Source organism: Cygnus atratus, chromosome 4 (genome assembly GCF_013377495.2).
Source record: "Cygnus atratus isolate AKBS03 ecotype Queensland, Australia chromosome 4, CAtr_DNAZoo_HiC_assembly, whole genome shotgun sequence".
Taxonomy (NCBI): domain Eukaryota; kingdom Metazoa; phylum Chordata; class Aves; order Anseriformes; family Anatidae; genus Cygnus; species Cygnus atratus.
In genome coordinates, this window is record NC_066365.1 from 54,295,239 (window position 1) to 54,439,417 (window position 144,179).

At 39.1% G+C, this 144,179-nt stretch overlaps 1 protein-coding gene across 1 annotated transcript; it reads right to left on the reverse strand.

Moving 5' to 3' along the window:
• Nucleotides 1–2,179: 2,179 nt before the first annotated feature.
• NWD2 (NACHT and WD repeat domain containing 2) lies at nucleotides 2,180–60,341 on the reverse strand. The gene is made up of 7 exons (XM_035553434.2): nucleotides 60,155–60,341; nucleotides 39,189–39,277; nucleotides 34,121–34,237; nucleotides 10,249–10,452; nucleotides 8,821–8,965; nucleotides 7,953–8,542; nucleotides 2,180–6,315 (listed from the first exon to the last, which is right to left on the reverse strand). The coding sequence occupies exons 1-7, from the start codon at nucleotides 60,303–60,305 to the stop codon at nucleotides 2,380–2,382; spliced, it is 5,232 nt and encodes a 1,743-aa protein (XP_035409327.1). The 5' UTR covers nucleotides 60,306–60,341; the 3' UTR covers nucleotides 2,180–2,379.
• Nucleotides 60,342–144,179: the final 83,838 nt, after the last annotated feature.

Genomic DNA, 144,179 nt, shown 5'->3' on the forward strand with positions numbered 1-144,179 from the left:
CCCAGTGTTCGCCACGCTCCTGGCAGGTAGGAGACCACGTATTTTAACTCTTTCAAGATTGACATGAGTGCGTTATACCTGGTTTTCAAAAGAAGTTGGAAGTTGCTTACCTTCAGAACAGGATCCTGGGAGGAGTGGATCCCTGAGCCACTTCTTTCCACCTCCGTGGCTCTGCAGGGGAATGGGATTTCAGGTGTCCCCCTCTCTTCTGTGCTTTCTAACAGATAGGTTACACAAGTTTTGTCTGTTGACTTGCACACTGGCAGTGTGCAATCTAGTCATAAGCAGCATTTTTTTTTTGGTGAATTTCAGTGGCTTTTGAATGTTTGATTTAGTTAACTGTAGGGTGAAAAATATTGGAATTTTCCTTACAAACATAGCCCTTAAAAACATTTAAATACAGGCTAATGGGAGCTGCAAATGTGTGCAGCTGTGTCTCTCTGACAGCATGAAATTTGCTGTTGTGGAGATAGCCAATATATATTTTACACATCATTCATTTAAAGTCTCAAGAAGAGCTGAGAATGCCACACTAAAAATGCAGTCTCCTACTGGGCTGTCCCTAAAATTAAAACTCTGCAAACATGCACAGGGGTCTGTTTCCTTAGTTTATTAGTACAAACAATGCATACACAAGACTGTATATTGTTTGAAGACTGCAATAGATTTCTAATTTAACAACTCTGTAACAAAATTTAACTAAATTTGACATTTATGAAAATATAAATCTCTGATTGGGTAGGTTTTCCCAACATTACAAAGTTTACATAAAAACATTCAGTATGATCTATTAGTTGCAAACAAGTTAGGAAAAATCATTCAAGTCACTTAATATACTATATTGGCTTGTACATAGAACACTCACACACTACATTAAGTTCTAGCTTAGCATTCATTTCTTGGAAATTTGTGGCATGGAGTTCTCATTTTAAAAACAAAATTGGTTTGTTTACATCATTTGAAAAATTTTCCACAGATACGCCATCTTTAAGGTACGTAAGGAGAAAAAAAAAATTATCCTTTCAGATGTTGTCCAGTATTTCTTTTACTTGGGCAAAATGGAGTTTTTTTTAAGCATTTGTCATTATTTCATGTGATTATTTCACAATTTCTGCCTTCAAACTGATAAAACTGTACAAAAGGCTCAGAACAGTTCTAAAGCAGAAAGTGAAGGTAGTAAGTAAGAAAAACCCATTACAAATTGGAACAATAAAGAACCTTTGGACAGCCTTTGCATTTAGTGGAGAATTTTAGCACATATACAAGCAGTCCCAGAGTGTTTGGTCATCTGATCTGCATTTATCATGGGAAAGAACAGAATTGATAGTAAGGCAAATGTTATCAAGAATAAAACATGGCATGTCTAAAAGCTTTCTATTAAGATTACTTTGGGGACATAGGAGATATTTTAGATTTTCTTACAAGAAAACGGATAGCCACCTTTTAACATAAAGAAATTCATACGTTTAACTGTTTATCTGCAATGCCCTTTCTCTTTGAAAAAGTTTTCTTTACGACCTGTACTAATAAACACTGCGAAGACAAAAAAAAATCCCCAAACCAAAAAACAAAAACCCAAACCATATACTCCTTTTATGACCTAGTTATTTTTTTTAATCATTTTTATCACAATACAGAAACCTGAAATCCCTGCATGCAATTAAAAAAAATAATCTTTCAGTCCTTTCACTGAGGTGAAGTATTTATCACCTCACATGTTGACATGTTTGCAGCTGACTGATGCCTACTCCTTTCAACCCAATGATTAATCCCAATTAAAAAAAAAAAAAAAAGGTAGGTATATTTTAAATGATGATGGAATGTATCAAGTGTTCCAGGTTGGCAGGTGACATCTTGTCATTGCACCATCAAGCAAGAAAAACGCATTTTTGCAAGTGGGTATAAAGTTGGCTGTTAGCTATACACCCAGCCCTGACCACCTCTAGGCGGCTTGGTTTATAAAACAGTGGTCTGCCTTTCTCACTGGTCAGGTAGAGCTTTAGCTCTAGTTGCAACAGTTTGTCAATTCCACGTAAGATCACCTAACTTCTGTAACAGCATAACAATTTTGATAGTATTGCTAGAAATTTTTGATCAAGGCCCTGGTGGAAGGACTGAACCTTGTATTCCGAAATTTAAAAAAAACCCTGCAGCCGATTGCTGATATATTTGCTTCACATTTGCTTTTTTTTTTTTTTTTTTTTTTTGTGTGTGTGTGTGTATACGTAAATCTAAGAATATTTGTCAAGGAAAAAACAGCTGGTCTGCCCTCTGCTGTTTCTGTCTGTCTTCCAAGAAATGCACTGATTTTTACTTGAATTCAGAAGACAAATCTATGCATGTATACTATTACTCAGGTAAACTAGTCCAGACGGATACTCAGTTGTCAGCAGCAAAACTGTGTCCTCTGCAGTCTATGGCTGAGCACACTTTTTCGTAGCAATAGTTGTGTTTTTTGGTTGGTGTTGCTTCACTCACCTCCGGCTCTGTAACTGTAATGGGGCTATCCCTTGCAAATACTTCAGTTGATTCCCTCCAAATGCAGTCTGCAGTCACTTTGAAGCTATAATTGTGACATTTTGGCCTAATCACTTGTGTCGTGTTGTTGAAAATCTGACGGCTGTTTGAAGTAGCAATTTTAATTTTCAGTGCAGCGTCGACTCGATCCACTACCGTGTAAGTGCCTATACTTCCGTCATCAAATCCAATAATAATATTTAAATGTCTCTGTGAGAGTGCAAGGAAAGTGGGAGTTTTATAAAGAGAGCAGGCACCGATGTTTTTGCCATCCGCTAGCCTCATTACAATTAAACTGGAGATCGCACCGTTGTCATCATCTTCCTCACCGCGAAAACAGATATACACGAGATAGCGGCCATCACGAGACAGCCTTTGCCTCCAGATGATACCGGGAGCATGAACCACACGAAGTTTTCCGCTGTGTAGATCAAGCACATTGATGTTCTCATCACCACGGGTTATAATTCCTAGCTTGCCGTTTGGGGACATTTCAAAGTCTTCCAAATTTTTTAAGAAATTGTTAGGCAGTTGTACACGCCTGCAGATGACTTCCTCTGTTAGGCTCCAGATGTTCACTGTTTCAGTAGATGTTATAAATACTATAATATCTGGGCAATCCGGTATCAGTTTGATGTCCACAATGCTTGCACCATCATCGCAGCAAAACTTCTTGGTTATACTGCCTGTCCAGAGGCTCACTGCCAACACTTTATTCTTCGCCATTCCGACTACAAAAGTATTTGCAGTTGTTATAAATGCGTTCTGTAAGGCAACTAAAATATTGCAAACCCGATGTCCTGTGGCCAGTCGCCAAACTCTGGATGCATTTTGCTCACAGAGGGAGACTACAAATTGGTCATTATGAGTGATCATTAGCTCTGAGATTTTTTGCCCATTGATGCGAAAGATGTTTTCGCCGCTAACAGTGTGCCATACATACTGGCTGCATTTATCATCCGATGTAACCATTATCTCTCCAGAAGAGGTCAGCACACAGTTTTGAACAATTCCTTCGTGCTTGAACACAGCTTCAATAAATCCAGTGCTGAAGTTCCACTTGTGGACAGAATCTGATCCGTCCAATGTGTATATTAATTCCCCTCTGGCCGGCAGCACCAGTCTTTGGATAGGTTTGCCGGATTTGTCAATGTTGGACATAGCAGTTATGATGTCTATATCCCAGATAGAAAGGACACCACTGGTGGATAAGGATAGCAGCATGTTATGATGATTTGATTTAATTAGCCTGACTATAGTTCCTGAGATTTCCTGTAAGCTTGCCATGCACTGTCCTGTATCTCTTCTCCAAACAAAAATGGCTGAGGTATTTTCCATTGAAGCAATTATACAGTTGCCATTTTTGGACAACACGGCAGATATAAAGCGCTCATTGTGTTTAGCTCTAAACTTTTCGGCCACCTTCCACACACGAGTATCAAGAAGCTCAATGCTGAGAGCCTTACAAATTAAAATTGCACTTTGGTCTTCAGAAAGCTCTATGCTGACAACCTCGCTGTCTTCTCTCCTGCAGTCAAAGTCATCCGTAAGCTGGGGATTCGTGATCTCCTCTGTATTCCAAACAGAGAGGCTACCCTCGTTGTCCACCATTACCATTTCTTGGGCTGTGTCCAGAATGAGAAGGAATTTCACAAATCCACCAGAAAATTCGGAGGTCACGGTGGCCAGCTTCTCTCCGCTGCCTAAGTGAAAAATGGTTGTGGTGTTCAAATACTGCCCGCAGAAAGCATAAACTCCGTCCGGAGAGCACTGCACGCAGGTCACTTCGTACCAGCAGTGGAAGTGATAGAGAGGCCAGCCGTAAAGCAGGTCTATGACGGTGACATCTTTGCTGGCCTCCAGCCACGCGAGTGCATGGTTGACTGATAACGTAAATCCATTTATAAAACTGGAGCCCCCCCCTATTCCACAATGTTTTGACCCCTTAATTTCCATTTCAGACAAAAGACAGGAATTTATGTTATCGTATATCAAAAGGGTGTTTTTTGTTGTAGCCACTACAAGATACTTTTCATCACTAGTAAGTTTCATCCCTAAGATAACAGATGGAGTGGTTGTAATCTGCCTCAGGAGCTGGCGGGTCTCTACGTCCCAGGTGCTGATGGAGCCGTTTTCCAAAGCAGCGATGATTGTGCTGGGATTAAAAGTGGGCAGGATTTCCGTGACGTGCATGCAGCTGGATGACAGCGGCAGGCGCTCGGGGCTGTAAGTCACGTCCATGGATGAATGCAAAGGGACGATAGAGCAGTACTTGGGCCCGTCCTTGTCGCATTCTAAGAGGAGGTGTCTGAGTTTAGGCAATGAGCTTACTACTGGCAGAAGCCTCTGCTGCAACTCAGCGGAGAGTGACCCTGGGTATTTTACTACTTTGAACTTTATACTGCGGAGGGTACTGGCCAGAAACTTCAGCTCCTTTTCTTGCGAGCAGGTGTAAGCCAGTTCTATGTCGGAAAGCGCTTTATCAAACTGCCCTATCCTAATCATGGTGTACAGCCAGCTGAAGTTCATAATGACTCCATACAGAAGATCATCTGTTCTTCCACATCTCGTCAAGTGATGAATAAGCTCCGTCATTTTTCTGTGATTGATAAAAAAGATATCGGGCTCTAAGGGATTACACTGAAAAACCCACGGCTGATCAGGTGCCTGCCTGTCAAAAGCAATCTGATCCATGCAGTGCTTTTCGTCTTCATTCAGGCCTCTGCTGTCATGGTCGGGACAGCCATTCAGATACTGGTCATTGCTGTAAAAAGGTTTTCTTCGCCCACCTGACCAAACACCAAGGAAATACTCTGCCATGACTGTGTGCATTTCCTGCAAATCTTCTTCATTGTTCAGGTACAGTTTCTGGGCAATTAGTTGCAGGTGCCTATTTGCCCAAAGCAGCAGTGTTACATTTTTCACTTGTCGCTCTATTAAGTATCCCTGTAAACCCTCCTTAAGCCTTGCAATGTATATGTAGGGAATTCTCAATGGGTTACTTTCTCGGACACTCTCACTGAGTTCATACATAACGCTGTTGTCAAGGGCTAAAATATCTTCCAGTTCCATTTCACTCAGGCCAGATTTGGACATAGTGATGTAGCCAAGTGCTCTTGACAGTAGTCGTGATCCACATTTGTTTTCCAGCGACCAAAACAACTGTTCTATGCTTTCATGTACAGTGACACAGAGGGAGGACTCGTCCACATCTTTGTGAGATCTCCAGTTCCTGACCTCCCTGAAGGTTAAGTTCACAAACATAGGCAGTGTGCACTTGGAGAATGCTTCATTGACGTAGATCTGTTGCCCTGACGTTACTTTTCGTTTAACTCGCAGCAGCTGATGTTTCAGCACTTGGCTACACATCTTTCTGTCCCTTGCAGTCAGTTCAATGTAGTTGTCTTCTTCATGAATAAGGCACCTCAGTTTTTGCAGGATCCCATGCTTGTTTGGCAGTGTTGACAAAATTATCCGTACTGAGCGGGGGAGGTGAATGGGAAGCCACCAAAGCTTCCTAGCATCATCGCTATCCGTTAGCTGTTCTAGGGCATCGAAAATTATCACCAGTGGCCTGTGGAATGAAGACTCATTCAAAAGATTTATGAACAAGTCCCGCAGGTCGTGAATCTTTTTTGGGTAACTTTGTACGAGGCAACGGTAGTTGACTGCTAATTGCTCACAAACGCTTTGAAGTATGTTCTTCAGATCGGTACTTGTTTCGGTGGATCCCAAAAATCTTATAACTACCACAGGGTCAGAATCAGGTCCCATCTCTTCCTGCAGCCAGGAATAGGCCTAGAATGTAGAGCACGATTTAGTTAGTATCTAAATGAAGCACAGTAACAGAGTTTATAAATAGTAACTGCCTATATATATATATATAAATTTTTTTTTAAATGTTACTGGTTGAGTGGAAGTGCTCTCACTAGCAGTTTGAGGTTGCTTTGATTTATGTGCACTGGGTGAAATTTATATCATATGTCACCTTTGTTTAGCCCAGGTTGTATCCCAAAACACTACGACAGAGATCCACAAAGAGGATCTTACATCTATGGGGACCTGAGTAGAATTTAGTCTGTAAATCCCAGGGTACTCTTTGCAAAATCTGTGTCTCGCTTCTGAAAGTCAGTAGGCAGATGCTCTTATTAACAACCTTCCTTAGACGCTGAGCGATCATCCTTGGCCAGGCAGACCTGCTTGGCACCGAAGCTTGCTTAATATTCATTCGCAACAGAGTTATAAATACATGCCCTGATGATTTTGGTGGACAGGGATGGGAATACAGGATTGCCCATTCCTAGCTGGTTATGTTAATTCCTGGACCACTGAAGTATGCTTTCTCTTGGTGCGCTTGTGGCTCTAACACTGCCATAATGGGTAAAATGTATTTCTTGCTGTGTTTTTTTTTTTTTTTTTTTTTTTTTTTGTTAGCATACTCTAAGCAAGTGAGGAATGTGGCTCTAAATCCTCTCAGTCCGTGCAGGCTAACTCACTCAGTTCTCTCACATGCTAAGTCTTTTCCCCTCACTTAAAATATTACAGAATATTTTAAAAGAAAAACATAACCAGAGCCTCAAGGTTAACTTATGTACTGGGATCTGAAATGAGATTTTAAACTGTAAATCCCAATTTCATGTAGGCAACTGATGTGAATCTAGGAAGTCACATTTGGGAAAGAGATAGGATTTTAAACATTATTGTTCCTTTCTGTATTTGCTTCTGGCTGATATGGCTGTTTCCCAGCCTACTGTGCCAAATTCTCTAAGCACACTGCAGGGAACTCGAAGTTGTGACTTCTAGCTAGAGAATTAGGCTTAGAGATGCCAGCCTGTTTTTTTTTTCTTTTTTCCCTGCATCTGGTCCTGCGTTGCAGTGTTTCCCTCATGTCCCTGTAGTACTCAGCTCAGTGGCTGAAGCAGCATATGTCAGCTAAACACAGGTATTTTTGCTGGTTATTGCAGATAGATTTCTGGCAAGTGTATTTGTAGCAAGCGTATCAGTCTAATTCTGGAGTAATTTCTGATGAGAACATAAAACAAGATAGCATGACTTGGAAAGACATGCTGTATTTGTGAATAAGACTAAAAACAGCATATGATGTTTAGATGGTTCCAGATTTATAGGACCTCTGTGGAACAAAAGGGAAAAAGATCACTCTGAAATACAGGTTGATAACTCAAAAATATGTTGATCCCTACTAGTTTTTTGAAAGCTCTATAAGCTTTTGTTTCAGTTGGGCATTATGTATACATGTTGCTAGTCAAAGGAAAAGTCTTTTTCTCAACATGTATACAACAATAAGCAGTATGTCAGTTTTATAATCTTTATTTTATGTATTAAAGACTGATATATTGTCAAGAGGAAGAATGAAAATCTAGCCTTCATGCACAAATGCTCTTGGCATCACCAAACTATGTAAGGTATTTATTTACCTTCTTTGCCACTTCGGCTAATAGAAGAGTTTTCCCTGTGCATGGTCCTCCGTATATGATAAGAGGGTTAATGTGTCCTATTTTGCTAGGTAGAACGTATTTGTGAACTATATGCAATGCCTCACATCTGTATTCATAAAAAGTGGAATATGTTTTACATAGTGATGAATGCTGAAGAACTTCATCATACAACAAGTCTGTCTCTGTGTCAAAATTCTGCTGCACTGTTGCCTGGATAATATCGATCATGTCTTCATAGAATTGTTTACCGAGTCCTTCAATGTAATGATTCTCCACTTCTTGGGAGTAGCCCAGTTTCATGTCACAGTGAGTGACGGACGTGTACACTCTCAGATTGGAGGATGCGACAATGGTGGGAATGAATTCATCCCTGAGCTTGATCAGCTTCTCATGGGCTTCAGGATCTCGTAGAAACTTCCCAGCTGTATGTACCACATCCATGTATTTTCCCATCTCTGGAATTTTAACAAAACGCTCGATGTTGGCAATTTTCCGAATGTAGCAAACACACTTCTTTAGGAAGGCTGGTGTTTGTTTACCCAAGGCAAAATCAAGTTCATCTTCAATAGCTGAGGATGAAAAGAGAACGCAGAGTCTCTGTTACCTTTTCTTTATAAACAGTTCAAGACCCCACCCCCCAACATGCAGACTCTTAAATGATTGCATCTGTTTTCTGTGAAAAGAAGAAAAAGCACAGAAAAGTTGCTTGTCTCAAGCAAGAGCAAGAAGCATGTTTTCCTCTTCGGTTAGGTGAGAAATGCCAACGGAAATATATTTTCATGTTTGTGGAAAGGTTGATAGAAAAGATAATAAATGAACACACAGAAATAGTAAGTCTTAACTTTACCAGAGGAAAGATATCTCTTTGCTTGGCTGTGTTTCATTTTTCCTTTCTCATACAGCAATTTCACAGCAGTCTTAAAAATCTTCTTAATCTCTTCTGATATATCTTGCCATTTGTTCTCATTCATAGAGTTTGAAGAAGATTCCATCTTTTAAAAATATCCATAGTTAAACAGTAGCTGTAATACATCTACAACTTCAAAAAGTAAAGGCCTAATATTTAAGGTCATAAATAACACAGTTAACAGAGAAACACATACACTAAAAATAAATAAGTTCAACTTTTTTATACTGCAGATAATCATAATATATTCTTTTATAGAATTATAAAGACTATCTACTTTGAATATTTTCTCAATTCCTCCTGTAGGCAGCTGATGCAATATTCCTCATGAGTGAGACTGAGAAAACCTTAATAGAAGAAGGGTTTTGAGAACCGGAGAACCAAGCCTGAAATAATGATAATAAAGAAGCGGTCTTATTTTTCCTATTAAAGAGAAGTAATAATGATTAAAACTTGGATTTCAAAACTGAAAATGATGTTCCTGGTAGTGGTAAATAAACACCTTATATTTGAAAAATATAGGTTTTCCTTAAAGCAACTGGTAGTCACTGCTGCATGACCTACAGCAAGTGACGTGTTTAAGGGGTCTCCAGTTTTCCTGGCGGTGGGAGGGTGAAATAAGAAAAAGGGTGGCCTTGAGGGTTACGTTCCTTAGCAACTCTTTCTTGACATGTTCAGAGCGGTATGTCTTTTATTATTTCCAGTGAGTTTATAGGATGTAACTGTGTTAGCTTTAAGTTATGAATATCCCTTTGACTACTCCTGTTGTGTCAGTAGCTTGAGGAAAGGTACAAAGTTTTAACAACAAAAAAAGCCAAGCTTTATTCAAAGGACATTGTGGGCATTAGCAAAACAACACATGAAGTTACAAAACTTGCTTCCTCCCTTGCAGTAAATAAGTCAGAATTAGCCACATTATACTGCATTCAGCTCATTAAACACTTCTGTGTCAATGTTTTTCATGTTTTCAATGTTTTTTCATGCAACAAATACTACATTCTGCTACATGATGGGTGAATGCAGTATAACAGTTTAATTTCATTCTCTTCTACGCTGCAGTACGTGCTCAAAACGAATGTTTGCTCTGTTACGGACCTCTCTTCTCTACGCTGAAATCTGTCCTTGGATATGTAGGATGTGTAGGAAGGCAGAACTGAGCCCTGGGTGATACAGTCTTTATTGTCACCAGTTAACGACAAATGCATGTTTTAAAAATGATAATTAATAGTGTTCAAAAATCTTCTGTTGGAATATGGTTAGGAAGTTAATAGTATGCGATCTGCCTAGGGACAGCATTAGGCACTTCAGGACTCTTGAAAGGCTGTTTTTCAACTGATAGGAATTTTTTAGGAGGTAAATGTGACTTACCGTATTCTGGTAGCTCTTCAGCATTTCAGATTTTGGCCTGAGGTAATATGCTGGTGGCACTGCGTTCTCATCCCTGCAGTACCACTCCTCTAAAATCCTTGTCTCTAGCTTAGCCTCTACGGCAGCGTCCAGGATCATTTCAAATTCGGCTGACTCAACTTCCCCTGGTATTCGGATGTTGCCATACTTCTCTCCCAGTAAGCCCTGTGTATTTGCAGGAAAGTAGGGATTACATTTTTCTTTTTAGTGATGCCAAGACCCTCCTCAGGATCTGAATTTCTTAAAAACCAATGTGGTAACTAGTTTCACGACTTTGAAATTACTAGAAAGGCAAACAGATATAGTGTAAGATGAATTACTGTTGAGCTACATCCTACTACTATGACTTGGTAGAATTTCAAGTAGGTGCATTAGCTTTCTTAACAGTAACCGGTAATAAAAATACAAAGGCATTCAAAAGATGTAATTAAAAACACCCAACATTTTCTTATCACAGTATCGACTTGTGTATTATTGATTCCCATTAGTTGGCATTAATCACACATGTAAAAGTGAATGTAGGAATCCTGTTCTGTGGACTACAGGTTAAGGATGCACTTCTGAATTCTTTACCTCTTGGTTTTATTCTTGGTTTCCACTGTAACGGAACATAAGATTTTATGTTCTGTTTGGTGAAAATTCACATGAATTTGTGTACAATTCCCATTAGTATTATTAAAAATGTGGCTTCTACCAGAAATACCAAGATCAATGTTGTAGAACCACAAGCTGCTTTGCTGCCTCATATTCCCTTACTGCAAACAATGTTCAATGTCTTTGCCCCAGTAGCTGTCCAGGGAATGAACAGTGAGGCAAGGGAAAAGAGTTTTGACCAAATACCAAATAGAAATGGATCAAAGCTCATTTTAGTACTTAAGTGCATATATTTGGTATAAACGTAAAGGTCTGTGGATGTTAGACCACTTGTTTTTCTTAAACTGTGGCACATAAGATTTGTTACCTAAGTAACTGAAGTTTAAAATATTGGTTATGATGCTATGAGTACATTTTTTATAACTTAGTTATGTAGTTTGCTGCCTATAAATATTAAATAAAAAAGGGTTGGGAAAAACTTTCTGGAAGATAGAGCTGTAAGACACTTCTGCATTCTTTCTACAAACTTTTTCACGTTTGTGACTATCTGATTAATTCTGCATTCAAATCTTGGTCCACAGAAGTAAGTGAGAATTCTCACTTCATTTAAAATAGAATTCCATTTTTTCTTTCCACATTTAAATGTATTCAGTAAAGATTCTGAGTTAATGAGAAGGAGTACTTAATGTGGAGAGGAACCAACGGTATCAGCATCATGATTTGAATTGGAAAGATCTCTTAGCAAAGTAATGCTAATGCAAATACAGGAGTACCCTAAAAATGTAAATGACCTTGTTTGTAAATAATAAAAATCTAAATATTCATTTTTAAACCACTCATCATAATGAGAAGCTGTTTTAAACTTTTTCAACTGTAACTAAACCCTGAAAATCAATAACTGATGGTGATGAAGCTTGCTGCACAGATTATAAAAGCGTGATGCTGCAGATACCCTTCTCTGAAGCCAGTTGTGTTGGCAGAAGGTACTCATGCAGCTCATCCTGCTAGATGCTGCAGCCTCAGAGCACAGACATCCGTGCAGTTTACATAAATACTTCCTAACCTCTTTCAGGCAAAAGCACCTGGGCTAGCTTAGACCACAGCTCTCATTGTAACCTGGCTGTTTTTTGCCTGGAGCTGACTGGGGAGAGCTCACATAAACTACAGTGCTGGCTCTGATGGCGAGTGGTTGGCCTGAGAGCCCAATAATTTTGGAATTCTGGAGCTGCAGAGGTTAAACAAAATATAATATTATTTTCCTTCTTTTTTTTTTCAAGTGAGGTTAATAACTCTATCATGCTGAACTGCAAGCCCTAGCACATTCAGAGTGATATAGAAATCTCCTAAATTTCTCTCAGTGGAGCTTTGCTATGGAAATTTTGCCATTACCTTGTGTAGTTAATTGTTACTTAAAATTCATTAGGCTACACTTTTTCTGAATTTAAGTCCAATGGATTCATTGTTGCCTGAGCAAAGATCAATAGCTGGGCCTTTCACTAACAATATTAAAATGTCAACATTAAAATGTCTTGTTTTAATGTACTGCATTTAATCAACTAAATTTGTTTTGGAATTATTCTGTGTACTTTTTGGCTTCTCTGGTACAGTTCATGCTGTTCTCTCTCCATTGAATAAGAGGTAAGTAAAGAAAAGCATTACTTTAAAATTGAAAGACAGGGTTTTTTTTTGCTCTATTTTATCTGTCATTGCAACAGACGTTATGTAAATAATCTTGCACTAGGGAACATCTTCCTGACCAGTTGAGCAAAACACATTAAAAGGTTTTTTTAATACAAGCAGAATACTAGAATCACGGTGGATGGTTTTATCATGAGCTTTTAAATAAAACTGAGGCCTACACAAAAATATTATTTGAAAGCCTTTACATTTTTTAATCAAGTGGTCTTCCATAACTGTGCCCACTACATGCCAGAAAACCATTGTGGGGATTTTGGTAGAAGTGCTTCATGAGCGGCATGAGTTAGCCATGCTCAGAGCACACCTCTGAAACTTGGCTTTCTTTAATGCAGGAATACTGCTTCGTATGGCTGGTCTGAGCAAGGAAGGACTCAATTTTTTAACCAAAACACAGGCATTTCTGTAATTAAAACAAAGTTAAGGAGCAGCAGAACAGAGATTTTGAGGACTCTTGGGGCACCTACTTGGTGAATGTGTGCATTTAGAAAGGCAAGTAAATGCATTAATAACTTGGAGGTTCTTATACTGTAAGATTAACAAGTAAATAACGAGGAACAGAAATAGGAACATGATAGGAACAAAATAAAAGAAAAAAGAAAAGAAAAGAAAAGAAAAGAAAAGAAAAGAAAAGAAAAGAAAAGAAAAGAAAAGAAAAAAGAAAAGAAAAGAAAAAAGAAAAGAAAAGAAAAGAAAAGAAAAGAAAAGAAAAGAAAAGAAAAGAAAAGAGAGAAAAAGAAAAAGAAAAAGAAAGAAAAAGAAAAAGAAAAAGAAAAAGAAAAAGAAAAAAGAACTGGAATGAAAGGAATTGATTATGCAGGCAGAAACAGCAAATCATGAGTAGGTCTACCATTTAGAGCAGGGCAATCCAAGGCACTTCACTGCGTTGTGTTCCTCTTGGAAGCTAAGGTTCTGGCATTAGTATCCGATTCTGTGTAATCATTCAGAAATATTCTTGGTAAAAAAACTTCTTTGGTAGAAAACTCTTCATGGAGTCATTCCTTTGCTGCTTGATAACTCCAGTCTAGCCTAAATTTACGGCCCAGTTTCATTGGCCATCAAATTGAGGTACTGAAACACAACTTCTTTTCATTTTTTTGGAGAGGACAAAAGTAACTCACACTTTCTCTGAAGGACTCTGGTATCACATCCCATGGCTGCAGTAACAAACTCCCAGCCAACCCCAAACTTGTGTGGGATTTCCTGCTCCAGCTGGATGCATTTAAGCATATGGGACCCCATGGGTTTCATCCCAGGGTACTCAGAGAGCTGGCTGATATCATTGTGAGACTTCTCTTAATTGTTTTTCAATGGTCTTTGGGATCTGGAGAGGTCCCAGTTGCCTGGAAGCTGGCAAACATTGTGCCAATTTTCAGGAAAGGCAAGAAAGAAGACCCTGGTAATTACAGGCCTGTCAGTCTCATTTCAGTGCCTGGTAAAATTATGGGAAAAATTATTCTGGGAGTTACTGAAAAACACCTGAAGGACAATGCAGTCATTGGTCACAACCAACATAGGTTCATGAGGGGAAAGTCTTGTTTAATGAACTTAATTTCCTTTTATGACAAGGTTACACACCTGGTTGATCATGGGAAGCCAGAAAATGCAAAATTTTTAGATTTCAGCAAAGCTTTTGATACTGTTTCTCACAGTATCCTTCTGGACAAAATGTCTAGCATACAGATAGACAAAAACATAATGCAGTGGATGAACAATTGGCTGATGGGTTAGGCTCAAATGGTTATAGTATATGGGATGCATCAGGCTGTTGATCAGTCACTAGTGGGGCTCCATTTTAGGGCCCATTTTAGGAGCCATTTTTAGCTCCATTTCAGGGCTCCATTTTAGGGTCTGTTCTCTTTAATGTTTTCATAAATGACTTGGATGGAGGACTTGAAGGTATACTAAATAAGTTTGCAGATTAACACTAAATTGGGAGGAGCTGTTGACTCCCTTGAGGGTAGACAGGCCTTGCAGAGAGATTTTGACAAACTAAAGGGCTGGGCAATTACCAACAGTATGAAGCTGAAAAGCAAGGCTGAACACCTGGGATGGGGCACCCCTGGCTCTATCTACAGACTGGGGGATAGGAGGCTGGACAGCAGCCCCATAGAAAGTGATCTTGGAGTTCTGGTTGACATCAAATTGAATGCGAGTCAACAGCGCGCCCTGGCAGCCACGAGGGTCAGCTGTGTCCTGGGGTGCATCAGGCATGGCATTGCTAGCTGGTCAACTGAAGGGATTGTCCTGCTCTGCTCTGTGCTGGTCCGGCTTCATCTCAAGTACTGCACAACATAAGAAAGGCATAAAACTATTAGAGAGCATCCAAAGGAGGCCAGCAAAGATGGTGAAGGGTCAAGAGGGCAAGACATACGAGGAGCAGCTGAGGTCCCTTGGTTTGTTCAGCCCAGAGCAGAGCAGGCTGAGGGGAGGCCTCATGGCGGCCTGCAGCTCCCTCACAAGGGGAGCGGAGGGGCAGGCACTGAGCTCTGCTCTCTGGGGACAGCGACAGGACCCGAGGGAACGCCATGGAGCTGGGACAGGGGAGGGTCAGGCTGGGGGTTAGGGAAAGGTTCTGCACCCAGAGGGTGGTCAGGCACTGGGACAGGCTCCCCAGGGCAGTGGTCACAGCACCGAGCCTGCCAGAGTTCAAGCAGCGTTTGGACAATGCTCTTAGACACATGGTCTGATTTTTGGGTGGTCATGTGTGGAGCCAGGAGGTGGACTCAATGGTCCTTCTGTGTCTCTTCCAACTCCAGATATTCTATGATTTTGTGATACTATGATTTGCATGCACAGGCCATGAAAACTCTATCTTCCTGTGCTTGGACATGGTGATGAGGCATGGACGTATCTCCTTCTAGCTGGTACCAGGGACTTGCCACCTCCCCTCTACTCCTTTTGATTTATATCTGTCTCTAAGTGTATCCTATCAGGATACCATAAAACCACCCAAAACTTCAGATGCCTAAATGAGAAGCTCAGAATCACACATCTTTCTCCAGGGGCTTCTGTGTCCGAGCTGCACCTACACAGGAGGCTTGCAGCAGCCCCTGGAGATGTTTGCCCCTCTCTCTGTATTCCCTATACATTCAAGTAGGAAAAATAGAACAAACAAGTTTGAAGAAAATATAGTTTCTCACAATCTTCATGTTGCTTCATGCTAAATGCAAATAAGAATATTGTCATTTACACCCTTTATGAAAAATACCACAGTACTGTACAGTAATAAACTAGAACTTCAATTTGTGGTAACAACATTGGAACATTTTGATGATTATTATAGGAAATTATTTTTAAAGGGAACAGTAATGTTTACACCACATTCAGTATCAAGAGACAGTTTTATATGCAGACTTATGAATCCAATGTCCCACCTGATGAGTCAGTTTCCTTTAATAGTAAAACAACAAATTAAAGATTCATTAGATTGCAGGTGATTGAGCTGTTTAAAGCGATCAGGCTGGCAAACATGTATAAAACCCTCAGCAATGAATTGTGTCTGACAAAACTTTATAGAATTAACACAGAGCAACCTCAGCAATAGTCTTGTTAGCTTTGTTGCGCCTGAGGCTGATGTTAAAGGAAGATTATTAAAGGCAGATTAAAAAATCACAGGCATAGTCACAATAATGACCAAAAGGAGGAAACTAATGAGGTTTGGATTTGATCCTGAGATACGATGGATTCATAGTGCATGCCACGTTTTAAGTTCAGACATCATTACTGAAACATTCATGAACCCTAATACCATACCTTATATCAATAAAGAACAAGTTGAAATTTTAGATATATTTAATTTCAACTAAGATATTTAATTTCTCTAGTATATTTAGTGGTAGATAAAAACAAGCCATCAAATTATCACAGATTCATAGAATCGTAAAGGTTGGAAAAGACCTCCAAGATCATCTGGTCCAACCATCACCCTACTCCCAATGTCACCCACTAAATCATGTACCTAAGCACCAGATCAAGTTATTATAGCAAGCTGGACTCATTACTGATTGGTTTCATCTTTTTTTTTTTTATTTTAAGGAAATTATACATTAACATCTGAAAATGTCACTTTAAAAGTCAGATCTGTAATGTTTTGTGATTTCAGATACTTTCCACCTTAAGAGCAGCATTTTTTTGCCTCTTTGCCAACAGAGAAAGCTACGGATTCATTGAAAACAGTTTTGTTGCTGATGAATTATCTGATCCAACGATCTTTTGCTGGGCTTCATGGGATCAGTCCTACCACTTTTACTGCTTGTCTCTGTAAAGTTGCACTTGTAACACTGAAACATATCAAAGTCCTCTCTGCCTCATCTCAGACAAGTCCTTGATTGCCAACTTTTTGAAGAATAAATATTCAAGAAATCGCCTTTGAAGGAATTAAACTAAACCATAATTAATTTTTTAACCTAAGATACCTCTTTTTGTCCAGATCTAAGCACTTAAGCAATTTGTTTCGGCAACAGCCAAGAGAGATTCAGAAGTATATCGTCCCCATTTCACCTAGCAATTAGGTGCAGGGAATTAAGTCTGGGCAGGGATTCAGACCTGTGACAGGTCTGCAGTGTTTAGTTGTAATGGGATAGCAGAAGCTATTGTTCCTAATTGTCAGCCCTATCATCTTCGCAGGAACTGCTCACTGCTGAAGTAGGAAAGCCTTGCCCACTTGTGAGTTAGATCCTGAGTGACTCATATTTCAGCCTGCTAAATTCATGTAAACTTAAACTGAGATCAACTAATCAAAGTGGAGCAGCTCCATTAGGAGAAAGTGGTGAGGATGCAGTGAATACTTCATACTCTGGGCTGGAAATTGCCTGCAGGCACCCAACATCAGCATTCAGGTGTCACTGAGACGCACTAAGTGGTTCCTCAGGCAGATGCCAGACTTGTAGGGATTTAAGTGCTGTTAAAGTGCCTTAGGGCATTACATTGTTCATCTGTTGCTAGGGGTTTGGCTGCTCCCACTGATGTCCCAGAGGTGTCCTTCCACTCATCCCTAAGGGAACTGTGGCCGTCAGGCTGATAGAAACTCACACCATGCCTCACCTCATGCATGACTGACAGTAAGGCCGGTAATGAGGCAGCTCACTGTGGACAGACAGGTTTGTTTCAAAATCTCTCCTGAACTGAAAGAAGGGCAAGTTTGTGGTCAGCAGGTACGTACCCAAGTCATCAGCCTTCTTGGAAGCTCGCGAGCTGCCTGAGTCTGCTCTTCTAGGTTTCCTTCCATGGTGGATACATCCTTCTATGAAATAAAGCCTTTTTTCCCCTTTAAAGCCATACATTTCAGTCAAATAGCCATTTTGCTCAGTGAGTGAAATGTCCTTATTGCACTAATGCTTGCTGTGATGTTATTCTATCTATTAGCTGATAAAAAGTATGTTACTGCTATAGATAGAAAAGAAATAATAAAAATATAAGTAGAAGATCAACATTTCTATTTAACTTCAATTTTAAAAGACCTTAGACATTCTAAATGTTCTGTCTAAAAAGCCTACTTTTATAATCAAATGCTAATACCCAACAATTTCTTTCAATTGGTATGTACACAGATATGTATATGTATGTGCAAACTGAAGACAAAATCACCAGCACAACAACAGGAAATGCTCTCTTGTTTTCAAACCTTACTTTTCATATTTATACTGGCTACATTCTACGTCCCATCTTTCATCCTGAATTTCCATGAGATAACACAGCGCATTCCCATGTCCATCCTGCCTAGAAGGCTGGTTCCAAGTCAGGAAAGGACCTCAGAATTTGTAACATACAGCCTTATTTACCCTCCTGGTCTGCAGAAATGTGGGCTTAACTGATATAAGCAAATAGACAGGTAAATAATGACTTGAAAATCTGGAACAAAACGGTCAGGATATCAGTTTTAATGGGGCTTTTATTTAACATCCCATTGAAAGAAATTTAGTACAACTAGAGGTCTTTTTGGTTTGTTGCCAGTGTATTGTAACCCTATTGTAGCAGTACCCTATAGAAATTACAGATGCAATATAAGGTGATTAAGATAACTCAGGCACAGCCAGAGATATTTTGGGCACAAAGATAAAATAAAATCAAAAAGCACAAATATAAAAGGCTTAGATGGACCTTGTTTATGAGAAATAAATATTATTTGAATTGATACTACTTGCTACAAACAAACAGAAATGCCCTTTATTTGTTCTTTTATTCCTTGAGGGAACAATAGCCAATTCCTCTCAAACTCAAAGCAAAAAAATGCTAATGGCTAAACAACAGTGAATCATCTGAACTGAAACAAGAAAAGTATATTTGCTTAAATTTATTTTCACTGCACTAATGATTTCAACAATAAGAAAAATAAATATATGAATCCATTGAAAATCTCAACAGAGTATACATGTTAACTGCTTGTTAGGCTAAACTGCAAGGAATTAAATTAAACTGATCTGAATCAAAGTGAACAACTGAAAGCAAGATGGAGAAGGCTGTAATAAGGCACTTATTACAAACCAAGCTTTAGGAAGCTGGAATTCCAGGGTAGCTGGGGGCTAAAAGATGTCCTGAAAATAGTTGCCTCTACTTCTGTGTTTGCTACCTTTATTGCGGTGCAGTGTCAGTGCCTTCTGATGCTCTCACACGGATATGCACTGACAGAATATTCTTCAAAATCAAAAATATGAAGGGAAAAACAAAAAGCCAAAAAAGTTGTAACCTGTCGTTTCCAAGATGTAACTGCATTCAGAACAACTCTTTTTGTTGTTAAGTAGAATAGTTAGTTGGAAGGGGCCTTCTAGTCCAACTGCCTTACTGCCTGCAGTTGTAAGGCCATGCAACTTAGGAGACAGAACATCAGAGTTAGTGCAGACCTTTTAAATTTCAGTCCTTCATTCCTATTTTGCTTCATTTCAGTGTAGACGCTGGTAAATTCCTAAGGCTTTTGCCACTAACTCGGACTGCCTATCTATAAAATGAGGATAATGACAGCTTGCAAAAAAAAGCCACAAAATCCACAAACAAACAAAAAACATTTTCTGTTTTGACTCCTAATAGCAAAGGATGTTGTATATTTATGTATCAGCTGGGATGGGACTGTCAGTTTACGTTTGTCTTGTTTGTTTTTAAGAGAAAAATGATACATTCAGAACAGTAGCAAACATTTTAATTTGGTTTTTCCCTGTACCTGGTGATAATAATAGTGTCCATACTCCGATCCTTTGGTTGAAGCTTGCAAGTAAATATATTTATTTTTAGAACTTCACCTGACTGCACAAAACATAAAAGAAGAAATTTATTTTTTTCTTACTGAAATTATTAAAGTGAATGGAAAACTGAAAGTATAGCAAAGATATTTCTGCACTGAGAAACAGATTTTTTTTCTGCCCTGCCTAGATATGCACTTACACTCCCTGGCTTGAGAAATATTGCTGTGTGCTGGGTCGCAGAGGTATGCCTTAATTTCTCTCTTTTTTTTCCCTGGAGGCACTGCAGAAGTACATGGAGGTGGTGGTAGTGGTGGCACAGCTATAGGTATTTCAGGAAATTCATAAGGATACTGCTTTTAGCTCCACGAAAAACAAAAAGGGGTTGTTGAACTGCCTTGTAAGAAAACTGACTGTAATTGCGGCTGGAAGTATGCGGTGCAAGTGCTTAAGTCTTTTGCTGTGAGAAATGTACCTGGCATGAGGTGTGAGAATGATGGTGGAGTTACTTGATCCTTAGCCTGTCTTTCAGGAAATTAAAGAGAACAGCTGAAGCTGAGTAAACCAATTCCCTCAGCTCTGAACTTCACCCACAGTGCAATATTTTTAAATCTCAAAGCTTCTGCCTAGTGGTAGGGAGTTATAAAATAATGGTGAAAGACTTCTCAGGATGTGGTGGGTAGGAGCTAGCAGTCCATCATGCAGGGAGATGTGCTTCTTCAGAAGAAATTCATTACCTACTTCCCTGACACACTTTGCTTCATCAGAACTCTCCTTTCTTCTGGATGTGAAAAGATCAATGGCGCCCTTCCTCCACACTCTTCTGTCTCCTGTGTGGTCACACAACACCAGTTTAGTTCATTTTGTAGCCGCTTCTTTCACTGCCACTGCTGGGTCTTCAAGCTCCCTGAGCGTGGGTACAGGTGAGAAAATCAGTCAAAAAGCATAAAATAAGATAAGGTCTGTGAATAAAGATAGGGGAAAGGACTGAAGAAGATTTTGCCTACCTCTGGCTGTACACTTGAGCTCTCACTCACTCTGATTTGCCTTCAGACAAATGAATCATTTTTGCTTTGCTCTTTTTTTGAAAATGGGTGGGAATCTTCTTAATGGGCATGCACATTTTTCCTCTCACATAAAGCGTGGGATCTGGCAGGTGACTTCTACTGCAAGCCCACATTCCTGTAAATTCTCTGACGGGTCCCACAGCAGTTTGTAACAGTGGAGCTGGACAGAAAAACAAACTACAAGTGCGAGATCTAATAGAAGATTTCAGCAACCAGCCCCGGACTGGAGTCAATAACCTTGCCTGTGGAATCCCTGTCCTTCCTGCAGAGGGTAGGAAAAGTACCCTTCCTGGAAGATCAACCCTGTCTTCTAGATGACAGCATGGCTGTGTAACTCCACTTTGTAAAATAATCACAACACTCACCCAAGCAGGGAGGAATCAAGAAAGGGTCTGAAATCCTGTCCTGCATCTCTTAGGTGAAGACTGGGTAATGGAGAAATGATTCTTCTGCCACCGCTGCCTGATGTGCCTCACTGAGCAGCCAGGGATACAGGCATCATGGAGCCGGAGAGGAAGAAGATACCCTGAGCCTAGGGCTGGGAGGACAGGACATCGGCTTCTGGACACCAGCCCCAGGGAATTAAAATCTAGGACTCCTACTGCCCTCTTTGGTATGCTTCATATGAAAGAAAGGATGCTGCCTCCTGCTGTACCCATGTACCTTCTGAAAGGAAGGGGCCACATTTTTATACTCTGGGAAATACGATGTCTATAATGTCTATAGGAAGGGTTGCTTATTTTCTAAATTTCCATTCTGAGATGATATTTAAGATAAGTGATGAGCCAAAGAGCTTAGACTGAGGTAATTTTGCGCATGGCAAGACGAGATGAATTAGGTACCTATGGGATAACACACAGGCCTCTAGTCTGTAGTCACCTCCAAAGCTGCAGCAGCTGAGGAGGAGTTTTTAGGACTGCAAAATCTATCCATGTTGGGCACATGCACTCTACTGGAAGTGGACCTGTATCTTTCTGTTCAGTAACATAATTAAGCTGTGTTTTTCAATAACATATATAGCCACTATAAAGGTATTAGAAAGTGTTAATCAATGAGCATCATCAGAGGCAGAGATCACTGATGGGATAACATTTTTAATAACACCCCCCCAACTTTAGGAAACCTATAACTAATTTTAATATGATGTGACATTTCACTGCAGATTTCTTTTTGCTGTTTTTTTTTTCCCCTTTCTTATTAGAACTAAACAGATTGGTATTCATTGAGAGTGCAAATGAAAACCTAATTTTGTAATTAAATGTCAAGAAAATGTTTTCACAAGTTGCACAGAATAATACAGTCCTCATGAGCCTGATACGACCCATGACTGTGTAGTGTGTTGTAAAGCAGCTAAACACCATTAATAAACATGTTTTGCAGGGATATAAAACAAATGAAGGCCCAAAGGCAAGCTTTTAGTGTAGGGGACATTAGTTCTAGCAGACAATAATGCTACCTCTCCACAGCGCCCAGAATTCAGTGTTTATCACTGTATGCAAAACAACGTAATATAGTTAAATGACCTCTCTGATAACTTGAGACGTGATTTTTTTTTTTAATGCACAATTTCCTTCTTTTTTTTCAGAGAAGAAAGCTGAAGTTAAAATTAGTATTTTTCAGCTTTCTTGTCAGAGGCAAGGAGTGTATTGTGCCCTATGATCTAAGTCAGCCAAGGACTTCTAGTAAGTGGTACTTGTAGTGTTTACTGCGTGCATGTTTTGACAGGTAACTTCAAACATCCAAGTAACACGCTGTTGTAAAACTTCTCAACACTGTGAATAGTGACTCAGTAAGGAGCTTTAATAAAAATCTGTTTCTATTTTATGTCTGATGTCTCTTACGTGAGAGACTCTTAACTCTATCTCAGCGTCTCTATCTCCCTCCCAGCCAAAATCAGGACACCCATAAAGGCAAAAGCCATGACAAGGAGTGAGACTGTTTCCAGATAGGACTGTAGGAGGGCAGGAAAGGAAATCTCTTCCTTCTCAAGGGAAACAGAAAACTGGTAAAAATCTAGATGTTCTTTCATGGAGGAATGGGATCACAAAGAGAAATGTCAGCTCTTTTGGGACTTGAGAAGACCAAACCAAAGTTTACACAAGAAATCACATGGATTTGACAGAAGAAGCTAAAATTAAAGCTACAAGGGGTAAATGATTATTTTGATGTACTCCATCCTATGCACTGCATCTTTTACGTGACTTGGCAGACACAGGAAATCGTCCTCTAATTTGAATTTAGAATAGACTAAAGCAAAAAAAAGAATAATGCTCTTGTCATTTAATATATTTTTAAGAGGGAGATGATGTAACTTTAGAGAATGGATTTAATGCAGAAGAACACTCGGGAAGACACAGAGCCTGAAACCATTTTTTTTCAAAGGAATATAATCTCAGGACATTATTCCCTGCCTCCAATAAGACCAACTGGAAATCTTATCCCTGATGTTTTGGGAATGTAAGAGGTTGGAGAAGAACAACTGTCAGCCTCTCTTCACTGCAGATGCTACTCATGACATGGTGGTACTTTGTTGTTCACACAAAAAGTGATTCTACCTCTACGTTAAAAAGGAAAAAAAGAGGAGTTAATAGAATTGTGATGCACTTTTATCTTTTCTGAAATTGATATATTACAGGTGAATTTACCCCCCCCCACCCTAATGTAATGTTTCACAGCTGTAGCGTCAGTTAGGTACGATCCCAGTAGATCCTTTTAGCAACAGAAAAACACTCTAAATGTCTTTAGAAAGTCACTGACTTTATAATGTCAAACTTCCTAAGATTTTGCTATGAAAAATTATGACTGATTACAGAGTAAGATTTTTTTGTTATTGATTACATTATTGATATTTGAAGTAAGAATGGCATGATGTTAACAACCTTGCTTAGAACTTATCTGGCCTAAATGATTTTTTCAGATGGTTTTGCTGATCTTACAGCAAGCTGTATTCAATAATGGTTTGGGGTTATGATTCCTCCTGTTATGTAGTGTCAGCAGAAGAGAAACGGGGGTTCAAAGGGATAGTCTTCTATCCCTTCAGCAAAAGGGAAACAGGACTTCTTTGGGAAGACTGAAGACGAGTCCGTGCAGAGAAACAGACTGGCTATCTCCTATTACAACTGATAGCAGGGATCCAACAACAGCCAAAGCTGGGCAAACCAGGAACTCTAATATGGGCAAGCCTTAGCCAAGCCTCTCTAGTTATTGAGGATGGTACAGTATAATCGCTATTTGATTAGTCTTTCTGAGCATGAGCCTTGCTATATATACCAGGCCTAAGACACATCCTGGGTAGGGGGCCACTCTTATTTCTGTGAATTTTTATGAACTGATGTAACACCAAATCTGCTTTGCAAGTACATGTGGAATGGCCTGGATTATTAATTTTGACTAGTTTCTGGATTTTTATGACTTTTATTTATGATTTTTTGTATCCTTATTTGCCATTTGTAATGAAACATTCTCTTTTCCAAGCCAGCTGGCAGTGGTTTCAGGCCTTGTTTGGACAGTTGGTGGCTGGTACGCTCTGAACAGATACTTCATCAATCGTCTTCAAAGATGAAAAGAAATGATTAGATAATTCCTTGCACAAGAAGAGATATAGAAAGACTATAATTTTCCTTCCACAACAATGTTAGCAGTATGGTGGCCCAGTAAACACAAGACTGATACAGAAGTATCAGTCAATTCTGCATGGTCTTACATGACTTGCATCTGTGTTCCCTACCTCTCACACGCCTGGAGGGGAAGAACTGTTTTTCTGGTTTATTAAACTGCAATAAATTTGAAGGAGGCTACACAGGACATTAGTATAGCTGCAGGCTCTATGGAAGGAGCTAATAATTTAAACTGCAGTAACAGTTAAGGAGAAAAAGTAAAAATATGGAAGGGATCTCCAAAGAAACTGACCTGAAGCAAAAAGAGGAGAAAAGGCTCTGTCATTTCATGGCTGGAGGAACAAACTGACTGGACATTGACAGCAACTGTGATGATGAGTGGGAAATTGCTGGAGAACTATAGGAGCTGGCATTTCAAGTAAGCGTATTGGCTCAAGTTCTGACGCCCAAAGTCCTCTACCATTCTCTGTGCAAGCTAATGAAGAGCACTCAAGTCTAGTTTTAGTGCACCAGTCAGGGACCAATAAAAATAAAAGTGTGATACTCTTTGCAAACGCTTGCCCACGTACATGTGCCTCATCTGTGTCTGGACAGAGCTAGCATGTTTCCTCTGGCATGGTATGGTCTTCAGATATTCCTCCTCTGTTCATGCTCACTAATCATGTTTAGATTGGACCCTGAACAACCCACTGAAAGTGACTGGAAGGCTGGATTTCCAGTCACCTGGGTATTCGGCATCACTGGCCATCTGACAACATTTTTTGTTGTTGTTCTGAAGATTTATTTATTTTTTTAATTGGAAGGACAACAAATCTTTTCTCAATAATGTAAAATCACCAATGGTCACAGACTAACCACGTAAACTGTTAGTTACTTGGAATGTTACTTATTGCATGAAAACGTGGTTGCTTTAAGTTGAAGTGTCTTACAACTTCTGTTGTGACTGCTATCACGATTTGGAAAAATCATGGATCAATGATGTAATTAGGGATTTTGGATGATAGAACAATTTCATCCCATTTGAACAATCTAAAACAGCATCTAAGGAAAATAGAAATACACACATCTTATTTTGTAGCTTAAAAAAAGCCACATCAAATGGACAAGTATCTTAAAATATTCACTCTACTGTTTCCACTCTTATTCTTTATTTAATGATGTCTATCAAAAGGAGACAGACTAAAGAAAGCACTGTGAGAACAGAAATTAAAACTTTCCTTGCCTTCGTAAACCACATCCTTTAGACACCTGACACAGGTTGTGACTTATGAAAACAATATTATTTGAAGTATTAAGAGTGCCAGCAATCTTTAGTCAATTCACATTACCAAATATTAAGAGAATGCTAGCCCTAATAATTTAGTTTATACGAAATATAAACCCATTCTTTCATAAAGTCATCTTTACAACTGCTACATTTCAAAATCTGCTGTTCTTCAATACTACCCAATATTAGTTTTCCATTTACAACATAGTTTAAAAAAATCACCTTTACAAATCCTCTTGGCTTGCACTTGCTATACTTCAAGAGTGAAATAGGTCAAAATAAAACTTCAGCTGTAGTAGCTTTCTAGTGGGTTATCTTTATGCCTTTTCTAACACTAATTTTAAACTAAAATACATGTTGTACAAGCACTAAATGCTAATACTGACTGCAAGTAACAGGTCAACTCATTAGCCAAATGTTTAAAAGTTCTGTAGCATGGAAATGAATAAAAAATAGCAAAGGACTTTAGGTCATGACACTTCTCTCAGTAAAAATACTATTTTGCCCATGCCATGAAATAGCATGACAGAGAGACAGAGTACATGCTCTGCTAAACGATGTGACCAGGTGATGTGCTGTTGTTCCAGCCATGAGTAGCACAAGTACTCTGTAGTCTTTTTAAAAAAAAATAAGTATTAAAATAGTTTCTATACTTTGAGAAATAGTTGAGTTTGAGAAATATGTAGTTTACTCATAATAATTGTGGTCTCTGTAGCATTCTAAGCAAGTGTTCTCTGCTTTATTTTTTCCAGGCTGAACAGAGTAAAAAACTAGTATGAAGTTTTCCAGCTATGAAAGAAAGAAGTATATAATATTTAGCTGCTACATGGCATACTAACAGAAGTATGCCATGTCATACTTCTGGCATGTCATGCCAACTTCAAAATAAGCACCTTGCACTGAAAGCAAGTATTTTAAGAGAAAAGAAGAAACAGTGTATGGATGCATGTCGGCATCACCATGATGATCACTGAAACTTTCTCTTATTTTTTCTTTTGTAAATTATTATCTTTCCTTGAAGGAAAAAGTACCCTTGAAGAAAATAATATGCACTCTGATTATCTTAAAAAAAAAAAACGTGCTGCTGATACCAGCATTTTAGAATATTCAGACTGGAAAGTGAACTTGTTACCTGCTGGGTAGGTCTTTGTGGGTATGTTATTGCAGAATCAAAGAATTCCTGAATCTCTGGATTTTAGAAAATGGAAGGTGCTAGGTGCTAGGTACAAGCAAGAGTAATAAGAGTTCTCTTTGAACTTATCAACTACAAAGTTGACAGTAGTATACCTGCTACATACTGTAAAGTACACTGTTTCTTTACATAGAGGCGAGATTGAAAAGTTTAGGATTTTTTTTCCCCTCTCACTCATGCAGAATAGCTCATGTTGGCTTTCTGATATACTGTTTCATTTACAGAGTAGAACATTACATCTAGTTGATTAGAATACTACCTCAGAAGATGGTTTGGTACAGCTCTTGAGGCTCCAGAGAAAAATAGATCTCATAAATCTCAGGCAGCCTATTTCTTCCTCTGCACATTATGAACAGAATGAAGCAAATTTGAGTTTACGCAAATCTCATTCTCACTAATATGGTCATTCATATTAAATATCATACTTAACCTTTCTGGAAGGCAGCACCAAAAATTCCAATTATGTCCCAAAAAAGAAACACAGTGACTTAGCACAAATCATGTACAATCTTCTGCAGGCTTAAAATGTGAGCTATTTAAAGACTACATCAAGAAACAAATGAAAAACATGCAGTTTTGATGTTGCATGCAAAAACTGCCTGATGAATCTTGTAGCTATTTTCAACGGATTATGGTTGAAAAATGGATAACAATTTTTAGGCCCTAAATTTTAGATTTAGAGAATCAGAGATGATTCACAGGAAAATACATTCACAGACCTAAAGAAGATCAAGGAACTCACTTACAATAGCTTAATCATATAGTATTATCCTGCCCTCAATTCCACTTTGTGTGTATATGTGTTGTTCAGAGACAAACACCAGGGGAAGGGTTATCCACCGTTGGCCTGTTAGTCTGAATGAAGACCAAGGCTTGCTGAGGGGACAGTCACATACTCTGCCTTTAAAATGTAGTTACTGGTTCCATTTTGAAGGGTTTTAAAAAATAGACAGAGCTCTCCTTTGACGTTCACGAAAAAGTCTTTCCTGTCAGTTATCCCAAAACAGGATTAGTGTCTCAGACCTCTACTTAATGCCAACATTAATGCCAGCAAGTCATATGGAGCCGTTCCTGATACGATGTATGACTCCAAACCCACTTATATTAGTGGGAATTCTTATTTGGATGGCTTTCAAATCAGATGCTGAATGAGAAGAAAATTCATGGTTTGATATTTCTTCCTTTGAGTATACGTTACTGGGAGAAGTGGGCTGTTGTGCTTACATCTGGTTTCAGCCATTTCTCCTCATTCATTTGAAAACTATAATCTAGATCTGCTTCCTTGAGGAAAATTAAATTCTGAAACGCACTAAGCTTTTCTAACTTCTGCTGAATTCCTTGGTGCTTAGCATTCCCCCTGACCTGACTGTTTTAATATAGACACGTTTTCCTGACTTCAGTCTTCCTAACTTTAAATATGAGGATGTTTTCCCCAGAGAGCAAAAGCAAAATGTAAATCAGGTGTTTCAGAGCCTGTATGTATTAAGTTTTCGCATCAGGAATAAATCCTAAGGTAATACCAGAACTGACTTGGAAGTGGAATATTTAAGAATTGGGAGTAAAACAATTTGGATTTTTCTCTGAGCTGGAATGCGCTTAGAATTAATTATCAAGCTTAGCACCAAGCAAAGAAAACCATATAGCAGTGTGCTTCATAGAATGATTCAAGCATGTATTATACTGCAGGAACAAAAAGATCTGGAAATGTAAAAACTATTTTGTTCTTGACTTTACCATATTTCATCTTCAATTTCACTTCAGGGTGATTTAAGGACATGCCAAATATTGTAATTTGCTAATATTCATTTAAAATCCTAGTGGAAGCCCAATTTTATAATGTTAGGACTTTCTTAACAGCTCATTAATGCTGAAATTAACAACGAGCTGTCAATAATTTCAGAGGGATAATGTAAATTACAATCTCTGTTTGTACAGAGCAGGTAGAAAATTAAAAAGTAGAAGAAGGTCTGGTCTTCTTTGGACCAGATGATCTGAATGATGGCTGGGGAGAATCTCTTAGATTTGTACCTGTCTAAGCTGAAAGTTGTCTGGATTCATTTAAGTATTTATTTGCTTCATTTCTAGACAGTTGCCAAATCTACTCAGTGTTTTCTGTTATTTGATTTAGTTATTGTGCTTAAGCAATAGCAGTCATACATCTGCTTCATAAATCTGCCCCTCATCCTTACTGCTGCTCAACTTCAAATTGCATTGAAGTTGTGATTTTGTTTTTCCGGTATAAATGTGTCCAAATGAAACACATTGTAATGAGAACCTGTCCAGAACCTACTTTATACAAACAACTTATTATATATCTAAGTTGCATCCCTCCTTATATTATTATAAGTATGCTGACCTTAAGGGACAGCAAGTAAAGTTGAACATGTATCATTAGTATGTGATAAAAAAAAATAAAATCTCAGGAGTAAATAAAATATTGTTTTTTATTAATTTGGGATCTTGTTTTACCTATATGATTTTGCTAAATAGTAACTGGCCTTTTATCTGACCATAAAAATGAACTGAATTTCTAAGCAAATTAGTCAATGACCAAGAGGTCTGATGATATTCATATGACACCAAAATCCTGGACACTTCATTTGACTAAATATTTAACTGAAGAAAAAAAACAAACACAGAAAAAGCATCAGAAAACTGGGGGCCAGGCCAGAACCAAGATAGTATGGTCTGTATTTTTAAGAGAAGTCACACAGAAGGATAAATCATAATTGATGAGGATCCCACAACGACACAATACATGTTTGCAGAAATTTGCTTCCAGTTATGCTGGTCCTATTTTTTTTTTCCCAGAGAACTAGTACTTTTTGGAAAAAATACCTGCAAAAGCTCATCCTCTCGTAATTACACATTCAAAATGTACTTGAGAAACTTCAAAGTGCATGCTTAGACTCACTAAAATTTGGTATTGGTCTTTGTACTGCGTTGACTACAATTCTACTAAGACAGAGTCCAAAGGACAAAGAGTCCTTTGCTGTATATCCTGTTATGAATAAGGAAGTACCTCTGAGTTTTTGCCTTGTCTTGGGAGACTATCATTAGTAATGCAAAACACAAATCATAAGCAAAGATTATCAAAAGCTCATTAAGTATTCCCTTTAGACAATGAATGGGAACACCTGCTGAACCTTCTAATCTGGCTTCTCTTTTTAACAAGCAGATTACAACCTACCCTATAACCAAAAAGCCTGTACTTTGGACTAGGACTTCAGTGAATGCATCAGGTGAAGAGGAATAAGAGGTTAAGTGATCTCCCTTTCTACAATGTGCTCAGGTTTTAAAGACAGAATAAGCGCCTTTATTAATACTGTATCAGTAGTATTCTTTCAGTGCAATGATTCGGTGCTGCATTTTCCAATGACTTTTGAAATGCAAGGTTTTTGTGTCCGATATGCTACAATTCAATTTGAAAGTGCTGGTGTAACCAGCATTTATGCACAAATTTGAACGTGTTGAACTGAGCAAACTGTTGCAGGCGACAAACTCACACTTCACTGCTATTTCTCCCTTTCATTTTACAACTGCTCAGGATGTGCTCATGCAAGAAGAGGAGCTCAGGCAGAGACTGCATGGTGCTGCACAGCTGGACAAGAGCACCCGCATGTTACAGCTTGCAGGGTACATTCGAAGAGGAGGGCAGAGGAGCATGCCAGTTCTTTCATCTGTACCGAGGCCAAACAACAGCAGGTTAGTACCGCCTACTAGTTAGGGAACCCCAGGAAAAGGGCAGTAAACTCTTTCTGCAAATATTCACTATAGTTTGACAACACTCTAAATATCAAGCACTGCACAGCCTTAATATCAAACACCGCACTTCTGTTCCTCAATTAGCAACTAATTACCTTCTCATGTCTCTTTGCTGCCAATGGAGAAATAGGTGCACCTCAAGAAGATGACTCAGATATTACTAGCGGTAACTACACCTTTCTACTGGTTGTTAAAGGTGTATAGTCTAGATTGAGAATAGACACAAAATGGATGAATCCTGTTCATGATCATTACTAGCAATGGGATGATAACATAACAGTCATTGTCACTCTAATGCCTTGACTGTATTGCCATCTCTTATCAAGTTACTGGGAAACATGACCTAACAAAATGTAAAGGTCCCAGTGATGCACTGGAGACATATTTATTTGATCTTGGTTATCATTATGTACTGCAGAGTTTAGTAGTTCACAATGTAAAAAATATACCGCATTTCAAACCCCCTATCTAAAGTACAGAGACAACCAGCATGATTTCTGTACAAAACCTGTATGGAAAATATTTTTCCTACAGAAATAGTACTTTTTTCCCTCATAAATCTTGATAACTTTGTAGTTCAAAAATACCACAGTATGTATGTACACCTACAGTAAAGGCTATGAGTTTCTAAAAGATCATGTATTATAGGTACTGCTTTTACATAGAAAAAACAAACAAACCAACAAACAAGAACCCAAATGAAAGCCCCAACAATTCCCCTCTCCCTTAACTGGATCTAGTGTTGATAGAGCTTGGGTACCAGGTAAGTTGGGGACTATACGTTCCCAAAGAAAACGCCACAGGAAATGAATTACCCACTTTTTTTCAGAGCTGCTTCCTCCTTTTCGTTTATGAATACATTTTCTTTTTTTTTTTTTGTTGTTGTTTTTGTTTTCTATCTGAAGGAAAGCTTAAGACTTCTAACTTCCACACTTTATTTTCATTTTCTCTTCATCTGATATCACAATACAGGCACACTTACTATAATCATTTCATATCTGTTAGTTAATTCTGAACGCTGAGATTTAATCCCAGATCTGAGTTTGAATTAAGGAAGCAGCAACTGAAAAGTAAGAAAATACCCAGCTGAATGGAAATGGCAAGCTTTTCAGAACTTTCTCAAGAAATGGGAAGTTGCCCAAAGTCTGCATTGCCAAAGTCAGTTTTTAATTATGTCACCATAAATTAGAACTAATTATGCTTTCTGGAATGGAATCATCTTCAATTTGTGTTGTAAATGAAATAAAACCCATCCCACAAAGGTATAGCAGAGGAAAAAACAAATGTGCATAAAGAGATTTCTGTAATTTTGCCAGTCTAGACATTGGGAGAGCTATTACGCCTGTCCATAGCTGGAAAAATTGGACTTAATATTGAGGTCTTTGGCTCATTGCAACCTCTTTGCTGACTGTTTTATTCTGTTTAAAATTTCTGGTTTGGCTTGATTTCTCTTCTTTCTTTAGAAACAACGTCATGCAGGCAGTTCTTAATAGTTTCAGAATTCTGAGCTGCTAAATTATTCAGCAATGGTGTATTCAGACATTTCTTTCACTGAGAATTCAGAACATGCATGTTTAAGAGCCTACATGGGTAATTGCAGGTGTTGCTGAAAGAAAAATGCCATGCCTTTCTGCTCGAAGTCAGTAGTACGCTAAACTGAAGCAACATTGTTTTTTACTTTTAGACCAATCCTTGAAAGTTGGTACAAAGGTCTGTAATAACAAAATGCTTGTATTTTAGTAAAACTTATGCTAATGATCAGTATAATAACTGACAAAATCAGTTGAGCAGGATTACACATGCTTACTTGAAAACATATGGTCTGATTACAATAGTTAAAATAATGTTGGTTGTCTTCTTAAATGCAAATGAAGAGTTTTGATAGAGGGCAATTTAACTGGAAACTTACCCTAATGTCTCCACAGTCCTATAACTATACACAGAAAAAAATGTCATAACTCCCCCATGTATTTCTCTCAAAGATGGAGACTCAAGGCAGCTGATAAAGAATTAAATAAGTTTGGGAATAATAGAAATATTTATCTTTTATAGAAGTATCCCTGACCATAGCAAATCCTATTCATTGTAGTAATTTTTGTACATTCTCTGAAGTCTCCCTTTCACATAGTACCTCTCATATAAAAAATAAGCCAACATTCTTCCTAAGTCATCTTGTCTTTTGCTTTGATACTTTAACAGATGCTGTTAAGTGTACAGTTCATACCACTGAACTGCCAAAGTCATTAGAGACTCCCTCTCTAGAACCACCCAGAAAGTTCAAGAAAAACATCCTTACTCTTTGCAGATAATGAGGATATGCAGCTCTCCAAACAGCTGGCAAAATGCATTTATCAAAAGCCAGTATACTTTTTGTCTATGCATTGAAAATTAATACAGTCAGCATACCATGCACTAAACTGCTCTTAAAATATTTTTCAAGTGGCCTATGTTCATCTTAAAACATGGCACAAATCTTTCTAAGCACAGCAGAGATAACAATTCACACTATTCTGAATTGTATAGTTAATACAAAATCAGTGACAGCAAAATCTATTGTATATGATTCACTGGGAGGGAGAAAAGCATACCTACCAGGATTATATACAGTCTACTGTCAATGCCTTTCAGTTGTTCAGCCCTATGTGGTGTTTGGCATGACTTCATAAATTCAAATTGCTCCAGCTGAAGAAGCTGCGAGGAATAGCTGAAAACTGTCTGTTGAGCTTGATATAAAACAACAGGTTCATCTACTGAAAGATACCTCTGACATTAGAAAAGATAGGTAAAGCTTTATAATGGCTTCTATAATGTTTTGGTCTCTCCTTTATGCCTAATAAAAACAGCCACTGAAAATATATCCTTTTTGTCAGTTTTACTGACTCTTTTAAGAATCCTAAAAGCAGTAGTCTGGTGAAGAGAAGGCAGCAAACAGGAAAAATCAAAGAATCACATTCTCCTCAGGTTGTCTCTGACCTCCAGTCTTTTCAGACACTAATAAATGGCATCCTAACTTGTCCTGGGCTTACCACACAAAACAGCAAAACCCAGATGACAGCAGATAGCTCCTGCCTGCTGCTGCGCTTCTACAACTAAGTCCTTCTACGCCAGCCAATAATTCATGTCTGAGAAGTGCCAAGAATTAATTAGCGGTGGCCTCCTTACACAAGCAGTCCGTCTTCTTCTGCTGTGGTGGTAGTAAAATCACATCTTGTGGTTTTTAAACACAACTTGCTATAGGGACTGTTCATGAAAGATCCTTCCCTCCTCTCCACTCATGGGGAATGATCACAGTTACTGTACAGTGCGGTGTAGGGAAACTTGGTTGCAGTACAGGAAATGTACAGTGAGGAATATCAAATATTCAGAAAGAAGAAAAGAATACATTTGTTACTGAAATGCACATGTTAGGATAGCTAATAATCTACTATTGTTGTAAAGGAGAACATTATTTTTATACCCACAACAAAACATGGACCTGCAGAACTTTTCAGGCAATCTTCTAACAGCTTCATGCGAGTCTTCTGCAGCTCGGGACTGTCCCATTCATCTGCTTCAACTCCCCAGTATAAGTCTATGACCTGGAAAATAATAATTTGTAACATTGTTAATGTATCATATGCTCTTTCTACTTATCAGATTAAAAATTAACTTTGACAGCATGTTGTGTACAGCTAGGCATTGTTCTGCAGGGCTGTGAAAGGCAATGAGATCTATATCCAGTCCTCATGTAGGCTGGCAGGGTTTCCTTAAGTAGTAACAATTTGAGCCTCTATTTTCCCTCCCAGATTTTTTTTCTGTTTAGATTGTACGTACACTCTAGGACTGGGACAGGCTCTCATTTCACATTCATATTTTTGTGAAGAGATTAGCATGACAAGATCTTGATTTGATGTAGTCTCTATTTGCTACTAGATTGCATATAATGGATAGGTAAGAATAATGACAAAAGCATTGATAAAATCCTGGCTTCACGGAAATGAATGGGAGTTTTGCTGTAGATCACATTCAAGACTACGACTTGACACCCCATGTCACTTGTAGCCACAGGATATAAAACCATCCTGTGCGCATGGCTCAGAAGAAAGAATATGTGCAGTTCTGTAATATCATGCTTCCTTTATTGGCTGGTCTTTGTCACTTTGGAAGCAAAGATTGTACAGATATGCAACGGCAGACAGCTTGCTGTTCAGCCTTTCATTTATCGCCGCAGACTCAGCTTTGTGATGGTAATGGGATGCAAACAAACTCCTGACAGAAACTGGAATAGCGATGTTAAACTTCTTTGAAGAAATTAAGCGATGAAGTGTGATTTCACTACACATTTTAACTAAGAGGCTGAATTCTTATTGTGGATAACTGAAATTAAAAGAATAGGGATCATATATATGCGTTTATAAATTTTGGAATAAAACTTATGGTACATGCTACTACGCCCTAGTTTAAGCTGCTGTTGAAGTTTACATTACGTATATACCTTGAACAAAGAAGTCCAAACTGCCAGTTTTAAAAAATAAAATCAAAATTGTATTGAGACAGGAATACATCACAATATTGCTTATTATAATATTATTTGTACTGTGGGAGCACCCTGGTCTTGCTGTGAGAAACACAAACACAAAACTGATTGTTGTCTAAACAGATCAAAAAATCGGCCTGAAGATCTAATATAAGAGCTAACAGTGGGTTGATGTAAAATTCACTGGTGTGTAGCTGGTTAATCTCCTTGGAAAATTTCTCATAACAATAAATGACAAGGTTTAAGACCTAATCCTAGAAGTATTTATGCCCATGTTTAATTTTACTACCAACAGCCTTGTTGGTTATTTCAGGCAGAAAAGTTTGGGACCTGTGTCAGCATTTGCTGGAGTAGGAGCTCTGTTGCCAAACATACTAGGTGATATACTGATCATGAGTGAAACAGCCCTAAGTATAAATGCATTGTAGCTTACACTGCCAAGAAAATACACTTAGCATCTTTATTTTTTACAGACACTCTGTTCCAAAATTTTGTTGGAACAGAGTCTTCTGCTTTATAAAATCACATCTCAAACAGCCTTCCTATCTCCCTCATTTTCACTGATTTCTTCTCTGCCCTTTGTCTTTTAATCTGATTAGGAAAAAGAAGTGTTCTCTGCTTTCTCTCTCCTGTCTGTTATTTATCTACATGACTTCATTCCTGAACTTCATATTGTATTCAGCTGTCTGATTACTTGAATGATGTATGATAGAGCTTAAGTATTCTAGTCATAAAATTAGAGCATCTTAGCATACAGTCAAAAACATTTGAATTAGTGGTTGAAGAAATTTATTGTGCTGCTCAAGTTCATCTGAAACATAGAGGCAATTTCTATTTTAATTAACTGTTCAGAAATCTGATAACACTGTAAATGTGAAGAGGAAATTCTCTGGGATATTGTATATTGTAGGGGCTCGGCACCTGCCTTCCAAGTGTTATAAGGTTATAGATTATTTTTATTGGGTAACATAATTTTGGTGCATAATATCTTAATGTCTTATAATTTGTCCTGCAAAAAGAAAAGTTTTAGCCATCAAACCTCTGAAGGCACCACCAATTTCAAATGGAGGAGCTTATCAGTTATTCTTTGTGCCAACTAAAATAAATAGGATATACTAAATTAAAGAAATGAAACAGGAAGACAGCTGTGTCTGCTGTTGAAGTATATTTTTACTTACACTTGGAAGAACGGCTTGACCCCACTCCTACATTCAGTAAGGCTGTCACAGTGAGATGACAACGAGTGCTCTGTGCAAAAGCCAGTGCAACAAGATGGGCTGACACTGCTCGAGGTTAGTTCCACACGAGTCACCTAATGGAGACTTCTCATTCACGATTCAGTGCTTCCCCTTGTTTCTTTTAGCTTTTGTCCTACCAATCTGATAGTTTCATAGATTTTTCTAATTAAATGGAATAATTTTCTCTATCACATCTGACTGCTTACAGACACTAAAAGTTTTCATTCATGCAGAGACTCTACTTTCCTCACGCATGCATCACACAGTGAAAATGATTTGAAACAGTCCCATTGTTCCCAAGAACAAAAGAATATGCTGTTAGTTAACTACTGCTAGTTATCCTCCAAAATTTTTCTATTACAACTACTTTAACTACTCTGTATTCCCCCACACCCCCAAAATCCTATATTCCAGGTATAAAATACCATGCATTCTGGAAGCACGTTTCTCTGCTAACTTTATTTCTGTCTTAACTGATACCTGCTTTTCAGCAATATTTGCTGATTCAAAAGAAAAGGAAGTGCATTGAACAATAAAATCCACAGAGCGATTTAACACATTCTGTTCTGCTTCTACGCACAGGTGGCTATCTTCCCTAACAGCTCCCACCAACTTTAGGATGCCTGACAGATCTCATGCCTTGCAACACCTGCAGCGCTTATCAGTGGAGCCAGATGACTCAGTGGTAGGTGGAGCAATGAATGTCTTGGAACGCATTTCACTTAGGTCATGATTTATCATGCAGAGCGTGTTTTCAGAGCAGCCTATATAGTAATGCCTTTGTGGTAGACCTTTGAGGTCGCTCACGTTTGTTCAGTACAGGATCATGTAACAGGATGCAAAGTTATGTGTTCTGGTCTGCAGAGGGAAATATAAATCTATCTCTGTAACTGAAAAGTATGTGATACTTTCTGGACACCACTGCATTAAAATCAGCAGTGTTGATTTTGCATGCTAACACAAGAAACATCACAATAAACAACACAAGCCATCAGTAGTAGGAAAGGCAGAAAAAGTCTATCTCAGGGCCTCCCCCAGAATACCTTACTATTTTCCCGTGGTAATTTTGGGTGCAAGTTTTTCTACTTTGCTTCCTCAGTAATGTGATAACTTTCTAGTTGTTTCCAGAAATGTGTCAGTGGAGCTGTCTCTCAGACCTCATATCACATATGGACTCTCCTGGTGTTGAAACTATAAGATAAAATAATTTGCTTCCATGAATATCAACTAGAGTAAACTTAATTATTCCTCCCCTAGAGACTACATTACAATTCAGCTGAAGACAGACATGCTTTCTCCCACTAAGAATTCAGTGGATTATGATCTGTTTGGAGGAGACATTTCCCTCCTCTCCCTGACATGTCTCCTTAAAGATGACTGAGAAGTTAAGATGCTGAGAGAGTTTATATTGGCATTTTCCATGAATATCACGTGGTAGTAACAGGAGAGAAATGTTTTATTATTTCAGTATCTTTTGATATTCCTTGCATGTACCACTGCACCTGGGGCTCCCCAATCAGCTGATGAGCTAGGACCTTCAGAGGAAGTTCTTATATAGCCATAATCAGAAATCACTCTGGAATTTACCACCATGCAGACTCAGCAACTCCATTGTGACTCAGGGAATTAAGACCAAATATCCTAATTCAAGAACTTGTTATTTTGATTAAAAGCCAGCTGCACGTACATCAGGAATAACACACTGTGAGGAACAGGATGCTATCTAAAAGGCAATAGTTGTTGTCAAGGAAGCTATACTCAGGAGAGATGAGTTTCTGGGGTCAGTGAGATGGGATGCTAACATTAATATGTGAAGAAGGCTTGAAGATTTACAACCAGATTTTTTGAAAAACCAAACATTTTTACAACATTGCATGCTGCATTTGTTTCTCTTAACAGAGAGCTAGTTCAAGGCACACTGACATAAATGGGTCTGATTGACCTTACTGGACTGTGAATGAGGATATACCTGACTTAAAACCATCAGTAATGTAACTGCAATGCCAAACTCGTGCATTTTAAATCAAATGTAACTGTACTTTTTTACTAATTGGCTCTTACCAAATTTGTGTATGTGTCTTCCACAGTACAAAGGAAAATTTGAATTGAATGAAGCAATGGGAATGTTATGACTGACATTAAAGGAAGCAAATCCCATAGTATAGGAACTATAGGTGCTATACTATAGGCACAATAGGAATTTTGTTGAAATATTCCACATTCAATTCATTTTTTAAAATCAGATTTTCAATATTCACCTGGTTAAATCATTTTCCACATTAGAGTAGAAGACAAACCGGTAAGTAGCTAAAACAATTAGGGGACTATGCAGACGATGAAATATAATGCTGATGACATGAAATTAAAAATATATCGCAGGGATGACATTAACTTTCGTATGGTTTCTAGAATCAGAGCACAGTATTTCAGCTCTGATATTATTTATCCTTAAATAGTTAAAATACAGATGGTTTGATTAAGTTTCTAATGTGAAAGTTGTCACTTGGTTGCTGTATTGCTTGTACCAACAGTGAGATATCGTGCTGTAAAACTGTTCAGTTTTTTCATCTGTTCTGGATTTACCTCAAATCTGCCTGTAAGATAGTTTAAGTACATCGATGCAGTACGATTCATATATATGAAATATAGTTTTTGTAATTTTCTATTTTACCAGTGATAAGACAACAATTACAATATTCAGAAACATTATACATTCTGAACAGAGTTAATTGCAAGAAATAATATTTATCAAATGCAAGATTCAATGAAACCTACCTGAAATTCCAGGCCATAGTTTTCCCTGCAGAATTCTCTCAGCTTAGGATACACATGCTCTCTTAGCGCATTCCTTTCTGCTATTGTATCTGTGTTGGGAAAAAAGATGTTATTTATATGAACTCTCTGCTTTCAGTCAGAGATACTGATTTATCCACATAAAAAGAGCCCTTAAAATTCACAAACACAAGCCTGATGAAAATGTAGTGTTGGGATTTGATCTCCAAACTGTATGTTGTACTTTGTTCTGTTTCACATAAATGCGTTTATGTGTGCAACACCAGGTTTAATACCTATCTTCATATGCAGTGTATATTTCAGTAAAGTGCAGCTGAATTCATCTTGCCATTCAGCAATAAAAATTTCTTTATCAGTTTGACTTCAATGTAATTTTTAGGAAGTTGGATTTTACTAATTAGAAACATAAAACAAAGAGATACACCAAAGATGAAACAGACTATTGCACTTAGAAATAAACTAATAACATTAGTTAATGACATAATATCAAATGCTATCACTTTCCTCAACAACTTCAACCTGATAGTACCTTAAAAGGCAGAAAGAAATAATAGCATCTTACTTATGGTATTTTTTGGTCCAGGTGATTCCCAATAGCATACTAAATGTGCAGTTCTGACATCATGTTATTCTCACCATGCAAAATGACATATTTTGATAATAAAGTACAATATCGTAATAGCATGCCAAAAATATTACTACATTCTGTCTGTCCAAGTTAGTCTGAACACATTCATATAAAACATATCACTCAAGAAACAGCCAGTTGGATTTGAAGTAGATTTGTTTTGTAATTAGACCTTGTATAGATAATATATCTTATTATTCCTCCAAATAAGATTAAGTTATGTGATGGATTTTACTAGGCCTAGATTGTGGCCAGTGTTGCCTGCGTTAAGACACAGAGGGCTGACACCGTTGCTAAGTTATTTTCACAAATAAAACACAACTGTCGTAAACCACTAGTTCCAAGTGCTGCGTGATACTAAAAAAAAAAAAAAAAGGCTAACTTATAGGTGATGGAGAACACCTACTGCAGTTAAAGCGATGTTTGTATAACTACACTGAAACAAACTAATAGGTTAAAACTGATTTAACAAGTCCCATATTGTTGTAAACCAAAGACTTGTGTTCAAGTCTAATAATATTTTATTTATCACAGCCACAGTCGATACATTTAAAGTCACAGGTCTGTTCACAGAACCAAGGCCACAGATTTATACTCTTTTTCTATTTTAACAGTTCTAGGAGATTGTGTAATATTTCAGAGGTATACTAAAATACCAAGGAGGAGATTAAGAATTTAGCGTACTGAATTAAATTATGGATTTCACAAATGTGTGGTAAAAATACCATTGTTCTTTTATAAACAGAAAATAATCCAGAACGCCTCCAGAGAAATTATTTCTTGTGAAATCTGCATTCATGTAAAAAGGCTATACCACGAAGGCTCAAAAGTTCAACCGCGAGCTTAATCCACTCAATCTGATTTACCACAACCCTTCCTCCACAAGCCGTTGATGTGGAAGAAAGTCAGAGGTGTGGCAGTTTTCATACAACACCCTAAGTACAACAATGTTATGTATTTATGATTTCTAGCTTTAAAATCCACTGAACATGCTAAGGTTTTCTGAAGACAAAGAATGGTCCAGAAGCATAAGTCATGTTGCTCCACTGTAAAATCTCTATTTGACTGTGGGCACACCGTGCAAGGGAAGATCCTAAATCTGCAGTGCAGTTTCTGTACGTCTGAAGTGAACACTGGAAATGGGGCAGACGCTGTTCTGGGCTACACTGAGAAGCTTAGTCTCACTCTCTCGTTTCCCTTTCGGGAAGTTATTACCCTCTCCTTGGCACTGGAGAGGCCACATCAGCAGTGCTGCACCCAATTCTGGACACCCCAAACCAGGAGGATGTGGAGGAAACTGGAGAGGCTGCTGAGGTGGTCGGGGCCAAACGCACAGCCCACAAGGGTAGACTGAGGGATCCGGCCTTGTTCAGGCAAAGGAGGAATCAGCCCCAGCCTACGACTGCTTCTAGGGCAGTTAAAAAGATGTAGAGCCAAGCTTTTTTTTGCAATGTCAGCACAACAAAGGCAACAATGACGTGCTACAGCTTGGGATGTTCAAGTGGACATTAGGAGAAGCTGCAGCTGGCTGTCCAGGGGCTGTGACTCTCTGTCCTTGGAGCTTTTGAAAACTCAACTGGACACAAAAAGCCCACGGCTGACCGAGTTGATGCTGGCAGCACTCTTCAAGAGGGAAGTTAGCCCCGATGACCTCCTGAGCTCCTCTTGCAATCAGCAATCCAGTCTCTCAGAAAAACCCATAGGTTTGGCTTAATAATCTGGACTCCCTGTTTCGGGGGATTTCAACCCCATTTGGGCTCAACCCCCACAAGTATTTGGAGTACATCAGACCCGCACATCTTTTTCATCCAAAAGAAACTCAGTTCATGCATACCAAGACTGCTCTGTGAGTCGAAGTGTATTAGATGGTGATGATCTCAGAAATGTGCTCCAGATCTGGACGAACACGGATGCATCCTGCAAATGTTTAGGAAGGGAGTGCAAAAACCAACGCTTACAGCCCAGAGCTGCATAAATGAGCACGAAGGATGGATGAGTTGCTCCCTCCTTGGGATCCACAGTCATTAATTCTCTCTCATACCCTAGTGCCTAAGTCAACCTTTTCTTACAGGATGTAGTACACAGCTAACAAGGCTAATTAGCCTGAGGGTTGCAGTGTGCCGACGCAGCAGTGCTATTTCTGCTCCAAAGCAACTTCTCTCAGTACTTGGCTGGAGTCATTGTACTGCACAGTGTTGCTTGTAACTTACCATAAAAGCTACCCGTGTATTTCGCTTCATTTCATATACTTCACATTTTTTTCTTCTTCCCCTCACAGCTACTGAGGCCCTTAGATCAACCATTGACACAAGACGATATATTCTATGTTCTTTGCCTTAACACAGGCACGTTTTGTCATGCAAGTCTACCAAAACACAGAGCGTTGCATCTTCACAAATGAGGAGAATAAACTTTGTTGAAAACTGGCTTACTACTCAGTTACTGAGCTAAACCAAAAATGATTCTTGTCCCTTTGTAAACTGAAATTAATCACAACCATAGCTTTAACTGAATTTAATCACAACCATGCTGTTAAGGAAGCAGCAATTCACTATTACTATACGCACTTAAATGATCAGCATGACAGAAGACAGTGTTAATAGGGAACTAAAATCAGCTAAGCTGCAGGAACAAAAAAAAAAGTTACTGAGAAAAGGCAGAAATTAAGAGGAAATGTGACTGAATGATAGATGGGAAATACACTGTTATAGGTATACAACAGATAAGCCCGCATTCTGCTGCTTTCCACTTACATCCCCAGGACCCACCCTGCAGAACCCCACCGGCTCTAGTCTCAGACGTGGTACTGCTCCCCGCAGCATCACTTGTAGAGGCTTGCTCAGAAAACGAAACAGCATGCTGCAAGAGCAGTGCTACATTTCTAAGATCCTAAAAATCACACGAAAAGAGATAAAACATTCCTTCAACTAGAAATGTGTTCTGGATAAGACACTCAGCATACCTATCCTGTATTCTAATCCTTACCTCCAACTCTAACGGAATGTGCTTATTTAATTGGAGTCTTGAGTCTGGTGACTACATTAATGAAACTGAAGAACTGCTGTATTCATAATAGCTTGTGAAACTTTAAGGAAACAGAATTGCATCTAGTTAAGAGGAGCTACAATAATTAGTATGGATGGCAGATAAGCCAGTTTAATTAAATAAAATCTAACCTGATTTACAGTGACAGCAAATCTGTGAAGCTGGCAGTTCTGAACAACAAGAATGTCACGCAGGCAAATTCCAGCTTCCAGGCTGCTGCTACAGATGAATGGATTAGCTGAATGACATTCTTCTAGCAGACAACGTGAGACAGGAGCTGCGAGACGAGCTTTATGCACCTTCTAATGGTAATTCAGATGCTCTGAAATCCAAATGATAGCCCACAACAAACTGTGGTTATGAAACTGTATCTGCAAAAACGTAAGCCAAGACATAAAAATAATAACCCTAAGCTCATCTCCAGTGTTCAATCAACCACAAAAGTGGCATTGTCTCAAGTTAGACAGTGTCTTGGTGAACCCACACCTTTCCTACAGGTGCTAGCTCTTGCTGACCGCTGCCTCATAAGCCAGTCCACCGCCACGCTCTCCTTCCTACTCGTCCTGCACTTTGCCTCAGCTGCAGAGTTAACCTTTTGTCAGTGCTCGTGATTAGAAAGCTGATCTGAAATCCGTTTTATTTTTTTCTTAACTACTTTTAGGTAGAAGACAGGCTCTTTCTGACGTGCTGTATAGGCAATGAAAAACGACAGCTGGCTCCAGTGGGTTTAGACCTGCTGGAGACCCTTAGAAACCAGATGCTTTGACGAGGCTGAACGCTGAGCTGAGACCACCGTCAGGGCCCTCCAGCTCTCTGTGCATCCCCAGTACAGTTCTGAGGACAGCACCGAATTAGCCACGTACACATTTACAGCCTTTCTGCCAAATAATAGGCAATCACTGTTTAAGCAGGACTGTTTGTGTGAGGTGTGATTCCTGAAGGCTTGCAGCTCAGTCAAATCACTGCCAATTTTCATTACAGTACTCCAGGGTGCTGCTTCTCAGTGTGAACTATTTCCATGCTGAAGTCTGACCTTCAAACACAAGCTGTTTTCCTATTAAAGTCATTTTTATTTTTAATAGGGAAAGTACATATTACATTCTCATGTTAGTAAACAGATGATGTGTATGTACAAACAGTTGCCGAACATTAATCTCTGGGATAAAATATGTCATGGAAAATCGCCCAGCTGAAGATAATTCCAAAACATAGGTGGAAGCGAACAGGAGTTAACACTGAAGCCCTGTGAAAGGGCCTGTTTGAAAGCACCAGATATTCTGCCCTCAGAATGCAGGCTGCCCAGCCTCTCTTCTCGCTGATGGTTGTACTGGTCAGAGTCGAGCCACAGCGATGAAAAGGCTGCTTCATGTGCATGGGCTGCAGTCCCACCACGACTTCCATCCAACCAAGGCTTGACACAGCTCCGTAAGGACGTTGCTCACCATCCTGTTACCATGTGTTTGCACGGTATCGTTACACCTCTGGTCACCCAGGGAAGAGCTGCTTGCTCCTTGTATACACCAAAGAAACAATTCCCGTGTCATTTCTCTGTGCTCGGTGTCCCAACGCTTTGCAGTGCATCGGTACAGAAGCTTGAGTGGAGATCCTGACCTCACTTCTTTCACAGCCTACTTCTTCGCTAGCTTAGTTGCTGGTGTAAATGCACACAAATAGGTTTATTTTAACACAATGCTGGGATCTGTTGTGCATCCACAGAGGTCTGAAACCCTGGAGGAGCAGAGGACATCTTGTAAGCAGTCCTGAATGCATATCCACTAAGAAACCTATCTATCCTCTTCCTTGAAGTATTCTAAATGCTTAGATTTGCTGGGTGGGTAGGATGGATTCTTGCCTTGGGATTTTTTAAATGCATTACGTTATTAAAAATGTGCGTTTTATAACCTTTGTCTACTAACTGCAGTGAGAATTTCTGTACAAGAATTATCTAAGGATATGATGCAAATAAGGTTAAAAATTACTTAGCAGCAATACCAAGCAAGGAAGTGGCTGCCAAACCTCTTAATGCTAGTATGCTCTTGTCACATACAACTATTCAACTGAATTATTCCTTTTAAACTGCCTTTTTTTTTTTTTACTAATACTGCACAATAGCATTGTGTATTACCCCTGTAACTAAAAGCTTTGAATACCAATAGGTAACAAATGTCCCTAAATATTATGGAAACCTTGTATCTGAAAATAATACCATAATAATAAGTCATTTGCATTTCTATAGTGCCTTTCATCTGAGAATCTCAGAGCACTTTGCAAACAATGAGTTTGAATCATGTAGCTGCTAAGAGAGGGAAAAATGACTTGAGTTTCCCAGCACCCTGACTTCCTAGAAAATTAACTCTAAACACTGTTGACATTTGGTTCCTTTGGGATTTCTGTGTCTAGAGAACATTACAATAGGCATCTAAAGCTCCTCAAGACTCTGTTTAGGTAGACTGGGAAGGGAACAGATTGGTCTAGGTTATTTCTTCCAGCGTCCCCTTCCCAAACACCACCACCAAGCTTCAGGTCTCTACCTTCAGGTCTCCAAAAAGGGAAATGAGAAACTGGACAGACTGAAGGCCATCCATTAACCAAACTAAAAACCACAACGGATTGCAACTCTCCAAATTCTGACTAGCAAAACAGTGCAACACTACTGCAGTGTTGCACACCGCTGCTTGTCCTAACATGGCCTGATGGTGGGTGCAGAATGGGTTAGCGCTCTAGCCACCTGGCTATTGTATAATAACATTGGTGGCATCTCCCTTTCCTCAACCTTCACAGTTCTTAAAAAATAAATAGAAATACAACAGTAGGCTGAGCATTCGAGCCCAAAGGAATGGCTACTTGGCTTCAAGTCAGTAGAAGTAATGGAAAACAACATTAAACTAGCAAGTAATACTGAAATGTGTCTCTCAGTTAAGAAATGACAAGGTTGAGCCTACAAATTTGTGATCAACATCAGAATGTATTAGCTCTTCTTTTTTAGCCCCACATCAAACAATGGCCCTTTTTACTGAGATGCAGTTTTTAAACATATTTGTTTGAAATTTTCCCTTCTATCAGTTCTGTGACATGACAAATTTAAAACATATATAGAACATTTATTTATTAATTTTTAAAATATACACTTTAATAGTTGGCTACACTTCACAGTGACTTCTTATAGAATACCCTGCATCTTGACTGTTAATGTGATTAACCAGTGCCACCTATTGGCTTAGCAATTACACCCAGCTGTCAATATATATATATTAAAAAAGGAGGCAATTAGTAAAATAAAAGAGGTCACGACCCATGTTAAAATACAGAATTTAGGGGAAATATCAGTATGGAATTCACATGACAGAAGGGAAAAGTTGTTCCTACATCCAAATACCAGTAGTCTTTCAACACAAATATACATATTATTCACCAAGATAATTTTCCAATGTAAAACAAATGTTATTTTCTGAGAGTTCTAAGTTTTGTTATGGGTGTAATATGCTTACACGCAACAAATTTGGAGCCTGATCCAAAGGTCAGTGAAGTTAATGGAAAGATCTGTTAGTCTCAGTGAATCCTAAATGAGGTTCTATACTTGTGGCACGAATTGGAATGCAGCACCTTTTGATGTCTTACTGGCTCCCGTAGAGTTTGGATTAAACCCTTTGATTCATAAAAAAAAAAAAGTAAATAAACATGAAATCTAGTGGGTATGGTATTGGTGAGGACTCTGAAGCTGAATTTTATCCTTACAACCACCCTCACATTAACCCTGGGGGACAGAGCTGCCCTTCCATGTTCTTAAAGTAAAGAGAAAAAAAAAAGAGCCTGCCCAGCAATCCTTTCCAGACTGTGCAAACAGTTCCTGGATTGTAGCTTGGGTGCCTAAGCATCCTTACATCCCTCAGAAATGACGTGTAGCAAACCGTGCAAATGCAAATATTTGCATGCAGATGCCAAAGCACAGTGGGAGCTTGAGCAGCACCATGGGCTGAAGGCAGAATCTCTCCAGGAGGGAGAATGCTGCATTCTGCAAACTGCGCAAGTGGAAGAATTCAACAAAATCTAATTCTTTCATTTAATAATGCAAACTAGGAAAGGCTCTTGAAAACATGACAATTTACAAGCAATTATTGTCATACAATTAAATGATGTGACAGGAGAAACTGAAGACACAGCACATTTAGAGACACCAAAATTAAGTCTGAAAATTACCTCTGCAGAACACCAAAGCTTATTACAACTAAGCAGTGGAAAACAGCAAAGCCTGCAAGGACTTTTTTTTTTTTTTTTGCAGCTATAATCAAAATTAATGTCAAAGAAAAACTTCTGAAATCTAAAAGAGGATCTCTGAATGAGCTGCGCAAAGCTGCATAGCAGAACATATACAAAGGACCAGTGCAGTAACAAAGATATATGCAAAAATCCTACTCATTCATCATAACAAAAAAAGTTATGGAATTACCTATAAAACAGGAAAAAAATGCTGCACAATACTAGAAAATGTTTTAAACAATTAAGTTGTGTGTGCAGTGGTAGCTGTACCGTTTCTTTCTGCCATCACTAGACCCAAGAGAAACCGATCAGGGTATGTTACCGAAGCGCTTGAGGGAAGGATGCGGTGGCGATCGATATGACCCCAGGATCTCACAGACATTTAGTCTCCTCACCACCCTGCAGATTCAAGTGTTGGAGGCAAACAAAATACTATGTTGCAGGGTTTGGGAAGGCATGAAACAGGAGAGCCATAAAAACAACAAAACCAAAACCAAGTGAAAGCAAGGCCCACACATACATTTCAAGGTACAGACCAGTACAGGCCCATTAAGCACATCTCATTTTGAAGAAATTCCAATAAATGCTCCTGCGTGGCTTTACACCTGGCACCATGAAGCTACGGACGAGCCCTGTGAAGCCGTTGGTAAAGCTGCGCCCCTCTTCTCTGAACTTGTTCCTCAGGTTGGAGAAAATGGCCGTGCCCTGGGTCACTACAACATGGCTGCAGTCTGGTGGGCCAGCTGGGAAAGCCTGGTGGACAAATGTAGCCAACTGTGGGGCTTCGAGAGTGATGGGCGCTGAGATACCCACAGAAGTGATACTCACTACTGGGGAGCTAGGCCTACATCAATAAAGCCGGAGTTTTCTCTCTGCAGCAGTTCTTTTCTTAATACTACGCAGAGAGGACTATCAAGTAACATCACAGCACATTAAGAGCAGCACGTGGCTGCGGCAGAAGCAGTTACTGAAGAAGAAGAAACTACCCGACGCTGCTGGCAAGGGAGAGCATCTGCAAGAGAACAGGCCTGGGTGAGGGGGGGGGTGCCAAAATTCAACCACGCCTTGTCTAGAGGAGAGCATCTCCATGGATTTGTCCCGCCCTTGCACACAGACAGGTTCTGCCGTGCCACAGCCACCCCAGTGGCAGTGCTGTATGACAGCGCCCAGCTTTGAGGCCGAGGAGAGAACTCCAGGCAGGGCCTGCAGCAGAGGCCACCAAGACCCAGGACCCCGCACAGCTGCCTCCCTCCGACACGGGGTGCAAGCCCCCAAAGGCACCCAGCGACTGACAGACACAGCAGGGTGGACTGACTTCTTCTGCCCCTGTTCCCCCTTCCCGATTCTCATGATTCATCTAAGCATGATCTTTTGCGAAGGTTATGTAATCCAACCGGAAGGGCTGTTTTTAATAATTTTTCTCATGCATCTGTTTTTATGATTCCACTATCTTTGTGACTTGATTTTGTTTCCTCCCTGATTTTATTAATTTTTCTTGCTACCCACAGTTAGTTGATGACTTATTAAGATAACAGCAAATTTGTACGTTAATAATCTTGAGTTAGCAATTGAAAAAGAGCAACACACGTACCAATCACTTGCTCCTTTTGAGAAGATGTAATCAAAACAACTAAGTTCAACTTCTCGCAAACACCTCCCAAAGGTTTTTACCTTTCACAAGTGCGATATAGAATATAACAATTGAAGAGCATCCAGAGGTGGCATACCAAGTTAATTACTTGGTGACCAAACTCCAGGCTGCCTTCCAAACTAGTGCTTTGGAATGACTTTAGCTGTCTTTCCCAGCTTTTTGCTTTTATTTTGAAAATAATGATATGAATATTAACTATTATTCTTATAGAGGGGAACTTGAAAGTACTCAGAGTGTATTTTTCACAATGGTTTGTTTGCAGGAAGTCAAGGGGACGTAAAGAAGGCACACGGATGGTTATGCCTCAGAGCACACAGGTTGGTGCGTTCAGTCCCTCTGCTGCTACAGGGATTTTGTGCCCCCCCCCCCCGACATCGTAACTGCGCTGCAGCAGGAATGTCATGCAGCACGTTCAATGCACCATGTAACGCAAATTCAAGTTTTCTACTAAGCCCCTTTGTGTCAAAATGATGTGAGCGTAAATGTTATGTTTCCCATACAGAAAACAATCCCATTAACTAACAATCTGTGCAGAAGTATAAGAAAGACAAGTGAAGGCATTGTAATCCAAAAGTCCTTTGAGACAGGAAAACCATTACAAACAGAAGGAGTTCTGAAAGAAACGCAGCAGTTAGCGCTGAGATGCACGCCGACCTATTCACACGGAATATTCTGACCGGGGAATTTTGATGGATGCTACCCCATGAGCCACGATGACCTTTAAAGGAGGATAAAGATCTTTTATGATGCTATACTCTCAATAGCAGTGTGGAAGATGGTTGAAAGGATGGACTCGACTTCATTTCCATTTCTAGCACTGCCAGACACTAATGGTCTTCAACACAACCTATGAAGGTGTTTGTACCTTGGCCACAGAATAGATAAAAAGACAATGTGCAAGTCATACTTTCCTTCTGCATCCACATATGGTTAACCACAATCTAGCCCACAACTTGGGATCTCATATCTTTTATTTGAAATGATTCTGAATTTGCATAATGACTATGAGGAACCGACTGTGGTATTAATGCTAGAATAATACACCGGCGGTGAAAGTGCTCAATGGAATTACATAGTATTATGCACAGTTGATTATAGAAGGCATAAAACAGAAAATCCATAATTAAAACAGGTGGTGTCTAAGGAGATCATTTTTACCTCTTTTCTAAAGGAAGGAAGAATACATGATGATCTCTCTTATACACCCATCTTCCACTGTCTTTTGAAAAAATGTTTTTAACTCATTGACTGACATTAAACAGGCCTGACAAAATGATATGAATCCCAAATATTATGAGGATTCTAGATAAGAACAGATAATCAGCTAAATATGAGAAATCCTGTAAATGAGTCTCCTACTCCCATTCGTAAATGAACCCATCAAAGGAAAAGCAGTAACAGGAGCTATTATTCAAAAATGCCTCAATTGAGGGAAAGCTTCACCTGAAACATGCACTCCACTGCAGGACATACATCTGTGGTAAAATAACCTTTATGGCAGATTATTGCTTTATATTATTATCTATATTTTGCTCGGAAGCATAGACCAGCTTCCTGACATGGCAAAATAATGAACAGGCAGGAACTGGATTTGAAAAATTTATGAATAATGACATTCACTAGTGAAAGCTAATGAAATTCATTGCAGGCAAGGAAATTTTCAGGGAATTTTTTATCTTTGGTAGTTTTTATTGACTAATGAGCTTATTTTCTGCCTGTATATGTCACTATAAGCACTACCAGTAGTGCTATGGAAGAAACAGTGCAGCTGTACACTGCATAGTCCATTTTCCCGTGTGTTTCCTTAACTGGTACGGAGACGGTGGAGCTGTCGTGAAAAGTTAGACCATCTTCTGTGAGGAATGGCACAGGTATATTTGAACCTGCCGCAGGCTGGAGGAGAAATCCAAAGGCCACAAGAGGTCCCTTCCAGCCTCCTCTTCCAGGATTTGCAAAACAATAAATAGCTGCATAACAAAAGAACTGCCTGGGGTCCTCTGTCCTCTGCCTGGGGTCCTCCTTCCTCATACAGAGGTCCTTTGACCCCTGATACGGTGCTGTAGTCGTATTTCTGGTTAAAATGGCATGTCATTTAACTCAACTGCATTCATTTTGCTCAGCAAAGAATGCTTAATTCTTTATAATCCTATGTTGTAAATAACTTGTATTTCAAAGTAAATCGTCATACAGACTTTGCTACTGCCTTGATATGCCAAATACAGGATTACATAAATAGAAATGCTTCAACAACATCGCATAAATCTTCATCACTTTTAAATGTAATCCAATGAATATATAAGTAAATCAAGACCATTACCAAACAATAATGGGATTTCATCATTCTCCTAACGTTTACCAGTAACTAAAAAGGAATCTGAGAACCAAAAAGAAAGCCACTGCTTACTGTTCACTGGTCTCAGTGTCTGAGCTATTGCAAATATGATGGGGTGGAAAATGAAGAAGAAAAACAGCTGTTTTCTTCAGAAAAAATAACTTAGTCTTGCCAGAACAATATAGACTATTCTCTATGATGCTAGCCACCAGGATTATTTATCAAGGAAGAAAATATTTTCCCTCTAATTTCTAGAATTCACACGGCCTTTATTAAACCACAGCAGGTATGAAAAAATAAAAAGACGCATCCTTCATTTTAAGGAAAGCATTTATAAAGCAGTCACACATGATTTATGTTATGTTTGACGATCACGGTAAGGCAAGATCCTCCAGATGTCACCTGCTGGCACAGGAAGGTGAGGAAAACTGTTAGTAACAAAATAACCCCTAGATTTGATTCTTAGGACACACAGGACTCCTTTAGATTAGACTCTGTACCTTAGACTCCTGACATTATTGAACACTGTCATTTCCTTATTTATTTCTTAGTATGGCTCCATTTTCATATATGGAAATAAGAACATTCAGATAACGAGGTCTTCACAATTAACCTCGCTCCCCGTGTAAAGATAGACAAAAATGGATCATTTACAATGATGCTTGTGGAAAGAATTACTCTCTTAGGGAGATTTGTTTTTAGGTACGCCTACTCCACAGATATTTCCACTTCTGTATTTTGAGATCTCTTCTTTGGCTGAATATGCACTGCCATGCTCGTACAAAATTCACACTGAAGTGAGTAGGGTAAGGCATTTCAGTGAGCAACAGACTGTTTCAAAACTTCCAACATTTCAAAGGTTGTTGCTAACACCAAGACTATTGACTAATTAGTGAAGCAATTAGACAAACTCATGGAAGCAAAGGATCTCACGGATTATTAAACACAAAGATCTTTGTCATTTTGTCCCTGTGATCTCATTTTCTTCTGTTGTGCATCTGAAACCGTCAGGAAGAATAGCAGGCTCCATTGGGCTCGCTGTGTCTGACCTTACTGCATTTGCTTCTTGTTTATCTTAGAATAGCTGATGTGCATAACTACAAACATGGATAAATTCTCTCATCGATGAGTATTAAAGCCACGCGGTTATTTGATGGCTCTCCATCTTAAAAGAAATCTCAGTCTAATAAAATCCAGTCAGTGAGATCACTTGTGAATACATGTGCAAACTGAGGCAGTGTCAGGGCTTCTGTTACATTCACCCTAAAGTGCCTATGTTGCACGGTCAGGCATCAGGCTTGTAGAACACAAATAAACAATACTAACTAGCAGATAATATATATTGGGACCACTATCCTAAAGAAGGGGTTTAGAGGGTTTGCACAAAACATTGAGTTTGCCATTGATTTTTAAATTTGTGCTTCTTTATGCTTCCGAATGCCTATTTGGTACTTTTATAAAGTGCGTGCTGTGGCTTCTAAGAAATGCAACTGCTCTGTAATAAATAACATGAACACATTGAAGGGTCTAGGCATCAGCACTGCCTGGCCCAGAGGCAACGCTACAGCTGGGGAGTTGCTTGAAATGAAGGCTGTCCAGACAGGGCTCTCAGTCATTAATTCTCATTTCATCTTAATGTTCTGTAAAAATGTTACTCATTATAGACTCTAAATATTCATCTAATAAATAACGTTGCTACGCATCATACATGCACTGCACTGAGGATGTGTCTCAATACCTGCTTCAGGAAGAGTAACAGAGGGCTGGCGGACGAAGCTGGAAGTTTACAATGCAGAGATGAGCCTTGTTTGATGAACCTAATTGCTATTAAGAGTGAGATGGACTCTATTAATAAACATTTTTGACTATTTAACCATACTACAGGTGTGTGTTACTATACTGAAGACTGCAGCTATGCCACCCAAGCAAGCAAACACTATGAGCAGGTTGTACAATCCCACTTTCCAGTCTTCGACAATTTGAAATCTCATCTCTTCAGCTATGTGATCAGTCCCAATGGCTGATATGCAACAGCATGGCTCTGGATTAAGTCCTGTGTGAAGTCCTACCATTTCCTAGTCTTTCCTCCTTGATAAATCTAGTCTGTAAAAAACTTTCTTCTTGAGATCTGGATTCTGCACAGGAATGACTGCAGCTGACCAGTAACAACGTCTGTGCAGTGCAGCATCTCGTCTCTAAGAACGGGTCTCAGGGGGTGCTCACAGAGGTAGTTTAAGAGCAGGTGGATGAGGGACAGGTGATCGTGGTGGTGTCGGGGTGTTACAAGAGGGGTGTGCAGCACATCTCATTGCCTGATGCAGTGGCACGCACACCGCAGCCTGCAAGGACTCGGGGCTCCCTCCATAGTACCCTGCTGCACTCCCCACTTTCCGCTGCCACTGATTTAGCCCTACTCCTCTTTTGGCTAAAGATTTTGGAAGTAAGAGCCTCTCTCTGATACAAGACCTAAATTAATAAGATTAGCATCAGGCCAGTGGAGTTATTTTAGAGTTGCACTGGTACAACCATGATTAAATTGGGTTTTCTAATTCCATCTGTTATTATCCTTCTTTAATTAAAATTCCAGTAAGGGGATAAAGCAGCTGTCTTGAACCCCACTGCCTGCATTAAAAACTGCCAGAATTTTCTGTATTCCTTACATATGACTGTCTACAACTACATTATATCTACCACATTCAGTATATAAAAACCTTAAATTATTGGTGGCTAAATATTGGCAGTGTATTATGACAGCAGCCTGAAAGGATATCCTATCACAAAACACCCAGATGAAAAATTCAAAGAAATTTCCATTGTTTCACATGAAGAAACCTACTGTCATAGCTTGAGTTAGAAGCTCAGTAACTTCTTGATCCGAAGTTTTCCTTCTGTAATAAGTATTTTAAAGGCTAATGTAGGATTTTGTCTTGTGTGTTCACACTTTGTGAACATGCGTTTGCCCACACAGACATATATGTAGGTTTACTAACCGGAGTTATTTCAGTGCATAGCTTCAGAGAGAGGACACCAAATGCCGCACCTGTTGCAATACGCTGTTCTTGTCTTGGTGGGACATGAATCCCACCACAGAAGACATGTGGTCTCCTTAAAAGCAAGCCGTAGAAATCCTAGCTGGCCTGCTGCACAGCAGGCTGCTGCTCAGCTGAAGGCCACCGCGCTGCCCCTGGCCGGGCAGCAGAGGAGCTGCTTGGTGCGGACCAGGAAAGGCAACGTGATGCTGCCTGCGCATCGCTGCCTCTTGTCTCCTGCCAGGTCTTGCACCTCACTGGGGGAGAGGCTCACAGCAACAGCTCCACTCTGTACTGCTGTTGTCCATCACCTAACGTAGTGTTTGCGGTATTAGTATCACGTGGAAATTGCACCTGCGTTTCATATTCCCTCGCTCTACTTACATACTACGTGAAGAATACAGGGGCCTCAAGCTCCTCGTCACCTGTCATGGCAAGGGTGACCGTTCTGCTCAAGAGCAGGGCAGGCTCCTACACACGTCTTGACTGCGCTGTATTCTTGTTTAATAAAAGGATGCAGGCATACAATACATAGAACTAATCATGCAAAGATATCTGAAGAAATAAAATAGTATTAGTAAAGTTACAAAGTAAGAAAAGAAATGGTAGGTTCTGCTCTGTTTTAATATGATTTTTTCAATGGCACAAAAAATGGTTATAGAACCTAAGTTGTAAATGCATACAAACCTGAAGGTTTACAAGTGTACTTCTGGATAAAATCTAAACTCCTCTGTAAGGCTCTTACTGCTACAATAGCATTTAACACAACCCAGTCTGTTCTTCAGTATTGCTAGTACTACAACGGTGAGTGTTGCCTTTTGAACATAAATACCCAGTTCTCATGTGCTAGCAGCAAGTTTGAAAACTGCCCACAGCACTGAGGTTTGTGTTTTTGTACATACATTCATACGATTTTATACACTTTATATGATTCCATAGAAAAAGAAATGCTAAGTGTTTTTTAATGTATTTAAATAACTGTCATGCAGTTAAAAATGTTACATCCTGTTTATTTTTGTTTTGTTTGTTTTTTACCTAGGTGGGGTAAATACCTAATGTAAACTTTTGGAGCTCACAATATCAGATGCTGCTTAGCAGGAAAATGACTGGTTTTCTGGTAGTTTTGCTCAGCAAAAGATTGCCTCGTACTGAGTCTGGTTCAGATGTACCTGCCCTGCCTTGCAAAAGGAGTTACAGCCAATGTGAGACTTGGTCCTACAACCAAAAGGAAAGTCAGACCTTGCTTTCTGCTCAACTATGCTGACAACAAAGGTGGTTCTGTGGCATAAGAGGAAAGAGAGAAAAGTTCGCATAGAAGTAGAAATACTGAAAATGGCCAGCTTTTTTCCAAGCTTACTGAACTGTAGGTGTCTGACCACTGGGTCTCCTTAAGTAAGGCATACTTCAATCAGGGCTTGTACCAAAACCAGATACTTGAATCATGTTGCTCTCCTGAACACTGAGATATCTACCCAAGTTTGCCTTTAAAAGTGTTGATTTTTTTTTTTCCAAGTGTAGCTGGGTTTGTAGCTCTCAAACACTACAGTGATGTGTGTCACGTAAAACCATAAATAGGTACAAAGTTAGGTAACCAGAACTAACACTTAGCGTAAAAAAAGTCCTGGAGTTATTTGTCTCCACATCTCCGCAACACCTCCCTTGCAATTTCATACCCTTGAACATCTGTGTTTTAATTTAGCTAAGGAATAAATTCCACCCAGATTATATAAAATTGTCTTTATAAAAAGATCTTCATGCAACATATCCAAGCAGGGACACCATATGGGATTTTGGGGCTGGACAAAATGGACCATCATTAATGGTATTATTCTGGTTTTGGAGTATTAACATTACCATTGCCTTAATTATATTTTTCTTAAGAGAAGCACAAGATTTCAGGTAAAAATGTCATAATGTGGCTGGAATATGCTAAGAATCAAAAGTTATACCTTTCTCTTATCACATATGGCAATTACATAGCAACTAAAGCAATCACAATTCTTCATCTGTTATGAGTTATCCACCCTTATGTTCATTAACAGTGAACCACAAATGCACACAACATTTTAGTTTTCCTTTCCTGTTTACATCAACGTGTAAAAATACATGTAATTCCTGCAAAGCAGCCTGTAACAATAGGTCCAAACAAAAACATTACTAAGACTCATTTCTGCAGTCATCAGTTATAGGAATGATCCTTGTCTAGTCAACAAAACTAACTGCAGGTGAGAATTTTGCCTTATGTATCACGAGAAAATACACAAATTGGGCACCGAACATTTGTGCTTTATTCCAACTAAGTGTTTTTCATATTAATACAATGTCCAGGATTAAGCATGTCACTGGAAAATAAGCCAAGTTGGACAACTTGTAATAACTCAAGAAACTCAAACTCATTCAATAGTGTAACACAAGGAAATCTCAGTCTAAGGGAAAACTGGTGAAGTTCAAAATGTACACGTTAGTTTTATACTGTTTGTACAATGGAGCCATTAAAAAACGATCGCAATCTATTATTACCCCTCCAACGTTATAAATAGTTTTAATATTTGAAACTTTAAATGGCCATGGGAGGAACAGAACCCATGAGCATAGCCTTTCTGTATTAGAAGGGCTTTTAAAACAAAGTTTGTTCACGATCTCAACACAATTGCTTCTGTTGCTACAGGCGAAATGTTTTGAAAAAGCAGCCTTGTCAAGACCCAGACGTTAATTGTCAAGACGCAGAAAAAAAGAAATTCTGTGCTGGAACTTATGAAGTATTCAGAGGCACTGCACGGAGAAGAGCGCTGTAATCAGCTGGAAGAATGGATGGAAAAGTCAGCATCCTTCCCACGTGAAGTGCTAGGTGCAAGTTAAGCCCTACCTACCCTTTCAGGTAAAGGTGGCTGACACCACCTATGTCAGGACATATTCAGATGCTTCGTGAAGGCATTATCAATCTGTCTTCCATGAAACCACCTGTGTGTAGGATTTGGTTTTACACACACCCCTCTTTAACGCATTCATTTCTCTCTGCTATATTTGTGTCTTCCCAGACATGAAAGGCTCCTTCCCAACTAAAACATAAAGAGCTTGAAGTAAAAAATGACTGATGTCTTAACTAATTGAAGCAATAACTAGACCCTAACTAGAATTAGCAAAGGGCTAACTTCCCTGCTGCCAGAAGAGCCACGAGGAGTTAAAATGATCTGAATTTGACTGTATGTCCCAATTCACAGGACTTCATTTCCAAAAGGGAAATCCCTAACTCTGCTGAAGGCATCAGTTTCAACCAGGATTTGCATTACCTTCTACCCTCACATAATTTCTCAAAACAGCAAACTTTGTAACTTGATTTTCTGCTTCAAGCAGTGACAAGAGTCACCGGGATGGTCCAAATCCATATAGCACTGCTGTCACCGCTCAGCATAAGGGGGGGTTGTCTGGAAGTTTGCAGATTAAACATGAGCTGTACATCAGTGGAAGGCATCGCATAGGCACTACTGAGCAGTAAATAAACTGACATTAACTGATTGCCGTGACAGTCCACAGATTCCGACAGGAAACAGCAAAAGCACTTATTACAATCAGACGAATGTAACTTCCCCTCTCAGCTTGAAGCAACCAAAATATCTTACGACAAGTGATAGATATTTAAAGCAAAATCTTCAATGTCTCTTAGTCCAAAGATGTATTTAAAATATGCCTGATTGCTTATATCTACTGAAACAAGAAAACAAACCTATTTATATTCAAATAATAAAGGAGCCTTAATGTTTCTAAGGATCCAATCATCTTCAGTGATATGGAGAATGATTAATTAACGCCAACAATTTGAGCAAGAAAATATTGCTAATTGCTAGAGAAAAACACAGTTTGACTTATCTACAAAATTTGGTCTAGAAGACAAGAGGCTGTAAAATGAAGTAATTCTGTTCCTGTTAGTCATGCTCACTGTTGCTTTTTGTTTTTAAGGATTTCTGATCTATTTTTTAGGGATTTCTGTTCTATTTTACAAATAACCACTTTCCTAGTTGCATTATAAAAATATATTTAAGTCATACTAAGGTATGACCTTAAAGAACGGACCAAGCCCTGATTCATCACAGTTCTCCAATATCCACTTATTAAACGGATGCAATTCAAGAGAAGTGTTATTTTAAGTCTGTGCAAAGTTGGAAGTCTTCCTGCGAGCGGCAGCAGTGTTAGTCCCGGAGCTCCTCCGGCACCACTGCGCACAGCTGCCGATGGAGGTGGGGGGCTGGCAGCCCCCTCCTTCTGTCCTGCCACCCTCAGCGCCACGAGGAAGGGGCACCAAGGCACTGATGGGCTGAAAATTAACAAGGAAGGCTTCGGAGGCGTTTGCTGTAGCTCGAGCATGCTAGATGGTTTACTGAGTAGGAAGCATTTAACCTTTTTATTTCCCCCAACACTCTTGCATTTTGAACTCTTCACGGTTTTTTGCAAAGAGCACTTCTGCTTCCAAGTAGTTTACTAGATGGTATCTAATTCCCACCATAGACGACTTTTGCTTGTTTATCAATACAGTCTTTTCATAAGGTCACATGCAGTTAGTAATACTTCTGCGTCAGTGCTATCATTGATAATAAATAGTCATGGCTGCTCCTCATGCCTTGCAGCCCCTAATTCCTCACCCATGTGTCTCACTTTGGTAATTAAAATCCGTACCCACTCTGGAATTTCTATCCCACACTATCATTTCTAAAAGCAGGAGGAATGCTGCAGATAAAATTTTGGAAATGAGGGGTGTTGATCGCTGTGACCATGCGAGCCTACAAAGAAGCCAGTGCAAATAATTCTCAGGCGACTGAGTTATTTCCTACCTCTTAGGGTTTTTTCAGGTTAAAATTTGGAAATAACACCACCAGGGTAAAATCCTGCAAACGGATATAGATGGCTTCAAAACTCCACTTTCAGAACGAGTTTAGTGGTTTTTTAGCTTAGCAAGTATGCAGCCAACATACCAAGCTAACCTGACGATAAATGCCATTCATGTCAAATACGGAGGCATCGGCACCGTGGAGGGAATGCTGGCAGTAATCCCATCTCCAATGAGTAATATCCCTTCTAAAAATTCACACCAGTTTTCTTTCAGAGCCAACTAAACATTTTTTTCCCTGATTATCACCAGTTATATCTTTGCTTAGCTTGCAACAATGAGCTGCAAGCATTTTAATGCCCTCCTTAAAGGAAGGGCTCTTAAAGCACGCAGGGATCTCGGATACAAGAGCCGAGAGCAACTCGGGAGAGCTGGAGGTGTGGGATTAACTCAAGCCAGTGCGATGCCCACTTTTTTTGCTCATTTAAGTATTTGTGCCAAGGCAATTTTCACTTCAGAAATCAAACGTTTTTGTCATTGCAGGCATGATTTTCAGATCTGCGGTGTTTGCACAAAGGGTGACAGTGCTGTTGAATTAGAAGCGCTGGGGGGGACGGTGGTAGGTGGTGGTGTGAGAGAGAATTGTGAATACAGCCGGCTTATCTTTAGAGGCAAGAAATGTCAGAGGTGCCAACACCTGATTTATGGTTTCCTCGCGCCGGGTGGCAATACGCTCCGGCAACTTCATCCTTACGAGTGGGACAACACCTCCGGGCCGCATGCAAACAGCCGGTACCACGGGCTAACCTTAAAAAGGGCTTTCAGCAGCAGGAGGGCTAATCAGTTGTAATACGTGACCCTGAATTTATGGCATTAGAACTGATCTGTCCAAAAGAGCCTCCCCACCACCACCATCACCACAACCAGTAGCACCACCACAACCAGTAACATGACCATCACCACCACCACCACAACCACTACCAGTACCACCACTACCACCACCACCACCACCCCTGCGGGCCCAGGCCGGGAGCCTTGATCCTCCCGACTGCTGTGGGGACGGGATGTGAGGAACCCCCCGGGGCCGGGGCACGGGGACCGAGGGGCCTGCAGGCGGCAGGGGGAGCTGCGGCGGGGCCGAGCCGAGCCGTGCCGGGCCGGGCCGAGCCGGGTGGCCGGGTTACCTTCGGGGTTGGCGCTGATGAAGACGCGGACGCTCCTGCCGCTCGGCACCAGGTGGGCCGGCAGCGCCGCCAGGTTGCCGGCGAAGGCCGCCCGCCGCAGCGCGGCGTCCCGCGGGCAAGGCAGCCTGCCGCCCGCCCCGGCCGCCCACATGGCGCCGCGCCGCAGGGCTCACGGCAGTCCCCGGCCCGCGCTGCTGCTGCTGCTGCTGCTGCTGCTGCTGCTGCTGGCGGGTGCCGGCGGCCGGGCGGCGGCGGCCATGCGGCCCCTGCGCTGCTTCCTCGGCGGCGGGGAGAAAGTTTGGCGGCCGAGCCCCGCGGCGGCGTGTCTGGTCCCGGCGGGGTGGGCTGCGGGCAGCCCCGCGGCGCCCGCCCTCCTCCGAGCGCTTCAGGGCCCCCGGGCCGGATTTTTATAGGAAAAGTGCCGGCGGCGCATCCTCCGGGCTCGCAAGAGTTCAGCGCCCTCCTTGCGTCTTCTGGAGCCGCCCGCGCAGGAGTCCCAGCTGCGGAGGTACAACGGCAGGATGCTCGTGCTGCTTCCCCCTTCCTTTTGTTCTTTTCCTTTTTAATCAGTTATTTATCGGCACGAATGCTCTGAAGAACGAAAGGGGCCGGTCGCAGCGAGCGGCGCCGGGCGGCCCCCGTGCAGCAGCAGCGGGCGGCGGGGCGTCCCGTCGGGCGGCGCCCAGGGGCGGGCGGCGGGGGGGCGGCGGGCCCGGGCCGGGCTGCACAGCTCAGGGACCGCCCGGGGGGGGGGACGGGTTGGGGTCGGGGTTGGGTTTGGGTTGGGTTGGGCTCGGGGGGATGCGGGGGGTCCCGGTCCCGGCGGTGCCGCCTTGGCAGGCGGGTGTGGAAGCGCCTGAGCGCGCTGGAAGGGCTGGAGGGAGAAGTGTGTGAGGCGGGCGGTGCTGCCTATATAGCCCATCGCACGTGGGCAGCGCCGCACGGGGCTCGTGCGCGGCAGCCACGCGTGGCGCAGAGCGGGCACGGTGCGTGTCGTGGTACGGACCGAGCGTGGTGGGCGCCCGGCTGAGCTCTGCTTCAGGGCACGGCTCCTGCCCCAACCCGGCCCTGCCCTGCTGGGACCCCCTGGGCAACCCTCAGCCACCCCGGGACTGGGGGAGCAGAGTGCTCGGCTCCCCTTGGGGAACGGAGTTGGGGGCCAGGGGGTGCCCGGGGCGCTGAGCACAACTCTCTTGCACCCTGGTTTCTGCAGGGCGTGCAAAGTTGCACACCATGCGTGTTTGCATGGGCGTGCAAGGGAGTAATTTTGCTGCCGTTCGCTCGCTGTTGCTTTTATCAGTTCCACACCCCGTAAATTTGGGGCCGATTTCAACCGAGAGGCAAATTTTAAGATATTAACTCTTAGGTAGCGTTCCTGTGAGCTTGGCTGGGCAGGGGAGAGTGCATTTATGTGCAAAGAGTAAAAGTATACAGCGTACATCTCAGCCATTAGTATTGCAGTGTCACCGGACAGAAAGCTTGTGGTGGTGTCGTGGAACAATTTCAGAGTGCCTAGGAATTGGAAAATCCCCCTTTCAATCAAAAAGTCTATTCCTGTAGGATTCTGGGGTGTCCAATAAGGATCAAATCTCACTTGAAGCCTTTCGTGGTAGGCGTGCGTATTTCCCTCCTCTGTGGGTTGCCTGATGCTCCATATAAGACAAGCCTGAAGCTTTGGTATAATTCAGTTAAAAAATCTGACAGTCATGAGATGCAATTCCCTAGGAAATGAGGCTTCATATGTGTCACTGCTTACACAACTATCGGGCTTATCTGCGCTTCGCTTACCCTTTGTGTAGCCACTGTGCTTAGATGTGCCCTTTTCTGGCTTGTGTCACTAACAGGTAATTTCTTTAATACAGAGCTGAAAAGCAGCTCCTTGAGGCTGCAGACAGTTAATGAATGCACGAATTAAATGATTTATAGCGTAGGCTGAATCACGTCTTACGTACTTTGCTGGGACTGACTGTTGGCTGGGCTATCTGCTTTGCTTCTCTGACACAATGTACCAGGTGGTCCCTAAATACGAATTTGCTGGGGGAAGCAGCCCCCAGTAAGGACGCAGACTCTCACTTCATATTGCTGCTGCCTTAGAGCTATCACCAACAAATTTCTCAGGCAGTTTCTTTGGAAGATTAAGCTCCTTGGGCTGCCCCTTTACCATGCCAGCCATAACAGTGGTTTTTTGAGACTTTTGGGCAGTCATTTTTACTAAGTTGAAAACTTGAGCTTGCATCATTTGAATTCCTTTGGAATTTTGTCTTTGACATCACTGACAGTAGCATTGGCTCTTAACTGAGTGCATCGTCCCGCAAGTCCAGGTTGGATGAAGAGGGACCAGGCTCATCATTTCCAACCAGTTGCCAGCTCCCGTGGCAGGGACAGCCGCACTGCACATGAAGCAACCAGTCCTCGCAGCTTGCAGGCTCCTGCCGTGCGGCTCCGAACCTGTGCTAATCCCAAAATTGCCATTTTGAGCTGTAAACTGTAAACTGGGTTGCCTTTATGCATGACTCAGCTTCCTGCTGTGGTAGCTGCGAAGGCTGAAGTGATCAGGTGCCTCAGGGTGGTCATCTCCTCAGCTGCCCAGCCTCAGCCTGCCTGCCATCGGGGCTCTGCATCCTGCGATTCGGCCCCTTGGAGTATATATAATGCTGGGAAGGAAGCACTGTGAGGCTGAAATGGAGAGGGCAAAGAAATGAGTACAGAGAAACTAATTTACTGCTTCACCTGAGACTTTGTCAGTATGTAGGCACTCCAGGCTAACTCAGTTTGGAGATTAGTTGGTAGCTTCTCTTAAAAAATAAAAACTTTTTTTTTAATTCAACAAAAAGAATATCAAGGAATGTCATTCACATTAAAATACAGATCATAAAGAGGATACTGCTGTGTTTGCCATAAAAGCATACATCAAAAATATCTTATTAAATTTCATATTGAATAACAGATTTTCTAAATTTCATAGTTCAGCAAAATATGCTACTTTGTGTCTGAGTCCCAAAGTAGTTAAGAGGAAGCTGCCCGAGCACAGATTTGCATCCTTTAGGAACATTGACTGGAGGCTTGGTCCCCAGACTTCCCCACTGACCTTATTGGCATGGAACAGGTCTTTAGAGTCTGACATTAAGGTTGATGGCTCACCATTGTGCCCAACAGGAATAAAACCAGACCTGTGATTCTCCAAGAGCCTGTGTATAAACACCCATGACTACTGGCTTGATCCTGAAAAAACAGATTAGCCAAGTGGCAGAGGATCTCTACTGGTGTGCATTCAGAACGCATCTTCACCTTTCACCTGAATGTTTCACGGTGATCATTCTGTCCTTATTTCCTCCAAGTTCGGGTTTATCTGAATAAAGCTACAGAAAGCCTCCCTTGGTAAAACACATGAGAACAATCGGGTTATTTTGTTTCCTGATGGCTAGATCCTGCATTAATTCACACTGAGCAGCGCTTTACCTCTTGAGAAGTCCCACAGGCGAGTGTAGCTCAGTAGTACTGATCCACAGAGATCAATACAAAATGCACCGAGTTGTTTGGCTTAAACCCAGCATGAATAAGGGTTCACAGCTTACAGACAGCTGTCTGAGGTAGCATGGCATTCTGAGTTCAGTTTTGTGTAAAACTGAGTGCTATAGGGTCAGCTCTCGTAGTCTGAAGAGCTTGGGCAGTAACCTGGGCAATACGCTATGGGCAGGGTTGCAATAGGTGTGAGAAACCAATTTATTCTGCCTGCAAGCTAAATTTACGTTCTTGTGCATATGTACTTCAGTGCATGTTGTGGGGTGTTGAAAAGTGCTCAGCAATGGTCTGGTTTCACTCTCACAGGAGTCAGCGGAGACACGCTCAGCAGTTCTGCTGAGGTGAAGGCAGACCTACAGTCACCACTTTTGTATGTAACGGGATCATAATATCCGAGTTTTTTATGGTATCTTTCAAGTGGAGCGCTTTGCCCTGCACTAAAATACAACCGCTGAGCTAAGACCTAGGTACTTAAAATACCCCCTCAGGTGTTTAGAGCCTGGATCTGCCAGGGGCAGCATGTTCAGCCTTCCTATTGCCTTCTTTCCCAAACTCTAGTTATTTGCAGTGCTTGGCAGGGCAAAGTTTGAGGTCAGGTCAAAGATCCAAGTGTAGGAGTCAGCAAATTGACCACTTTCACGCAGAAGCTGAGGGACTCCTGTGCAGAATTGCATCCTCTTAGTGAATACTAACTTAAAGCCGGGCGGTTTTTGCAGCTCCCTAGCAAGCTGGCCCAGTTTTAGGAGCAGGCAGTTGCCTAGAGCGACAGACGAAAGGAGGCAATAAAATCACATTTTAAGCAAGAAAGAGACCCTGTGACTCTGCGCCTGTTCCTGCCTGTTTAATGAGGGCTCGGTGCATCCCCCAGGCGTCATTCTCCCCAAGCTGCTGAGGTGCCAAGGCCGAGCAAGCTCCTCACCACAGGAACCGTGGCCACGGTCGTGTTGTTTGAACATCCCAGCTATTTGTTCTCGTCTTTGCTTTAGCTTGCTGCTGCTGAAACTGAGGGGAGAAACTTTCTGTGTTCCTTCTCTGTGCTTTCTTCTTGACAGGGCTGTGTTGCTTTTGCAAGGGTGGTTGGATTGGCAGGAGAGCAGGGGCAGATGTGCTGAGACGAGAGCTCATAGAATTCATGCTTCACTAAAAAAAACCCCTGTTATTATTATCCTTGCAAATTAGGAATGACAGGCTGCCTAAGCTTACTGGGTTTATATTTATGTCAAGAAGCTGATTGCAAGAAATAAGATATGTCCTAGCAGATCTTACATGGTACCGGGTTTCTGTAAGGACCTTTTATAGCCATTTCGGGGCTCAGTTAACTCTACTTGATTTATACTTCCCGTTTCTACGTAGTTCTGAGTGCTGAAAATATGTGTGTGTTCAATTTTGTTAGATTTTGCAACTTTAGTCAGTCGCTGCGTCACATCATGAGGAGAGCTGTGAGAGGCAAATTGGCCCACATCGGCCCACTGCGATGTTCTTCAGCTTCCTTTGAAACAGCTGGTTGACAACATCCAAAAGAAGATGCTAAACTACATAGGCTTTGGTCTCATAAAATGAGAACGAGTTTGAGTTTGTGTGTTTTTAGCTCACAAATACATTTTTCCTCTAAGTGAGTCTGTAATGAAATCCTGGTAACTTCTCCAGGTTCTCTGCACAGTTTAGTAATAAAAAAAGGTTTTTTCTTCCATTTTGCTCTTTTGTATTTTGAATATACAATACAGAATATGTGTCATAAAATAATTTCTGCTCAAAAGAAAATGGATTTTACAAGTGACGTAGCTCCAATGTTGGTTCCTCAGGGTCTATTTTCCTGCCAATAAATTTGGATTTTGGAAGTAGGTGCATAAGGTTTCACCTGCTTGAAGTTTTAAGGATACAAAACTTCATGATGGCAGTGACTACTCAAATAAGGATATGGAACATGTAATACAAGGATGTAGCATCCGGCATTTGCTTTCTTCTAGAAAGTCTGCATACACGCACGTATCTAGGTACAAAAGTAGCTACCCTGAACTTAAGTAGAAACTGGGCACGAGCTCCTGATTTTGTTGAAGGCAGTGGGAGTTTTGCCACTGACTCAACTGAATGGTTATACAATCTGAAAACCTACAGGATTCAGGGTGAACATTTTCTTCCAATCTTAAAAGCTGGAGTAGAAGGAGCCATTTTTGGAAGTATTGTAATAGATGGTGGATTTAAGTTTCCTGCATGATAGTAAGCATTAAAAGGAATTAAGAGGAGGTCAGAGACTGGCAGCTCTCAGAGTAGGAAGGGCATGGAGTGTGGAGAATCAGATACAGGCTTTTTGATCAAAGTGCAAAATACTCTACTGGCCTCAGCTGAGACTGCATTTCCAGTTGCAGGGAGGAGCTTGGATGTCCCACAATTAAGAGACAAATATCCTTCTTTAATTTTTCCACAGCAGAGTTTCCGTTATATTTCCTTGTATGCCATTGTTATACCATTGGTGCATCTGCCTATGTTCTTACCAGTATGATATTTAAGCCTTCAAACCGCATCATTTCCATAAGTGCTGAGGAGGGAACTCTAACCTGGAGTAAGAATTTCCAAACAGAGAGGCGTAAGAACAGTCCTGGTTTTCAGGAGCTGCCATGTGGTGTAATTATACACTTGTACAGTATACAGAGTAATTTATATTTCAAGGAAAAGGGGAAGATAATACCTCCGAGCTGGTTAGTTTTGTGTCTTTGTAAGCACAGGAGTACTTCATTCTCACCTCCCAAGTCCCAGTCTGACTGGCCAGCTGGCATCGGCAAAAGGACTTCTACTTTATCCTAAAAACAGTGCACCACCAGGAGCCTGGCTTAAAACCTGTAACGACAATGGTCTGGGTATGAGAGGTTTGCTTTTCTTTCATTTTCTTCTTTTTGAGGTTCTGTAGAAACTGTCTTTGCAACCTAGCAAAGCAAACATAGCCTTTTCTATTAAAACGTTGCAAGTGGCTGCACCACACCACATCTTTATTTTTATCTCTTATGTCACACTTGATTGAAGGGTTCTTCGCAGCTAAAATAACATGATGAAGGCATGGAAATTATTTTTGTCTTACTTTCTCCTGGAAGCTTAAAAGAAACCCATTTTCTCACACACAATTCTCATACATAGATGTACACTCCCCAGGGGTACATACCTGCACACATGCCCACACACACTCGAAAGACACAAAAGGAGGTATGTATTGCTAAATTCACACAGGGAATATGCAGTGTTAAGATTGCAAAGTTAGTCATTCAACTTTGTTCATATAACTAAATTTTACCTTGTTGCACATACACGTTATAGCAGTCCTTAATTAGCTGACCCGGTACTCTGTTTTACCACCCTTTGATATAACTGAGTGCAAAAGAGGGGTTCCTCACTGAATAATGTTAAGCTCTCGGTCAGTGGCATACTTGTCAGTGACATATGTGCTCAGTGGCACACTTGCTGCTCACTGTTCAGACCCCGTCTGCAGATAGATACAGCCTTTTTCTCCTCAGCTCTTCCGTGTCTTTTCCCAAGTTCGTAAAGATACTAAGTACATAAGCCCTTCCAAAACCTGAATTCATTTTCATAACACCCAATGCAGAGAAAGTTTCATTACTGTAACATACTCATTAATACCAAAAGTATCTGTTAATTTTGGATGCCCTTTCTGAGATACCAAGGACTGCTTGTTTTTTCAAAGTAACTGGTATTAGATACCAAGTGCAAGTAGCAATTTTTATCCCCATCAGCTGTAGCTGAGAGTGTTCAGGTTATTTGTGTTCTAAGCTTCAGACTTTCAAGTCAGGTGCTCAGAAAAGGAAGAGCCTACAATTAGTGATCACCCATGAAAAATTTAAAAGATGTAATTAGCATCCTGGGAAATCCGTGGTGGAGGCCAGGATGGAAGGTAATTCCCTCCTCTCTCTGGAGCAACATTCGCTTTCTTAGCCATGAAATAATTTTTTCCTTTCCTGTAATTCCTTGCCTCATTGCTGCACCTTCTAACCTCAGCTAAAAATAAATCATGGTCCTTTGACAGCAATCTGCTTAGTTTTACAGTCCTGCCTCATCCTTAAAGGTTATCCATAGTTACAACAGAACAGGCAAAATATCCTCCCATGCATTTTTAACTTCTTACTCAATAAACTATAATTTCCCTCCTCAGCCCACCATCACAGATCTTCCCACATTTCCCCCAGAAGGAGGGAACCTTCTGTGTTCCAGTTTGTGTCCACTGCCTCTTGCCCCGCCTCTTGTCCTCATCTTTTTTGGCCAGCCACTCACTCTTGGCTTTTTTGTCCCTGTGCTTTCTACTGGTCACCACTTTGCTCGGCGTTTTTGAGCTCCCCTTCTCACCAGGTCCCCATCACCCTTCCCCTTCCCCTCTGCCTGCTCTGCTCCCTGGCAGGGGGTGGTGGAATGGCCCCTACCCATGCTGCTCCCTGGTAGATGCTTCTAGCATCTAAAAGATGAGCTTTAGTCTTCCAAAAATATGTACTGGTGGTGGTGACAGGCATGCTAAAGTTCCACATGGTGAGAACTTTCGAGATATACCTAATGGCTTCTAGGTCTAGAAAATGCTTATGGCAGAAAAGAACATGCACATTACACTCCCTCTGAGGAAATGAAATCCAAAGAAAAGCCAGAACGTAAAGGAGGAGGAGGGACAGAAGGCTGGGATGTTTCTCTGAGAGTCGGTCCAAGTTTCTGTGCCACTGCTTTGCAGAGATTGTTGTGGCAAGTAATGTTGGACTCGTGTTCAAAGCAGCAATTAGGGGGAGGCTGAATCGAGTGAGCATGTACATGTCTGCAGCAGAGTTAAGAGAGGGCCATCTGCTGTGCAGCGTTTTGTGAGTGTTTTCTAAGTGAACTACACCTGCTGAACATGTGGTAATTAAATTTGAAATAGAAGAGTCAAAATATTCCTGCTGCAAGGTTGTTGGTGAATAAGGCTTACCAATCTGATTATAGACATTCATATATTTATTTGTGCACATTACATGACAAATAAAATCACCACTCTGATTTGTTTGTGCTAATAGAAAATAGACCCATTTACACTCCATTGTTAATGTGATTTTATGGGATTTATTGACATGGCAAGTTTATCTTAGACGTATGAAGACATATGAAGACCTGGGAGAGTGGGATTGCAGTAGTAATGTTAATTTGTCATCTCAGTGCTAAGAAGGAAGGGAAAAAAAAAAAAAAGCAAAAGCTTGCAGAGCTTTATTTTACCTGCAGGGGTTCTGAAGGAGCAGCTGTCACTTTTTTTAGTCTTATTTAATATATGCCATCATTTTTCATCGTGCTCCCGAATTGATACTGCAGCTATGCTGGGGGAAAAGGGAGCTCTCCACCTGCTCCAAGTCCAGAACAAAGTGCTTAATCTTGGAGACAAGCACTGAGAGCAAAAGGGAGTTTCTCTGTATGAATCTAGTTGGTCTGCCGCAGAAATAATGGCAGTGGATTTCTGTCTCTAGTCTACTGTAGCTAATACTGATTTCTGTAAGCTGATGGAGCGTGCAGTACCCTATTACCAAATGCCATCACAGATATGTTTTGCAACCACTGCCATGCCACAGTTGCACAGTGCTGTGCTCTGAAGTGTTATGAAGGCCCTCGGGCAGCCTGAATGTAAAAACATTTGGTGAAGAATTGTGAAGACAACTATCATCATCTGGGGGGGGTGGTTAATTTGAGATAGGCTTTATCCCCAAATAAAACCTGTCATTTGGGTCACTGCTGCCATAGAACAGTTATTTTTTTTCCTACAGAAACAGGAATAGTTGAGACTTATTGTTAGCACTTAATCATTTTTGGTAAACCATTTAAATAACTCAGTAAGCCTGTTTCTTGAGTTCTGTATGCCTCGTTACAAGGAATGGCTCCAGAATCTGTGCTTTCACCAGCATGCAAAACTGCACATCCAAAAAGGCTTCAGAGCTCTCAGCTGCATGCTCCCGGTTGTATCAAAGGTTGCTGTCAGTGTGGGGTCTCCTCTTGTGCTTTTCTCATGAAGAAAATCTTCGTGTTTGGGGCTAGATGGGAGCAGCAGCGGGCACTAGATGGGGACAAGTGCTCCGACACTCACCGCCTGCTTCCTCCAGGCACAATCATCCAGATCCTGCTTTGTTAAGTGTCTTCCGAGCAGGTAAGTGTGCTGAGCGTGCGATTTGATAGTATCTTATTCTCTTGGCTGAGCTGCCTGGTGGGTGCAGTCACTCCTTTCTGAGGTTTCCTGCATGAGACGGTTGGCAGCTGGTTTTCCAGGAGGCGCTGCTTTCTTCTGTTTATCTGGGTGCCAGCTTAAACCGTTTGGACAGCTTTAAATCTTTCATTAAGTGCTTCAAGTAAAAGCTTTGTTTCAAGGTGTCCGACTACCCACAAAAAAACTAAAAATAATACATTCTGTCCTGTGCCTGCGCAACAACTTGCTTTACTGACTTTTCTGTGGCCCTTTTCTGTTGGCAGGAGCAGGGCCTGGGGATGCTGAGTGATCATTCGGGGATGTTTGGGGCACATCTGGGAAGCTGAGCCCCACATTCATGAATCTTAATGGAAGTGAATGAAACTCAAGTTCAGTTCTTACCCCTTTTCTGTTCAAAAAAAAAAAAAAAGAAAATGAAAGGAGCTCACAGCCTTTTATCACACCGCCTAAATTCCTTTATTCGTGAAAGCACATAAAAATCATGCAGGCTTAGGAAAAGTGCCTTCCTCAGAGGCCATGAGCAGCCCCGTTGATTTCTTTAGGAGACAGAGCACAGCTAGAGCTGGGATGAAGCCCTCAGCCTCCTGCTAGGTTGTATCTTGCTTGTGCACATTCAGTTAAACAAATTGCTAAATCTGAGTCAGTTTTTATGGCTTTGTAGTTTTGTACAAAGTATTCAGGTTGCAGATTGTTACTGGAGTTGAAAAAAATATGTTATTGTGTGTAATAATAAAGAAGACAGTAAAATGGATTTCCTTTTAGGTTTTCTTTGCTCCAAATATGTACTATGTGTTTTCTTCAGCTCACTGAGAGAATAGTCTACTGAATGAGGCATGGTCAGGGTGTCAGGAGCCTTGGATTTAATTTCCAGGCCTGTCAAAGTTTTCCTGTGCAATGACTAAGCAAGTCCATTAGGACTAGATCTGCAGAGAAATTTAAGGCTATAACTCCAGGTGACCATGATCCTTTTTCAGCTGCTGCTTAATCCTTTATTCCATAATTGCTAATTTAGGTCACTCAGCTGTATGATTTCTGAGAGTAAAATTCCTAAGAAAATAATTCTTCCCATGAGTTTTCAGGAGCCAGGGAGTCAAAGGTGGGACTGAGGACTGAGTAGCTTTAGAAGTAAGCTTATATACATAGTTTCCTTATTCATGAGCTGTGAGGGTACTAACATACAAGCTGTAGTACCTCCTCACCCCACAGGGGTGCTGGAAGCATTAGAGATCAGGAGTCCCTTTCTGGGCAGAAATGTGTTACCTCTGGGTACTTCTGTATGTCCTTACAGAGTTCAATGACTGTGATCTATAAAAAAGAAGAATTTAACTAAAATTGAAATAATCCAAGTCATCAAGCCAGAGTTTAGCCAAGACAGTGGATTAAATCTACTACTTTCAAGATGATTGCTTTTGATGCTCTTATAATACAAGTGCATAAGATGTTATTTAGGTTTTCACCTGGTAAACAGCATTTCAATCCATACACTGTGCTAAATTCATCCTGTGGTATTGAATCAGTGAGAGCAGATAGGCACTACAAGTTACCATGGCACCTCCTGGGCGATTTACCTCATGGTTCCCTTGAGGAGTGGTGTCTCTCATGTGAGTGCACACACCGCTTCCTAGGACAGCGTGTTTGTATTAATGGTGTTCCTTTTTTGTTTGTTTGTGTTGTTTTCAGATATAACACCAAAACCGAGCTTTTCAGATCAGCCCTTTTTCTCTGAAGACACAAGCTTCATGTGTGAAACATGTGGGCCTGACCCAGGTGCTGAGGCTATCGGCATTGCTGCTTCTGTCAGCCTCCATGGAGCTGCTTGGCAAGTAACGTGAGCACAGTCTGATGATATTTCGGGAAGCCAGTAGCTCCCCAGAGGGCTTTCCTGTATTTAGGAATGAGTTAAGTTTCACTCTTCATATTAAGGATATCACAGAGGTCACTTGCTGATCTCCAGAGGAGACGGGCAGTTGAACTGTGCAGGAGATAAAAGCGCACTGCCAGATAATCCATTGAGCAAATAATTGGCTGTGCCTTCAGACTGCCGTGATACCATGACTGTTAGGAGAAAACATCACTGGAAACGTCTGAGAGTGGTAAAATCTCACAAAATTAAATCTCACAAGTTACAGACTCAGGTATGACAGTCAAATGCATGAAGCTGCTTGATTCTGTACTCTTTACTTGAGAGCTTTTGTAGCATTTTGCACCAATACAGAAATAGGTGGCACCTCAGAGCTACTACATTTCAGAGTCTTGCTGAGCGTTTCCAGGAAGCACTCAAATGATCAATGGAGACATTTTTTTCTCTTAGTCATAGACATTTAATTTTATGTGTATTCCATATAAACAGGATTAGGTTTAATCAACTGTAGTTTTCTTAAGTGTGAGTTATTTTGCTGTCATACCTGCGCTATAATTTAATTAATGTCTCAATGGATACTTAAATCAATATCTCTTGGTCCCACCTGCCCTGCTTTCTCTTGCAAATAAACAGCCATGCTACAGTTAACAAATCAATGGATGTTTAGGAACAGAGATGCCTTTTCTTCCGTGGTGTGGATTAACCTTGCAACCTGGAAATGGCAGCAGCAGAAGTGTAGGCACCCCTGTGTTATGGTGGGCTCACACATGTTCTTGCTTCAGTCTGAACTCAACTGCAGTTTCGAGATATCTCTCCCAGTTGTCCCCGTTTCCTGGGTTTGGGCTGGCATCGTCAGTAGTCGCGGGGTGCAGGAACTGGAATCACCTTTCAGGTGATACTAAACTGAACAGCAATTGTGACATTCAGCCCATGGGGCCAGACTGGAGATAGTTTGAAGTAAAGTACCAAAATCTAAAATGTGTGTGCTGTTGGTATCAAATCCTCTGCATCAATAGTTTTACTCTACAGACCTACTGCTTTTGGTCCACACTAGTTGCTAATGTAGCAAAAAGTACAGGCTTTTTTTATTGATGATTTCCAGATAGCAGGGAACAGAAAGTATCCCTCATCTATAGAGTGACACAGAGACTTCAAGATTCATATTTTTTCAGTAGTCAGAACAGAAATAGCATTCTTATGCATTATTGCTGATTTATTTAAGTTGCACTATTTGAATTATTGTGCAATTGAAAGATCAGAAATAAGAATGCCAGGAAATAGTTTAATCTGCTGATCCAGTTTCTCTCTACTGCTAGATAATCAGTTTTTGATTGAAAATGTGACAATTGTGTTGTCAGCGCCTTTGACTTGTTTAATTTTAGTTTCCTCTGTTTCACTGTTCATGACAAATGAAATCACCTGTAATGAAACTTATGTAACAGTGCTTCTGTGCAGCCCAGCTATGTGCATTGTCTGCTTACAGCTGTGATAAACATAGGTGATAAACTAGGTGATGAGGACTACATAATACACAACCGCATGCACACACTTGTATATACATATTTATGATATACACATAGGGCTAATCCACACTGATTGATGACATCAATCCAATATATTGCAGAGAATAAAGTCAATGTTAGGCCTTATAAATAGAATTTTTTTCATGAAACTTTCACCTCTTACACCCTGTAACAGGGTGTCCATAGAATAAAATGCAGAGAAAGTGTAGTCTGTATGCTTAATTCCTCATGAGGCAAGAGAAATCATGTTCCCTAGGTCCAAATCAACCACTGTTGCATTGACTTCAAACCATTTTGGCCCTATAGGATCAGCTCCTTTGAGTCCTAGCATCTGCCTTGCTGGGACTGGCTTCTGTGTCTGGCAGGATGTATTGCATCTCAAGGAGTATTTTCATTATGATTACTCAAAAGGCCATTTCTTTATAGGACATGTTATTTTCTCTGAAACCCTCTTTTCTTGGACCCCACAGGAAAGCATGAGAGTGAGATATATCATAAATTATTTTTTGGAGTGACTGGGTCAGGCATATGGCAATAGTTTATTCTAAGTGCAAAACGGTGTGCAATGAATAGAAGCAGTTTGATATGATTTTCTGCTTGTAGTGGCTTTTCAGTCTCTAAAAAGCAAAACTGAGAGTATATATTGAAGTAGAAGCTCAAGTGTTTTCCTATTTTCTGAGTTGATATGAGCTTTATGTGTCTTTAAAGCACAAGGCTTAGGAAATACTCTTGTTATGAGGTGTCTGTCTCAGTACAGCCAGGCATTCAGCTGTGCCTGCAGTTTTCAGAAGATAAGCGCATGACTGAGGAAGACCTGTCAGGAAAACAAGCTGGGGGAAATCCAAGTTTTCAGGAAAAGAGACTCTGGACCTCGGACCTCCTTATGTACTCCTCAGAGAGAAGGCCACCTGGGAGGACTTGCAGAGGAAGATCCGGACTGTGGTCTAAAAGAGGTCTGTTTTGGCAAGGACAAGAGAGACGGCTTAAGAATACATACAGCTGGAAGGGTTCCTGGGAAACAGTAAAGCAGGTCAGATTTACTGCTGGTAGAAGTAACTTCCTATTGATTTAGGAGGCTAAGTCTCCAGTACTACATTGTGAATATAGTCCTCATCCCCTGATACTCATATGGCGGTGGTGGCAGAGAAGGACTCCAAAGCTCTAACAGAGGCTACCAAACCTAGATATAACAGGAGGAAGGCCGCCCTGAAATTTGGGCTTACTGGGAACAGCCAGTTTGCTCTGTGTGTCTAGAATGCTAATTTTTCCTTGGAAAACAGGAAAGCATATTTGAAGACACTGTAAAGTCAGGTAGCATATAGCTGTCATTTATTTGTCAGGGAAAAAAAAAGGAAAAATCTATTTTTGTTCTTGAGCAATCTTTTCACTTTCCTTCTTTTAAAACACAATGACAGTTAATGATTAATAGACACAGTCCACAGTGCTGCCAGCAGGAAGCCAGCCTGAGTGTGGGGGAAGTCTAAATAATTGAAGGGAAAATGTGACAGAGGCAGCCATTAGTTCTTCTGGATAAGAAAGGCTTCATTGCCTGGCTATTTGCCCAAATAAAAGGGAAAATTTACCATTTGAGTAGTGTGATCTGTAGATTTCATGATGGACTTTTCTTGGGGGCAAAGAAAACGACAGGGCTCAATGTTTCTAAATCTGTAGAAATTCATGCAAAACCTCCTCATTTTTAGTTGCATTACAGCACTTACAACATAACCAGCTTGTCAGAAATAACTGGGCAGGATTCCAGAAACAAAACTGAGCACCCTATAGCAGCATAGTGAACGCCCTATAGCAGCATGAATCATGTAGCACTGGCTAGCTGCCTTCACAGAGTGACTGTTCTCCATGGGCATCCTGGTGGTTGTGGGAGACCCTGCATACTTGCAAAATCAGGTCTGTAATTTTAAAGGGCTGAGCAAATCGGAGTGGCAAATGTCAAGCAGAAAACTAACTCCAGTCTTCTCAAGCTGGGCAATGAAAAACAGGTACTCAAAATAAATAAGCACTTTTCAAAGAGTAGGTTTTAGTTTGTTTGCCGAACTGCATATTCTGCAGCTCTGTGTCATGGAGGTAAGTGGAGGGAGGATATTGTTTCAGATTCTCTTCAGGAGAGTACGAGAGGAACCTTTCCTTCAGTTTTGTGGACTACTGTCTCATCTGGCACTTTGCATAATGTAGTATCCTTTCATTTCTAGGCAGAACTTGCGAAGTGCCAGGAAACAAGCTGTCCTGTCTTCTACAGGAAAAGTTTCCTAGAGCCTAATTAGTCTTTCTGCACAGGCAATAACAATAAGGCAATTGTTAAATGATGGCATTTAACTGGTGATGTAAAATGAGATGGTGGTGAAATGAGAAGCCATCTGTTGGCTCCATGTGGTTGTTAGAACTTACAGCAGTGACCATGAAAGGATGCAGGGGCCGTGCACTGGAGCACATGAACTGCATGAACCATTTCTGGGACATTTAGACATCGAGCTCAGTCTCTCCTAACTTCAGGGCTCTCCACATGGCCCATGACTGTACTAGATACCGTTCAGCTGTGCAAGGCCAGAAGAGCATCATACTGGAATATAAAATTCTTAGTTGGAGCATGACAGGAATTTCTGCTGAGTTGATCATGAAGAAAGAAGAACACAGCTTAGATTTCTTGAAGAATTTGTGTCTGCTAATATCCCTCCTGATAAGGTCCTGTAGCTGTATCTTGTTGCTCCTTACACTAACTGATTGGCTCTCTTCTGTGTAACTTTTATGAGAAGGGGCAGATGTTGCCCAGAGTCTTGTTTTGGCTTACGTTTGAAGGAATGTGTGGAATCTGTTTAATGAGACCCCGTTGTGCTAGGCAGTTAGGTGACTGCCTAACACCCTGGTCACGGAGGTGACTGTGAAATGCTGGAAAGATTTCAGAACAAGTTTTTTGTGCACGTATACTTTACCATAACTCAAAGGAGCTTCCTAAAAAAATAATTTTCCTCTAACATTTTTCATTGTGTCTGTCACTTGCAGGTGGCAATGAGCTAGCACCTTTTCATGTTGAGATTCTCACTCTTGAGCCATTTAATTAGGACAGTGATGTGTGGAGAATAAGAATTGGAATTAATTTTTATGACTTTCGCATCCAGTAACTCCTGAATGTTTTGGAAAGAAAAATCTATAAAAATGCAAGGAGGTCTGCCAAATGACAGCTTGTACTTAATATCCTGCTGAAGAGGATATTGTTATTGCAACACTTATTTCTACACCAGCATTCAACTATTTACAGACATTCACTATTCTTTCATCAACCTGTAACATTAAGTGGCTCTCCATAGACAATGTCAGGTGTGTGCTGAAGTGTTCCCGAAAGGTACTGAAACACTATAAAGGAGTGTAATAGAGGCTAATGACCTTTTCAAGTTTTGTTTTGTTTTGTTTTTTAACATGAAGGGGAATCACAAATGTATTTTGGATTTGTTTCCTAAAGGCGTCACACTCAGTCCAAGTGATGAGAATAGTAGGAACGAAGGCTGAAGAGAGAAATTGGAGTTAAGGGGCTTCGTGTGAGAGCAGAAAATACTAATGATTCCTTGGATGTCAATGAGAAGGAAAGATGTCAAAAGAGAGAAAAAGAATTAATTTAACAAGCAAAGTCAAGCAAGAGAAGGTCATGGAGAAGAGAAGAGGCCGTGGCTGTGGCAGGACAAAGATAGCTGAAGGCACAGGAATATGAGGAGCTTCATGATTGAGACTCAGAAGCATTTAGCTAAGTTACAAACAACAGCTATGTATGAATGGAAGTCAAGGATGTATTCTGTCTACTATATCCATAATAGTATTGCCTTGAGGCATTCTGCTTGCAGAGACTCAGGAGGTAGCAGCTACCTTCCCACAGTGTAAAAACTGCAGGGAGGTTGTGTCCTGATTCCACAACTACTTCCCATCTGGTAACGCTGAGATGATTTTCCCTTCCCTGCTTAACAACCTTGCATTGAAAGGTGGCTGCTGTCAGATACCAGAGCTGTGCCTAAAGGAAGGCTCCCAGGGGACATTACAAGGTGATGCGAGGGAGGAGCAGGACTCCTGCCAAAAAGCAGCTTGAGGATGAAGGAGGCACCAGAGACAAAGGCTCAATCTGAGGCCATCCGGGTATTAAAGAGGGAGGGGGCACACCTAGCCCTAATGGAGGGTGAGCTGGAGACTGGTTGCTTTTGGTTGTCTGAAGCAAAACTCACGTATCTACTGAGATTTTTTAGAGGAAGAGGTATAGAATTATTTCGTTTGAGCAACAGTTTTTATTCAGAGATTTTGTATATTTAAGCTCTTGACAGCAGTTCTCATGTTCTTGCTAATAGAGTTAAATTACAGAATAGAGGCTTCGTTTTTATTATACAACATATTGTAAGTCTGCAGTGGTTCTGAGTGAGACTGGGGGAAAAAAATGTTTTGTTAAGTGTGTGACCTGTTTTGATTGCTACATCTGTCACGTTTCTCTTCCAATCCTGATTTTTCTTTCCACTATTTTAATATCTTTGAGTTTGATAGATTATTTCTAAACACAGGAATGATGAAAACTTCAAGAATTCTCCCTAAGACTGCTTAGTTACTGTACTGTGTGAGGATAGTTTTCATTAATACACCACCTATTTACAAAATACTCAGAAGCTGATTTATTACATCTCATAAGCACTCTGCATTTCTCCATGGATATTTTCCTTAGCTCCTGTGACTTCTGGAAGTCTGCTGTCATTTTGGACTGTGAGAAACTGATGTACCAACCAGCTTGCTTCAGCTGCTGAAAAAGTCTGTGTTAGAGGTAGGTACTACCAGATCTCCAGTCCCAGATTAATCTTTTAGATCTACATTAAGAACTGGACTGGAGCCATTATGGTTTTTGAAATTTTCCATGGAATTTCTTAAAAACATTAATATATTTTCAGATTTAAATATGCTTGTTATATACTTTGGAGATATTATGTGAAACCAAAACTCTTGCCAAATTTGTGGTGGCCAATAAAAAGAATGCTGAATTCAATGAGCTGCTGTCTAAAATCCCAGGGTTTGTGTTTTTGGCTAGAGGTAGGGATTTGAGATTCCAGAGCTAGAGTCCTGGGTTTATTCATCCAAAGATCCACCCTGAAGGTGTGGACTTTTAAAAAAAAAAGCTCCTGACTTTGGGGAGGTCCCAGTGATGGCACATCTGGGCCATCGAGGACTCTTCGTTGCACTGAGTTTCATGCCTTAGAACACTTGTTCAGCGTTTGGCAAAAGCTCATCAATCCATAGGTATTTTTGCTAAAACAATTTGTGTTCCACATTTTCTGACAAGCATTCATCCGAATGTATCTAGCGAGTTTAATTGCTGAGTAACAGGAGCCATAATATTTCACCAAGCATTCCTACAACAATAGGATATATTTGGGTCAAACTACAGCATGCATCTTCAGTGCTAAATTAATATCCTCTCTGCTATTGTTAGTTCAGGCAGCTTATAGCTAGCTGAAGTACAAGAGAAGCTAATATTAAAAATTACTGAGCAGTGGCTAAAATGGCCAGTGAATTGGTAATGTCATGTAATTATCCTGAATATTTGTGGAGGCACTTTTACTATTTATTCAAGTTACATATTTTACATATATATAGAAAACCACTGCACTATGACTTTGGACTGATTTACGTGGCTTTGTCTTGTTGGAAATGAATGCAAGTTTTATGAGAAAAGTGACCTTGAAATGTCCAACAAAAATTATTCAGAATGTTCCAGTATTCAGAACACAGCTTATGAACAAGGATAATTCTTTGTTGAATTAATTATAAATGATGTAGACAGTAATTCAAACATGTATTTCCTTGAGGCACCTAAAATCAGATTTTTTAATACTTTTACAGTAGATAGCTGTAGGTTTTCTAGGGAATTAAGCTTAAGTTCCATATTGTGTTATCACTGCCGTATGGATTATCTTTGCCTCACCCACCTAGACACCACAAATTGTAGGTGACAACATCCCTAGCTCCCGCTCTGATTCCGTGCTAGATTATTTTAAAATAGAGATAGCGATGTTTCAGAATTGCCTCTTGTAGATGTGATTCTGCTGTGGGAGCACAGCCTGACATAATAGCATAGCTACTTTACTATATTGCTTGGAGGATAAGATTTTAAACACCTGTTCAGATATGAATGATACATTTACTTCTTGTATCTCTACACTGAAAACTCATTTTGCTGTGAAGATAGAAGTAGTTCCTCCTGCCAAATCCCTGAACACCCTCATTTCCATCCAGGAACCTGTTGACCTCTCAGAAGCAATCTGTTCCTCCCAAACTCAAATCAGCTGGTTCCAGATGGAATGGGTCCATGCGTTGGAGCAAGTTTTTGAAGACGGTGATTGAACTAAAACTACATGCATGCCCTGGTTGTTACTCTTTAAAATTGCCCCTAATATATCAATCTGTTTAGAACAGACACCTACTGAGTAGTTAGAGCCTGCCTATGTGGTAAAAAATTATTTAGGCCTTTAACGGGAAGTATGTTAGCCTTGTCAAGAAGTTATGAAACAGGATGGAAAAGATTTATTATGTACCTGGAGGGCAAGTCACAAATATGCTGGAGGCCAAATGCTGGATGAAGAACAAGCTGCTTTGATCTCAACAAAGTTTTCATACTGCATCATATTTTTAACTGTGTGCTCAGATGACCCCAAGTCCAGTGTGGACCCCAAGTCCAGTACCATAAACTCTGGTAAGTACATATGATTTCAGAGTTGTGATATAATTAATGGTGAGAAGCTAACTGTGAGGAAGAGCATACAATACAAGTGAAAGTGTGTTTTTGAACTTGCATTGGGTTAAGCTCTGCATGTACTAGGCCAGACCTATATATATAGGTATAAATCTATAAATAATACGAAAATGACATCTAAGGGGTATACTCTATATAGTCTATGTTTGTGGAAGTAATTCACACTCTGTAGTACAGAAAACAGAATTTAAGAAGCTACAAGAATGTTTCATTCTCCTAGGAATATCATTGCTGTTATGAAACCAAAGTCTCCATGTTGACACTCAAGTTTCTTTTCTGTACACTAAATGTAATTTAGAGTGCAAACTTTCTTTAGAAGTCAGAAAGCTTTTCAGAAGAAAAAAAATGTTGGCGAGTTGGATATTGTTAAGCTAAATCATACTGTGCAGACCTTCTGTGAAAAATTAGCTCCAGAACTTAGCGTACTGCTTAAATGAGGCCTGTAGTTAAAAGCAAAAATATTTGCACTATGAGCAGATTAATTCTATTCTGCAGGACATGCCTATAGTGGGAATAATTCTTCAATGTCAGTTTAGCAACAATTTTTTTGTATCTGTACACCTCTTCTGAGATAGAGCTGGTAATCCATCCCATTAAAGACTTAAATACTTCTTTTATACTAAAACGTTTTTCTTTATTCCATAAATATCGTGGTGGTGCTTATTCTGAACTGAAGTGGGATATACTGCTTCATGTGACATCGTCAGCTCTGAACTCGGAGCCGATGAGTGATGTCAAAGTGTGCCTTTTTCAAAGCCATTATTTTGATAAAATTTTCTTTAATACATTGTGTAGGCCTATTAAAAGACCTGTCAACACTGCAGAGGCCCAGCATAAATTTTTCATTTCCACAGATGGATTTATCAGAGATAATGGATAATTTTAAAAATTTTGTTTCAGAGACTTCTAGCGGAGCTAATCCCAGCAGAACAGTGAACATAGTGCTGTGTGGTTCTAGCACTTACCTGAGCATTTAGCCACCATTTCTGTCTCGACCCAAATCCCCAACTGCACTGACCTCAGCAAGGGCTGGGCCTTTAGGACTACCTGAAAGGGCATTAAAGATAAAGCAGGAACTGAGTTTCCACTTTAGCCAACATGTAAGACTCAGCTGACCTTCTTTTGAGAGATTCTCATTAATTTCAGTGGATGTTGAAGTACAGCATTTCTTTCTCCTCCCCAAACTAGACTAAACCTTCTTCCTCACCCCTGTTCCAATATCCCAAAATCAGGGGAAGAAGTGCAGATGGGGAAACTGTCCTCTTTCAGATTTCTTGGAATGGGATTTGTCCAGTCACCAGGTGGAACTTATGTCTCCGGCTTCTTAAGATAAAATACAGTGTCAGCAGAAGCAGTATCATTGTGGTAATTGTATTTATATGCTAATAAATGCATAGTGCTCTTGTTTTACAGTAAAATAGAAGCTGCATTTTAATTTGATCTTAGTATTGGTCAGATGAATAAATGTATCATGTCTTCATCAAGCAGAAATATTACAGAAATTAAGTTAAATGGCATTTGGATGCAGTGACTTTGTATTTATGTGATTTTACCTGAAGAAAAAGTACATGGATTATGTTGCTGTCGGATTGCTGTCCATGGTAAGGTGTGAAGACAAACTGGATTAAGGTAATGTAAGTAAAATACAAGACAAATGTTATTTCAAATACATGCTGATATTTACTGAGATGTTGCAGAGTCATCATTAGATTTAATTCAATATAAAGGACATTATAGAAACAGCAGCAGCAACTCTTGCAGTGCTGCTGTTGCTGACTTGGGGATTTTATGAACGTTACAGAACTTTTAGGAAAGCTCCAGAACTTTTGCCAAGGAAAATAAAAGGCTGGAGCAGTCAACTCAGGGTGTTGAAATAGAGGAAAATAAACCAAAATAACCAGGAATTGTCAACTTTTTACAAATCAATCTTATACTTCAATTAGGGAAAGAAAAAAATGCTAACATGCTTGACTATGTGCTAAGCATGCTATATAAAGTCATTTATTGTCACCTATTAAAGGTTATTTTTACAGAGAGAAATTGAAGGGGAGTTTACCAATGACTTCATGTTAGATATTAGGTCAGATAAAGGGAGTATTTCAGACTTACGCATTTGATATGCTATGTATACAAGTTTACGTGGACTGTTTTAATGATGTTCACTGTGTATCATCTGTTTAGAACACAAGACATCACCACAACAAGTACTACCATTTGACAGTTCTAGCTATGCTTCAGGATGGAAATTCATGAAGCTCACATCTTTTGGAAATTCTGTAATCTTGGCTTTCATTGAAGTTTCTAGATAATTTTAGATAATTTTTAATGACAATAAAACCTACAGTGGTATGACATAAAGAATCTGTTACTGATTGCATACTTTCAGATGAACAAGTGTCAATTCAATACATACAGTGTGTCATTTTCCAGCAGATAAACCAATTTTTGTGCTATTTAATTCACCAAGAGGTGGCAGCCTTCACTTGATTCCCTCAACACTTGTCCTCTGATTCAGGTTGACCAGATGTGTGTCATTTATACGCATTGAGGCATTGATATGCTTGTACAATGGTTGGTGGATGTCTAGGGATGTATTTTCAGGCTGTGCCAATACCGTTGGTATTCTGTATTATTGATTTGATAATAAAATAGCTGGAAGAAGACAAAATGCGTAAGAAATTCAGTTGTGACCTTTGTTATGAATTGAAAGAATTGCCCAAAGGAGGCCTTGTTTTGAAGATCGAGCCCTACTTCACTTCGAGTCCCTTTGCTGCCAATCTCAGTCCCTGCTGAAATCAGGATCAGAAGATTTGTTCTGTTCTCCCTAAGGAGAATAGGAATGTTCCTCTGCCTCTGGCTGGAAGTTCTGGACAATGGTAGGTACTGGATGCATTCATAACAACACACATACAAAACATTAAAAACTGATTTACTTGTTCTATTGTTAAATATTCATTATTTTTAAGTGCAATTAAAGCTATCAAAAAACACATCATGCAATGATTTCCTATCAGATTTTTTTTTTTTTCTGGAGGAATGGTGGTCGCTCTGTGCAGTTGTAATGGATGTGTCAGCATGGTGTCTGAATGCCAGCCAGCTAACAAAACTGTCCAAATACGTACCTCTATGATGACACACTGACAAAGTATTGGTGATAACGTTTATTTACTAATTATTTCTTCCCTCTGGGAAGTTTTATGGAAAATCTAAGATGAAGAGTTTAGGTAGTTTTTTTGTAGGCTTAGTTTTCTCAGAGTGAGGTATCTAACTTCAATGGATTATTTGGGCTCTTGTTTATGAAGAAAGAAAATATCTCCACAGACTGTATGTCCCAACCTGAGAGAGTTTAGGGTAGGTGAACTGAATAGCTGGTTTAACATACCCATGTCTCCCCACAGACTATCAGAGGAAAATTAGATCAGAATTTGAAGAATTAAAGTGAGACGACATGAATCTTTGTCTTTAAAATCTAATTGAAGGAAGGCATTAGTCTTCACAATTCTTCTAAGATCTTATGGGAAATGTGTGTGAACGAAGTACACAGAAACAAAGTATTCTTGCTGATCTTTGTTGCCTCTTTGTTGCCTCTTCCATCAGGAAGAGGTGGTAGAAAAAAGACACATCTGATTTTTGGGGGGTGTTTTGAACCTCTGAGATGACAATGTTTAGTTATTTCATGAAGAGTCTTTAAACTTTATAGCTAACAGATGTTTCTAAAACATGATTAAGGCCAAAGAGATCTGAGGCAGAACTATATCTTGTGAGATTTTGATTCCTTATCTTTTGCCTTCACATTTGTGAAGAATGTCACAATTTGATTTTAAATTTCCCAGCCTATGAGGAGGAATACTGATAGGAACCAGAGTGAGATAACGGTGCTGTGTTTGTGTTTTAATCTCCCATATGCCTTTTGAAGTCAGATCAGTAATTTTCACGATCATTTGCATTAGCAGAAATCTGGAAAAACACGTTAATAATGATTTCTTTGTTGGTAATAACAGTCCTCGACATCTGAAGAATTCCTTTGGTAACTGAAGGAAAAAATCACGAAGGAAACAATAGAAGGACAGAGAAGTTGGCACTGATAGACAAGATGCAGTGACTGCAGGAATAATGCAGCTGTATGTGTGTGCTGCAAGTGTCTCGTTTGATCACAACACTCATCCACTCTTCCTGTGACTGCCAGTGGCACTGCTTACAGCACATTACTAGTTTTTATGTTATCGCGGTGACATGGAGGTTCTTAGAAAGGTGATTTAAAACACAGCATGTGTTTTTTAGTTTTTAAAATATTTAATCATTCCTTGGTTTGAACAGTTGCAGTGTTAAGGAAAGAAGATGTATTTTATTTGTGATGGGGATGTTTTATTTCTAAGATGTATGTAGTATCTGCAGTATGCATTTGTACTAAGATACTCTGAAGTATGCGCACAATGTTCTTGGTCTTATTTGTGTATTTAGAGGCTTCCTGTTCTGACTGGAGCCAACATACACGTCTTATGCTATTCAAATAAATGAATGTCTGGGCTGCAATAATCTGCACATGGATGAAAAAGAGAAGAAGGTTAAAAGCTAAATGAGACTGTTTGGAAGATTTACAATCAGCTGTGAAAGATGTTTCCCTGCACTAAAGCTAATCAAGACAATGAATTTTCATGTTTGTCTTGTACTACCGAGGAAATTGAATCAGACGTCTCTGGGGGATTCCTTTATTATTTGGTATTTGCACACTGGCACCCACACTTTTTTAGCTTCTGGCAATAAGATAACGTCAATGCACATATGGTAACTAGGCTTCTCGCAAGGAAGTGAAGAAGCAACATTTCCCAACAACCCCAAACGTATGTTATCTAACGGAAAGAGATCCGGCACTTCCACATTGAATGTGTTCTTTTCCTATCTGTAGGGTGGTCCAATTTTGTCAGCTGCGAGGGACAGATTGGGTTTTAGGATGCCTTGTGGGCTGTGTTTGGTTCTCACTGCTGGGAGTGGGAGAACTAAAGCAAGGAGCTGGTTTGCCTTGCCGGCTTGTAGAGGGAGCTGGACTGGTGCCTAGGGGCACAAGGCGAGGGTTTACTGCCCACAGCAGCTGCCTCTCTGCTCCCCAGGGCCAACTGTGGCTGGTGGAGAACCAGGAGGAGGCACAGCTCAGGCTGAGTTCACTGGACAAGATGCTTTCCTTCTCCCTGGGGAGGAGGAAGCAAGCTGGGGGTGCCAGTTGGACCATGGTGTATAAAAATTGTGCATTTTTAAGTAAAGGAGAACTAAAACACATTCACAACTACAAAATGCTTTTTTTTTTTTTTAATAATTTTGAGAGGTACACAAAATGAAATGACCCTTGTAAGTGCCTTGCTTTGGCTGAAAGAGACCGCAAAGCCATAGTTCAGCTGAAAGTACAACACAGAGGTTCAATTACAGTAAGAACTGGCACAGACCATCTGTTTAGGTTAGTCTTGTTTTCGATTAACTTGCTCTGGTGCTAGCACATCATGTTTTCATAGCTAAGTCTTACTTCTTCAATTCCTTTCTAGTATCTCAAGCTTCATGAGCTGTATACAAATCTATATACAAATCTTCAAATTTTTGGGATCTACAAAAGGTTTAAATCAGTAAAAGACTATTCAGCCCTTCCTGGCATATGGAAACACCACAGATTGACTCTTTGGTCCAGAATAGATAATTAGGGCTTTTTTTTTTTTTTTTCTGCAAAAGGAACAATATACTATCTTACTAAACAAAAATTGCTCCAGTTTACACGGAACCACAGTTTTCATAGATCATTTAAAAATAATAATAATAAAAAGGGAAATAAATTGAAAAAGAGAAAGAAAAAAACCCAAGCTGTAACTTCATCACAGATAGCTATTCAATACAAGCGCTTTTTAAAAAAAGAATGCTATTAGCTTCCTCCATTGTAAGTGAAATACCTATGGAAACTGGGCAGGATTTTATTAAAATGATATTACTGACATTCCAGGTCTTCCTAAGACACACACACACACACAGAAATGAAACTGCTGTGAACTTATTTCCTGAATAGAAAAATATAGGCAGCCCTCCCAGGTGTTCCCCGTCTGGCCCTGACAAGGTGGGTGGGTGAGGTGGCACCTGAACCTAGAAAGGAGAAGAAAGGCCTGGTGCTGGTTCTATGGCTTCCTAAGGCTTACCACGTGCTTTTTGGCTCTCCTGCAGTTACAAAGGTAAGTTTTGCTGGCTTTGTTTTTTTGATAGGGCAGAAATTTCTGTCTGCTTGTTGTATGTCCCTTGAAGAAGAAAAGGATGAGTAGGAGCTCACTTACTGATCTCTCTAGCACGTGAGCAAGGTAAAGAAGCAGACAGGAGTTGCTAGGTAGGGGCTGTGGCTTTCTTACTGAGAAAAGCTCTAGGAGAGAGGCTTAGAAAAACAATTAAAATGATAGGGGATCCTGAAGGTATAGGCATGTTTATGTTGCTGTTGTATGTTATTGGAGTGTTCCAATATATGCTTCTGAAGGAGGGAGAGGTACCTCATGGATGTCCATGCTGCTTTAGAGGCTTAGAGGAATGTGGGGAATGAGCCGGCAGTATGCCTATGGTAAAATAATGTGTGACTCTCATCTTCAGGTAAATTAAGAGGTAGTACCTGATTCCATTAAGAGAAGTCAGGGAGCTATGTAATTAAGTATGCAGCTATATGAGAAAAGAAGCTGTAGCTCGTTTGTGATAAAGTAGGTGTCAGCTACTGGTCTCTAACGAGGGGCTTTCTGTGGAAGTAGAGGAAGTAGGCCAGAGTGAAGGCCTATAAAGGTGTTCCTGGACAAAGTTTTCGTTATTTCCAGTTTGAGGTAAGATCACTTGATAATAATGGCCTTTTATAGGAATAAATTACAAGTCTGTTCTAAAAATGGATTATCTGGTTTGTGGGCTTTGTAAAATAGTTACTCTTTATTCAAAAGGGTTATACAACTGTATCTGACATCTTTAAGTGGCACTGCTAGAAGTATTGTCCGGATTTAGACAGATGAGTCTATGCAAGTAGGCAATTCAGTCCAAAAAATCTGCTTTTTATTTAAACAACAACTAGAGGTATAATACCTTAATTGTATGTGAGCAGCCTCTGGTGGTGGTGTTTTTTGCTAGTATGCCTACTATTGTCCCTTAATGACTGGGAATCTCAGTAAACTGTGGGGTGTTGAACAACATCTTCATCTTGTGCCTGTGCTCTGGTTTGTTGGAAACATGGTGAGATGACCTTGGAATTCCCTAATCCTGCCAGCAAGAATAGTTTAAGTGAATTTGGCTCTGTGGTATGCTCGCAGATTCTCTGTGTGCTGTAGGAGAGAAAACTCCTCCTCCAGCAGGAGGAGACAGTGAGGGAGAGGGGAGAGGAGACTTGCTTGGTTTTAAACCAGTGTTTAATGTATACTGAGTTGTGCTGACTAGCCAGTTATTCTCACATGACTTTGAAATGAAATCTTTGTGTACTTTTCTCTGGTAGCTGTCTTAATTCAGCATGTTTTACTTCATATTGAAGTCCAGATTTCCTCTGTCCAGGGCTACTAAGATGGTGAAGGGCCTAGAGGGGAAGACATGCGAGGGGTGACTGAGGTCACTTGGCCTGTTCAGCCTGGAAAAGAGGAGGCTGAGGGGAGACCTCATCGCAGTCTACAACTTTGTCACAAGGGGGGAGTGGAGGGGCAGGTGCCGATCTATTTTTCTCTAGTCACCAGTGATTGATAGGACCTGAGGGAATGGAGTCAAGCTGTGACAGGGGAGGTTCAGGCTGGATATCAGGAAGAGGCTCTTCACTGAGAAGGGAGGTCATGCGCTGGAACAGGCTCTCCAGGGAAATAATCATGGCACCAAACCTGTTGGAGTTTAAGAAGCATTTGGACTGTGCTCTTAGGCATATGGTCTGAGTTTTTGGGTAGACCTGTATGGAGTCAGGAGTTGGACTCTATGATTCTTACGGGTCCCTTCCAGCTCAGGATATTTTGATTCCTAAGCAGACATGGTAAGCCCTCCTCTAGTGTTAGTGCTTTGCTTGTCCTGTTTGCTCTGCGTGCCTGCCATATGCCTGACTTACTGAATCTAGAGGTTGGATTGTGGAAGAAAGAATAGAGATAATGTTTCAAGTTATATAGAATGAAGTTGCATCAACTTGCTGAGGACTGCCCCATTTTTGTAGAAGGTACTTTGTAAGGTTGCAAGCAGAACTTCCAGCTCCAGCAAACAAACCCTTGGTTGTGTATGTTGTCTATGAATGTCCATCCTTTTTCCACATCTCTTCTATATCTGCAAAATAGCTTTGTGTGGTCCACAGGTGTCTGAACTGAGGAATAATTATTTTCTTGTTGTAATATCTTTCCTGTGTCTACCATGTGTTGCTGATGTAACAGGATGGTGTGGGGACCTGTTTTGCAACAAGTGTGTTAAAATTAGTCAGGTAGTAATGCAAAGAGGTGCTGTCCCCAAATGAACTGAAGGTACTTGATTGGAAGACAGAAAAAACAATTGCCCAGTGAGAGGTGAAGACATGTTACTGTTTAGATGTATAGTCTAACTCTTACAGACAGAGTGATTAAAGCTGTCTTGTATTAAATTGTACTCTGCAATTCTACCAATAATGCAAATATTTATCTCAACCTTTGTGCAGCTTTTTCTATGAAGTTGCAAAGCATTCAAATGCCACTTTTGGAAGCTTGTTATGGTATAAATAGTATGAATATTCCTTTTAGGATAGGGGGTGAACTGTATTCAATACATCAGGGAGTACAGTGAGTACTTTAGTGTCTTACTATCTAGATGAAATGTGTATTAGTGCTAAAGAACTTCATCCCTTAATTTTCAGAGGAGCTGTATACTTTTTGAAGGTAATTAATACAATAAAAAGGTAGTATATCATAGTCTTTTTCTTTTTTTCAATAAAAATCTTATTTGTATGATTTTTAAACCTTAGAACAAAGCACAGAATGTTAGGCCTATGTGGAGACACCTGCCATAAACTTTTATTTTTGTCAGGGTGAACAAATGCATTACTGATATTTATTTATTAAGGTAGGTGAAGTGGAAGCTCTCTAACTTGTATCACTCTGCAGCTATTCCAGTAGCTTTATCACACTTACAGGATGCTGAACTGGGTAGGAATGCGAACTGTTTGAGATCTCTTCCTAAATAGGTTTATAGAAGGGGGAAAATTGTTAGACTCAATTTGTTTAATTGGTTTCTAGGGAAGGGCTTAGTCCTTTCATGCATGCCTGCTGTATCTTTCTACCCCTTTCTGTTATTTCAAGGCAATCAATGGTTTTAGAGTGCTTTTAATGCAATATGGAATAATTGAAATAAAAGTAGTTTGAAGACTTCAACTTTAATGAGAGGCTTCTGAGATCTAAAATGAACTCTGCAGTTACTTACAACATGAAAGAGAAATTAGCTTCATACTGAAACAGATTTTTCATAACTTCCTCATAAATATTTGATGTACTTGTTCCATGCTTCAGTGGAGGAAACAGACTTTGAGCTGGACCTGTCTGGAGAAGTGGCTGTTCTGCTGCATCCACTATGTGAGCTGTCGATAATCAAGGTCTTCACACAGGTTATTGTCTTCAGACAAACAGGCTTAGTAAGCTCAAAAGTTCAGACAGGCTTTCCCTTTTCATTTCTTCCTCCCCTCCAGTGGGCTCATTGACTGTTAACTTGTGATCTAAGTGTGCTTCTTCCCTCCACAACGTAAAGTGTGACTACTCAAGGTAGTCAGGCTGAAGAAACAGGTTCTTCTGATGTGTTTCCAGCTAGACTTGACTGAATCAGGTAGGGCTGTAAAATTTGAGACCACCTGTTTGAAAGCATGAATGTTATTTTTCTTACTAAAACAATAAAATAGTTTAAATAAAAAGTGAAAAGTCTAATTAAAAATTTAAAAAGAGCTCTTCAGACTCTGACATACTATATCTATGTATCTTGCCCTGAATGTCTGTATGTAAAGGATGCTGGACTTTTAAACCTGAAATGTATCTTCCACTAATTTCCAAGGCAAAGGTACAGACATGTCATCTAAGCAGGCACCATCAGGCTAAGGACAGTGTAGATAGTTAATGAACTATGTAGGATTTGTGTTTTAGCCCACTCAGTATTTCCTTCTGACTTTCCTTTCATGTCACTTAAGTGACTGCCATACTTGTACCTTTCCTGACCTCCTGCAGAATCCTTATGGGGTGCTATCAACTTTGTCAGTAGAACTTGCTAAGTCCTGGGGGTGGGGGATACATATATTGACCATAGTGTAGCTACTGGTGTTACTGTTGAAAGGTGACATTTGCAAAGGACTGGTCCTAGCCATACTTCCTAATTCCTGAAAGATTGGACTGCTTGTGGTAATGTGGGTATGTTGCTGCGTTTTCTCCCCTGCACTTGTGAGATACCTACAAACTTAATTTGTCAAAAGTAGCATTGCAATTTTACTACCACCTGAGATTCAAATGGTATTGCCCAGACCTGTGCGATGTAAGAACATTTCAGGAAAACCTGCTTTATTATGAAATTGTATTGCAATTTCTGGTATGATTCAGCTTATGAAATCCAATCATATGGTCTTGGATGTTGACTTTGACAGAAAAATCTTTTCCTGGTGGCTGGCTGAAATGGACACCTGTGAAGTCTTCATGCTGGCCACACTTTGGTGTCAGTGTATTTGAAGTAGGCATCTAAGAGCAAAGAAATGAATGATCAGTAAGTACTATCTTGTCAAGCTGTTGTTATAAGCTACCAGTTAACTTCAGTTCTTTTTCTATTATCCAGACTTCTGACTAATCTGATGTTGAATCAGTGTAGTTCTTCCTAAGCTGACATATCAGTATTGAAGGCTTTTTTTTACTTGAGTTTGTATCTTGTTCTTTGGAAATGACTCATTGCTACCTTTAGTTGATAGCTATAGATCTCACCTGTGATGCCAGTTGTTGTACTAGACTTGAACAGGCAGGGTGCCATCTTAGCAGGATGTTTGAAGAAGCCTCTTAGGAAAAGAGAAAAGCAGTCAAAAATAGAAGTAGCATCTTGATTTCTCTTGTGAGTGCTGTAATGACCATTGATTGGTGTATTCTGGTAGTATAAGAATCATTGGCTTATTTCATAACTAAAAAAAATAACAGAGTATTTGGAATGCTGATTGTAAAAGTCTTGCATCATACTTGGAGTGTTCATTAAACTGAGCATATTTATAGGGTGTTTTTTGGAACATTGAGACATTTTCTAAGTTTTCACACGAAGATGTATGATATAGAAAAGACTCTCTGATCTCAGGAGCTGACATGCTATGGAGGCTGTGTTGTGTTGGTGACGCAATGATAATTTCTCTTCTAAGGATTTCCTCAAATGCTTAGAGCAATAATATTTCGAAGTGTTCCTGAGGCCTGTTAATGAAGAAAATTGAAATAGTTCACAGTGACCTTTGTAGAAAACTCAAACCTGATTTGAAGAGGAGCCTTAAGGCTTTTTCTAGCCTGTCAAGCTTGACCTTTTCATCATAGTCTGTCTTGTTTTGAGCACAGCTTTTTCACATATCTACATATTCATGTAAAATGCTCCCAATGTCAGTTACCAAGTCAGGTATTCAGAATGGAGTAACAACCATTCTCTGGTAGCTGGAGAATGTTTTTTTCACAAGATGCCATCACCTAACAGAGTAAAATCTCATTTTAGCGTAATGCCTGTTGGGTATCGTATAGATGATGAGTAATGTGCATGTTGGGATAAGTAGTTTTAAAAATAGCTTGAAGAGTAGAATAAGCAGTTTTAACTTTAATTCTTGCTATGGGCCTAAGCCATGAAATGTAGCTTTACTTCCGTATCTTTGTATTTCTGTGAGGCTGCTTTAACAGGGCCAGATGGGTAGCCTATGAAATACAGTATGGCTATGAAGAAAATAAGCTCTCATCACAAGCAGCTAGTCATAAAAAAAAAAAAATGAAGGGCCACATTAGTCTTCATATAAATGTGTACATAAATTTAGAGTAACCAGCCACAGTGCTGATAGGTGCGTGCTTGGCTAGCTCCAAAATATTAACTTTTACTCTACAGTGAATTAGCTAGGGGTGAAGCTAGTTCTTGTGTTTAAAAATGCTTTTTTTTTTGCTAGCCGGAGTAATAAAGCAGGTGTGCTTGCTTTCTAGCAACTAAAGTCATGACTTTGTGCAGCTGGTGTTGTGGCAAGATCAGTGGAGGAAATTCACTGACTTTTGAATACTCTTGCACCTGAAGAACTCTAGCTGGTAAGACAGCACTCCTGGGTGGATAAAAGGATGCTTACTGCATATGTAAGCACTTGGAGGCTATAAATCAAAAATGAAGTTAACGTACTACGGTTGGGTCATACAACAATAATCTGTTGTTTATATTCATGTTATACCTAGATTTTCTTATGCTAAACTGTTCAGAGTTTTGCAAGAAGACAGCATGTGTTTCAGCTGGTCGTCGATGTTCTTTTGTTTCCATGCAAGGTCTGTGCTCTCCTGATTTCACTAATTCAAGCACTGTTGCCCTTGCAGTGGCTTACTGTGCAGTCTTGTGCTATAAATCTGATGTTTGTATTGAGATTTTTTTTCTTCAGTGGTGAGGCAAAAATGGAATTGTGGATTCTTTATACATGTTTATAGGGATATGCTCTTTCCTGATGTTTCTTGCTGAATTACTTTCTGACGTAAGTAAAGATTCCTTCTATGTTCTTGTAAAGGGTCTATGAAAGTCCTGTGAGAAATGCAACTACCAAAAACTAACCTCAAGTTCTCTGCTGCCCTTCTCTATGGTGGATGAAGAGACCCTCACTGAGGTTTCCCAAGTGCTCTGCACTTTGTTCTTGCATCCAGTTCCTTCTGCTGCAACTAAAAGATCCTTTAACCCTACAGTGCAATCTGCAATCCCATGAAGACTATGCTTTCCATGTTCTTGTTTTTGTGTGTTTCTAGTAGTCCCCATAACTTCTGTGTTCACCCCAACAATGTCTTCTGCATCCCATTTGGTCTGCCTTCTACCCAAAGGGTAACATGCCCAACAACCGTTTTAAGTCTAGGGCTTGGTGATTCTGTCAGAAGCCCTAAAAAAGGACTTTTCTGGGGGCAGAAGGCTCAGCAGAGAATTAGACTAACCTATCTGACTTTCCTGAAACCTGAAGGGACTTAAGGTTGCTGAGACAGCTCTCCTTTGCCAACTGAAATTGGTTAGGGCTCTAAAGTTTACTTTTTTTCCTTTTAGGCACTAGCAACAGATGCTGAGAGTAACGTTTTCTTAAGCACTCTGTTTAATTTTTCTATCTCTTGGAAGAAGTGCTGATTTTAGTCAAGGATGCATTATGAATGAAATAGCCAGCTTTGTGCTGTGTGATAGTCCCTTAACTCTAGGGGAGCAGATCCTGAATTTTAAAGCCATACACTGAAAGCTGCTTGTATCTGCCAGGGAATCAGGCTGCTGCGTGAGAGGTACACAAGCAGGTTATTTTCTTTAATGTCCTGAAGCCACCAGAAGATTAATAGAGGATATTCCTGTCTGTAGGGAAACCTATGAGCTTGTATGATGGATGCTTTTGAACTGAAGGATTGCTGCATTTGATTCACTTTTAGGATTAGGTCTGAAGACAGGCAAGTACCAAAGCATGTATGGTTTGTCAGTTGCAAACACTTCTGTGAGAGAAACTGTAGACAAGAACAGATTTGAGACAACAGGTCTAACACGCGCAGTACTACCAGCCCTCGAAATAAATCAAGGGAGATCTCTGTAGGTAGAACTTTATATGACTCTAAGACCTCTGAAAGCTTTTTTTATGTTAATCTAAACTGGAGCTGAAGTAGAGTTTCAGAGTCCTCTCGTATGTTGCATGGATTAATTTGTAAGTCCCTGAACTCATGGTGCTGGCTAGCTGGAACAGCTAAAGTTAATAACTAAATTTGCAATATTATGCTTATGACCAGATGAAGAATCAGTTGGTGGAGTAGTCCTTGTTAATAAGTGTCCAAACCTACAGTAAAGCTTCCATATAATCTTCCATTTTGCAGTAAAAAAATAACCTTGTAGGCATTAAACAGGATGTGTGGGGAAAAATGCAAGATTTCTTCCACTGGTGCTTTTTTATTAGAGTAGCATTTGAATAATAAGCAAATTTAATCTTCAGGTTGGATGAGGCAGCACTTGAATTCTGTATTTAAAATGGCTTTCAGCTGACTTAATTTTCAGACGTAATCTGCAGTTGTGGAAAGGATATAGGGAAAAACCTGAAGTAGTGATGCCATTTTTCTAGGGAATTAAGCTGTTTCAGGACAAACTCCACTGTCTACTGAATCCTTTCCCAGGAAGGGCGTTTGCAGAGCATGGGGGATTTTTTTTACCTTCTCTGTATAATAAATTCTCACATTGAAATCTAAGTGTGGAAGATTTATGCAGCCTACTGAAAAGTATGCAGGGGATGACAGTTTATATTCCTTCACTGCAGCAATGTACCTCCTTCCCATATTTCCAAAAGTACAGTTTTGTTAAAATGCATGGTCTTTTCTGACTAAATAACTAATGTTTACTTCAGATTCTACTCATACATCATATATGCTCAAAGCACTGGGAAATATCTGCTCTGAAGTGTTTCTGATAAAACTATAGAAATTTTTCCTAGGACTGCAGAATGATATCCATGCTGTGTGCATATTCATGCTAATGTTATCTGCTAAGGAGTTAATTTCTCACAGGAGCTGCTGACAACTCTCACTTAAGAGGCTATTTTTCACAGATCGTATTATCTGCTGAAGTGACCGTCTTCACCAACTGAATGGTGAAGAGAGCTGGCTTGAAGATGTCTCCCTACTTCTTTTTATCATGCAGAAAAAAGGAAGGATTACAGTTCCGTAGTACTACTGAGTAAAGAAGGTACTACTGGAGATGATGAGCCTGGTTCTTCATCTGATGGCACCTGACTCATCTAAGTAGAAGTTACAGTTGGCATTTGCCCCTATTGCTCTGATAAGTGTACAGCACAGTCCATCTGCACAGGTAGAAGTGGTTCATGAGTTCATGTAAAGTGACTTGAACTTCACATGAGTAAATCTAATTGCGCAGAGCAAAACCGAGCGGCAGCTTGCTGCCGCAATTACTACCAAATTCTTCTTAATAGTTAAAGTTTTCCTTCATTGTGGGTTTCATGTGGTGAACTTAATTCTGTTTAAGTGCCTAACAGATGTGTCCTGAACCATGTCTAGGACTAAAAATTAAATGGCAATGACTAGCTACTTTAGGGAGGCATTAGTTGTCTTTGATCATACTTGTACCCATGGCATTATGCAATACTTTTCTAAGAACTTATGAACTTGTCACAGCTGAGTCAGAAATTACCTGATGCTAGATATGGCTAGCTCCTGTTACTTGCTATCATTAGTATAACTCCAGCTGCTATTGTTGTTTGAATAAATGGCTAGTTTTTGAAGAAGCCTCTTAGCCTGGGAGGTCAGGGCTTTCACAAAAACTAGAAAACCACACAAGTATGTATAAGGAAAAACAACAAAAATACTCATAGATATTTCAAGATGGTCTGTTGTTGCTGTGAATAAATTAAGTAGCAAAAAATCCAGTTAATTCAATGACAGTGGACTTGGAGGTGTTTTTAATTAAAAAAAAGTTTATTCAGTAGGTCAGTGGGACTGTGCTGCAAAAGCCCTAGAGCAAATAACAGCAGAAGGATCAATAGTACAAAGTATAGTCGGGGAATGATCAAATGTTTGTCCTTGGTACCACCTTTTTGTTGTATTCCTTAGGTCTCAAGATTATTATTATTTCATCTATGTAGTTGGTGCCTACAACTAAGTTGAGTTTGTAGAGAATTTGAAGAGCAAAATTCCCACTTCAAGAAAAGCAAAATCCTCACTTCAGCGAAGGCTTTCATGTATCTGTGTTTAACAAAAATGTGATGGAAACTCTCCATTGGTATCAGGACAAAAATCAGAAATATGTGAACAAAATCCAAGCATCAAGGTTTTTAAACATAATGATATCATGGCTGGGTTATCCCAGAAGTAGTTGTAAATGCTGCTTGATGTGGAGGAGGAAGAAGGTAGAAACCTTAGCTGTGTGAAAGTCAAGTCAGAGGCAAATGGACAAGCAAACTTTTAGAGGCAATTAAAATTCAATTACCCAGAAGGCGTAGGGTTGCCAGTTCGTATTAGTTTTTAACTGTAGGAAATGAAGCACTGCTGTGCTTGAGTCAGGAGTATGAACTGCTTATAGGATTCACTTCTAGTCTAGTGAAGGGGTATTATTGTAGGATCCAGTCCAAGCAGGAGGAGCTGTGCCTGTTTTCAGTCATCTCTCAGATATACTGCAGTAAAGTCTTGCTCATAAATGCCTGTATAAAGAAGGGGTGTGAGGCAATCCACTCTTTTGCCTGAATTGTTGACTCCTGTATCTGCCTAAATTTTAGGGTTGGGCACTTTTCTAATATTTGTTTACATAACAAAAAAGCAACCAAACAAAACCTGAAAGAACATGTGTAAAAAAAAAAAAATCAAAAACCACAGAAGCTTTTCTATCCAAAATGTTCTTACCTTCTGCTGTGGGTGATTTCCACCCTGGAGTGGAACTGTGGATGGAAGTGGAAGGGGTATGCCATGGCAAAGAAGTTGGGGGGGGATGCAGGGGGAATGTGGGACACAAACATTAAGTCTCCAGAATTGCCTTTTTTTAATGGTGTAAATATCCCTGAAATTTTCTGAAAATTAGCCCTGCATGCTAACAGAAAAGCAGGATAGGTGCCAGAGGTCAGGGATGTGATGCAGCAGCTACAGGTCAGCTGTATCTCCTCATTGGTGTGCAGGTGCTCAGCAGTGTGCATGCAGGATTCAGTAAGTGTAGTCCCTGCTGCCTTTTTTGTCTGTGAATTTCTTAAGCTATGAGGAAACCTACAATAAAGGGTAGAGGTATATTTCAGCTGAATACTAGATTAGCCAAGCTTCCATTTGTTTCAACACTGTATTAAGGAGGAGTTAGGCATGAAAATAGATCAGCTATATAGATATAATCTAGCTCAAGTAGCCCAGCAGAACTTTATTTATAGGAGCATATTTACATATTAAATCGAACTATTTTATCTGTAATCAAAACTTATTTGCAGCCACATCAGTTGTCCATTTTTATTCCCATGTTGTTAGCAATACTGTGTCCAGAACACACCAAGTAATTTTGATATCTCGAAGCTACTAAGCTCGCTCACAATTTGATATGGATTTTTTTGATTGAAAAATATTTTAAATGCACATACAACATCTAGGGGCAGGGAAGAGGTGACCTTAGTAAATCTCATGGAACTGATCCATTTAGTGCAAGTAGAAACAAGGGTTTATAATTGTCTCATGTCAGGTATGAATGGAAAAATTTATCACTGATGTAAAACATAACCAGAAGTGAGGGTTTGCTCATCAACAGAAAACACATCCCTGGCACTCGCACTGCCTTTCTCAAAAGCACAAGAGGGCCTTGGTTCACAGCAGGAAAAACAAACCAAAATATTTTCCACTCTTTTAAAGAAAGTGGCACCAAAGGTGCTCTAAAAGTTGATCTTCCAAGTTAAAGCTGGATTTAATTATTTTGTTAGATCAGATTTTTGATGAAAGATTTGTGGAAACTGCTAGCAAAGTGTTAGCTTCATGGCTGATAAGGAGAAGCAATGTATTTTAAATATTATCCAGGTTTAGGGCATATGTGCTGAACAAGGAGCCAACACTCCTCTGAATACTACCTTCTGCTTTTCAGCAGGGCTATTTATCCCCAGTGCTATGCTCCTGTGATGCATCTGTAATTGTGTGATAATCTAAGCACTCTCGCACAGATTTACAGAGGCACTGCATCATATTGTGTGGATATGCTCTCAGGTACAGCCTAAATGTCAGTGTCTGGGAAAAGATAACACAGCACAGGTGTTACTAAAAAGGCAGAACAGCAGCTTCACCCACTGCATTTCTTCTTTTAAATCAGTGAAGACTTATGCTGGGCTTAGACTGGAACCTATTTCTTCTTAGGGAAGTTCTAAGTGCTAAGCATGTCTGTGTTCTCTGTTCTTAGCAATAGCCACAGTAATTAGCAATTTCTGTCATTATGCATGATATAGCAAATATGAAGCTGTCCCTATCCTGACAACTCCACTGAGGAATACTACATACATGGCTGTATCCAAGTAATTGTTGATGGATTTGAAGTTAGACTTGGAAGCCTTTTATTTGTTAGGTGTGTATTGAAGTGCAGTCTTCAGCATAATGGCAGTGGAAGTAGGGGGAGGATGGAATTAATTCATTGCTTTGGGATCACCTGATATAAAACTGGTTAGTGAGGCTGCTATGTTGATTTAGTGCATTTGATCCCGGTCCCTGTCTGTAAGTTAAATATCTGTAAAATAAACCAATCCATATCTGTATATAGATGTCCTTGCATAGATGATTTTAAAAAAAAAAAAATGCTGGAAAAGACTGCCATTTAATGCAGGTTGCTTTAGAACTTTATTTTTCAGAAATGGTGGAGGGTGATGGGGGGAAAAAAGTTTTTTTCAAAAAATCTGGACCTAAATATAGAGTGAAACTAATGGTTGCTTTAATGGTCTAAAGATTTGAATGCACTCAGATTTGGAGATGCTCAAAATAACCCCCCTAAGATTAGGATCAGCATCATTAGGATTATAGTTCTACTTTCATAATTATCTCATAAGCAAAAAAGTTCACTTCCAAATGAGAAATGAGTTAAGATATTACCTAAGCTTCCTGAAGTGCAGGCATGAGTCACTTACAGTAAATTCATTTTATGTTTGAGCGTTTAATCCTTCCAAAGGTTTTCTGTTAACATTCCCAAAGTTAGTAAATTTGGTCCCCCATATGGAAGTGGGGGTTTTAATCATGATCCTAAAGGGAAAAACAGAGTAGTATTTTTGGCTTTGTGCTGGTTTGCAATCAGTGGTTTATTCATTTCTTGCCTTTGTGTTATTTTTGCTGATAATGATTTTGGTTACATATGACAGTTGTCTGCCTTTTTTTGTGTTGTAACTAAATGCATATCACAACACATCAGTCACAGGGAATAAAGAATGTTTCCCGAGAGCCTTTTTACCTGCTGGTGGCCTGAACAATGGTCAACAATTGCCAAGAATACTGTGGACTTGAAGATACAAAGTATAAATGCCTAAACACAGAGTCCAGATAGCTCTAGGGAAGGGCTGTGAGAAAGTGGCAACCAGTATGCAACAGGAGGATGGGGAGGTTTTCTGTCCTAAGTTACTTTCTGAAGGTTGTTACTGGAGCTGACAGGAGCCCATGGAGCTGTCATGATCCCCCTCTCCCACTCACTATTCAAGGGGTACGCTCTCTCCTCACTGGGTTGCTTTGGGGAGATTACCGGGAGGACAGATTCCTGCTCATCATTTCTGTCCTCATGATGTGGATTTACCTTCATCTTTTGAGTTTGCTGACGTACAGTAACCCTATAAGGTGGGATCTAGCTCTTTGGATGTCAGGTTTTGAAGAACTAGGAGTTAGGCCACCCCTTCTAAAGTCAGAGGCTGAGCAGTTTATTTCTCCTATTTCATCACCACTTGAAAAAAAAACAAAAAACACAATGATTCACTTCTTTGTTTTGGGGGGTACAGAGGGAGTGTAAGGGGAATACTAAAGCTTACGCCAGAGGCATCTCTTTGTCTGAAAGTTAGCTGAAGTGAATCTCAATCAACAAAGGCATTATTGTACATTGGTTTATAATATTTTTTTCTATATTGACTTAAAAAGTTTGCCACTGGAATGGTACCAGTACAGCATTTAAATAACAATAATACCCCACCCTCCACCCCAAATTCTCCACCTAACAAGGAACAGAATTGTGGTGTGTATTCAGCCTGTGTTTGTTCTGGCCCCTGTCTTTCAGGCAGACTGAAACAGTTTCAAAAGCAAAAATTTATATTCAGAAGAAAGAGGAACCTGTAACAGTCCAGGAGGAAAGACTGATGAAAAGAGGGTCTGAAGTTGGTCTCAAGAAGTTGTTCTTTAAGTGTAAGACTTAAGGAGAAGTAGCTGTGTACGTAAATGTTTATTTAGAAAGTTCTAATCGGTATCTTTTTTTGTCTTAAGAAGAACTTTGCTTTAGGAATTTTGTTTAGCTACTGGATGTCACTTTGTCTTAGGAAGTTTTAGTGGCTGGTTGTCATGGTCAGCCCTTCCAGAGGGATGGAAGAGATGTGAATCTGGAAGAGAAGTGTGGTCTGTTGCGCTATGTCTCTGCCCAAGCTGACCAGGACCATTGTGCTCAGAAAAAATGAGCTGGAGTGTAAGGGGAACAGATTCAAATACTTCATTTGTCTTACTACATTAGCTTCAACTTGAGATTACCCCAAGTTGCATTGAATTTGTATTATCTGCACATTGGCCTTCAGCTTTAACTTTGAGCCAACTGGCTGCCTTAGCAGTATTGCTCAGCAAAAGCAAGTGGGGGGGACTGGCGTGCTCTCAAACTCAATTCCTATGGTGGTGTGAAAGAAAGGCTCAGCTAGTTGGCTAGGCACACCTATCATTGAAGCTTAGACAAAAAGATTAGAAAGGGCTTGAAGTGTGTGTATGGAGTAAATCAGTAATAGTGTTTTGTTTCTCTTAGTCTCTTAAATTCAATCAACTTCTAGAAAAGAACTTTAGAAGAGAAAGTTACAGAAACATTTTTCTCAATGTTTCCACTCTTGAGGGATTTCTCATCCAAGGTTGGAAAGAAGTGAAATTTCTTAAAAGAAAAGAATCTGTTAAGTATTGCTAAGCAGCTGTTCAGTATAAATAGACTGAGGAGACAAAAATTTTAAAGTTCTAACTAGAGCAACCACAGAACTTCTTGGAGTCACCAGTTGCTAATACAAGTCATGCTTGTGCATTCTGCTCTGTCACTTGAATTTTATTATTACCTTCTACTCATGCTGAGAATGAAAACTTTTTCTGACTTTCAAATATTGGAAAATGTGGATTAAACCTCTTCATGCTTTGGAATTTATGACATAATAATTGTTCCAATTCTAGTTGGCCTTGAGGAAAAAGTAATAAAGATTGAGAAAACACAGTATGGCTTTCCTGTAGCTGATTTCTACAGTGCAGGTGCTCACCCTCTGGTCCCAGTTGTGTGCTTGAGGATTTGTTTCCAGTCCTACCTTTTCTGGGCATTGTACTTGCATACTTTTGCTCAACTTTGGACAAAATTTTGGTACAACTGGCTTTTTCTGGCTGCCAAAATGCTTTGTGGTATAAACAACCTCACAATTTGCATAACAATAGTATTAGGAATTATGTAGGTGTTATGTACTTAGGACCTTATATCTTTATAGGGATCATCACTGCAAACTGCTGAGGAATTACCAGTGTCTATCTTATGGAAAGCAAATACGAATTAAAATAACCAACAGTATCTGCAAGACACTTGGAACTTATGCTTTTAAAAAGCTGTAGAATACTTAAATATATCACTATCAATAAGAACATCATGAACCTTAAATGAAAGGTAATTGTTAAAGGAAACAAGCCTTGTGGCCTTATTTCAGACTGACAATGTCTCGCATGTGCTACTCCTTGAAAGATTATGGAAAAGATGCGGCATGTTTTCAGGAATGCCCAACATAAAAGAATTGCTCGTTGCTTAGACTGTAGCTGTTTGATATCTTTATGGGCTAAAATGGTCCTTTGACTTAGCTGTCAGTTCTTGAATCAGGTTAATTTAGCTTGAAACAGCTGTGGAGTGACTTTGGGTGTCATTCAAGCAGGAGGTTGGAGATGCTCAAAACTCTCCCCTGAACAATCTGGCGTTTGCACAGGTGAATTCTGACTATTTCCAGGAATAGTTTCCACAGCCACTGTGGGCAACCAATTCCAGTATTTGACCACTGTCATGGTAAAGTTTTTATACATAAGCAGAATTTCCCTTGTTGCAATGTGCCTGTTTCTGTACAGGCAGAAACAGACAAGAGTCTGGATCAGTCTTCTCTATACCTTCCCCTTACTTAACTGTTATATAATTGCATCTTAAAAACAAGAATCCAACTTATAGGAAGCAGGATAACAGAAACATGCAAAGTAAAACGTGCACACAATATAAAGCTAAAGAAACAACATTTTAGGTTTTGGGTAGCCGTGCTTGGTCATGACCATACTGGTTTTGCAACCAAAGGTACGTATTGGTTCTACTGCTAAGTGTATCTGTAAATAGATATCGGATAGTTAGCATTTTCCCTGCTAACTATCTAAATGCAACTAAATTCATATCTATGTTTACATGAGATAGAACAGTCTCCAAGTCTTCTGCATGGAAGAATGTACAAGTATTTCTTCGTTTGGTGAGGGCCCGGGCAAATGTAATGACTTACTATTAGTTTTTAAAAGTATGTAAACCTCACTACTCATCAAAAATCACTGCTACATCTTGTAGTACTATGGCTTTGCATTGGTAGTGAATCTGGTAGTAGGGTTTCTGTCTATCAGCTCTAATCCCTTGAAAAATTGACTGGAGTTTGCACTACTGGTGAGTATAGGCTTTCTTTGAAAAATACAAGGCTTCAATGCTTTTCAGAATAAAAATATAAAGAATGTTTCAACTAATATGAAACTATAGGTGTAATGAATGCGTACTGTATTTCAATATTATGAACTCTAATCTACTACTCTTCCAGTCTGCACTTTGAACAACCTCAACTCAAAGAACAGATACTTTATGTCAGGGCAAATTTTTATCATGCCCTAGAGCCCTCAGAACTTCAGGGACTTCAGCTCTTATAATTTTCTTTCTGTTCTTTTTTTTAACTTGAATTCTTGATTCATGTTATGGTCACTGCTATACTTACTACAGGTTGAATAGTTTAATCAGGTTATGTTCTTAATAGACAGTATTCCCCTTACACAATTTTCTTAAGCCAAAGTGACTAAGATTTGTTTACAGTTTTTCTAGTTTTTAGTCTTATTAAAATGTATCACTCGTTTTATAACAAATGTGAAAAACATCTCAGTCTATTATGTTGTATGAACAGACTTTGTCTGAAAAGGCACAAAATACATGCCTTGCAGATAGGGCATAGAAATAAGGTAAGGAATGGGAGGGGAAGGACTGCAGTCGAAAAAAGAAAAAAAAAAAAATCTTCTGAACCTAAAATTTTAAGGTGAAGCTTCCGCAGATTGGAGGAAAAAAAAAAAGGAAGAGCAGCTCATAGGAGCAAATTGGTAAAACATAGTTTCTTGGAATGTTTATAGCTGTGATCACAAAGGGTGATTAATAAGGGTGGTTTGAAGCATCTGACAAAGGTCAGGCTGACATATGCTATAATTAGTATATATGTCATTATATTGCTTTTCCCAGTGTCTATAGCAAAATGACTTGATTCTGATTATATAGATTTTTAAGATCTTTGGAATACAATAATATTGCTAAACTGGAAAATCCTATGGGAAGGAGTAAGGTGAAGTGCTGAATACAGGGGAGATGGGGAAAGATGTGGATGCATTCAAGTTGCAAATTTCATAAAGACATTTGTAAAAAAAAAAAAAAAAAAAAAAAAAAATGTTGGTTTTGGAGATTGCTGGTAGCTAGGCCGAACAATACAAGCAGGCAAGAGAATTTAGTGTTCCTCATGAGGTCAGTGCCTGTTCTACCCTGTGTATGCTTTGCAGCTCTTAATTCAGACCTGCATGGGATATGAACCTCCTGTGGGTTTACATCAGCTGGGGAGAGCAAGTCCTGTCTGTTCTCTTACTGAACTTATGCAATATGAGGTGAGTTTTGAGGATGGGAATAGATATGAAATTGAAGCTGAAAATAGAAGTTCCTGGGTAGGAAAAATTATATTGCTAGTGCTCTGCAGATCTTTTCAGTGATGCACAAGGCAATAGAGAAGCAGTATTTGTTGGTGCCAGGTGCTCTTGCTGCAACAGCTAAAAAGCCAATAAAAAGGTTTTTGAAGTCCTGATTTATAACTCACATTTACACATAATGAAGCTGAAAAAAAGCTACTTTCTCAGTAGCTTTTGAGTTGAGCCCAATACATTTGCTGTACGAGATGAAAGCCATTTGGATTTACACTGTAGGGATAATCTTTCTCTTATAAGGGATCCACTGACATCAGGCAGCATTTGTTTGTGTGATGTGAGCTGTCTGACAACTTATTTTCTGTTTTTTCTCCTATTCCAGCGGTTACAGGATGTGACTCCAGGCATGTGATACAGATTTTGCTGTCTGTTGCCATGAGCGATGTTACGCAATGTCTTTATACAAGTGTGCAATCTGCAACATCAGTAGAGTTACTGTGGCATGTCACTGTTGCTGAGTGTTGTCCTCCAACAGGTGCCTCAGGCATTGCAGAGAGAATAATATATAGTTTACATTATTAATAAATTCAAGTATTTCAACTAACAATTACTGTGGAAGGTTGGTCCATCTCTAACTGACCTCACATCAAGATCAAATTATGCTGTCTGGAGAAAAGTTCAGCAGTTGTTCATTGATGTGCTGTTAGCTCCCCACACTGCAGCTGAAGGTAATTAAAACCATCTCACGTGGCTCAGGCCACGCAGTAATTTTTTAGGCCATGGTAAATGGTCACAAATCCTAGCCTGGAAGAAAAAACACTGATAATAAAAAACACTGATAATTTGTGTTCTAGCTTGTTAATGTTACCTTCTCTGGTTGAACCTGCAACCTTGCATGCAACTTCCAAGAATGATGGTGGAAAAGGCTGTGGCTCTGTCTTCACTGCTATCTTCCCCAACATCACTGAAGTCAGAGCACCTGAGGAGCTGCAGAACCTGTCTTGAACTAAAGTTGTCTAGCTTGGATTGCAGTAACAGATTTGTTGTTCTAATGTTGTAGGTTGGACACTACAGTGTTTGGCTCTCTTTCCATTTAATGTTCTTGCATGCTGGTGGTGGGGTGGAGTTCAGGTCACTTTGACCTTACTGCCTGCTGCTTTTATCCCCTGTTAAGAGCCACTCACCTCACTAAAGGTTTCACACAGTCTTCAAAATAAATAAAAATCAGCTTCTTGCACTTATTTAATTGAGATTAATTAAACCCTGTTTTCTGTAAATGGATTTGAGCAAGAGGGTATGATTTTTTTTTTAGTGAGCTGTTGAAGTTCCTGCTTTTATTTACAATGGTGTGTTTATCCCAGTCGGGGAGCTGTATGCTCTCTCTCTGTGGATAATGACTTATTCTACTAGAAAGTCTCCTCAGGATTATGGCCCATCCACTTGACTTTTTTGACTAGGTCTGAGGCACCTCAGAAGATGGTCAATGGGTAAAGAATCACTCCGACAGCTTGGCTGGCATCTTGTGCCTTGCCATGCTACCAAGGGGTTTAGGTGGTAGGCAGCTTACACATAGACTATTCCATTTTAATGATGGAAGAGTAGCCTGGAAAACATGCTTTGCATACGTCCATGAGAAGTAGTATCTCTTCCTCAACTAAATGCTTGGGTGTACCTAACTGGGCTATAATAGCTATGAAAGGAAGCCAAACCCCAACTTGCATTAGTCTTGGTTTAGAATAGGTCTGTTACTTCTGAGCATCTATGAAAATGAGATTAGATTTGTGTATTGAATGTATGTTCTTTGTGAAGACCTCTTAAAAGTGGTCCAACAGCTGCAGAAAACTGCAGAGTGTTCCTTTGTATTCAGGTAGTATCAAACTGGTAGCTGCTATGAGACACCAATGATTTCTGTGCAACAACAAATTCTATGCTTTGTGAGACCCTGTGCAAATAGTAGTTTTAAGAGTGAAGGAAAATAAGCAGAAACTACTTCTCTGAGGACAGGTGATGTACAATATGGATGGTTATAGATGTTTTTTTAGTCCTTGCATTATACTTTTTTCCCTGCAAAGTTTTTGTGATACGTAAGAACAGATCCTGCAGAGACTAAAAAAGGACTCAGCAGCTCTTCTGAGCTAAAAATCCAGGAGTATTGAGTTAATAGCATTTATTTATACACAGGATCAAAAAAAACCCTCTTCTGAAGTCATCATGTAATTAAATATTTATGAAGTCCTTTCTTTGGAACACCCTGCTTGGTCTGTATTTTTCATTCAGTACCAACGGGCTGTCCATCCAGGAAATAGTAGTAATATGCTTGTGGGGCAGCCCCTCTTCTACCTATCTAGAGGACTAATGGGAGAACATCTTGCTGGTGTTAAACAGGCAAGGAGTTTCTGTTTAGTTTGAATTAAGAAATTCATAAAGTGATAGATCTTCCAGAAACAATGAACTACTGGACTTCAAGTTGAGTGTAGTAAGACTTCCTGTATTAACATGGATTCCAAGTTGTCATTTGAGTAATGCTTCAAACTTGTTTCTCTGAAGTGCTGCAGTGACAGCAGGCACTGAATTTGCTGTGGCAAGAAAATCTGTTCTGGATTGCTATATAAGGTTTGCTCTTGGTGTTCGTTGTGGGAGTAGGCTATGTGCATTTACAATGCAAATGAGAAGGGACTTCTTTCACATGTCTCTGAGTAGATATGTAGCCTTCACATTCGAAGGCTAAGAAAACAAAATGTACTGTCTGCACATGTAGTACAATAGAAGATCTTACAGTTCTCATTGATCATTTTCCCACATACTGAAATATTTTATCCTGGTTTAAAATTAAATGCATAGTTACTAAACCCACTGTCTACCCTTTACTGAAGGAACATTTACTTGTTTCTGTTGATTTTTTTTTGAACACTCATGGGTCTGATTTTTAAAAGGCATCTACCTCTGCAGCTAGGGAATTTCATTTCTCTTGGTTTATTTGTGTAATAAATGTTTAGCAGTTATTAAACTTTTTTTTGAACGTGAAGTGTAAAAATGAAAAGTAGGCCTGAATGACTTGGAATGAACACTTCCTCTATCTGATCTCAACAGATGTAGGGAATTGTCTCTGCTTTGAGAACTTTCAGTACCGATGCTGCGAATGAGCTCTATAATGATTTGTAACCAAATCACAAATCACTTTTGAGATGGAATAAGCAGCTTGACAGAAGTATGTTTTTTTTTTTTGAGGCAGATTTATGCATTGGCAGAGTAGTGACTACAGAGAAGCAAGAAATGTATCATTCACAGAGGGCAGGAAGAAGAAGCAGTGATTTTTGGGAAGCTGACTACAGGGAGGAACTCTGTTAGAGGAGAAATAGGAACATAATTGTGGCTAGATTTTTCACGTTAATCTTCAGCATTTGCTCAGCTAAATATTGGGCTTGAAGCAATGTAACTTATTTAAGGTTGACCAAAAATAGCTCTCAGGAGGAATTTGAATGAGAATGTGTGTGGGAGGGGAATGGCATACTGGAGTGGAAGGCTTTCTCTTTGCGGAGTGGGCAGTGCGGAGGAAGTGTGAAAGTAGCAGGAGAAGGAGGCAAAGAGGCATTTCTGAGTAAGCTGTCGTGACAGAAGGCGAGGTCCAAGAAATAATTTAGGATGGTAAGCCTTTAAGACCAAACCTAACCTGATATCGTAATGCAGAGAAAAGTACAGTAGAGGGTAAAAAAAAAAAAAATGGATGTGGTTTGAACGAAGACTGGTTGAACAGCTGCTTATTAGAGCTTATCAGGAAGCAATGATAGGAGTACGGAGATTAAGTTATGATGTTTAGAATATGAATGCTTATGTCCATGGGACAAAGAAAAGGTTAGATAGCCTTTATGTTGGCGAGAGTTTACTAAATGTGATATGAAACACAAGGCTCTGTTTTGCTGCAGGAGTGAATAATGAAGAAAAAGGGTTTGCCAAAAAGTAATGTGGGGAAAAAATGTAGAAGGTGCTGCTGGGAGAGGAATAGGTCTATTTTGTCTGAGCTGAAACTTAGCTGGCTATCACTCATTCAAGATACATGCCAGTTCACAAAGGACAGAAGGCTGAACTGATAGGTGTGAGAGCATCAAGAATGAGAGGTGTAAAGCAGATAGGAGAATCTCACATGAGAACGCAGTAAGTGAGAAACATCAAACTTGTGAGTTCTTAGGACAGAGCTGTAACAAAAGCTGACTTACATTTTGCTGCCCAGCAGCCATTGTCACCTACCTCACCTTTTTAATATCTCAGTTGCCTCTTTCCTTGATTTTTTTCCTTTTTGTTGTCTTCATTCTCACATCCAGGACAGATCAATATCTTGTATTAAAACAAATACAGTGGTTTTGATGCAGCTTAATTATAATAATTGAAAGCCAAACTCATAGCTTTTGAAATATTGAAGACCTGAAAACTATACTCTTGTTTATTACCAAGTCTGTAGGCAACTTCAGGGCTGTAGTTCTCGTAGGCTCGGATTTCTGTAAGGTGATGGAAAAAGCCTGCTCTAACTTCTTTTTGCAGGATTAGAGCAGGGAGTTCATATGGACATCTTTGGTCCACTAGAATTGCATGGAGATCCTGTTTAGGTATCTATGTCCTCCTAAGGCATCTGCACCAGAACTGGGCTGCCCTGGATCCTTGTTGGTGCTTGTGACCAGGCATGTGGGATATGCACAGGCTGTCAGTGGCCCTACATCAGACTCCCTGGTATTTAACTGTGGATTCTTTCTAAGGCCAACAGTTCAAGTTAAGGACAAGAAAATGTGTTCTTGCTATTTGGACCTTCCCTTTCTGCTCTTGAAGGATGCTATCGATTAAAGCTTTGTACCAGAAATATCAGCTGGGTGATTTACCTCAGTCTCAAACTGTCAAGAAGCTCAAAGTACATGTAAAGACCTGCATGTAGGGTGATACAGAAGTGCTATTTATCAAAGCTCTGTGTGATGTTAACGGTTATGTGGTACTTGCTTAAAGCAAATCTGGCTCTGACTTGCCCAGAAATAAAAAACAGAAGGTTTCCTGGAAGGAAAGTTCCATACTTTAAGATGGAAGACCCTGAACACATGGCAGCTGAGGCAATATTTAGCTCAGATATTTGTTACTGTTTTTTTTTTTGTGCCTAATTATCTGTGTTTTTACAACTCATGTCTTACATACTTTTCCCTTTTGTTTTCTTTTTAAAGATCTTCAAAGTTAAGAAGAGCCTACCATTCTAACTACTTCCTTGAGTTAGATACTTCTGCTATTTAATTTGAACGCACATAGCTGTGTGTTTATCTAATTCCATTTCTTGACATAAATAAACCTGATGCAATTTAAAATATGGTTTAAATGTAAAAGTGACTGAAGACAGCCAAATAAACTTGGAAAATGTATCTATCTCCTTTTCTGGGAAAACAACCACAGGCTTTTAGCAAACCTTAAGAGGTGCCTTTTATTTGATTACATACTGTAATATTCCATTAAGGAAACATTTTAAAATAGTGTTAGGAAACCATTGGATCTTACTAGGTGACTTCATTGGGACTTTGTGTATGTGAGTTTTTAAAGTGAACTTGGAAGCATACAAAAGGGTTGCAGGGTATTACCTTGAGTCCTGTACCCCAGGGACACTTGAAGCCAGATGAGGGCCAGGAAAGGCCTGACACTGTGCACCCCCTTGAACGTAAGAATGATGGCTGGAACAACCCCCTTGCCTGAATTCTTGGGCACCACACAGGTAACAGTGATGAATTGATGTCTTTTGCTTTATATTCCTCTGAAACCAAAGAAAATTGGACACCCACTGTACCAGCTTTGCATGCATATTTCAGTTGTATATACCCTTTCTTATTTGTAAGAGTTAGTGAAGGAAAAGAGGAACCTGAAATATCTATTGTGCCTGTGTCTGGCAACAAGATGCTTTGTCAAATGGCATCTGAGCGTGCTGTGATACAGACACATTGGCTTTGAATTCAATAGAGATCACTGACATGCTTCAGGAAAGCCACTCAACAGATGGTAAATTAAAACAACTTCTGTCCCCTAACAAGCTGGGATGGTTTTGAATTGCTGGCCTGAGGTTAAAAAAAAAAAAGCTGTCAATTATTCAGACTGAATTTACATTTCTTATTACCACATACTACATTCCTGGGCAGAACCTGTTAGCTCTGAGGTGACCAACACACAGAACAGCTTCTAAAGCTTGCCTGCGCTTTGGTCATGAAAAACTAATCAGTTGCAATGTTTCTTATTCATCTTAAGTTTTTTTATACTTTCTTGTTTGTGTTACTGTGTTTTCAGTTTAGAGAACAGTGAAAACTTTTTTTGCAGACTAAAGAAACAGATAATTTTGGATGTTCAAAATACCCCTTATAAATATCTAGCATTGGACAGAAGGGAGCCTCTTCCTCTGCTTGATGGAAATCATTCTTCTTATGCCTGATTTGAATTTTTGTGCATATTTACAGCTTACTGTAATCAATGGATTATCTGTATAGCATTTGCTGTGGGTTATAGAGGGTTAATGTTCTTCATTGGTGTTTGCCTGTAAACCAAAAGGTTGGGAAGGTAGGTGTGTGTGTGTGTCCCACTCTTTAATCATCCACTGTCATTGTGCTGTGAAAAGGCAATGAGAAATCAAATCTGAGGAGTGTTAAATCACTTGTGGGAGACAGCATCTGGATGCTGTAGGACAGGAACAGGAGACATGCCTATCACAGCTCCTATGTGTTTCTCTTTTGAGACTTGACCCTCCACAGCCCTGGTACTGAAATGCATCGTTTAAAAAACAGAAGTTGTATTAATTAGAACTGATTGACTACTAGATAGCTACTGATTGAGGCTGAGACTGTATACATACACACACTTGGAATATCACTGAAGAAGGCACCTTCTTCACAAAGAAAAATAAAAAAAATAAAATGTAAAATAAAATAAAAAAATATAAATATAAAATATAAAATAAAATAAAAAACAAAATAACCTTTGTTTACAGTCTGAATGCCACTTGCAGGATGATACCTCTGTTAGTAGTCTAACTTGACTTTTTCTCCCAGCATTTTGCACATAACTTTTATTTTGTGCTCCCTTAGAGTAAGGGTTTTCAACTTTTTCCTTCTGCAGATCAAGATTCCACATAGTACCTAAATTTCCTTAGACCCGCATTTTTTCCTGAAATGTTGAATTGTGAAAATTCAGGTTTAAAAAATAATAATAAAATCCAAGCACATGGCAGATGCTTAATTTGTCTACCTTTCTTAAAAATCATATCCTTAAATGATGGGAAAAACTTGGAAAGGCAAAAGTTTCAATCTGGAACACCAGACCTCTCAGGCACTGCTGAACAGCTGTTGTGAGACACCAAGGGGCCTATGGTACCATGCAGTGACCTATGAGAAGGGAAAAGATGTGAATAAAAATGAATATAAACATCAATGCTGATGAGTAGAATTAAGGCTTGTTTGCAGACCATGTGGAAATATAATTTTAAGTTAAAAATAACTTGCATATATATGTAAATAGGAGCATATTCAGAATATGCAGAAGGGAATGTGAAGAGTTGTGTGAAGAAGTGTTAAGAATTGTACAAAACTGATGACTGAGCAAATAAAAAGATGCCATAAATAGTTATTAGGCATACTATTGAAATGTTTAGATTATTGAGCTAAATGAAGAAACTGTTACTAACCAGGAATTCATTAGTTGGAAATAATAACATGATGTAGTGGTCTCTTAGTGTAGATATGTTAATATGATGTGAGCAAACACAAAAGGCTACTAAATGTTTACAGATCATCTTTGATATAAATAATGCTAAAAGAGGGAAATATATCAATTGATATTTCAACTGAAAGCTATGCATCCACAGAGATTTATAGTCTCTAGAGAAAGCTATCTTGAAGATTCCCTATCTTGTAAGCACAGACTCTGAAAGAGTAATTTTAAATCCCAAATACCTCAATCATATTTTTAACTGCTGAAAACTGACATGGCTCTGCTATCAGTGAAGCGTTGTTCCCTTAAAACAGCCAAGAATTTTAGACTTCAGTTTGCAATAACCTTTAGCACATCTGTTTCGTTGTGCTTTAGGGAATAAAGGCCTTTATTTACACTTCCAGGGTATAACCAGGAGAATGAATGGAATAAGAGTGCTTTATTTATACTTGTTTATTTTTCCTAGTCCTTTTCCATGAAGTAAATCATCTATGGAGATGCAGAAAGCAGTGCAAAGTACTGATTTTTTTTCTACAAGCAAAACACAATGTTTTGGCAACAGTTTAAATCAGTTTTCAGAGATGGTGAGGAATGATTATGTTGTTCAGTGTACTACAAATTATTGTAAGTTTCAGTGAATGATAAACAATACAGTACACTTGGTGGAAAAAGAAATCACTATTTTTTGGTTAAAATGCCTTTTTGAATAGAAAAACTTGGTTGTGCAAACCAGTAGGAGTAACTTGAAGTTTATCACCCAGTCTCTCTGGGATTATACCTTTAAACCTATATATCTTCTAAGCTCTCATAATGTCATGTGTTTTCGTGTGAATTATTGGAGGAGATAAACTTTACAGAATATAAACCATTCTAAACACTTTTCTGAAGTGATCTCATTTCATGTCTTTGAACTGTATTTTAGGAATGTGTATTGTTGAAAGACAACTACATGTGCACTTAAAACATGGTCATATTTCTTCTAAGCTCCCCAACATTTTCTGTCTACAACTGCAATAAGGAATTACTGAAAATAAAAATGACCTTGGATAGTAAATATCTATTATTTTGAACGCGTCCTGTTATATCTGATCTAAATCCTGATCTGTGTGGGAGAGGCAGAAAAAATAAAATTGCTGGGTGGTGTGGGGAAGAGGCCATGCAAAAACGGGACAGGTTATTCTAAAAAGTAAACAGGTATTTGAATTGTTATAACATGGGTTCTAGGATGACCCACTAATACTCATCTGAAAAAATGGAGTTTTAGAGAAATATCCGTTCCGCAACCTGATGTGATTCTTTTTTCATGTCACCGTTCTTTTACCTAATCTATATTTTGCCAGTTGAGAAAACGAAACCCAGGGGAAGATCCAGATCCCTCTGGTTCCTTTTCTTGGTTTTGTGTATAATTGCATTAATCAACTCTGATTACTGGAAAAAATACTTCTCATATTTGTGTTTATTGTTCTGCAGGGAGAACTGTTAAAGATCCCCTGAATAGTTCGACATTGTCATTATTAGGAACAGACATTATTTATTGTCATTAATGCTAACTGTAGGCAGAAGTACTGCATGAAGTCTGCAATTTTACAAAACTCTCTTTAGAAGGTTTGCAGAAATATTGAAAATCAATACTTCTTTTTTACTGTAACTTAAAAATCTTTTTAACTCCCCCTTTGGGGTATTTCATATTTGTTTTGCAGCTTAGAAAATTTTTGTGTAGAGGCAATGTCTAATAAAAGTAACTTTAACCTACCTCATTCACCATACCTTTATTGGATGTGTAATATCAACTTGTGTGTGTGCTTCAAAGTATAAACTCCTCCAGTATAAAGAAATTCTTAAATAGCCACAAGCAAAAATTTAGACTTTGGATATGTACTCCCAACACAGGGAGAATTAAAGAAACTTTGGCAGTGCTAGGTTAAAGGTTGGACTAGACTATCATAAAGGTCTTTTCCAAACTAAGTGATTTTATGGTTCTATGTCAGATAACAGAAGTGGGGCAGCTGTTGGGAAAATATCTGTTTAGGAATAAATTGGAACATCTGGGGTCTTTAACTCATCAGTACGAGGTACTGTGTTCAACTCTTAGATATTTTGCCTATTCATTTCACTTTCATTGTCTTGGGCTGAAGATATTAGAATTCATTCACTTCACTATCTTGCTCACGTCTGGGTTTTTCAGATCGCATTATTCATCTACTCATCTATGCCCTTAGGGGAGGAGCTGAATGGGAAGGACTGAGGATTCCATGCTTTTGACTTTTGGACGGTGGTTCTGGTTTACATTTAATCACTTCTTTAATCAAGCTATTTGCAGGTGCCTGGGCAGAAATTACTTGATGGCTACATTTCCTAGTAAACATAAGTGTGAAGTCTAAAAAACCAAGTTTTATATAAGTGTACTTTCCCTATGAAAAAGACAGAAAATATTCAAGACTGTACTTCCATATCTATTGCTGTATGACTAAACTTGCAGATATACTTGGAATCATATCTAACTATATAACAGCTAGGCTTTTTTTTGGCACTGCATCTTGATTCTACTTATAATCACAGGATGGCTGGGGTTGAAAGGGACAGCTGAATGTCATCTGGTCTAACCCCCTTGAGTGATTTAGAGTAGGTTTTCCAGGACTGCATCCAGATGGCTTTTGAAGATTTCCAGGAGGTAGACTTCACAACATCTTAGGGTAACTTGTCCTGGTGCTCAGTCACCCACACAGTACAGAAGTGCTTCCTGATGTTCAGAGGGAACCTCTAGTGTTTCAGTATGTGCCCACTGCATCTTGTCCTGTCATCATTAATGAAGAATTTAAAACAGATTGGACCAGACTGATCCATTGGTATGCTGCTGTTGTTGGCCTCCAACTATACTTTGTATATCTTTGTTCACCATACTCTGGGACTGGCCATTCAGCTAGTTTTCTGTCTACCCCACTGTCTACTTACCCAGCCCATATTTCAACAGCTTTTCCATGATTATCTTATGGGAGACAGTAAAAAGCCTTACAGAAGTCCAGGTAGACTATATGCGCTACTCTGCCCTCATCTACCAAGCGAGCTATTCCATTGTAGAAGGCTACCAAGCTGATCAAATGTGACTTCCCCTTGGTGAATTTAACTACTCTCAATCAATTCCTTGCCCTTTGCATGCCTGGAAGTTGTTTCCAGGAAGAGTTGCTCTATCACCTTCCCACACACTGAGGTGAGGCTGGCTGACGTGTAGTTTCCTGTGTCCTCCTCCTTGAAGATAGGAGTGATATTTGCTTTCCTCTAATCCCAAGATACCTCAGTTGCCACAGTCAAAGACTGAGACTGGTATCAAAATATCTGCCACCTTCCTCAGCAGTAATGGGTATATCCTATCAGGGCCCATAGACATAAGTATGTCCAGCTTGCTTAAGTATCCCTAACCTGATCCTCTTCAACCATGGTAGTTTTTTTTCCCTCCTCCAGACTCTCCCCACAATCTTTGGGCCTGGATTTCCTTGAAGGCTGGTAATGCCTTCTCAGAATAAGGTGAAGAAGGCATTCAATACCTCCTGTGCTGTTCTATGGCTGTGGTGTACTTGTGTACTTACAGGAGCTTTTCTTGTTGCTTTTGATATTCCATATCAGAGTCAACTTGAAGTGGGCTTTCATTTCATTCAGTGAATGAACTTCTAACCCTCTTAAATGAAGGACCTGCATTGCTTGTATCACTTGCAAGAAAACATTTAATGAAATATGTAGATTACTTTCTTGTACCTCTGTTAAAGCTAACCCTTGCTTTATTGCTCTCTGTAGACACACGAGCTGTGACTATGAAGAAAAAGTGTATAAAGAGCTTTTAGTCAAATGAATGCCTTTGACAGATATTGATTTAACATAATGCACTTATGAATCCCATATGCTATTAAGAGGATGTCTTCAAAGAGGTGAAAAAAGATAAACCTGGAGAAATGTCACTTATGAAACTGAAAAGAATCATAATGACTTGCTGGTCAGGAGCATTAAACGATGTAAGTCACTGAATAAAAAATTGTTGACAGCTATTTGTGATACTGTTCTTATAATCAGATTCCAGAAATTCTGAAATGAATGTCCTCTTCAGTGGTGTAAAAATGGTATGTATGGTTACCTCCTCCAAAAGGAGATCTATTTATCACAGCAGCTCTAAAACTTATCAGGAACTGTTGTCTACAGTAATGAAAGTTTCAGTGTTCAATCTAGTCATACTCTGGAAAAGACTCTTCTGTCTCTACAGAAGAAACATGTGAAGGTATCTTCAGGTAGAAGGTCTGAAGACTTGCCCATCTGCTTCTCATAGTGGCTCAAGAAAGGATTTGGAAAAATGTTATAACGGAACGTAACTCTACACAGAACTGATCATCTTTTAATGCGCACATAAAATGAGAAACTGAGTATATTTGCTACAAAATTCCTCTTACAATGCAGCCCTGTCTCTACTTCTCAGGTGGAAAAGCATACTCTCATGTTTGAGAAATCATTATCCTTAGAACAAACGTAAGATCACTGCTTCATGAGATTCAACTTTTGGTCTTTTTGGAGGGTTGCTGATCAGTGGTAAAGGAGGGAAGCAAGTTATCTCCTCTGTTTGCTGTGTGTCACTTGTTGCAGCTTTTACTTTTGTTATTGAAAAGTGGCTATTAGGATAAAGTTCAGAATATGGCATTTAAATTGTTAGTGAGTCTTTGTTATGGTTTAATCGAGTATACAGCTAAATACCATACAGCTGTTTGCTTATGTCCCTCCACCCTGACAGCCTAGCCCTTGCCCTTCCCCCATAGGATGGGGAAGAAAAGTGAAAAGTACAAGAAATCGTGGGTTGGGATAATGACAACGTAATAAGGAAGAAGAGAAAGAAACAAAATAAACAAAAGTGATGCACAGTGCCATTACTTCACACCAGCTGACTGATTCTCAGCAAGTCTGTGAGCAATGCCTTCTCCCCCTGGTCTTGAATGACTCCTGCAGTTTCTGTTGTTCAGCATGACCCTGTATTGTAAGGAATATCCCTTTGGCCAGTCTGGATCAGCTGTTCTGGCTCTGTCCCTTCCCAGCTCTTTGTGTACCCCCAGCCTCCTCGCTGGTAAGGCAGCACAAGAAGCTGGAAGTCCTTGATTCAATGTAAGTACTGCTGTTCATCAGCTGTTCATCAACAACTAAAACATCAGTGTGTTATCAAAACTATTTTCCTCCTAAATGAAAAACACAGCACCATACCAACTACTAGGAAGAGAACTATCTATCCTACCTGAAACTAGGATGCTTGGATTTTATCCTATCCACAAAAGAAAGGATGGGATGTATGGAAAATGATGGTATTCTAGAATAACTGCAGCATAAGCTTCAAGAGACTTATTGAATAAATCCATAATTAAATGAAACATTTATAGGTATAGAACTGTTTCTGTCTACCACACTCATTTATAAACTACGTAGTCTCTGATACTTGAAACTTTTATGATTTAATTTCTTTAATAGTGCTGTATACAAGAACAGTACGTTTGCTGTTCTTCAATACAGAAGAATTGTTAGCACAAACTAGCATCAATGTTGTCTGTGAAAAATCATATTTCTTGTTGTTTTGTTAGCTGAGGATCTAGGATTGATTTGTGCTCAGTGATGTATAATCCCTGAGACAGCGTGCAAAGTGGGTACATGTTCATTTAGAGCTCTGATACATGAGCTTGATGAGAAAAGACAGGTATGAATTAGGAAAAGGTCAAATCCAAGAGGGACCGAAATGCTATAACAGTGTGTGTACATGCTGAATACACGGGAAACCTTGTATCATCTATATATACACATATATTTACACCTATAAAATTGAAGCGCTCCAGCAGCTGCAGATGCTTGCTGCATCATAAGCTTTAATATAAGGCAGAGTCATTCTGGGTGACTGAGTGCCTCGCTGAAGAGGGACAAATGTGAAAAAGGTGAGGAAAAACTTGGGAAATAACTATTGTAAACTTCCATCATGCCCAGATAGAGGGGGTTTTGGTGGTATTTGTGAGCTAGATTTCTGTCTTGTAGCACCTAAGTATTTGTTTATATGCATGGAAGTAATTGAGGAAAATGTGTATATCAAGACACACAATATCTAAGAAGATAGTATTTTCTGTCAAATTAGCTTTTAATTTCACAGTACTTCATTTTTTTTGTTGTTTTATAATTGGAAGATTAAACTGAATTTCAATAGAACAAGACAAGATACACGCTGCAGAACTGCTGCCTTTAAAGTTACTAAAACTTCAAAAATCAGTGATAGGACTAGTATTTCTGATCTAAAAACGACTGCTAAGGATTCTCTAGAATTCAGGACCTTCATCGCAGTATAATGAAATCTTCAGTTACTTCATTAATAGTAATAGTGTATCTTTTGTTTACAAGTCCTTCTTCCTATTCAAATCCTAGAAATAACACTATTTAGAGGACTTGGTCTGTGGAAAGCAAAGGTGAAATTTTTCTGGATTAAAATAACAACAAAACATGAAAATAAATTTACTGTGCTGAGAATCTATTCCAAGACGAAATTTTTGCAGGCAGCCTGACACAGGAACATACTGAAAATGCAACGCCTGCATTAAGATCCTGGACATGTATCTAACAGGTAACATAAACATTGCTCCCTGTGCTGCACTCCTCATTGCTGCTCTATGACCTGGTTACTACACAAAGGAAGCAGATACATGTGAGGGGATCATAGGCCCCTAAAACACATCCCAATTTACCTGGAGACTTTGAAAGTTTCACTCCATGAAATGAGTCTACAATATGTATAAACAGAGTCCTAAAGCCCAAGTGATGCTCAGAGATGGTTGAACTTTTATGCTGCACCTGCATTCACTGCAGGTTTCTGACAACATGTTTTGAGCTTGGTGTCTGTGTGCTAGGAAAATTTGGCATGAAAGCAATTTATGTGCATACACTTGGTCTGTTTTTTGTGTGTAAGCATAACGTGTTAATGGGTACGTATGTGTATGCACACTCTCAACAGCAAGCACTTCAAACTGTGTGTTTGAATTCTAAGTGTTTATGGAAAACAATGTCGATACGGGGCAGGAAAAAATACTGTGAGTAGCCATATTAGAGTACTGTGAAAGGGGGAAGCTTCTAATCCTTAAGTTAAAGGACTGTCTACAGTCAAACAAAAACAGTAACAACAGCTCTACTTAATGTTGGCAATGTCAGGCTTCACTGGCTGTGAGATCAGCAGGTTTCAGGATACAACTATTAACTACAGAATCATAAATCATAGAATGATTTGAGTTGGAAGGGACCTTAAAGACATAGTTCCAACCCCCCCTACCATGGGCGGGGACACCTTCCACTAGACCATGTTGCCTGAAACTCCATCTAATCTGGCCTTGAACACTTCCAGGGATGGGGCATCCACAGAATTTCTTCCTAATATCTGATCTAAATCTACATTTTTAAAGTTTAAAGCACTTGTCCCTTGTCCTATCACTACACGTCCTGATAGAGTGTCTTTACCCTTGTTTCTTGTAGGACCTCTTTGAGTACTGGAAGGCCACAATGCAGTCTCCTTGGAGTCTTCTCTCTAGGATAAAGAACCCTAGTTCTCTCAGGCCCTCTTCACAGGAGAGGTGCTCCAGCCCCCTGATCATCTTTGTGGCTATCCTCTAGACCTTCTCTAACAGATCAATGTCCTTGTTCTGAGAGCATCAGAGCTGGATCTCTTACTCTACATGGGGCCTCCTGAGAGTAGAGTAGACGGGAAGACTCACTTCCCTCGACCTGCTAGCTACACTTCATGTGCTGCAGCCCAGGACAGGAATGGCAAATCACAGGTAGGATTTATTTCTAATATATTTTAAAAATGACACAGATGTGAACTGTCTTAACTATTTCCTCTTACTGTTGCAACATTTTGGTGATATTACTGGTTACTTTCATGGTAGAATAAAGTGATGTTTTGTGCTTTGACAGTTCTTCAAAACAAGGCAGGGTGCTTGGGTTGAATTGAGTTGGTCTAGGGTCTGTAATGCTTTGTTTTGCTTTTCAGAGATTCAAGTCTGACTATTTTGTTTAAAAATGTGCTTCAAACTCTGTTTAGTGAAGGTTTCTGTTGGTAGTATGGAATCAAGTTATTTTGAGGCTAGTTTTAAGTCTCAGTTGAAGTATTTCTCGCTGATTTCTATGGTAGAAATCTAATGGATATCAATGAATTCAAATGAATTCAAAGTGGTGTTCCAGTGTCCTTGAAAAAAACATCCACTAGCCTTTTCATTGTAATGTATCTCTTTGAGACAACATACATAGAAGGTTTATTTAGTTCAGCCAACTTGCATATTGGGTGTAATTATTTCTTTAAGTCCACAAGCCCATTAGAATACAGTGAAAGAACAAATTCATTTACTAATATCTATATAGAGAGATTTTATGCTTTTATGCATGATTTGAGGCCACTCAAAAATATGTTGCGGATATCAAGCAAGCTAATTGTGAGCTGAAGAAATTGGTGTCACTAATCTTGGAGTAAGTCACTACTGATTATGAAAGCATCTAGATAAAAAATGGGGCAATCATTGTGAGGTACTTACATCCCAAAATACTTTCATAAGTACTCACAATATATAAGAAGTATTTGCAGTGCTTCACATAGATATTTTTGGATCTGTTTTGGAAATGGGTGAATAAGAAATAAAACAGAGTAGTAATTATAATTCTAGTAGAAGTAGAAAAAGAATTGGGTTCTGAATTCCTTTTTGTCTGGTTTTAAACCTTATGGAAGTGTCCTAAATTACTATTTGGATTGATATCAAGAGTATTCTGCCACTGAATACTGGAAGATGTCTACTTGGTCAATGGATGATTTCCAAACTCTTTGGGTAATGATTCATGCAGTTTTAGAACTGATACTTACTGAACCAACACTAACACTTCCAAAAGTGCTTATTTTGTCCCCACCCTGAACTGTCTAGAAACAAATCTTTATCCACATGGAAGCCAAACGGAAATCTGCATAACAGTGTTCCACAGTTAAAAAGCCCTCTTTTTCTTTATTTTTTTTAATGATGGACACCTTTACGCTGCAGACACAACTGCCCTATGAGAAATTCATCTAGTTAGGTGGAATTGGGGAACATGGACACACAAAAGCTTGCACAGGTACACACCTTCCTGTTGTTGTATCAGGATTGCCCTCCTGTGGTGAATGTACAAACACTACCAGCTTGTTATAATTACATTCTGCTACAAATTCTATTTATTTATTTTTATGTTTAGGTTGAGAATTGGCTTGCAAATGATGTTTGTTGGGTCATTGTGCAAGTCAAATGTTATAAAGTAGATGCATCTACTCATAGCTTGAAAACATTCAATGAACTAGAAGAATGGAACCATTCTCTTGGGACTAAAGAATTGTGGATGCTTTTCTGTTGTTTACACTTGAAATGTCTGCATGTGCAAATTGTGCAATACTTGCATATATAATCTGAAAACAGATTTTATTTCTAGAATGATTCAAAGAAACAAAATGCAGTTCTGTTTGATAAGGTGGAATTTCTAATTACCTTATAACATGGGATCGTTTATGCAAGAGAATATTGTATGACAAAGTTATGTATCAATTGGATAGTGTTCTGGGAATTTTAAGAAGCTTATTTCATAGGTATTAAAAAGCTAGGAAGAAGTGCTGAGCTCTCTAGTTTAATTTTTTATGTTGCTGTAGTAGAATTTGCAGTTCTGCATGTGATTTATGATACAATGGTTTCTTCTTTTGTAATCTCTCTACTGCTCTCATTAGCTCCACCTGTTTCTCCCAACATAAACATATGTTAATATTAAGGATTGTAATCTGTTTTGCTGTAATGAAAGGATTTCATATTAAAAAAAATATGTGAATGAGTTAGAGCTAAAGGAAAAAAAAAGAGCATACCGAACCTCAAAATAATAGTAATTACCACTGCCATCTACATCATCTACATTACCATCAAAATAATGATCATAGATCCTTATTTGGCACTGAGAAATTGACTAGCCACTAGTTAGAGTTGAGCGAAGTGAATAGGTAGATAATTTTTTGATCTTTTCTAGAAACAATAAAAAAAAAAGTCCAAATGCTTTATACTGAAAGGATTGTTAGGCATTGGAATAGGCTGCCCAGGGAAGTGGTTGAATCACCATCCCTGGAGGTCTTTAAAAGACGTTTAGATGTTTAGCTTAGTGATATGGTTTAGTGGAGGACTTGCTAGTGTTAGGTCAGAGATTGGACGAGGTGATCTTGGAGGTCTCTTCCAACCTAGATGATTCTGTGATTCTGGGATACTGAAGTTTGACCAAAAAGGCAGACCCTTGCCTGTGATTCTTGTTGTATTGCTACATGTTATTGGCCAACTATCTTAATTGTGTGTGTGTGTTTATACTTGTTTGCCCCATAACCACTCCCCTCAATTTTGAAAGAGGAGACAGTGAGATGGGTAGATAAATAACAGATGGTAAGACTTTCAAGATGTGAAAGTAATTGTTTGTCAACTGCTTGTACATATAATGTCTGTTATCTTGTTTTAGTGGATCACTAGACCAAATGATTCTTTTTTGTCAATGTCCTCAGCATGTCAATAACTTTTACAGTATGGCTCTTACAGTCTAGTTCAGCTGCAAGCAAGTCCAGTGCAGTAAATGATTGGGGAGCTCAGCACTTGATTTTTTTTTTGTTGTTGTTCTTGTTGAATTGATAATATTAGGAAATGTAGATGGCAAATGCCAAGTGTTCTGTGGGATCGATGTGGGTATAGAAAGCTGACAGTTGATCTGTAGAAAGCAGACATTGGAACAGTTGGGATCTTGATCTTGTTCTGGGTTGATTGAATGATCTGAGTTCTTAAAATTCCAGATAGTCTTGAATTCTTCTTCTATATTAGAAAAGTATTTTGTCATTAAGTTCTGGCATTAATCTTTTAAATAGACAGAATTAACCTGAAATTGTCAGTATTTCTATTTTATTTTTCTGTCTTACAATTTGGCTTCCTACAATTGTATTAAAAGCTATTTATTTATTCATTTAATTTTTCAAAACTGCATGAGAAACAAAATCTGACTTTTTTTGAGCCATGAATGATTAGCTACTGATAAATACTGCCTTTACAATCGCATTTAACTGCAAGTCATTTTGAGCTTTGAAGAGGGGTAAACGTTCATACTCAATCATCCTGACAGATTTTTCACAGACAGTCTTTTCTGTAACGTCATAACCTCATCTAAGTCACAGTAAAGACATAATAGGTAAGACAGAGGAAGGCCACGGATCTTTCTATATTCATTGTTGTTTCTTCTCAGAGATTTCTTTGCCTTTGGTGATTTTTACTCACCGGTGCTGAGTAGTGGGGATGTGGCAGAGATTCAAACAAATAAATTACATCAAGGTTGCATGTCTTTCTTGAGCTTGGCAAACTGGAAACTTTTTCTGAGGATTGTCTAGCTACCACTTCTATATGTGTTGGACAAAATGTCCAAGGTGAGGGAATATATATTTTAATTTAAGAATACAAGGTAGAACCACCACACTGGATTTTATGAGGTACTAGAAAATTTCACTAACAAATTTCAAGCAAAGAACTACTAAAGAAATACACTTCCATTGAAATTAACAGAACTCAGGGACTTCTGTTTGTGAGTTCTCAGTTAATACTGAACTAGAACACTACTCTTGTTTTTGATCTTCACTTATTTGTAGAAAGGTGTGTTAGAAGGATCTTATAGCAAAACAAAAATTCTACAGGAAAATCTACCTCTAGAGTTGCAAAAACAAGCTAATGATAGATATTCTTTGAAGAACTATTTCTAGATTTTCTTGCTAAAGTGTTGTAGCACACTAATGATAGAACACTTTTGAAGATGTTTATTTCAAAGTTCCTTAGAATCTGTCCTGAGGGAATAGGGATGGAAAATGAATGAGTTCTGTATCTTCAGCGTAGGGCAAAAGGTTTAGAATATTAAATATATATTTTTCTCCTGGAGTTTTCTGAGATGTGAGCAGCTGGGACTTAGATTTTAAGCATCAGCCCAAAGATAAAAGGTTGGAAATCACATCATTAAAAAATTATAAGCAGTAGGTTATAAATTTTTATCACTCACTATTGTTAATTAACCTTTAAAAGCTGATCATGTAGAGAGAGCCTGGGGTTTGGTTTCTGTGGGAACACTTTTTAGTCGTAATGAGCACCTGAGGATTCTTTTCTCTCCCAGAGTGAACATGACATTTCAGTTCTCAAAGATGTGTGTGTGATGCCAGCTCCTTTCAGCTTTCAGCATGGCAAGAAAGCATGGTATTTTCCATATAGATGCAGAAAGGGCAGTGATTTTCTTCTACAGTCCTTACTTCCTGCTTAGGCTGGATGTGATCCCAAACTTTCTATTCTCACATTCAAGAATTAGTCCCATGAATAGCACTCATTTTCAGAAGTGTTGCTGGGAACCTTTTGATGACATTTTGCCATCAGTAAGAGCAACAATGAAGGCTTGTAACTATTACTTCACCTTTACTCGCATGTATTTAACTCTATATGCTTGCATTATTTAAACTGTTTTAATATTCTATTTTCTTCTTTCAGGTAACTTTAATTGCACTAGAACAAACACTAGCAATAATGGCAAAAGAATACTCTTTTTAGGATTTTGATTCAAGTTGCTTCAGGTGGTGCAGGAAGATCGTTGGATTATTGCGGTTGTATATGTAGTATTATCTGGATCCTGCAAATGAGCTTGACCTATACTGAAAAAAAAGTCTTTGGCCTGAAAGAGGCTAGAGGGACAAGATCAGTAACTTTTTCTTTAATGTACATAGACATGATTGTGCATGTGAGAAGACCCTTTGCTAATCTCCCATGCCACAAATTCCCAGATTTGAGTGGGACCATGAGTGAGAGGAATAGTTTGAATCTGAGACTTGGGGTTCTTTTTCAAGCACTTCTTCATGATTCTCTTCATTGTGTGAGGCTCTCTTTCAAAATGCTGAAGTGTAGTTGAAGTTTAAAGAATTTAATTATAGTAGCATCTACTGAGTACCAGCCAAAATTTTCCCTGTAGTCAAAGGAGGTTTTTGATGCATCTTTGCTTCTTCACTGTTTAAGAACACCTACTCTTTCTCAGCTTTTAAATTAACAGTAGCAAATGCTGAAACAAAGTTTGAGAGGTTGGAGAGGCTTTGTCTTGCTTATAGCTGCATTTCTTTTCTGATAACTTTCTGTAGGAGATACTGTCGAAAAAGGGTAAGCTTGTGGTAAATCACTGAGGAATGTCCCTTAAAGAAGACCAAGATCAGATTTATTCTGAAGTGTAAACAAAACAAAAAGTTAGTGGTGGAGAGCATAAATCTCTTCTCACTGTAAATACTCTGAAAGAATAGGAGAGGGTTACTACTACATAATATATAGGTAGCAGTAGTAGGGACAGGTGCCCTAGCAGCAGGACATTTTAACAGACTTGCCACACTTTGCAGATGTCGTTGCCAATGCCATAAGAGCTGAGCTAATGACAGCGCTACGAATACTGACAGCAGCCCATTGAAGATACCTGCAGAAGTCCTTTTGGTCACAAAGGCAGTTTTCTGTGCAACATCTCTGTCAGTGTTATATGCCTATGTGCAGCAGCTTATTTAGCATGTTGGCAGGAATGACTTTTTGCATTTGGGGAATTGATTCATGTGATATAGATTACTTTTTCTGAAGTTTAGGTGAAATAAAATGTGTGTCTTCTCAGGTCTGGGCTTGCACTCTTGGCACACTGAAACACTTACTATTCAGATTTCCAAGGGCATTTCTACGCCTAAGTACAAAGACATTTTCTCAGATTGATAAATGCAGAAGATAATAAACTTATCTGACAAACTTTTTGGATGGTTCTTGAGTGGAAAATGCTAGAAAATAAACACACCTGACAAGGATCAAAGATTTTCCTTCAGAAGCCCTTGGAGACCTTCACAGCACCAGGGGATATCATCAATTGTAACCTTTCTGATATTGATTTTATCTGTCACTGGTTGGAAGCCAATAAAAACACTCATCAGTTTCTCATCTGCATGTCTGTGCATCCATCTGTGACTTGCAGCGTACATGTTTTCTTCACTTAATGCATTTCCATGCCAGACACTATCGTGTATTTCAGATCCTACTTAAGTAGAATCTTAAGCTATTGCCTGAAGTTGCTTTGCATGTGCTATTGGAAAAGTGATAGTGGTTGTGTGATGTGCTTTTTTCCTTGGCTCTTTTATGCTAATATAACCTGTAACCATTTAGCTGCTTATGGTATCAAGGGATTCTTGCAAAGCTGCTGAATTAGTGAGAATTTTGTGGTCCCCCTCTGCAGCTGCAGACCTCACAACTGCTGAAAATGGTTTCTTAATGTCTCACTTCTGTAGACAATAATCTTTCCCCAGCTCTAACTTGTATGCAGACTTGGGTTCTACATTTACTATTACTGAACTGCTGCTTTCAGTTGGGGATGGGAACTAGCTGGAAAACCAGAAATAAAGCAAATTCCCTTATTGCTTCATTTTTGTCAGAGTGAATTTCCTGCTAGCTGCCTCAAAAGTGATCAGCTAAGATTTTTTTAAACTTAATCCATTCTAGGTTTTTTCGCAGGCTCATATATAGGATCTCCAGGGAATCTTCATGTATGGAACAAGAAGGAAAGACTGTCCTTTAAAATAGAACAAGATCAGGTATATTTGATCCAGTATGGTCTGTTCTTCCAACAACAACATATACACGACTATAAGACAATTAGTTTCTTTATCCTATTCCTGATTTGGCATGCACTTATGGAAGCAGCAGAGGTGATTGATCTCAAATTTTGCTCCAGTGCCTGTTTGGGGGTGTACGTAAACTGTGTAAGCAAAGATGGAAGACGGTGATCTCCGGCCACCGCCATCTTTTCTCTTCTGCTTCATGCAGAAAGGAAATACAGGTGGAGGTATTCTTTTTGTGACTTGCTAATATTGGTTTCCCTAACTGTAAATGTATTAAGGACCTGTTTCATTTTTTTCCCCTTGCTTTATCTATAAACAAAACAATAAATGAACGGACTCAGTTAATTCCTCTTTGAATGAGAGAAGGTAAAGGCAAGTCTTGCTTATTTCTCCCCTGACAGTAAGAATTTTTCTTCCAAGTGCATGTCACCTGTCTGCCAGCTAGTGTTGTGACATGATGGTACATGGGTTATTGGTTTTCAGCTTTTCCTGGATGTCCATATGTGATTTTAATTATGGTGCTTTCTTTATTGTAAGGTCTTAGCTCTTTACATGTAATGTTCATAAAGACTATTTCTGTGAAAGACACAATTTTCCTTTCCAAAATTTTTTTCTTACATGGTGCAAGACCTCTGTAATTACTACAGTAGAAGCTTTAAAATAGTTGCATGAAAGCAACCATCTGTGCTTCTTAAAGCTTCATCTCCCAGTACATGTGTGAAGGTGCGCTTGTTTCATGCTAACCTTTGCTTTTACTTGACTAGAAAACAGAACTGTATTTAAAAGCAGTATTTGCTAAATACCATTTTCCTCTTAATTAGAGGTCACAGACATCTGAATTTGGCTTTTGTTTTACTGCTGGCTGTAGGAACATAAACAGCGTTATACTCCAAGGTGTTAGTCTTACTATAGTCCACAGCAGAGGAGGGAAGGAAAAAAACAAAACAACAAAACCTACCTGAGCCATGAGCTCTTGAGGTTGGTCTCAAGTTGGGTATGTACAACATGACAAATATTACAATGTATACCAAAAGTTAGTAAAAATAGGCTGATTCTTTGTTGTGTCGTGAATGAATTCAGTCGGAAAATGTAGTATTTGTATTCTACTCCAAAACAGACAATGCATGTATGTACAAGTGTAAAAAAGCTCTAGGTAGATCTCCTCTGAGGTTTTGCATTATGTAACACATTAGTGGAAATCAGGTCTAGAGAAACTTAGTTATAATTTTAAGATGAGAAATTAAGGCTGCTCAGGTTATCTGAGCAATACAGTCTTTTATTGAATTGTTGACAAAAACCAGCTGTACTACAATACTCAATAATGTCTTCCTTAAGAGATCTGAGAGCTGATGAAGGAACTGGCTTTCAGTTCTGTAACATTTCAAGCCCATTTTTAGAACAAATTTCCACAGAGCTTGGAATTCCTCTCAATTACATTAAAGTAGTTCAGCTCAAGTCAACAGAACTGCTGCTGCAACTGTGGTGCAAAATGAATGAGAGAACCAAGTTCTGTGTTCATAAATCCACATTCTGGATTTTTAAGGTTATGCTTGAATAGTGAAGAGCTAGCCATTTCTACTGAAAACACAACCCATTTGGAAAAAGATGAAACCGAGTTAATCAACTTAATAGCAGTGATATTTTGACATTCAATCTGAAAGAAATTGAAAATGATCACTCTCTTACTAGACTGATTATCATAATGGTTATAAAATGGGCTTAACATTGAATAGTCTTGATTGGCTTGCAATAGTTTCAAACAGTGACATTAATCTGACATAACTACCAGTTTTCATCCTGTACAGCCAGTTAGCCCCATCAGATTATTGTAGTAAGGACAAGGTAGAAAAGAACATTTTTTTTGGCTTGCATATTTACATGATTTTGAAGGCTAGTATCAGGAAATTTACAATATCTGAAAGAGGTGGGAGTCACCCTTGAAAATATCCTAGGACATACTACCCCCAGTTAATTTTTGTTCTATAATTTTCCATAAAATAAGGGATGAAAAAGACTATACTGAACATCAGATATCAAAAGCAATAGAAATAAAGTGACCCCAAAATCAAGAAAACAAAGATATCACTTTGTTTGGTCTTAAGCATTGTAGCTCGGCTAGGTTTTGTCTCTGAAGATTCACCTTGCATTTCTGTCTGTTTTATATGAACAGCTTATAAGGTCTTTAACTAGTGACATCTTTCGTCCTTATTTTAGTGGAAGTGGAAAAGATGGGGTCTGTGTTACATTAGGAAAGGAAGAGAATAATCACAACTGACTAGAGGAAAGCTTAAGGGATTCTGAAGATCCAATTAACCTTCAAGTGATGATCTGGCCTTAGGAGTAGGCCCCCTTTGTCAAGGAGAGTATCAGTCCATCTGACCCCAATAAGAGAATGTGAAGCAAGTGCTGAAAGAGCCAGCTGAAACTATATTTGATCAAGGTGGAAAAAAAAATTAGGATAGTGAAATTTTAGTTGTTTATCTAGGGCCATTGAAGACAAAAAAAAAAATAAAATGGTTTTGCCTTACAAAAATGACGCCTATCCAATGAGCTCTGAATAAGAGGTTATTGCACTTTTAATTACTTGATTTTACAGTGGCCATTCGATAACTGAAACACAGATGTACTCAACTGTTCTATAGCAACAGAATTTCAAAGTATTTCTGCTCAAGACAATCGCTGCTGGAGTCTAATATCTTAAGTTTTAAAGATCTCTAAAAGACTTCCATCTTGAAGTTTTGTTACTTAGAATTATTGTGTAGTCAACCCTGGAAGTAATACAGGGGGTGCTATTATTGGGGGATCTTATATGGGAAGCTAGAACCTGAGGATTTTTACCCGTCTAAGCATACTGAAGGTTGAAATACACTGAGAATTACTTGTTTTATGTGTATTCACACGACCTGTTTCAGTATTACAGCCTCTTTATTAGCCAAGTCCATTAAATGCTCTTTTCCCAATGGCAATAAGCAGACTTTCCAATAAACCTGTGTAACCTAGTTTATTTCATAGCTCAGAGTGTGATGCTGAGATCTCATGAGGAGAGATGTGCCACTTTCTCGCTATTTTGGGAAGCACTATCTGGAGCATTTTACCAGTTTGTAACACAAACATGCTAACATTTATGCTGTTACCTAAAATTATTCACTTATCCACGTTAACAATGTGGATGGCCTATTTAGATGGGCTTTTGCCTTTTTTTTGTCTTAATATTTTTTTTCCATTCTACATTTTTTCTTCATCTGTTATACTTGGTTTTCTTTCACTTTCTCTTAAGATATGCTTCAGATTACACTCTGTTGCATGTCTCTGATCATGTAGGAAATAGAATGAACAGCAGAGAAAGACTATGTGGGCGAAAAGACTGTATTCATAGGTCCCAAGGGATTATTAGGATTTGACTACTTCTATTAGCACTAGAATAAGTATTAAATACTGAACAGTCAAGTAAATGAGAATTCCATGACTTATCTAGGATGACTCATTGTTTGACTGTAGCCTAAACCTCATTTTTCTGAAGATAAGTAAATGTTTTGTCTTTATAAACGGTCTTTGCACATGCATAAACAGTTTTCAGATGTATAGCACTGAGTATATGACAAAGCATTGAATTCTGGGTGTTCTTCTCAATGTGCTCGTACACCGTACTTCAGAGTACAAAAACATAAATAGAACACCACAGGAGGCTTACTTGTCCAACTTGTTAAAGCTTCAAAATTATTCAATTCATTTATATAGAGATGATGCAAGTATAAGTTTTAAAGATCTAAATGAACTGATAAGATCATTCAACTGAGTACAACAGGGACTACTGAGAAAGTGTATAAGGATGTTATTGGTCCTTTGTTCGCCTGATGACATGTGACTTTTCAGTGACTTTTTTCTAAGCATTCAGAGTGGGGCATGTCATGATATTGACCTACTCAGAATACTGTTGCTATATTTTGTTATAACAAAACTGTTTGCCGTTTAAACATAATGAGTGGGTCAGAGCCGAGAACAGCGAGTCAGAGCATAAGCAGTTGACTAGTCATTAGAACTATTAAAAGGTAATTCCCTAGCTCAATCATTTTTCATAAATATTCTGAATATTGCTTTTACCACCATAACAGTTGTGTAAATTAACACTTTGGGAGAGCTACGTTCTGTATATGGGGCCAGTTTTCCTGTCCCCACTTTCTTCTTTTTTCTTTAAGCTTTTTTTGTGATTCATCCCAGCCAATTTTAGCTGCCTAAAAGTTGGGAGTCTCGTGTAGCTGGCTTCAAGACAAGTATTTCTCCTTGGGGTTGAGGGGACGAATAACTGGGAATTAATAGTTTTCTAATGACTGTTTAGGCTGTGTGCTAGATTATAGGCACGTAAATTTTAGATGATTAAGCTTAGCTAAACTTATGTCAGGAGGGTTCTACTGTTATTATTTTCATGTATTTCTTAAGAACAATGCTTTAGTAACACCGGTGAAACAATTTCCAGAAACTGAATTGCTGGTGATGAGTTTATTCTATTAGTTAAGAAATTGTTGCTTATTTTGCACCCTTTGTCCTGTTAGTTTTTCCTGCTGTAAGATGGAGTTTGCCTATTATCTTTGCAGAAATGCTGAAAGGGAGGGAGGATAGACAAGTTACTAGAGGTAAAATATGATGGAAGGATAATATGTTTTGTCCAATCTAGAGTCTTGTGTGCATTTTAGGCATTCATGTAAGATGATGGTGTCACTCTGCTGGTATTGTTTTGCTTTCACTTCAAACCTTGAAAGTCTGTTTTACCTGTCTTGTAGCTAGCAGGGGGGTTTACTTCTTTTCTTCTGTCTCTGCAATAGCTCTTTTGGGGTGAGGGGTGGGGAGAACTGGCTAGGATGAATTTTTTGAGGCATGGGGAAAGAAATTCCTGTTAAACTGTGGCTATTGAATGGTCATAGGAAACTTTGAGAGGAGCTTTCCTGTTCAACTCAAAAGCTTCAATCTTTATAGCTGTGAGAAATCATGGGATTTGTTTTTTAGCACTGTAAGGCACATAAATTAATAGGTCACCAAACTACAACATATGTGTAACTTTTAGACTATGTAGCATAAAGACAATGAGCTTCTGTAGTTTTGTTTTTGTAGTTCATAGCATGGCTTCTCTTTTCCTCCAGAACTTTTATATCATATAGCAGTCAGTTGATAATCTCTTTCCTGATGGTCTTGCCAAAAAGATTCTTATTGTATTACTGAGCTAACAGCCTTCTTGAGATTTTGTTGTTGTTTCTTTCAAGAAATATTGTATATTCCTGAAATAGGCTGATATCCTCATAAATCTGAGGGACATTTGAAAAAATCTTCAATAAAAAGTGGTTACAGATGTTGGTCTTCCAAGCAGAAGAATCTTCATTGGAATGTGTGTCAAATGGGTATACGAAAGGTTTAAAAAAAAAAAAGTCAAAGGGAGGAATTGATAGGTAAGTGGAATACTTTTTGATTGCGCATTGGAAAAAAAAATAGGAAAAGAAATAAAGATGATCTAGTTATGCTCAATTGCAGCAGCACTGAGACAGAAATGCAACATGTTACTCCCTGTAGCCAGACTTTTAAATAGCTTGGATGCCCTCCAATAATTTAAATGAATCTTTAGCATGACTCATGGCCAGGCTGAGCTTTGCCAGTTTCACTGCAGGGAATTCCTTCCTATGTGAAGGTGACACTTTGTGGCCTGTATACTTTTTGATGTTCTGTGTCTTCTTGCCAACCAGTCATTTCAATAGGAAGATGGTAGTACTTTAATATTACTTCCTATGCTTTTTTATGTAAGATTATTGCATGACTGAGCTTGCAAAATGATTATGGGATAAAATGGAAAAATATTGAGTTATTAAACTTTTCCTGTTGTTACTACTAAATCACAGTGCTGTATACTTGGAAGTGTGCAGGGGAGTAAGTTGTGAAATTTGAGCTTCTACCCAGAAGAGAATTCCCTAATTACTGTTATTGCACATTGGTATTACTTTTGTGCATTTTTGCCTTAATTAGTTAAGAATTTTGAGATGAGAGTTTTCTCCATATTTATTATATTTCAAATTAAATCTTCATCTAGAGTTCTGTTTTGTAACTTCATTAAACAAATTATATGGGTAGTTTTGGACCAACTCTGACAAAAACTTTGAATCACTTGGTCCAGTTTGAAACACTTATCTTTCACAAACTGCTTCAAAAAAGTAAAATTGTCTATAAAAAAAAAAAAGTACATTCCTAAACATGCTTCTGCCTTTTTAAATACGTTGAACATACTTCAGTTATCAGGGTGAATTAGGTTTTGTCTGGGATGAATGCATAGCCAGAAATTCATTTCTCTATCTCATATATTGCCTAGTTTGCAAAGTGAGGGCACTTTGAATACAATTACATCAGCTCCTGGCCCAGAAGAGCGTGGGTCCACCACTAACGGGGCCGGAATTGGGACTGGAGCTGGGAGCGCTGTGTTACTGCTGTGATCTCTCCATGGTGCTGGAAGTCTCAAGACTACAAGGCCCACAGGGAAAAATGTTTCCAATTTCCATTTCCTGCCTGTTTGAATTAGGTTAAAGAAAACATCAAGAAAACAGTGCTTCAAATTATTTTTAATAAGTGTAAATTGGTGTAGTTTCCTTACTTTCAGGTATTGCTACCAGTAGTGTATTACTGGTATTCATGCTATGCTGGCATTCATGATATTCATGCCAGAAAACCAACCACAAGCTCTTTGCATGGTCTAAGCCAGTGGGATAGATCAGCTGCAATCTGCTAGCTATACTACTTAATAAAGTCTTTTTTGTACCTTAGCTAATAAGGCTCTCCAAAAGCTTTACTTTGATGGGGACTACAATAGTTTCTATCAGTTTGAAAAACAGAAAAGAATTATCTCCCAAATAGCACAAAGGTATAAGCAGAGTGAGTTAATCTGTTTATGAAGCTACATCTTTACCCTTCTTCTTCAGACAGAATTAAATTTACAGCTCAGGCAGGTAATCACAAATCTTCCCTCACTTTCGATATGGAATATTGTAGCTATTTTATAATAATGTTTGGCTGAGTTGATCAACACTTCTGACAGTGAGTTTTGTTCACTCAAAATATCCCATTCATGTGGTTACACTACTTCTATCCTGGAAGTGGTTGCCAATGACAACATCATTTGTAGCCAGGATGTGTGGATCTATCTGCAAAGCACTGTAACGGAAACTTAGGACTTGGAAATGGAGGCTTTTCTTGGTCTGTTAGATCATTTGATGCTGATCCATTTACTCTATGTAAATATGATTGGCTGCCAGGTTACCATTCTGTATGTTTAAGTAGGTCTGAATTACTTGAAGTTATGTCATCACAATATATTCTCCATAGAATTAAGCTAATCACTCAAACTGATGTTGTCAATGAGTTTTGTGAGCTTTTTAACTTTAATTGTAGAAAATTCAACCATTGTTTTAAAGTTTTGTGGTTCTCTATGGCTGAATGTTAATTTTCAGCTGAACTTTAGCATGAGTAGAAACAAGTAGAGTATTCTGGTTACTTGGAAGACTGCTTTTGCATCAGCGCTTGTGATTACCTGAGCTAAATTTTGATGTATGTGTGCTTTTTTTTTTTTTAAGCATCGCCTTTGCAATAAAGGTAAATTGGTTAGAACTTCTCATGCTTGGTAACAGATCTTTGGTTCAGGACTTCGCTTGAATTTGTATATGTAGAGAACATTTACATCTATGAATTCAAGTATTTCTCAAATGAAAGAGACTCATGTGGACAGGTTAAATAGTGTACTTGCAGAAAATGTAGCCTTTCTATCAAGATACTTGGATTTAACCATAAGTTTAGGCTCAATGTGATCTCTTTAAAGGGCCTTTCTAAAGGGTCTTTCTAAATATTCTTTGGGAGCTAATTTAGTGATATATGCGGAAGCCTGTTGTGGTTACTCAGTAGGTTAACCTAATACATATGTAATTGCTGAAAATACAGCAAATGTATCATGCATCGTACTTGGTCTTTAATACTTTTTATTTGGCTGTTTCTTTCTTCCCATTGGATAAAATCTTTTAGTGATCATCGAGGCATTTATCAAGTCATCTAAGAGGATGACTTTCCCTTCAGAAAGTCCTCTCTCTTGATAATGGAGGTAGGCCAAACTATTTTCTTGATTAACTGTTCCCTTCAGCTGTTGAAAGGGGACAGTTGATTCGTTTTCTCAAATCTGGGAGATGTTGTCCTATATTAAGGCGTTTTGATATGTCACAGTAGTATTCAACAGATGGAAAGGGTAAATCATAGAGAAATACAGTACAGACTAAATTTCTGATGAATGTGTCCCTAATTAAACTCCCACAGTCTTCATTTGGGGCTATACTTTTTAATATACTATTAAAATGTATTCTGGTTACTCACAAAAATATTTGGTATATTTATGAATATTTTGAATCAGGCTTTACACAGAACGTCTGTTTCTGAAACAAGCTGTTCAGAAATAGGGGAGTTATTTAATATTGTTAGAGAAAGCAAAATGCCTTGTTAGAGAATTACACTGAAAGCAATTTAAAAACAGTCTTATAGACTATTACATAAAAAGCAGGTCTTCTAAATATCTCATTTTTTACATCACGAGGTGCCTGTTTATTATATTGATGGACACAGTACATGTAAAATTCATGACAGTCTATCTGGAAGTGTCATTCACCTAAAGCATCAAAATTTTACAGGCTGCTAAATAGTAGGATAATATTCATTGTACAGTGGACATTTATGTGCTCACAGTGAAGGTCAGTGCAAACCAAGGGGGCAGCTTAAAAGACTGGGGGAAACAAACTGATTTAAATCCATATGTAGGAATGGATGTGTACAGTCATCTTTTGGAAAAAAAAATCTTATAAAATGACGTCCGGCAGCTTTAAAAGTAAAGTGATGTATTTAGCTGTCTAGATGTGGATTCGTGTGCCCAAGTTTTAGGGTCCACAGTGTGTAACTATTGGTCTATATGCTCTGTGGGAAGTGCAGCTTCTGACTGCTTGAGGGAAGCTGTTCTCAGCATTCTGTTCAAGACGTCTGTATTTTTCTTCTCAGTTTGCTATAATATTTTTCTTCATTTTTCAAACTGTTCTGTATAAATGTCTACTATAAAACAGATGGCTGCACTTCAGTGGTAGATGAAGTGCTGCCTTATATATCTAATTTGTAACCCCAAATGAACAGAAGCTATTTATTTGAATTACTGATTTCCCTAAAAGCAGCTCAAATCAGTTCAGTAACAGACTTTATATAATGGTACATAGCCTGAAGTAAAATGGAAAATCCTTTTTTCTTGTTGTTTTGCCTTTTTTTTTTTTGGTGGGGAGGGAAGGTGACACCCACTAAAATACAAATACTGTACCCTTTGCATAACCTTCTATTGGAGTCAAGGGATGAGTTTTTGTATTACCATTCTAATTAGTTGTCCTGGATTTTAGTGGCTATACTTCCATTTTCTTCAGAATAGAATCCCATACTTTGTCCCATTGTTGACATGAAAAAATCACATTACATGCATGGCTTACCAGCATAATGCCTTCAATGAAGTATCTCCTACTTCTTAGAAGTTACGCAAATTAGTCATGGCTCAGGTAGTACTGAAAAATCATGGCTGAAAAAAAGGTTAGTACACTTGTAGGTTAAACATTTTTTTTATGGCTCAAGTAGCTCAGTTTAGCTCAACTTCTTGGCTGAGTGAGGTAGACTGGAACACTGTGAGACTGCAGGTTAATTATATAACACCTGCGGCTTTAGGATTCCTTACGCAGAACAAAATATTATAAAGAACACCAATGGATTAGCTTCATACTAGCAGCAATAAACCACTGCCCAACAAAAAGACTGATATGAGTATAAATGTTGTAAAAATTTTCAATAGTAAAATCCCTATAGCATAGCCTTAGTGGTTAAGAATGCTGTATATGTTTGTCCGGCACAGGTCAAATTCACATTATAACAGTGCATAAAGCTGGTGTCAAACACTGCAAAATTGCAGCTTGAACCCTTTTATATCTGTCCATTCTGCTTAAGTAATGAAAATGATTATTCACTAACTTTTTCCTATGTAAGAGCTTTTAGCTGTGTACTGGAGCTGCTACTCACTCACTTGCAGATCAGAATACAGATGGGGTAAGAACTTGGTAAACAATTAACTTTTGTAGTCTGGTAAGAACACTGACTATTGAGACTAAGAAGGGTTGTACGTTCTCGTTTCATGGAAAACCTACCCCTTCCTTAGCAAGCTGGGACTTTCTTAAAATTTCCCTGTGTTCGCAATCAAACAGCTTGTAGCTTATACATTATAGCTTATACATATATGCAGCAATACGAGCGATACGTATGTATGCATGTATATGTATGTTGTTCCTGTATTCTTTCCTGCACTTTAGGAGAAAGGTTATTTTTTAATATACACATTACTTTTGGAAAAAAATCCATAAGGAGAACTAGAAAATTCCAGTAAAGTTAGCTAAGAAGATGAGTTGAATAAGGAAAAATAAATGACCTCAGAATGGCAGATCCTGTGTAATGTCATTATGTCAATAACAAATCAAATTTAAAATACCCTACTATAGAAGTAAATGGGAAGAATGGAGCACAGGAAGAACAGGAGTTCCTCAGATAGTTTTAATGAATTTAAACATAGATGCATATATCTAGAGTTCGGTGGAAAATGCAGAAATGACATTTTAAAACATCATTTAGTTCCTTTTGTTCTTGCTTGCCTTTTGAGTTTAGATGGGATAGGAAAAAGCAATGCATTTGCCTTCATTTGAGGCAGAGAAAGAGGTTTGCATGTTTGACCTTAAAGACGTCAATATTTTGCATAAGGGTTTAGTCGAAGTGGATCTTAAAGTTTTTGAAGTGTGCTAAAATTTCGGTGATTCTTAGATTCTGCAAAGACTACTGCCAGGTGAGGAAAAGCAGGTTCTTGCAGTGCCCTGTTAAGTCACAGTTTTTATATCATTAAAAAAATAAATGTATCAGTGTAGTTCATAGCTTCTTTTATCCCTGAGGGAAGCATATTTCCAGTGTTGTGGTTGTGGACAGCAGTTACAAAAACCATGGTTACCACAGAATGCTTGTCACTTTAATAACTTCCTAACTCTTTGTATGTTGAAGAAACCCATGTTACTTTATAAATAATTGCTTGGATCAGGTTTAGGATTGCTTCTAACTGTGTGTCTCAAAATTACATGAGACTTTAGAAACCTACGTAGAGTGGTGTATACAGTGGGATTAGGCTGAAGTCTTGGGAATTCAATTTTAGACTTAAACATTTTGTATTGTATCATCCCGATAGATTTTCATCTGCGCTCATCTAAATAAAGCCTGGAGTAAAAATTGAAAGATCATTTCTTGATTTCTTGTTTTGATGTGGATTATTAGATATGTTCCTTAACTTCTCATTCCTTCTGTGTTCCCCGACCAGTAGTGCATTCCTACCAAGAATGAAAAGAGGATTTCAAAGATTTACCAAAATGTAAATGAACTTTTTCTCTCAAGCTGATGCAAGAAGGAAAGGCAAGTAGGTAGGAACAGGAATATAGATGCAGTCAGAAACAGAGGTGGGGAGAGAATTGTACTCTCCTTAGTTGTTTTGGAGCCTCACAATAGAGGAGATGGAATTTATTTACCACCATCCTCCCCCTTTTTTTTCCACTTGAAGTAATTATTGATGTAGTATTGTTCTTCTTAAGGTCTTGGAAAGTGTGTGTGTGTGTACAACTGTGTGGAGAAAGAAAGAGACTGTCTTAACTTTTTATTTTAGTTATCATACGTTTATCATTCCTTTCTAATGGACCATTCGTTCAAAATGAGTAATGCTTGCTACATAGCAGCACTAAAGTCAAGTCTCACCAATTTATTCATCTTTATTGCACTGATTTTTATGTAACCTTAAGAGTCTAAAAGGATGTAAAATTGCACCAGACAGAAGAATGGGTCTTGTATTGATTATCATGGTTTGATAATCAAGAAACTGGCTGAATGAAGCTGAGTGGCACCTGACATGTCATAGTGCAATTTCAATTATTCATGCTATTGTGGGAGGCATATTACCATGTTTACTGCTGCTGCTTGTACAGCGTCAAATCTCTGCTCCTGACATGGTTATACATCGTTTCTTGGAGGTAACATTACTTCAAAGATGAAAGCAAGTCATAACATACAAAACTTAAATAGCATGTAACTAGGGAGTATGTTCACGATAAGAAAAATACAGCCATCTTTGAGGTACCAGTTGAGGACTTCGGAATGACAGCTTATCACACCAGGGTGTCTCACAATCCCATGCACAGTGCGACAGTGAACATGATCACTCTAGATCATGTTGTTGCCCAGTCCTTAGAGCATGGTGATGAATGAATAAGTGTCTCTGAAGTCTTGGACCTAAAGACTCCCATTTCTGTAAGCTGTGCATATCATCTGTGTATTTGATCTGTCTTTGTAATAACTCAGTGCTCAATCCCCGACAACTAAGCTGCTGATCCTGGAGACGAGACCATTGAAGTCCATAAGGGTATGTCCCTGTTTGAATCTAGCACAGTGGAAACCTAGGAGTTGGATCCATTTCAGGACAAGGTGTTGGTGGCTACCTACCTTAGAGAAGACTTATCCTACCCTTCACTGTTGTTGTTCAAATGGGGTGTGGGAAAAAGGGAGCCACAAGTTTCCCAGTCCAATTGAGTAAAGGACAACGACTAAAAATCATTGTATATTGGAAGACTTCTATTCCTTCAGCTTTTAGAAATCTATCTGTTCTCATTTAATGAAGTTACAACAGATTTAATGAATTTAAATGTTTCTCCAAGTTGAAGAAATTGTCCTTGTCTTGTGCGTTCTTCCTTCTCTCTTACATTTAGTCCGATTTCTTGCTCTTATCCTTCAGCTCGATCTCTTATATTTCTAGTGAATACTCCTCTGGCTCCTTTGCTTCTTCCCTTTTTGTTTGCTTTACTTCTGCTAAGATGTGTTTTATTTCTGGCTTTTGGGAAAGTCTCAGTGGTCTGTGCCAAGAGTTTGAAATACAGAATTTGGTTAAAGTCAAAATATGCATGTTAAGCTGTTTGGAATACAGACTGTCTTTTGTGCAAAGCCAACAGATAATAATAGTAAATATTACATAGGAGATAACATTCAATTTTTACTGTGTTTTCCTGGCTTGGTTTTAAAATAGTACGTAGGTATTTTAGTTACCATCATCTGGAAAATTTTAGAGGAAGCAGTGTACAAGAGCAATTCTCTTCAGTGAAAATGGAATGTGTCTTAGTTTTTCAGGTAAATCCTACTGCCAGATATTAGCTCAGTTTACTCCAAGATCCAGATATCAGGAATTAAACACCTAGAGAGAAAAGATCAAGACTTCTAGAAGTCTTCTAGTTGAAATGTAAATATATAAGCCAAACTGGAAAGAAAAGACTAGTGATTTCCCCATGAGATTAGGGATAGTCTTGGTGACATGTAGGAATATGATTTGGCTCTAGTATTTCTAAGTATAAGAGAATTATTTTTAATAGTTCAGGTCAACAGAAAAAAGAATAATTTCAAAAGATTCAAATAAGGCAAATTCACTCAGCAATAACCATTGAAACATGTACTCTTAGCTACGTCTTCTGCTTTGCTCAAGAACAGCTGCTTTCTCTTCCCAGTTTATGGTTTGCTATTTTAAGAACTTTTAAGGGTTAGTATTTCAGAGAATATTATGGGGGAAAAAAGACAGGGATATCTATACTGAAGCATTCATATATTTTTCTCGTATTTATTAACACTATCATATTTTCCTGTTTTGATCTGTTTCCTCCTTATGATATGATGAAACAATTGTTCTTAGAAGTGATTGATTTCAGAGCAGTTGAAATCAATAATGGGCATATAGTGATGCAATTGTGAGACTTTTGGGAAAGAAGTGAAGCTTTGCTGGATATTAACAGAAGGGAAGAACATTAGCACTTCTCAGTAGTTGGTAATTACCTTTTAAAGAGTGTTGATTTTCTGTTTGAATTAGAGATTTTCTTTGGCGTAAGGCCTCTTGGCTGTCACAGTTGTTCCTACCCTAGTATAAAAATGATTGACTGAAATTTGGAGAAGCTGGGAGAAGTTAAGCTGGAATCATTTTCTACAAGTTAGACAAATGTGGAAAGATTTTATAAGAGCTGGTTTGCGAACTTGGTCATGTTTCTCAATGTGTATGTTATGGCATGTTGGCAGTCATAGGCTATTGAACATGGTCAGTGAAATGACAGCACCTGGCATGCTGCTGCTTGCAAGGAGTTCCTGAACATAATAAAATTAGTCCAGAGGAGGGTCGAGAAGATGGTCAAGGGGCTGGAGCACGTCTCCAGCGAAGACAAGGTGAGAAGTGGAGTGTTCAAGGCCAAGCTGGATGGAGCTTTGAGTAATCTGGTCTAGTGGTAGGTGTCCCTGCCCATGGGGGGGAGAGGGGGGAATGGGGGTGGGACTAGGTGATATTTAAGGTCCCTTCCAATCAAAACCATTCTATGAAATTACCTGTGATCTTGGGAAAATTTTAGTCATCAATCCCATCTATTCAAGAATACATAAAAATGGCAAAAATGTGTCAAAAAGCTAATTATACCAAAAGTCCTAGTAATTGGCAGCTTATCAGTTCACACGGGTATGAAACAATATGCAACATGAACTGATACATTAACATGTAAGCTGCCACCACGTTAGGGGCAGTAAGTAAATCAACTCTTTCCAAATTAGTTCATGAAGTTAATAGAGTATTCACAAAAAAGCGATATTATTGCTCTCTATCTAGAGAGGAATGCTCCACATGGTTGACAAAAGGTGTTGTTTTTCTTCATAGAAGGCGACAAAATTGTTCTCTTACAATTTGATATGGAAAATGTTTCACAGTCAGTTGTTAATGAGAAGCTGTGTAGAAACAGGCATATTTTACAGAAACACAAGGATAATTTTATCTTAAATGGGTATATGGATAATGGATAGTGTTTTTGAGATCACATCTAAAACAAGGCACGTATAAAATTTAAGTGAATTTCATCTATCTACGTCTATCTACTTTGGGAAAATGAGAGGCTGATTTGAATTTTTTTTAGGAACTAAATTCTCTAGTAGCTTATTGCTTTCAAGATCTTGCATAGTAAATGTTAAACTACTGTCTATTTCTTTGTTTCATTTTCATTACTTATCATATTCTAGTACTGAATAGAATTTATTCTGACAAATTTGTTTCCTCTTTTTAGAAATGCCTAAAACTTCATCCAAACAAACAGTTATAGTTATGCAGTAAAACAGTGCCATAGAGAGTGTTCTAACTGAAATAACATTGTAAGTTATGACAGGTTATTAAAGTAGGTATGCTTCTGATGAAATCTGTATTAGTATTTGGAATGTGGGATTATCTACTTCATTGAGTAGTGTGGTTATAGAATATAAAAGAAATAACGAGTAATAAGGGAAGTGATAAACAGATAAATAAATCTAAAAACCAGGTGATAAAAAAAAAACACAAACACACAAAAAAAACAAGCTACCAACTGATGCAAAATTCAGCTTTATAAAACACTGGTATGTGAATGGTTTCAGGATGAATCCTGCCTTTGTCAAAGATCAGTACTGGAACCCTAAAACCTCAACATGCTCCAGCAAGTCAGAAGGCAAATCTGAAAGCTGTAAATGAGGATCAAGAGAAACAGAGAGGCAAAACTGAATCATGCACAGGTCAGTGACAGCATCAAATGCTTGTCTGCTGTTGCCTCTCCAAGGTTCATATCCTTTCAGTGGTGGTAATGTGGTTAACTTGGATGAACTGGGACTTTTGGTAAGTAAATAATATATTTTACAAGGGCACTACAAGGTGTGGCAAGGAAGTGGGTGTTAGTCTGCAGTTGTGCTGGTCAGTTGTTTACAGTGAGGGTGGCTGAGAAATGGTCCAGGTTGCCCAGAGTAGTCGGGTACCCATCCATGGAGGTGCCCAGGAGCTGCCCAGATGTGGTCCTGGGCAATCTGCTCTAGGTGGCCCTTCTAGGCCAAGGGGATTGGATCAGAAGACATCCAGAGGTCCCTTTCAACCTCAGCCATTCTAAGATGATTCTGTGATCTGGGTGTTAAATAAATTCATTTTGAAACTGTAACTCTCAGTAACTTTGGCAAACGGCATCCTCCCCAAGATTAAAAGTGTGCAGAGTCTGAAGCATTACTGTGTGATTATTGACAGCAAATGTTGTGTTCTGTCCTAATCAAAATTTGTACTGCTTTCATCACTAGTTATCCAGGCAGCTTTCAGAAATGTCTTGCTTACTATTTTTTCTGAGGGGAAAAATAAGGTTTCTATTTAAATTTTTTTTTTTTTTTAAGTTTATACTTGTTGTGGCAAGTATAAACCTAAAGGAATATGTCTTTCATTTTGGTATGGAAAGTAGTGAGGTTATTGAATGGGACAACTTGCACTAAGGACAACAGCTGTGGTTTCTTACCCTTTTGGTTCCTCCACAAATGAGGTTTACTCTGACAAGTATTTGAGGGGTTACTTTTGAAACATGTTGCTTTAAGCTTTAATTTGCCTCCACTCTTGAATTTGGTCTAATTAAAAGGAGAAATTAATATGCAGAAAAATATTATAATTCCAGTATCAATATATTAAATATTAACTTTATATTTTTGTTGATTAAATATTTGATCATTTTGTATCCTCGTTGTTAACAATGTTATATATGACATTTCTAAATACTAGAAGAAGCAATATTTTGTTAGCATTAAGAATGTAAAAATAAGAGAATTGCTTTCAAAAAAATTTTTTACATGTAGTTTTTCCCAGATGTGTCAAATTAAACTTCACTGTTTTTAAACATGTCTTTATTACTGTTCCAATGCTCAACTAGCTAATAAGCAAATATTCCTCTTTTGAGCATGTGATTCATATGCCTTTTACACATGATCGTTTTTGAACATCAATACATGCAAATAAAATTGAGCTTTTCCAAAGTTAATTTTATAGAGGTCAGCTAGCTTCTATTCACATAAAACATGTATTTAGAAAACACAAATTTTAGGGAATTAAATGAAATTGTGAAATTAAACGATTTTTGCTCTATGAATACATTGCTTATGCAAGTTTTCTAATTAATGGTACCTTGGCAAGGTTATGAACATGTTTGTTCTCTTCGCTTTAAAAGGGTATCTAGTAGCATTGTCAAGGAAACTTGTCCGAGATTGGTTCTTTGTACCAGGTGAATGTTCAGTGTTACTAAGGCTTGTTCGCAGAGCTGCTGACAATGAAATCAGCTGACACCATAAACAGCAAATGTTGTTGTTCACAGGCTGTGGATCTAGGCCAGTTATTGATTGGAATGAACTATTCAAGAACAAGATATATCTTAGTGTGTGTCAATGTGAGAGCAGCAGTAATGTGTCCTCTCTTGTAGAAAAAAGACAAACCAGGCAGTTGAAGGCTGTATTAACGCCAGGAAAAGCCTGAGGTAAAAAATAATGTACCTTGTTAGGAAGTAGGGCATGCTACCTTCACCTTGGTGCTGTGTTGGCATGGTTACATAGCTCCTAGGTTAGAGCTGACTTGTATCTGATGGGCTCAAGGACTCGACAGAAAGGGTATAAGTCCTTCTACATCTCTCCCTGTGGACTTGTCCTGCATCATTTGACTGTCACTGAGGTTTAGGGATGGTAGACCTTGACAATATTCAACAGACAACTGAACAGTCACTATGGCTTCTCAGGACATAATTTGTTTTTCTTAATCTCAGACCTGGGTGATGGTCCCAGTTTATATTTTGAAATCTGAAGCAACTATAAGAGACTTAGGAGGAAACATGATAAATCTAAGTGTCATGGCTTATCATTTGCTGTAATTATAATTTACATTATATGCAAGGGTTTAAGAAATAAAAAACACTCTCTCCTTT

Excerpts from the sequence above, each read along its gene's own strand:
- NWD2 (XM_035553434.2), bottom strand. The coding sequence starts at position 60,305 with ATGTGGGCGGCCGGGGCGGGCGGCAGGCTGCCTTGCCCGCGGGACGCC. Across the intron at positions 34,238-39,188 it reads ACTATGGCCTGGAATTTCAG|GTCATAGACTTATACTGGGG; the intron begins GTAGGTTTCATT and ends ATTATTTTCCAG. Across the intron at positions 6,316-7,952 it reads TAGCCGAAGTGGCAAAGAAG|GCCTATTCCTGGCTGCAGGA; the intron begins GTAAATAAATAC and ends TCTACATTCTAG.